This window comes from Lathamus discolor, chromosome 6 (genome assembly GCF_037157495.1).
Source record: "Lathamus discolor isolate bLatDis1 chromosome 6, bLatDis1.hap1, whole genome shotgun sequence".
NCBI classification, from domain to species: Eukaryota; Metazoa; Chordata; class Aves; order Psittaciformes; family Psittacidae; genus Lathamus; species Lathamus discolor.
Window position 1 is genome coordinate 61,913,166 of NC_088889.1, and position 135,594 is coordinate 62,048,759.

The 135,594-nt window shown below is 42.8% G+C and overlaps 2 protein-coding genes across 5 annotated transcripts; one reads left to right on the forward strand and one right to left on the reverse strand.

The window, feature by feature from the left end:
* Positions 1 to 5,395: 5,395 nt before the first annotated feature.
* Positions 5,396 to 94,036, forward strand: LDLRAD3 (low density lipoprotein receptor class A domain containing 3). 3 transcript variants are annotated; one of them, XM_065683182.1, is made up of 6 exons: positions 5,396 to 5,495; positions 33,969 to 34,115; positions 41,603 to 41,728; positions 44,412 to 44,546; positions 86,244 to 86,589; positions 88,849 to 94,036. In XM_065683182.1, exons 1-6 carry the CDS (start codon positions 5,462 to 5,464, stop codon positions 89,120 to 89,122), a joined length of 1,062 nt encoding a protein of 353 aa, XP_065539254.1. In that variant the 5' UTR covers positions 5,396 to 5,461; the 3' UTR covers positions 89,123 to 94,036. The 3 variants fall into 3 exon arrangements, with proteins under 3 accessions (XP_065539254.1, XP_065539255.1, XP_065539256.1); XM_065683183.1 differs by having other exon boundaries at positions 44,415 to 44,546; XM_065683184.1 differs by lacking the exon at positions 5,396 to 5,495 and adding an exon at positions 6,125 to 6,203.
* Positions 94,037 to 107,266: 13,230 nt separating this feature from the next.
* Positions 107,267 to 114,265, reverse strand: COMMD9 (COMM domain containing 9). 2 transcript variants are annotated; one of them, XM_065683185.1, is made up of 6 exons: positions 114,132 to 114,263; positions 113,905 to 114,030; positions 113,294 to 113,433; positions 112,362 to 112,396; positions 110,839 to 110,942; positions 107,267 to 109,996 (listed from the first exon to the last, which is right to left on the reverse strand). In XM_065683185.1, the coding sequence occupies exons 1-6, from the start codon at positions 114,180 to 114,182 to the stop codon at positions 109,856 to 109,858; spliced, it is 597 nt and encodes a 198-aa protein (XP_065539257.1). In that variant the 5' UTR covers positions 114,183 to 114,263; the 3' UTR covers positions 107,267 to 109,855. The 2 variants fall into 2 exon arrangements, with proteins under 2 accessions (XP_065539257.1, XP_065539258.1); XM_065683186.1 differs by lacking the exon at positions 113,905 to 114,030 and having other exon boundaries at positions 114,132 to 114,265.
* Positions 114,266 to 135,594: the final 21,329 nt, after the last annotated feature.

The following is a 135,594-nucleotide window of genomic DNA, read 5'->3' on the forward strand; positions in this document are numbered from 1 at the left end:
GGCCATACATCTCTGGTACAGATGTATTTAAAACTAGCTTTATACAAAGGCACCAGTTTGAGACAGCAGCCTCTAAGCATTGATTTAATTCCTTATCTTTTATTTGGGACAGATTGATGCAAGGTAACAGTCTGTAATAACATACCGGACACAAGCTGTCTTGACCTGGTGATTTTAGATTGCCTGATGCTAATAGCTGTCTCTTAGCTTTCCTGTTGCCTGGCTTCCTGTTTACTTACCATTTGTATCTTAACAGCCCTGATGTGGTATCAATTCATTAACTCCTTCTTCCCCTGTATGGAACAGATAAAAATTGTGTCCTCCTGCCTTAGTGATGAAGACAGGAAATTTGTTGTGATGGACTAATGCCACTGCTAAGATCCCTCTGGTTCCTGAAAAAAATACTTCTACAACTTGTTTTGTTCTCAGAATCTCCAACTCTGCTTGCCATAGGATCTTCCCCATTTTATTGTTCTTTACTCATCCATTTTCTATGCTTTAGTCTTTACTGACTGTATAGGACAGAAACTTAGATTTAAATGTGGTCCTAAGATGGAGCTTTTGTTTCATGAATAAATTAGAGTATTGGCAGATGTCTTTTAATTGACACCTCTCAGCTGGATACAGGCTAGCTTAATCTGACTTGCTACATCTCAGTGCTAGTCACAATTTAGTTATTAATAAGGTCAAACTTGGAAAGAATTGCCTGACTAAAAACAAAGCTTTGAAAAGAGGATTAATACGGATAAATCTCATTTTCATGCCCTCCCAGGAAGTTCAGCCACCAGCATTTCAAACAGCTTTGCTAGGGCCTGACTTCTAATATCTGCAAGATCAGGGGAGTGCTCGCTATTTATATCACTAAATTTGTACAAGCTAACCTAAAGGAATGCTTATACAGTGCTCTAGTCAAACTCAAGAGGCTTCTAACAACACACCGAATAAATAAACACTCAGCTGTTATCAAATAACCCAAATCAATCAAGCCAGTGGCCATGTAAGTGCAGAACAAGACCATGCTGTGCATTTGTGCAACATGTGGAGGGACCTGCAGCCTGCGCAACATGTTGGGGTCCCTGCAGTCCTGCATCCAGCTCTGGGAACAACAGCAGAAGAGGGACATGGAGCTGTTGGAGCAAGTCCAGAGGAGGCCACGAAGATGCCCTGAGGGCTGGAGCAGCTCTGCTCTGGAGACAGGTTGAGAGAGCTGGGCTTGTTCAGCCTGGAGAAGAGAAGGCTCTGGGAAGACCTTAGAGCATCTTCCAGTGCCTAAAGGGGCTGACAGGGTACTTGGAGAGGGGCTTTTACCAATGGCAGGTAGGGATAAGGACAAAGGGAAATTTAGATAGATTAGACATTAGGAGGAAGTTCTTCCCTGTGAGTGTGGTGAGGCACTGGCACAGGTTGCACCCAGAAGCTGTGGCTGACCCATCCCTGGCAGTGCTCAAAGCTAGGTTGGCCAGGGCTTGGAGCAACCTGGTCTAGTGGAAGCTGTCCCTGCCTGTGGCAGGGGTTGAAACTGGATGAGCTTTAAGGTCACTTCCAACAGATACCAGTCTGGGAAGGCGGCTGATAGAACACTGTTACGGAGCTTGTAATGGCTTATATAGCTTTCTAACCTACCTGTATTAAGAAAACTGTGATAGAAGAGATGCAAGATTCTGGCTACAATCTGGAGTGTGGTAGGGAAGGGCAGGCATGCATGCAGAGGTGGAGAAGGGCTCTCTGACATCGCATGTGTAATCTAATCCAGGCCATAATAATTTCCTACTGGCTCAGCATCAGTCACATCATTAGCCAAACACTGAAATTAGATCTTGCCTGTCAGTGACATTTGCCTTCCTATCTGGACCATCTCTGTACTGCAGTACTTCCTGGCTCAATTCCCGAGGGACTAACAATCCCAGTTATGTCGACCCAGACATAGCAGAAAACTTTTACTGAGCACTCCCAACAGACCAGGAAGGCCATCAAAGTGAGTATTTCAATATGACATTGCTCTCTTGTGTAAAATAATAATATCTGTGTGTTACTGTCTGGGGTCTTATTCCCTTCCAACTCCCTGCACTGATCAGAAACAAACAAAACACCAAATACTAAAGAGACATGTGAAGTATATCCCTTATTGTGCTGCTGACGGCTCAGAGTCAATTTTCTCCATAGTAGTTGGTATGGGGCTGTGTTTTGGATTTGTGCTGGAAACAGTATTGATCACACAGGGATATTTTTGTTACTGCTGAGCAGTGCTTACACAGAGCCAAGGCCTTTTCTGTGCCTTTACCCCACCTCACCGGTGAGCAGGATGGGGGCCCACAAGGAGCTGGGAGAGGGCACAGCCAGGACAACTGACCCCAACTGACCTAAGGGATGCTCCGTAGCACAGGACATCACACAGAGCATGTAAAGCTGGAGAAAGAAGAGAGAAGGGGAGGACATTCAGAGTGATGGCATTTTGTCTTCCCAAGTCACAATTACATGTAATGGGGCCCTGCTGTCCTGGAGGTGACTGAACAAGCACTTGCCTGTCCATGAGAAGTGGTGAATTAATTCCTTGTTTTGCTTTGCTTCAGTGCACGTGGCTTTTGCTTTACCTGTTAAACTGTCTTTATCTCAAGTCACAAGTGTTCTCACTTTTACTCTTTCCATTCTCTCCCACATCCCAGTGGAGGGTAGTGAGCAATAATAATGAACTCTGTGGGGCCCAGTTGCCAGCTGGACTTAAATCGTGACAATACATCAGGGTGTTCTGGCTATCAGAGACACCAGTGCAAAGTGCCTCCCAAACCCATTCATTCTAGGCAGGTCTTCATTTGCCAGTAGGTAAGAGGTTGCTCATCATTCATTGTAACATGAATTTCTGGGGATTTGGCTCATCCTGAAGCAGACATTTAAATATCAGATCAACCCTAGAAGTACTTTTTAGAAGGACTTTATCCTGGAACATCTTGAAGGATATTAAGTCATTGGAAGGACTGAATCTTGGACAATATCCACATTCCAGATTGCCATGTAAAAATATAACATTTTAAACAAACATTTTAATGTAAGCAAACATTCAATTCACCCTTGTTAGCAAGCACAAAATGACTTAATTTCTATTTTTTTTTTTTCAGCTACCAGCCGAGTTCTAAGTTAGGATCAGCAAACATGATACAGATTATCTTCTCCTGACATCTTGTTGCTTTGCATTTCAGGAGGACTTAGAAGAGATAATTCACCTCTTACCTAATCACAAAGTCATTCTGTGGGCAAGATAATTTTTAAAGGTGTCTGATTAGGGACCTTAGGGTTCAATCACAAGAACTAATTTAAGATCTGTCACTCAGAAAAATCAGTTTTAGCTTAGGTCTTATTTTCCTATCAAGGTTTTAGTATCCAGGCTACTCCTTTCCCTTCCACCTTGTATTTTTAATGACTTGTCTGCTTCTTGTTACATTTCCTTTACTGTGTATACAAGACATCAGGGTGAGACAACACCAAAAGTTTTGTGAAAAGATATTAAATTCCCACATATTCCCATAAAAGAGGGCTTTCATGATGTGTTTTTGTCATGACCTGGAGCAAAAGAGGGGCACCCTACTTTTAAAATAGGTGTTAAACCAGAGACATGAGTTAAACTCAGACCTTCAGGTGACATGGACACCATGTCCACTACAGAGGTAGTGTAACATTTTACTTTAGCTGGAGATTTACATGCATAATGTAGTTTTATGGCATTTTCTTGAATTACAGCAGATTGTCATCATCAAGACATATAATTTTCACTTTTGTTATTTATTTTTTGATCGTCTCCAAGGGATGTCTTTTAGCAGGTTCTAAACTGCTGTGGTCCTGCTTGGGGATATGTATTGATCTGGGGATTCATTTATTGACTATCTACTGCCAAATAATCTGTTTGCTTGTCCTCATCTACTTTAGATTCTGGAAGCAGTATGGAAATTTCACACACTGCCCATTACACTGCTGGAAAATATCGATATGCTAATTGTCCAGGAGATGATCAGAAGACCAAGGAACAGCATAACCATCTTGCTGCTCTACATGCTGCCTAGGATTACTTATTTTGAAATCTTTGGCTGAAAATGTTGACATGTTAGGTAATGAATAAAAGTCACATCATAGAATCATAGAATGGTTTGGGTTAGAAGGGACCTTAAAGATCATCATCAAAGACACAAATCTTTTTAAAAACCTTTATGAATTATAAAAAACCCCCCACAAAACCACCTGCAAATGCAGTGGATTTCCATTAAGTCCCTCCAGAAAACAAAAGTATTCAGAAGCTTAAGAATAATAAAGCTGTGACCTGAATGGTGAGAGGTGCGGGGTGAGGGAGCTTGCAAACAAGAATGCTATTTGGCTTTGTAGCTAGAGAACTGTTAACTACAGAACTCCCTAATTTATAGGTATATTTATGAACATGTACAATGGAAAGGATGCTTTTTTTTTTTTTGCAGGTTCTCCTACTTTGCAGCTGAATGCGCTTGTGTATGTCCCTGCTGCCCCACAGAACAGGATGAAAAGGTAAAACAGGAGTGGGAACTTTCTACCAGCAGTTCTGATTTTTGAACTTTGTCCTTTGTAACAGAGCAGGTGAATTAGAAATTTGCTCGGCTTGGGCAAGGAATCTGGGGATCCCATCCCTAAGAGGGGCTGACAAGAAACCGGGAGAGGAGCTTTTACCAGGGGCAGGTAGGCATAGGACAAGGGGAAATTTAGATGAGATCCTAGGCAGAAGTTCTTCATCCCCTGTGAGGGTGGTGAGGCCCTGGCACAGGTTGCCCAGAGAAGCTGTGGTTGCCCCATCCCTGGCAGTGTTCAAGGCCAGGTTGGATGGGGCTTGGAGCAACCTGGCCTAGTGGAAGGTGCCCTGTCCATGGCAGGGGGTTGGAACTGGATGAGCTTTAAGGTGCCTTCCAACTCCAGCTGTTCTGTGATTCTGTGATTCCTGAAGCTACAGCCTGTCTGCAGGGGTGCAGCCCTGACCCTAACTCTTCCGGGGCCCACTCAAGGCCTCCTGCGTGCTACTACACATCAAGCCCGCTGTGTGACATGCTGATGCCACCACAACCCGCCACCACCCTCAAAGCTGGCTGTCGGTGCCCGATGGGCAAAACATGCGACAAAGAGGAGGCCGCTCTCCGTGGCTTTCCGCGGCGCGTGTGCGGCCAGCGAGGCCTGCAGCCCCCGCAGGATCTCCGGGCAGGACACCGAGGCCTATCCCCCCGCCGACTACGCAGCGGGGTCCAGGCGCAGTCCCGAGCAGAGCCGACCCGGCGCCGGGCCGGGGCGGTGGCAGCAGGCGTCCACGGCCGTGCCGCGGGGCGGGGCGGGGCGGCGGCGGGCACCACCCTCGGTCCCTCCCCCGGCCTCCCACCGCCCACCGGCCGCCAGCTCCGTCGGGGACGAAGTGGCGGAACGGAGGAGTTCCGAAGTTTGCGGAGCAGCCGGCGCGGGGGCCATGTGGCTGCTGTGGTTGCTGCTGGGCTCGGCGGGTGAGTGCGAGCGGGGACGGCAGCCCGGGAGCCGCGGCGGGGGCGTGCTCCGCTCGGCGGAGGAGGGCTCCGGGCCTCCCGCCCTCCTTTCTCCCGCCTCCCCTCGGCGGCTCCCTGCGAGCAGGGCCGGGGGCGCCGCCGACCTCTCCTCCCCTTCCCATGGCTGCTCTCCCCTCCCATGGCGGGCCGGACGCGGGGCTCGCTGTGTGGGCCGGGCTGGGCCTGGCCGCGGCGGGCGGAGACCCTCCCCTCCCTCCCCTCAGGGCGGTCTCGGGGCCCCCGCTGTGGGGTGTGTGGGGTAAGCGTGAGGCGGGGCACCCGGCGGGAGGGTTCCGATGCGTCGGGGCCAGGCTTGGGCATCAAAGCGGCCGAGGGGCCGCGGCCCCGCTGGTACGGCCCGGGCCGGCCGATGCGAGCCCCCTTCTCTTTGCCGAGGCCTTCCCGGGGTGGAGGAGGCCGGGGCGGGCTCGGGCAGACGCACCGCCGGGCTCTGTGCACCGAAGGAAGCTCTCGGGTCCTGCTTGGCTTTACTTGGCGTCTTCATGGGGCATTTCCTACTTTTTATTAATACTCAGCATGGAGAAACTGTTCCCCCCCCCCGGCCGGCATGTCTGTCAAAGCCAGCGAGTTGATGATGTTTTGTGCAGCTCTGCTGCAGGTGTGAATTATTCCTGCAACATGATCTTAGCGGGCGCCTTTCCAGGCAGTGTAAGTAGCCTTGCTGCATGCTGCTGGGGCTGCTTCCGAATCGCGCCGTGGCGATGGAGTGATGACATGCAGTGGGTACAACTGATTATCAAGTTCCATTTCTTTCTTCTTTTTCGAAGAGTGTTTGTTGTCATGAGGAGCTGACAAGTATCGTAGTTGCAGTGGTAAAAGTTTGTAGAAGTGTGTAGAAGGATAGGAAGGAAGAGAAGCACAATAGGGCTTGTGATGTTTTGAAATTAACTAAGTACAAACGAAAGCAGCAACGTTCATAAGTCTTGTGTAGGTTTGTCTCTTTGCAACACTACTTCAGCAGTTCCTTCTTCTGGAAAGCTTCAGGCCCAGCTCAGGTTTGTTTATCTGGATTGTGTTGCCTTCTTCCTCATTAATTTGCATTTACTGCTGCCAAAACTTTACCTAATTATTCATAACAAGGTGTAGTTTCCATGTGTTGCATATATTTGCTTGTAATATCACCCTTAGATTCACATGGAGGGTTCCATGCTGCAAGATACTGATCTTCACATGGGAAGATTTCCCAGCCACCCACACTGGTGTTCCTGGTCCACCTTGGCCTGGGGGCAGTGACCAAGAAGACCTGCTTCTCATCTGGAAGTTAGTACTTCAGCTTTTTGACTACAAGCTGCCCTTCTTGCATAAGAGTTACCCTGCAGTTATTTAACGAGAGGCTCTAGCTTATTTTGGGGCAGATTCAAAGAGCTTTTCAAGCCCGTTAGTTTTTTTGTTTGTTTTTGTTGTTGTTGTTGTTTGGTTTTGGGTTTTGTTTTTGGTTTTTTTTTTTTTTTTTAATTCTGTTTTTCTTGTGAAGAATAAAGTATGGGATCTTCGGGGATTTCTTTTTTAAATGTTGCTTCCTTTGTAGATTTTGGCAGCCCTGCAAGCTTCCCATAGGGCAAATTAGCTTGTCTCTGCCTGGCCTTCACTCTGTTTTGAATTTTAATTCTGATAACTCCTGAAAATATTTCTTTTCCTGTTGAATCTTTTCTTGGGTACAGATGGGAAACCTTGAAACCCTGGTGATTGATTTCAGCTAATAGAAAATAACCACTGTGTAGTGTCTCTGTGTCTAAACAGTTCTGCTAGGTGCAGTAGTCTTGTGTTGGTGAAGATTTGGAAGGCAAAGTATTGATCATTGATCTTTTGTTTCCATCTTTACTCCTAATATTATTACTGGATCAATTAGTGCTTTTGATTCTGAAAGACTTTATCTGCATGGGAAAGTTTTTATAGTGTGAAATTATGGTTCAAGGCCAGGTTGGCTGGGAGATGAGCCATAACGGGGGTAAATTTTAATGGATACTGGGAATGGCTTTAAACTGACAGAGGAGAGATTTAGATTAGATACACAGAAGAAGCTCTTCCCTGTGAAGGTGGTGAGGCCCTGGCACAGGTTGCCCAGAGAAGCTGTGGCTGCCCCATCCCTGGCAGTGTTCAAGGCCAGGCTGGACCAGGCTTGGAGCAACCTGGTCTAGTGGGTGGTGTCCCTGCCTCTGGCAGGGTTGGAACAGGATGAGCTTTAAGGTCCTTTCCAACCCAGAACAGTCTTTGATTCTATAATTCTGGTTTGATTTCGGTTTGTAATTGCAACTGATAATCAATCAGAAAGAGACTATTGATCTGAAGCTTTATCTTGAGCTCCCTGATACACTGGCTTTCCTTTTCCAGTTCCTGCCTCATTTCAGGTCTCCTCGAGGGTATGTGCACACCCAGTCTCTTTCACCAGCAAGTGCCCAGGCAGATGAAAGCAGGTTGTGCCCAGTGCTGATCCACTCCTGCTGCCCTGCCTGTGCCATCCTCTGACCCAGCTCCCAGTGGTTCCCAGTTCATTTGGCTCAGTGTCAGCCCAGGAGTTCCTGAACGTAGGTTAGGTCCTGCGAGGATTCCAGTTACCAGCTTAGGCTGTAACAATGTTATTGAGTAAGTTAATGTGGAAGAGGGTTTGTAAGTTAGAAAACAGGCATCTATGTTTATCATCTTCCACAGTTTGTATTACTTCAATAATAAAAGCTGATCTACACACAGTTATAGTGGGTCTAGGGAAGGATTGCTTCAGAGAACTTCCAGTACGTTATAGCTGAATAAACCAATGAAATGTAAACAGTCCCTAAAAGAAAAATGGACTCTCTGTAATTCTGATTATCACTGTGCTTTATCTTCTATTCAAGGAAACCTGAATCTACTGAATATATTTGAATACAGTTTTATGTATTTTTTTTCTTCAACCTGTATAACCTGCATTCAGGAGTGAAATGATGGCAGGAGTCACAAATATTTAGCTAAATGAACTGCTTTTTAAAAGTATGATTGCAAAGTGAGCGCAAAAGGAAGACTACTTTCTTATGAGAAATACAAAACTTCCTGTTTGAATTGTGAAATAGGTCTTAAAAATGGCAGCTTTCAACTGGCTGAAGAGTCAAAGTGTGCTCAGTGCAGCACTGGAATTCCTGAATGTGGTCCCCAAGATGTCACAGCTCAGTGGAAGGACCTTTCTGAGCCAAATGTGCAGTGTATATATTATACCTTTTAACTTGCTCTGTGTTCAGGGAAGACTTTTGCGTCTTGTTCTTTAGCCTTTTGGTCTAATAATGTTGGACTCAGGACCCTCTTCCACAGGCAGCATAAACATGCAGGGTCACACATGCAATTTTGTCACAATTTGTCAGTCCATCTCAAATACTGTCAAAAAAAAAAAAACCAACAAAACAAAAAGAAGCATCCCCAAAATCAAGCTGGGGTAGGAACTGCTTGAAGAGTAACATTGCCATGTTCATCTGCATTGTGTAATGTCTGCTAGCTGTAAACTTCCACATGCTACCAGTGAAGTAGTATTTCCTTGCATGGGACTTCATTTGTACTAACATTCAGAGATACTACTTTTCATGGAGGTTTTCAAGCAAAGACATTCTACATACTGCATGGAAGAGCACTGCTGAGCATTGCCCTGATCTACTGTGCAAGCAGAGAACAAGAAATCCACTCACTACTTGGAGAACTGCATCTGTCCTGTTTATACTCTAGGTCTATTTTGTATTTTTGATGCAATTTTCTGAAAAACTTTTAAACTGGGTCTAGTGCTCTATAACCAGTGTTTATCTCTCTCGGCACACAAGCCAGCAGTGGGCTTGTGTAGCACGTCAGTGTGTTGGCAACAGACAAGGATTCTTGTAGCGCCTTTGGCAAGTCAAGAAACTTCCGGTGTGGCAAAGTAGTGGGAGAAACAGGTGATACACAGCCAGCCAACTCCGACCTGGGCTGCATCACCAGCAGGTCGAGGGAGAAGATTCTCCCCCTCTGCTCTGGTGAGAACCCCCTTCAGTCCTATTCCAGCTCTGGGGCCCCCAACAGAAGAGGGATGTGGAGCTGTTGGGGCGAGTCCAGAGGAGGCCACAAAGATACTTTAAGGGCTGGAGCACCTCTGCTATGGGGACAGGCTGAGAGAGCTGGGCTTGTTCAGCCTGAAGAAGAGAAGGCTCTGGGGAGATCCTAGAGCAGCTTCCAGTGCCTAAAGGGGCTCACAAGAAATCTGGAGAGGAGCTTTTGACAAGGGCCTGTAGTGACAGGAAAAAGAGCGAATTACTTTAAACTGACTTAAAACTGATTAGATCTTGGGCAGAAGTTTTTCCCTGTGAGGGTGGTAAGGCCCTGGCACAGGTTGCCCAGAGAAGCTGTGGCTGCCCCATCCCTGGCAGTGTTCAAGGCCAGGTTGGACGGGGCTTGGAGCAACCTGGTCTAGTAGAAGGTGTCCCTGCCCATGGTGGGGGGTTGAAGCTGGATGAGCTTTAAGGTCCCTTCCACCCTAAACCAGTCTTTGATTCTGTGGTTTGCTGAAGATGTAGGTCTGTCAGCAGTCATAATGAGAACAACTGGGAAGTACTAACCTTAGTGCAAAGCTCCACATCCATGCTGGAGAGAATGTTTGGGATTTCTCACGGGAGCCAGCACCTGCAGACAGGTTCTTTCAGGATGAATTTCTAGTTATCTGGTTTGATGTTTGATGCTGTTGTCAGATTTTACTCTTGCAGCGTCCTTTTTGATGCAGGGACTGAAATAAGCATATGGTGATTTTGTGGGTATCATGTAAACTTCAGGGATTTTGAGTAGTGTCAGGGAAAGAGATGTCTCCTTGGCTAGGCTTCCATAGGTTTCTGTTGCTCCTTGGGTGTTTGAAGTTTCAGGGATTAGGAGCTTCCAGTTGCCCATCCCACTTGGGATAATTCTGCCACAACAATAACCTGCAGTTGTTGAGGGGTGGGAGGGTGAAAGAGTGATTGCAGTGTTGCAGTCACATGATGTGATAGGAGGTGGAGATGGCTAGCTCTAAAACAGGTTGTAAAAATGCACCTTTTGTTCAAATGTGAAATGAAGCGTTACAAACTTACAGTCAGCATTGGCTGATGCAGTGGGAGACTAGCAAGCTCCATACTTCTTTGGATGCAAAAATGTCCTTGTGATAATGTTTATCCTACTTCCATTTGTGTGCCGACTATCTCCCAGGTGAGGAACAAAATGGCTCTCTTTGCTGTAAAGCTGGTGGACTGTAGTGTGAAATGTGCTGTGATGATTTTAGTGCTATTTTGCTATCTTGTCCATTGGGGCAGCTAATGATGAGTTTTCGGATGCCCTGTATACTGTTACTGTTCAGTTGTCCCACCTGCTGCAACCTGGAGCTGTGTATGCCCTACCTTTGGTAGAAGGCACACTGCGGTAATTATTTAAACTGGCATTTTCAGGGCTTGAACTTGAAAGCAGTTGTGAGCAGGTGGGTTTTGGAGGTGAGGTGGGAGAAAGATCTTGTGTTTCAATAGTTGGTTTTGGGTTTGGGCATTTTTATCTTTTCAAGTATTAAAGCAGAAGAGATCTTGCAATCTTCTGCTCTGCAAGATCTTGTAACAGGATATGCCAAGACGCAGAATGGAATATTTCAAGTAAAACCAGTTTTAATGATATATTTTAAGCTATCTCTAAAGTGAAACATTTAATGACAGGCTGCCTTTTGCCTGAAATGTAAGTAGATCATGGCTGAAGGTAATTGTAGAGTCAGCCATTAGTATAATGAGTTTATCATTAATTTACTGACTGCTGGAGAATTTTTGAGGGGGAGCTCATATGTGTTAAAAAAACCCGCAACAGTCCAAAACACAAGCCAACAACAAAGATAAAAATTTAAACGAATAGCTTAAGAAAAACAAAGTCAACAAACTTTGCTGACACCCCTGCAGAAAGCATTTAATTAACTAAATTAGTCTGTCTCATAATGAAACTGTTATTTTATATGATTGGTGGAAATTTACATTTGCTGTGGACTGAGTGTGTATCTAGATACTTGTTTCTCTGACACGTACAGACTTGTTAAGCTGCAGGAACTTGATTGTGTGCTTGAGTGTCTTTTTTTTTATGCAGCCTCTTGTACTAGTAAAACTGCCAGGGCATAAGGCAGTTTAAGTCAACTTTACGTTGCATGCAGGGTTGTCTAGTGGGACAGAAAAGCCTTACTAAGGGAGGAGATGGTGTAATGCTAATTGGTTTTCATGTGAGTTTTAATTTGCATGTGGGAAATGTGGAGGCAGTGAGGAGGTTTCTAAATGTCACTCTGCTCGTTCTTGTCCTCAGCTGCTTGTGCAGGTATCCCCATTTGATTGCAAAGGAGCTTGTGGAATTGGATAACTAATTTAGTTGCACTTCATAGAAATAAGTCCTCTTAGAAAAGTTGAGAGAAAAAGTAGGTAGTTTCTGTTAGTGTTGAAGGGCTGGAGAATCTTGTGGCTGGGTAATCAAAGGGGCCCAGATGAACAAAATCAAAGTGGAAGCAGTTTGTGGGAGGGTGGCTGATGAGAACTTTCTCCTCCGATCCTCAGGCCTTCTTTCTGCCATGGCCTGGGCAGCTGTGAACTTGGGCACAATTAAAACATATCAAGCAAAGCTGTTTTTTGGATATGAGCAAATGGTTGTGAAAGTTGCTGTGCCACAGAGTGTGACATGTCACAGTGAACAGGGAGCTGAGGCAATGAGGGGAAGGTGATGTTGCCATGAAACTTGTCTAAAATGATCTCTGTACCATGAGTCTTTATCATGCTGTGTGATCCTTTATTTGGGGGTTACAGTCATCATTTTGGGGGCTGGAACCAGCTGATCTTTAAGGTCTTGTCCAACCCAAGCATTCTGTGATTTAGGATTAGGGGCTAATGAACTTGTACCAAATCTGGGGAGGTTCTGATATTGTGTCCTTTTAGCCAGGAGGTTTCAGTTATTTTAAAACAGATATAGTATCTCTCAGACAGCCTGTAAGCCTTAATTTATTAAAGGTCAGGAAGTGTGTAAGTGGAATATGGCTGAAGTGTGCTATGCTGTTATGAAATAGTTTTTTTTAGTAGGACCAACAATATATTTTTTCAGTTTTCAGTGCTGTATTTTGTGGACTTGTCTCTTAGCACTGATCTATCACTTCACTTGTGAAGGAGCCAAATGACACAGCTCCAGACAGAACACATCTGCCGGCCACATCTGTGTCAGCTCAGTGCTTGTACTCTGATGGGCAAAGCTGGTCAGGGTCTTTGTGTGCTGCAGGATGTACTCCAGGTTGTGTTACTGATCAGCAGCATGACTTCAGGCAAGATCTCTTTCTTTCCTCGCTCTAGTCATTTCCCTTTTACCTGTTTAATCAGGGGGTTTTGGACATCAACTTTCTTCCCATCTTTCTTTCACACTATTAGCACTACCCTAATTTTAGTCAAGAGCTGTATGTTACAAATGACGGGCATATCTTTCTACAATTCAAAATAGTTCTTTACTTTGAAGAAATGTTTTTGATATGATTTTTTTTTTTCTTCTCAAGCATTCCTGTTTTTTCTTGGTTTTGTCGGTGTTGCAGTAAAGTCATGAAGATTCTTCAAACAGAGGAGTTTCAGGTTTAGAAAAATGTGAAATGTGATATAGACACACCAATGGATGTAATTCTGACAATCTATGTGAATGTTACTCCCTCCTCCCCACCTTTCGTAAGGCAGGGCAAGATTTGGCACCTTGTAGTTGTGTTGCTTGTGCAGGGTGCTCTTCACAGGTAACACATGCTGTATTGAGCCTGCGACCTAGTGGCTGCTTCACAGGTGATGTGGCTGTTGCCCACACATGGCCTTAGAAGGTGATACTTCAGCTGGTGTTTTTGAGTTTGGAGGCTGCAAAGACAGTCTTGGGCTTTGTGTTCTGCTACTGTTTTCCTGATGCAAGAGTAAGTTATGTCAAGGGCTATTAAATGTTTCTGCTGGACTATTAGTTTAGCTAAAATTCTGCAGCTAAAAATAGCACTATTTCTCAGATTGTGGATCCCTTTCTTGTCAAATTCAGACTTCTTTCCCTTCCTTTCTTTCCCTGTATCCTTGTTCTTTTGTTCAGAAGCTGAATGCTAATGACTTAGTCTTCAATAAATTGGTCAGTGTGAAGAAGAGGAGGCTCTGGGGAGCCCTTACAGAAGCTTCCGGAGCCTAAAGGGGTTGACAAGAAAGCTTGAGAGGGGCTTTTGGCAAGGGCATGTAGTGACAGGACAAGGGAGAATGGTTTTAAACTCTCAGAGGGGAGATTTAGATATTAGGAAGAAGTGGAATTTGTGCTGTAGCTGGTTTTGGAAGGTGGTGTTCGGGTACAGCAGACTACTAGGGACTTGGTATCCCTAGGTTCTTGGTAGAGTTTCACAAGTGAATTGTGCATCGTGAGCAAGTTACTCAGTTTCTAGGGGATCAGTTATGATGTACAGTCAATATTTTTGCTTGACACACAATTGAAGGTGTGCATGTATGTCTAAATAATTTGTGAATATGGGCATTGTTAGGGAATGCTATAAAATATGCTAGAGCAGTTCCTTGTGTTGTTTAACATGCAGACTAGCCCTGCTTTGCTTCACCTGCCAAAACACATCAGCTCTTCATGAACAGATAAATTGGTGGAGTCAGCACTTAAGACCTCCAAAGGAAGCACATTTCAGTTAGTGAACTCCAAAGGCAAAATAACTCTTCTAAGTTGCTAACTGGTGTCCTGTCAACAGCGTAAGGTATTCCTGTGGCTGGGGCCAAAACTGTAGTCATAAGAGCTGGGTAGAACTGCACACTACTAAAACACTGGGCTGCATCACGAGAAGTGTGACCAGCAGGTTGAGCGAGGTGATCCTGCCCTTCTACACTGCCCTGGTGAGAGCCCCCCTGCACTGCTGCGTCCAGCTCTGGGAACAACAGCAGAAGAGGGATGTGGAGCTGTTGGAGTGAGTCTATAGGGGGCCATAAAGATGCTCCAAGGGGTAGAGCACCTCTGCTCTGGAGACAGGCTTAGAGAGTTGGGCATGTTCAGCCTGGAGAAGAGAAGTCTCTGAGGAGAACTTAGAGCAGATCTAAGGGAAGGTGTTTGGAGCTAGATGAGCCTTAAGGTCCCTTCCAACCCAAACCATTCTAGACATACAGTCTAACTGGAACCCGAAGCACATGTATTTTGTGTTGAGAACTGTGGTTCTCCAGAAGAGTTAGGGGCTCTAATGCTGATTTTGGGGATGGGAGGACTAAATCTTCCATGATCCGAACCACAATAAGAAACATGTCTTATCAAGGACTTGGCACATGTAGAACAGTCTTCTGCTTTGCTTGTTAGAGTCAGTGGAAAGGCAATACAGATGCTGAGATAAAGACCTGCTCTGGCTGGCAACAATACCAACTGCCATGGTGAAATCCTGGAGTCTGGAAGAACTGTACTTGCTGCCCAGTCAGTTTTTAAAAGACTTAAGTTGTTAAACTAATTATACATAATTGAGAATTGGCTAGGGAGCAGTAGCAGTGTGTTTGTGGGGACTGTTGTCTATTCCAACTCAAAATAGACTTTTTTCTTTTTTTTTTTTTTTCTTTAACCAAGCTTTTGAAAGGTGGAAAGAATGAAGCTGGAGGGGGAAAAAATGATCCTTGTGGCTGATGTTAGTCCCATCTCTTAATAAAATGCTGGATGAGTTTCACATACCTGATTGTGAGTGAAATAAAAGCCTATATTGAGTTAATATTTTTTTTTTTAAATTGCAACAAACCAAACAACGTAAAACAGCAAGAAAAACACCCAAATCCCCAAGCAAACAATAAACCACCAACCCATTGTGAACTTTTAAATTAACAGAACATTCACTTTGCCATGTAATCAAGGTTCTGCATGTTAAACTTGCCCTTCATTAGATGAAGTACTGTTGAATTCTGATTTACAGTTTCAGACATTTCTGTTTGCTAGCCCTTTCTTAAAAGGTGAGGCATTTTTGATCTTGTGAATGTGTTGGCTTTGAGTATCAGCAAACGTGAAGGTAAGAAAAAAGTGAAGCCATGTAATACTTCAGCCTATGAGCGCTCAATCGACAAGCATTTGTTCTTCTACAGTTGGTGGAGGGCTTCCCCCTAGATCTGCACCCAGTATGAGTTTCAGGAACCAGGGGTTTTTTTTCTCTCCTCCAAAAAAGGAACCACCATGTGCAGTGAACAAATCAGGAGTGTACTTCTGACCAGGGATCAAAGTGATTGGACTAGAACTCTAACAGAGTAGCTGAATGATAAAAAGGGTGTTGATAGAGTTCCTAAGCATACTATGTCCAGTTCTGGGCCCCTCATTACAAGAAAGACATTGAGGTGCTGGGGCGAGTATAGAGAAGGGCATTGGAGCTAGTGAAGGGTCTGGAGCAGAAGTCTAATGAGGAATGGCTGAGGGAACTGGGGATGTGTAGTCTGGGGAAGATAAGGCTCAGGGGGGACCTTGTCACTCTGCAACTCCCTGAAAGGAGGATGTGGTGAGGTGGGGGTTGGTCTCTTCTCCCAGGTAACAAGTAATAGGACAAGAGTAAATGGCCTCAAGCTATGCCAGGGAAGGCTTAGACTGGATATTAGGAAAGATTTCTTCCCCGAAAGGGTGGTCAGGCATTGGAACAGGCTGCCCAAGGAATATGGTAGAATCACTGTCCCTGGAAGCATTCAAAACCTGTGTAGACAAGGCCCTTAGTGACATGGCTTAGTGGTGGACTGAAGCATTCAAAACCTGTGTAGACAAGGCCCTTAGTGACATGGCTTAGTGGTGGACTGAGTAGTCGTGGCATATTGGTAGGACTTGATGATCTTGAAGGTCTTTTTCAACGTAGTTGATTCTGTGATTCTACATTAGTTACAGCAGAAATGCCCAGTGTCTTTTCCTGCAGCATCTTTAGTAACTCTCAGGTTCTCAAAGTTAAAGGCTCTCTACTTATTACTGACTTTTATGTGAGTTAGACTTTGGTGTGTAATCAGATTAGGTATCCTTAAAATTTCTAATGGGATCCTTGAAAATCTGCCAATGGACTATTTAGGTTTTCTGATGAATTGTTTTAATGGAGCTCTGCCTTGCTATTTGTTTAAGTCTTCAGGGTAGCCTCAGGCTGCTTACTTTCCAATTTCCTTGTATTATCTATAGATAAATGTCTGCCTTGTTGGAGCTTAATGGCCAGTCAGCTGGGTCAAATGAAATCTGAAAATACAGAAAACCAGTTCTTGTTGCTGGCAAGATCTTGTCCTAACTGAGGCTGACTTCAGAGCTGCTGGTCTGCTGACTGCCTTGTATGTAGCCTCATGGGGACACTGTGTTCGGCTTGTAAAGCCTAGTTTAGCCTATTTTCACCGCAGTGTTGGTGCTTCATTTGTTTGCTCATCAGTAGCTGCAAAATTAGGCAGCCCACTCTTGTGAACAGACTTTCCTATTTAAGAAGTGATAAATGTAACTTCCTTTGGGCCTGTATGAGAGAGACCTTTATAAGGCCTGTCGGAGCCTGTTAAAATTAAAGCAACACAACTTAGACTTCGAAAATACCTGGTGGTTATCTCTCTTGAACAGGAAACGTCTGATATGGGGTATCTCAAAGAGGCAGTTGCTTTTGGGAAATGAGGCACTCTTTCCAGCTTCACTAGTCTGGCCCTTGAAGGTGGCATGAGTTGAGTATTTGCATACATAAGCCTTCCAAGCTGCTCCGCAGATCTCTGTAAGAAAACACACTTGGCAAAGACTTAGTAAATATTCCAGTGTTTACTTCAGTTTGGAAGTTGTTGGCCTATTGAATAGTGTTGGCCTATTGTTTTGGAAAAAAATGTGTTATTGAAATGCTGTAGTAAATGTTTTGGTTAGAGAACAGTTTGAGTGAGCTCAACTGTCAAAACTAAACCCTGAGAATAAGCAGCTGTCATTGCATGTCACTGCATGATTCCAGGGCACAATTGTTTTGGATACCTTGGATTCTAGAGATTCATAATTGTTTCTTAAACAAGCTTCCCAAGTTGTTTCCTGGTCCTCCCGCAATGCTGCTCCTCCAGCATTAAACAGAGTAAGGGATAGGTATGTATGCATACAGGAGGAGAAGAAAAGTTGACACCATAACAGGGGTTCATATTGAGACTGTGTTAGTGTAAAGAAGAGGGCAGTTAATCACTGTGTCTAAAATAACTTTAATTTTTTAGTTCCAGGGGATCACTTACCTCTATAAAGTCGCTGTGTGGTAGCTGAGCAGGCAAGAGTTTGGGAAGGTGGAGTTTCATCAGCTAGAGGGAGGGCCTAGCTGTATTTTAATCCGAATCTCTGGACTGGGTATTAGCTGCAATATATATATGGGTATTAGATGCCCCATTAGATGCCCCATTCCTGGCAGTGTTCAAGACCAGGTTGGACAGGGCTTGGAGCAACCTGGTCTAGTGGAAGATGTCCATGCCTGTGGCAGGGGGTTGGAACTGGAGGTCCCTTCCAATCCAAACCATTATGTGATTCTACGATACCTGCTCAAAAACTTTTTGTTATGGCTCTTCATGTTTACTACTGAGGAATAAATTATTCAAGATACACCTGTGGGCTTTAATACTTTGCATTTTTTTATTAGGCTTCTTAAAAAGCAGTTTATATATTTGGAAAATTACTGATTGGTATGTATCTTCAGGTACCCGTTTTTTTGGCATCCAGGAAGCAAGGAAATATAAATTATGCATGCTTGCAGCATTCCCATGGGATAGGAGAGCATTAGTAATCATTAACAGATTAGGAAGACTGAAGTCAAGGAAAGCAGAGTAATATAATCATATAAGACATCTGTGGCAGGGCTGAACCCTTCTCTCTGCTCTTCTCAAATTCCACCCAGGAAGCTGCCCTTTCCTGACAGAGATACTGTCTGCAAGGCTGGACTGTGTCGCAAGTACTGACATTAATCTTCCTTGTCCTGAAGCTTGTATTGCCAGCATTCCTGTTGGGAGCAGACTAGGAGTCGGCACACTGGCATTGAACCATTATGGTGTTTAACATGTCATTATGGTGTTTCAACAGCAGCTGGGTGATGTGCTGCTGCCAGTTGGTAAAGCCTCAACTCTGGCAACTGCTGTTGATGGTAGAAGGTCCGAGAGTGTGAGACTTTATTTTATGTGCATATAGACAGCACAAAAAGGGCTGTCCTTTTGGTAAGTCTGATGAAGAACTGGGAAGGGGCAGGATAGGTAACACAAAGTCCAATGAACAGTCATGTTCTCCTATGTCTGTTTGGTTTTTAGTAGTACAAATGGGTAGTGGCATCAGTGGAAAGCTCAGGTGGGAAGTACAGTAGGAGTAGACTGTGTTCTTTTCCCTAAATTACTTGTATGTGTTGGTGGTAGGAAATGTGCCTCTGTGGTACTACTGACAGTCTTCAGTGGCTGGCGGGAGGGTTTTAAATCCAAGACTGAGTTCTGTGTCTTTCTGCTGAGCTTCTAGTTGAATTTATTTGTCTTGGCAAAAAAGTTGTCTGACTTGAAGACACACTATGCACAGGCTTAAAATATCTTGAAATAGTAGGCTTTCAATACCACCTTTGCTTTCTCAGGAGCAAATACTGCCCCTGAACATGCAGATCACATTTGAAAGTGTTTTTTCCCTAGCTGTCCTTTACTTTGGACACAGCCTTTTATTAATTTATTCCACCGTCCCATCCCCCTCCCCCCCCGACAAGGTAGTAAGATGTAGTTACTGAAATTATTTGATTTTGTGCATGGGAGCACTCACTGTGACTCTCTGAAGTGGGAATATTTCACACATTGGTAGAGTAGGACACAAATCAAGCTGATGTGTGATGATGTACACGTAGAATAAAGATAACAACCTAGAGATAACAGTGCTCCTTGGCACTACGTAACACCAGGCCTATTTGCTGTCTACCTTGCTTTGTGCCTTACTTGAAATGGAGATACCACTTACCCACCTCAGGTTCTTGAGTTTCATAAAGGCTGGTAAGTGCTCGGTATCTCAGAGTGAGTCTCATCAATAATTCATTATCACTTAATTTCTGGAGCTGACTTCTGATTGATTTGGTAAGTAGGACACTAGGAAATGGCACATTTCCCCAGTCAGTTCTGTTTTGCTGCTTTTGCCAGCCTCTCATGGGGGAGTTGTCCACATGCCTTCTCACTCTGCCATGGATGCTTTGCTCTAGGGTCAAAATAAAACTAGAGAAGCCTGCAAAAAGAAGGGGGTAGTCACCATCAGGTGGGGTTTTGGATTTCTTTTTGCATCAGTAGCATGTCCAAGAAAGGGTGGACCACAAGGACTGGAGTTGGAGGGTTTTGCTCTGCATGTGTGACACACCATCACTGTGTCGGTGCATCTTTTGCTTGCTCAGAGAGGTTTCTCCTGGATGGCTGTCATTCCTGCTGCTTCTCAAAGTGCTTAAGGTTCTGCTTGTTCTGTCTGTGGCTGTTGCCTGTAAGCTAGTCTTCTCAGACTGTTTCACTTGCCCCTTTTAGCTCAAACGTAAAACACATGAACACCATGTAGGATACTTGTAGCCTGTGTTGTTTACCAAGAACAAATTATTTGGTGCTAGAGTCCTGGGCAAGCTTTAGCATTGCATTTTATTCTTTGTATCTTAGTTTTCCCTTGATACTTTCAGCTAGTTCACAACTGTGGGTCAGTGTGCGTGGTCAAATGTAATTATTATGTTTGTGTTAACTTCCTGAATCAGAAATACCCACCTACATAACCTGCAGCAAACAATGAGTGTGTAAATCTTTCTTTTGCAGCAAAACAATGAGTGTGTAAATCTTTTTTCTGTGTTGTATATTGTGTTTAATTAAAAAATTAATTGCATAGGAGATTAGGAAAATGGGAAATCCATTACATTCAGCCTTTGAGTGATTGAAAAATTGAAGTTAAATGAATTGTATTTATTAATTGAGCTTCACACTGTTTTCTTTTTAAAAGGGACTGACTGTTGAATAAGAGAAACCCTGTTGCTTAAGTAGAAGGCCAAGACAATCAAAGTGCTTTAAGTATAACAGGCAACTATATAGTTAATTTCTCCTGCAACCGCTCCAGTTACATGGCCATTAACAGTTAAATTATTAATAAAGTACTGCTGAAGGAAGCTGATGTCGGTTATCCTCTTTCCTCTGTGCTAGTCACCAGGGGCACAGGGGTTTCATTCCTCAAGCAATGTGAGGTGCAGACAGGCTTTCTTCCAGACTTGAACGTGGCCAAGTTGTCAGTGTCTTTCACAAGGAATTTATGTTACAACGAACAATGAGCAACCTCTTACCTACTGACAAATGAAGACCTGCCTAGAATGAATGGGTTTGGGAGGCACTTTGCACTGGTGTCTCTGATAGCCAGAACACCCTGATGTGTTGTCATGGTTTAACTCCAGCTGGTAACTGGGCCCCACAGAGTTCATTATTATTGCTCACTACCCTCCATTGGGATGTGGGAGAGAATGGGAAGAGTAGAAGTGAGAACACTTGTGACTTGAGATAAAGACAGTTTAACAGGTAAAGCAAAAGCCACGTGCACTGAAGCAAAGCAAAACAAGGAATTCATTCACAGTCCTGGCTGTGCCGCCTCCCAGCTCTTTGTGGGCCCCCATCCTGCTCACTGGTAGGGTGGAGTACAGAGCAGAAAAGGCCTTGGCTCTGTGTAAGCACTGCTCAGCTGTAACAAAAACACCCCTGTGTGATCAACACTGTTTCCAGCACAAATCCAAAACACAGCCCCATACCAACTACTATGAAGAAAATTAACTCTGCCTCAGCCAAAGCCAGGCCAGTTGTGTAATGTGACTGACGTGTTATCCAGTGACTTTCACCTGTGTCTCATGATGGTGCTTGTCCTGTGTCCCAAGCAACATGGCTTTGTTGTGTTCTGCTGATGTGGCATGTCTCCTGCTAACAGGAGGGTAGAGCTGTCCTGTGAAATTGCTGTGACAGATTGTCACTAAGCATTAAAGTACCTGTTTTTGGAAGCATCTTGAAGGACAGTGGCTTTTTTTGTTTGTAATAAAAACAGGATTTTAAAAGATCATGATTTCGTGGTCTCTGATCTAAGTGCAGGATTCATTGTCTTTGCCAAGTATATTTGTCTTTGTAACAGTGGTGGGTTTTTTTTGTTTTTTGTTTTTTTTCTTTTTTGGTGCTAATGTGCTGATCTCTGTATTCTGCAGTAATTTGCCACTATTTGGTAATATAAGTGCAGGAAAAATTTAGGTAAGATAATTGTGTTAAATTAAAACCTACATCTGCTTTTGTAGGAGGAAAGTCCTGGTCTTTTTCATTATTTTTTTTCCATTTGCCTTGCATCTTCTGAAGTATATGATCTCATTCTGAACTATTTAACTAATTTTTTAAGGCTATAGCAGGGTCCATTACCTCAAGGAGCTTTGTACCTTACCTGTGAAGGCCTGTTCCTCTGATCCCAATGAAGTAGATTCAGAGAAGAGAGAAAACCTCAGTGTACGGGTGACTGCAGTTAACTGGGCTTTCTGACTGGGAAGCTGAGAGCTGTGACTCTGCAAGTCTTTGAGAGGAAATCTGAACAGAATGTGTCAGCTTGTCTTTTAAGAAAAGTAGAAATTATTTTAGTGGCTTGGAATCAAACTTTAAGAAATTAGTCTAAGAAGAACCTTAGGTGCCTTTTTAAGGAAATAATTGCTTCCAAGTGTTTTCAGTTCAGGTTTCCCCAGGAGAAAAATGATTTTTGGATGTTCAGCACCTCTCCTATGAAGATGGGCTGAGAGAGCTGGCTTGTTCAGCCTGGAGAAGAGAAGGCTCCAGGGAGCTATTAGAGCAGCTCCCAGTGCCTAAAGGGACTGACAAGAAATGTGGAGAGGGGCTTTTGACCAGGGCCTGTAGTGACAGGACAAGGGGGAATGGCTTTAACCTGACAGAGGGGAGATTCAGATGAGCTCTTAGGCAGAAGTTCTTCCCTGTGAGGGTGGTGAGGCCCTGGCAGAGGTTGCCCAGAGAAGATGTGGCTGCCCCATCCTTGGCAGTGTTTAAGGCCAGGTTGGACGGGGCTTGGAGCAACCTGGTCTAGTGGAAGGTGTCCCTGCCTGTGGCAGAGGGTTGGAACTGGATGATTTTTTAGGTGCCTTCAAACCCAGTCCATTCTATGATTTTGTGGTTCCCATTCTATTAAATATGGGCCAGCATGTTCAAGGGGAGATTGCATATTGCAGCACTTCTGGTCCGGTGTAAGTGTACTTAGGTACTTCATTAGAAAATGCAAATACAAATAAGCAGCAGCCAGTAAGGTCTACAAGTGGGTTCAGGTATTGTTCTGTCCAGTAAGAACTGTCACAGAGTAAGATGTATCGAAGAGTTATTTTAACAGCAGTGATGCACAGATACAACAGCTTATGGAAATGCAAAGGCTGGAGACTGCTTTGCTTGGTTGCTGCTTGTGTTAAGTGGAATAGGAGAAACCTTGGTTCATGTTCAACTAGTGGTCTGTTTTGATAGCACTAGCTGTTAGTTTAGTACTGTGTATTACCTACCAGAACATCCTTTAAAATACCTATTATGTTCATTCTCTTCTGAACTTCGTGTGGTGTGTGGGAGGGACAGAAAGGAAGGTGCAAATGTGTATGTGAGTGGTAATGGAGGGCCACAGTTAGAACCAGCCAGTTGCTTATTTTTTGGGGCTATGAAAGAAATGTGAACGTAGTTGTTACAGAGAAAATATGTTCTGGTTTTCCTTGTATTCCAAAGACATCTCTTGCTGCTTGCCTTAGCTTACCCAGATGTGATAGCTGCTTGGCAGAAGTCTTGGCATTGAGTGGTGTTAGCAATTCTCTGCTCGTTGACGTGAAAGAAATAACTCTTGAAACTCAGAAATGCAGGGGTTTGAGCTGTGCTGCCTTATTCGGTCAGTTGTATTTTTCTTCTTTATTTCTTTCCAGAGATTATGGGAAAAATTAGACAAACTACCATGAAGTGTGATATTTTTCTTTTAATTGGGATTAATCAAATGCAGTCTCAACCAGTAAAAAAACCACAGTGTGTGAGACCCACTACTCTAAATTTACACCCTGCAATTTTCAGACATTAGCTGCTGCTAAACTGGCAGAGAGGCTAGAGTCAAATATACCTGCTTTGCAATTATATCTGCTGCTTCAGTAATTATGGGAATGGACAACTAGGCCAATGAGACTGAAAGTTAAAATTAGCCCTTAACGGCAGCATGCTGAAACTGCTGTTTCATTTGTGTATTTATTCATATGGCCAGTCTCAGGCGCTGCTGCAAATGATAGTGCTTGCTTCCCTAGATCCTTGCAAAAAAGATTGTCAAATCTATGAACATAGTCCATCCTAAGGTTGGGGTTTGTGTGGAAACAAATATATCCTGCCTTGGAACCAAGTAGATACAAGAATGATAAATGTATCCTGTAGAAGCTGTGTCTTTTGTCTGAGCATCTTGAGTTCTCTGGGTTACTGAGATGTTATGGACTTCTGTTTCTGCTGAAAATTTCACATGGTTCCTGAGAATCTCGTCTGTTCCTCCTGGTCTTCATCTGTGTAACTCTGTGGGTGATTCCCCAGCTCTGCAGTTTGGCACCGTGCTCTGTCTGGGCGTGTCTGGAGAGGAAGCCCCCTCGGCTTCTTCAGAAAGTTCACTTTGTAGCATATATAAATGTGATGGATGCCAGGAGGAATGTGGAGATTTTAGAATTTGCTTAATTAGCTAAATAATGCATTGGGCTATAGCAAGGTTTTGGAGATCTCCTAAGTTTTGAGGGCCACAAAGGTGCTCTGTGAGCTGGAGCACCCCTCTTGTGGAGACAGGGTGAGAGCTGGGCTTGTTCAGCCTGGGGAAGAGAAGGCTTCAGGGAGACCTTAGATCAGCTTCCAGTGCCTAAAGGGGCTGACAAGAAATGTGGAGAGCGGCTTTTGACAAGGGCCTGTAGTGACAGGACAAGGGGGAATGGCTTTAACCTGACAGAGGGGAGATCGAGATGGGATATTAGGAAGAAGCTCTTCATCCCCTGTGAGGGTGGTGAGGCCCTGGCACAGGTTGCCCAGAGAAGCTGTGGCTGCCCCATCCTTGGCAGTGTTCAAGGCCAGGCTGGACGGGGCATGGAGCAGCCTCATCTAGTGGAAGGTGTCCCTGCCTGTGATAAGGGGGTTGGAAGTGGATGAGCTTTAAGGTCCCTTCCAACCCAAACCATTCTGACATTCTAGGGTTATTCTCATGCATGCATCCAAAGTTTTCTGCTTTTTGCTAAGTCTTCCTCTATCTTCATTCCTTTGTTCTTCACCCTTCCCTGTACTCTTAAATGCAGCAACTGTTGAAAGAGCCAAAGACCAAGATTGCCTATATCACAAGCAGCCTCCTGATTTTACTGCTAGTTTGAAAGCAGTTTATAATACATGGTTTGCATGGATGGGGTCTGGCTATGTAGCATTTACTGGAAAGAGCTCATCACCAGTGTCTTGTGAAGGTTGCAGAGCCACAGCACACACTGCACATTAATTTCCTGCCTGTGTTGGGGGGCACTGCATGTGTTCCTTTACAATGCAGAAAAGTTGTTGCTCTCAGCTCAGGCTTCTCTGAGTAAGTGAAATAGATAAGGTGAAACTAAACTCCTGTGGAAAGAATGAGCCTCTCCAATATAATCCCTGCCACGTATCTTCCTAATAGTGTATTTCCTATTGACAAAATGCAAATGCCATTTATTTTTCTATTGTTGATTTGCTTACAGAAAGCAGCAGAAATCTAATCCATGCAGCAAATACCGAGTCACTTTATCTTCTGTATAGTTTTTTATTATTACTGTATAAAGCACTTCAAAGAGCTCATTTTAAATGGGAGAAAAGCACGCTTTAGGTAGGTGGCTATAAAAGCTGTTATTTTTCACTTGAAGCGATTATTTTCTAGGTCTCTGGTAGCGATTAGGAGAAATCTCCAACTTCAAGTAAATCACTAGTTGTTGTATACATCTGTCCTTCCTGAACCCCATCTTCTGCCCCCAGTTAACCCTCTTTTGAGGCCTACCTAGTGCATGACATGTCACCAGAGCTACAAGGAAAAGGCAAACGCCATGGTCTTTTATGAAAGAAACCTCTTGATTCTGAAGTAATGGGAAAATCTCTTCAAATAGACCTAGGGGATAACATCTGAAGAGGCTCATGTCCTGTGAAGTCTCACTGTTGAGTTAGACCAGTATATTAGCAGTGATATCCAAAGCATTGCAAGTGGGGTGTGAGGTCCTGGGTAGTCTGAAGGATGTTCCTGAGGCTGCACCAAGGCTTGTTTTGTTTTCAGTACAGAGTGGAAGAAAACTGTCTTATTCTAACCCAGCCTAGTGGTTCTCTGAAATCAAAGCTCTAGTATGGCTTATGATCTTAAATTCATGTTTTTCTAAAATGGCTTTTTTCTGGTATTTTTTTTTTTTTATATATTTTTATTTTTATCATCTATTTCCAGGCAGTTCTCCTGTTTAGGAGCACTGGCTGTGTGCCATCACTGGCACCTGGCACACCCCCTCTCCTCTTAAACTGTTGTTTTTCCTCATTGTCTTCTGCTAATTCTTCTGCTAATTTTAATGGTTGCTTCAGTGTATTGTTTGGAAAAACTTTGTTGTTCCTCTTCCCGATATTTTTAGGAAGCCTCAGGAGAGAGGTTTCTGGTCTCCTTGTTTTCACTTCTTAGGGCAAGACTTCAAAGCAGGAGCCGAGTTGCTTTCCCAGGGGAGGGAAGTCTGCAGATCTCTCTGTGTCTAGATTGAAATAATGGTTATCTGTCATCAGTCTCCTCACACTTGGAAATTAGCTCAGTGTTGTTGAGTGAGAGCTTATGAGGATTTTTTCCTTATTGTTAAGGACACTGATGTTTTGTTTGTTACTCTGGCACGCATCCTGGCCTGTCTTGGCTTTGCCGCCTCTGCAGAGCCTCATGTCCCAGCTGTGTCTAGCTGGCTTTTTCCAAGGTGTGGCCTTTTCATATAGTCACACAGCCCCAGTTCTCTCCTACTTACCAATATCACAGCTTGCTTTCTTTTCCTGATGTGGAGTACTGATCCTAAATGCATAAGTTACTCTTGCTAGCATCAGGAGTCTAATATATAACATGTAATGTTTAAAATAGTAGTCCTGCATGTGTGTTGAGGCAGTCCCAAGCACAACTGCTGCTTAGGTAAGACTGGATTGAGAGCAACCATGTGGAGAGGCTTTTGGGTGTGCTGGGTGATGAGGAGCTCCACATGACCCAGCAGTGTGTGTTTGCAGCCCAGAAACCACCCGTGTCCTGGATTGCGTCACCAGCAGCGTGACCAGCAGGTCAAGGGAGGGCATTCCCGCCTTCTGCTCTGCTCTGGTGAGACCCCACCAGCAGTGCTGCATCCAGCTCTGGGGCTGTCAACACAAGAGGGATGAGGAGCTGCTGGAGCGAGTCCAGAGGAGGCCATGAAGATGCTCCAAGGGCTGGAGCAGCTCTGCCCTGGAGGCAGGCTGAGAGAGCTGGGCTTGTTCAGCCTGGAGAAGAGAAGGCTCTGGGGAGACCTTAGGGCAGCTCTAGTGGAAGTTGTCCCTGCCCATGGCAGGGGGCTGGAACTAGATGAGCTTTAAGGTCCCTTCCAACACAAACCATTTCATGTTTCTATGATTATCATAACTTATTCTTGCTTTGCTTATTCCAAAATGTTTACCCAGTGAGTTAGCTTTTAGAGCCTGACTCTGTCTCTGGCACACCTGTCATCAAATGCTTATTCACCAGTAAGGTCTCAGCATCTGATACCAGCCTTTACCACCTACATGCTTGCTGGGACACAGCATGGCATGTCTGGTTCAGATATGCAGCTTTCCTTACTGGGGAAGACTTTGAGATGCAGCTGCCAAGACAATTACTGCTTTTGAAAATTTCTTTCACTGCTTAAAGAAGGAATTGTGGCATAGTTGTTAAGGACAAGCAACTTTATCAGCCTGTTATCTGTTGGAGTTGGAAATGGAAGGAGTGTTTTTGTTTTAGAATATCTGGTTTAGATAGAATCTATCTGAGAAAAGATTACCGTCCTTGTCTTCCTCTAAACCTCTTAAAACGCATGCCACAGCATCAAGAAGGTGTTTGGGCTGTGCCTCCTTCTAGGGCATGTGTCTTCCTCTCCGATGAACATTCTGGGATGGCAGATGCCCTTGAAACTGGCTGGTGGGTTGATGCACAGAGTGCTGAGAGTAAATGGCTTTAAGGTTAACTTTTTTTAAAGCTTGCTGCCCACTTGTTTTTAGTTTATGCAACTGGATAGTAAGAGGGAAGAGAGGAATTTACAGCCAGGGTTGAAGAAAGATGTGGCAGCTAATGCTGATTTGTATCATTTAGCCTTTGAGGAGATAACACCTTTAGCTAATCACAGCTGTGTACAAAAAGCAGATGTGGTTAGTTTGATGTAGTGCTTCTGAAGCTGACCAATAATCATAGAATCTCAGAACAATTTGGGCTGGGAGGGACCTTAAAGCTCATCCAGTTCCAACCCCACCTTGCACCAGACCAGGTTGCTCCCAGCCCCGTCCAACCTGGCCTTGAACACTGCCAGGGATGGGGCAGCCACAGCTTCCCTGGGCAACCTGTGCCAGGGCCTCACCAGCCTCACGGGGAAGAACTTCCTCATATCTCATCTCAATCTCCCCTCTTGGTTTAAAGCCATTCCCCTTTATCCTGTCCCTACCTGTCCTTGTCAAAAGCCCCTCTTCAAAATTAGTAAATTAGTCCTTGCAGAAACAAGTCTCAAAGAGCACTTAAAAACTTTGAAGGTAAGTGTTCAGATTCTGTGTTGGGGAAATTGAAAGTTAACTGTGCTAAGGAGGTTTTTATTGACATGGGGTATTGTGTGAGGAGATTTAAACCTAGCGTCTTCCAGTTAGCAGAACAGACCAATGGCTCTCCAAGATGCTTACTGTTAAGTGGAGTTTCTGTTCATCACTTTTGTTCTTGGTTATTCCTTTAAATATGATTAAGTTTTGGACATTGGACTTTTGTTTTGGACCTGCTAGGTATTGATTAGGCAAATATTTTTTTTACCAGCTCAGCTCAAATCCGTGTACCTGAACAGTTATGCTGCAAAATCCCAAATATAACTTCATTTCAGACATCATTGTTCTTTATTCATTTCTTGCCCTTCCTGTCGTTGTTGAATGATACATTCTTCTTTCAGCATGGTACTGACTTTGTGCAAGAATTACTGTCCAGTTCCACCATTTGTCTTCACTGGTTTACACAAGCTTATGATTTATGCTGGGCAATGATGTCAGGAGTATCCTGTTGCCAAAGATGTTAGACAAACAGGGCTGTATTTGATAGAATAAGTAGCTAAAACCTTGGTATAACAGGAGAAAGTAACTATAACTAAAGGCGGCTGACAAGAAAACTGGAGGGAGGCATTTGACAAGGGCCTGTTGTGACAGGACAAGGAGGAGTGGCTTTGAACTGACAGAGGGGAGATTGAGCTCTTAGGCAGAAGCTCTTCCCTGTGAGGGTGGTGAGGCCCTGGCAGAGGTTGCCCAGAGAAGCTGTGGCTGCCCCATCCCTGGCAGTGTTCAAGGCCAGGTTGGACGGGGCTTGGAGCAGCCTGGTCTAGTGGAAGGTGCCCCTGCCTGTGACAGGGTGGTAGGAACTGGATGAGCTTTAAGGTCCTTTCCAATCCAAACCATTCTGTGATACACAGATCTGTATATAGTTTGGTTTCATCTCACATGAATGTTTAAACGCTAGATTCATGGGTGAGTAATTAGGCCCTGCATTGAGGGAGCACTTTAAATTTTCATGTTCCGTTGTGTTTTGCAGACAGAATGTAATTGTCTCAACAGTTTGTGAACTAAAGACAATTTTGTATTGAATACCTAGGAAAGATCCTTGAATAAAGCACAGACTGGTTTGGTTGGATGGGACCTGTCCAACATTAAGTATAACCTTCAAATCATTCCCTAATAAACAACCATTTGATTTTACCTTGCAACACCATGCGCAGGAGGTGAGTCATTGGGGTTTCTGCTCTTTTGGCTATGCTAGATATTGAATATATTGCGTCTTGTGGGTCACAGTTAGAAAACTGAAAGATTGGAAATTGAACCTGAACAATGAGCAGTTCCTTGAATAATCACTAATTTACCTGCTGCTTCTGTGAAGAAACATTTTTGAGTACTCCTATTGCAATGGGACTGTCAATCTGCCTTTACAAATAACCCTCATGACTTCCAGTGTTGCATATGCAATGTAATCATCAGGCAGTTTAAATGAGGATAGGGGAGGATGAGGATTAAAACTGTTCAAGAGGGTTTAAGTTGTTGATAATCACTGGCAGGTGTCCTTTACTTGTGACAGATGGCTTAGGTGTTGTCAGAGGCTTTGCGGCAGAGCAGGAGAGAGCTTGTCTTATTCTTTGCTTCCCAAAGCCAGCCTGAATGTGCGCTGGGGTGCTTTTCTGCTGTTCTGGCAAGGCGCCTTTGCAGTAGTGCGTAGCAAAGCAAATAAAGACGAAGACTAGCATTTATGGGACTTTGAGATTAATGAACATGCAGCTGCAAACAACTTTTTTTATTATATCAAAGGTATTCATTGAAGAGATGGAAAGTAAACTTCATACTCATTAGTGTGCTTTCCTACCTGTTTGGTGCTGTTAATGGGTAATCTTTTATGCACTACATGCTTGAATTCAATATAGGACCTTCCTCTTCAGAACTAGTGCCTTCATTTCATTTTAACGTAGGTAAAGTGTAGTAAAGAGGTTAAGTTATTGCTACAGATTTTTTGTGTGGATTCAGGAGTCCTGACTTTGCTGTTCCCTCATAAGCACGCATTGGCTCTGCCTTCTGTTTCAGTCCAGTGACCATTAAGCCAAGTCTGCCTTAATTCCACTGGTGTTACCTTGCTGACAACACACTCTCATAGCCAGTGAAATTCATGCATACACATGTTAAATGCAAGTTTATAGGCCAAGCATAATGTTTGGAGTTGCTTCACACTCAGCTTTTGAATTACCCTTCTGGGTGCATCATCTGCATTAGTAGGTTACAAAGTAGATGCAGAGCGAGTCATATATTTCATGTCAACACAAAAAAGTATTATAAGATACATCAGTTCTTAGTGGCTAAGTTTACAGGAACAGATGGACCTGAATGTAAGCATTTGTAAGTAGTTTTGCAGTCTCTGAGGAATCAAGTCTCATAATATCTTACCAGTCACTTAGCACCACTTGTTTGCCTTAAGATGATGCAGGAAGATCAAAAAGTGTTTGTTAAAGTCTGCCGTTACAGCTCACCTTCCTCTAGTTGTGATGTGTTTTGCTGGTGTACAAATACTGGCAGATATTGAAGATCGTGTCTTTTTGATGCCATTTTGCTTCAAAATCCAGCTACTGACATGTTCTGGTTCGTCTCCTTTTGTTTTCACCACACGTTGCAGATTTCAGTAGAGAGCAGATTTTGGATGTGCTGAAAACAAACCTGGTGTGGAGTTACATCCAGCAAAGGGATAAGCAGGAAGAAAGAATGAATTCATTAAAGTATAGAACATACTGTGTGTATCCTGTGATAGAAAAGTATCCTGAGTACCTCATCAGCCTCACAGCTCCATACCAGCCAGGATCAAAATAGTTCTCCTCACATTTGATAAGCTTTAAACAGTAATCCATTGAAACTATCCAGTGCAGATCACAGGATTCCCACAGATGTACCAAAAGATTGGCAATGAAGAGTTCATGTGTCATCATTGACAACAGATCCCTTTTGCAAAGAGGCTGAAGTTACTGTCATTGTTCACGAGGGTGTTGAGCATATTCTTCTTCCAAACCTCCTTGCCCAGGGTAATTACCTACTCTTACTAAAGATAGTTTCTGATACAGAGGCAGCAGTGTTACCATTAGTGATCTGTTCAGTAAAGGGGGACAGTTCTCTGGAGTGCCTCCAGGTAAAAGGTGGTTTTTTGGGGGAAAGATATCCTTGACTTGCTTTCTTCACACAGTGTGAAGTGCTCAGCATGACTTACCCTTTTATTTATTTTTCCCCAATTCTTTTTTCAGTGAGTATTAAATATTTAGATGTGAACATTTTAGAAGTGACTGCTAAAACAGATTGACTTTCCTTACTCAGACCCTTCAAAGTGAAATACTAGTCCTTTTTTTTACTCAGCCCAGATGGTATGCTTCCTAAAGTGAGCAATGTGTTGCAGTGAAAATGGACCACTTCTATCCCCTTCTTCCCTTCCTCCTTTACTTAACTGCAAGCGTCCATGTAGCTCACATTTGGGCTGAATTCAAAATTAGTCAGAGGCTTCAGGGTAAATATGTCAACTATTGGAAAGCCAGCTCTGCCAGATTGAAGGAATTTCTGCCTATGCCTAAAGGCAGCATAGCAAGTTGACTGCACAAAACCTGACATTGGTATGGACCTTATTAGAAAAATGGAAAAAATCATAGAATCCCAGGGCCACCTTCCACTAGACCAGGTTGTTTCACGCCCTGTCCAACCTGGCTTTCAACACTGCCAGGGATGGGTCAGCCACAGCTTCTCTGGGCAACCTGTGCCAGAGCCTCACCACCCTCACAGGGAAGAACTTCTTCCTGATACCTCATTTAAATCTCCTGTCAGCTTAAAGCCATTCCCCCTTGTTTTGCCACTACAGGCCTTTGTTAAAAAGCCCTTCTCCAGATTTGTTGTTGGCGCCTTTAGGCGCTGGAATCTGCTCTAAGGTCTCCCCAGCTAAACAATCCCAGCTCTCTCAGCCTGCCTCCATAGGAGACAGATCTGGTACCCATTATTAGCTAGAAAACTGCCCAAGTCTAGATGCGAGTTTCACATTGGTGTTGGCAGCAGGATTTTTTTTATTTTGAATATGCACAGGTTCCCTGTGGGAGTGGAGTGGGTTGGATGAGAGATGTAGGTATGAGATGAGACAAGAAGGCAGCAAAGAGCAGCAGGGAGAGATCATAGAGTCATAGAATAGTTTGGGTTGGAAGTGACTGTCAAAGGTATAGTCCAACCCCGCTGCAATAAGCAGCAACATCTTCAACTAGATCAGGTTGCTCAAGGCCACATCCAACCTGGCCTTGATATCCTAGAACTTATAAATTCTATCTAATGAAAGTTATTACAACTTACAGGAAAGTCTTACTCATCTGAATGCTATTTTTTAGGGGGAGTGTGGAGAAAGGGTTTGGGTTCTGCTGTTGAAGCTCTTGGATGCTTTATGACCAATCCATATTTGGCTAATTCAGGAGTTTCTGGAAAGCCTCATGCTTACAGGCTCATTGTTTTGGCAGCTGAATTTTCAAAAATGCCTGTACAGAGTGAGTTCCTCCCCGGGCCTGCAGGAACAAGCTAGGAAAGGGTCTTCCCCGAAAGTGCTGATCCTGGCAGCTGTGATCTGCTCCATGCCCCATGCAGCCCTAAAGTGTGGGGCACTTGGCCTGAACCTGGTGTTAACCATAAAGATTTGCAGGCAGGTGGCGGGAGGAGGGATGTTTTTGTGACGCCTCCACCCTTATGTGTGAAGGTTTGTGCTTCAGTTTTTTGTAATACGGTCAAGTGCATGTTGCGTAGTACTAGTCTGGAACATGACAGAGGAAGACAGAGGGAAGGATATTCTTTCTTCATCTGCTGCCTTGGCTTGCAGCTTCCCTCCAGCTTGACAACAGGACATGCCATTTTGGTACCTATTAAAACCCTTGAGTATCGTTGTCTTCTTTCGCTGGACTCTTGTGTTCTTGTGATATCGGCATTCCAAAAGCAATGCACAAAGTGGGAAACATGGTGGATTAAAATGGCTGACTAGAGCTGTGTTTTATCTTGAATCTTGAAGGCAAATCTTTAGTTTCCCCCTTGTGCAGTTTTCTTGATGTATAGCATCCTACTGCTAAACTCCCTCCACCTGGCAGACTCTTAGAGTGCCAACTGCCTTACCAGCCTGGGGACAGATGTCCAGGGGACTAGATTAATACCAAGAACCTCAATTCTAAGTTAACTGAAAACTTAGTATAAGTTAGTCAGTATGTTATGTAGATCCTCCCCCTTGAGTAACAGCAGAAAAATATTCTGCAAAGTTAAGTACTGATGTTACAAAAGCTTGAGAGTATGAAGGTGAATTCCTACAGCCTCATCCATTTGACTTGTGTTTTAGACTGACCTTGTGAAGGAGAGATCTTTCATTGTATTTTTTAACACTTGGCTTTGACCTGAGGATACACAGAAGGCTGCATGTGTGTTCCTGGAAAGAAAATAGCAAGAAATAAATCTGTGAAGTGGGGAGTGTGGGTGGAGAGCAGCTAAAACGATAATTTAGGGAAAAGGAAGTACTACTGAGTACCATGCTCAGGAGACTGATAGGGTAATGAGAAAACTACCAGGGTCAGGATCCATTTGTCTTGTCTTTGTTCAATCACCGATAAACACCTTGCTTAGTGGCTGCTTTTGCTGCCTCTTTTAAAATCCCCTGTAAACTTTTCTGTTTTTTTCTTTGTCTCAGAGAGCCAGCTGTTGCCTGGGAATAACTTCACAAATGAATGCAACATTCCTGGAAACTTCATGTGCAGTAACGGGCGCTGTATCCCTGGGGCCTGGCAGTGTGATGGGCTGCCAGACTGCTTTGATGACAGTGATGAGCGAGAATGCCGTAAGTGACATTGCTATACCTTTAACATGCTTAATATTACAAGGCTTGGCTGCGTAGTGTTACCAGTGTGCTCTGTAGTGTGTATTAGGGAAGTAATAAAACTACTACCAGTTTTTTAATTTAGCTGCTGTTAGAAGATTTACAGCCTTCCTTATTATTTCAGGTCTTTAACATTCTTCGAAGTGTCCAGTTTTAATACAGCACTTGGTAGCTAGTATCTGAACCCCTATTCACAGATGGATATATTGAGACAGACTTGATTTACTTTCTTTCAATGGAAGACTGTGGTTTTTAGGGATCATGTGTATACTGTTCCAGCACACTGGCCTAGTGCTTTAAGTTGACCTCCACTGTCATCAAGACTAGTTCCTTTCATTTCAAAATCATTGACTGTATCTTATTATTTTTGATCTCTCCTCTCAAAATGTAATTTTGAACCCTTTGAAACTTAACACTAACTTTCTGTAAAATAGACCAAATGCATCAGTTAATAATATTTACATGTTTTAATCCTTTCTACAGTACTCCTAGTTCTAGGGAGCTAAAAAAGTCTGATCTGATTCTCCTCTGTGATTTCATCTTTTTCTTAGCATTAATTAAGGTTCAGTTAATGTTATTCAGCCATTATTTAGCATAAAACTTTCCAGCCTGTATGTTTAACCCAGACAGCAAGATGATGCTGCAGCATAACACTAAGATTTAAAATCCAGCTGGCAGTTAAAAAACCCTTAAATTTCATGGGATTCTAGAGTGACTGAGAAATTCTGAGAAGTTACTGCTTTTCATCTGACCAGTGTTGCTCCTTCACATATATACTTTATGGAGATTTTCATTAAACTGGAGCTGAATTGTAAGAAGCTTACCTTTCCAAGGACACTTCCAAGACATCATTAGCTTTGCTTATGGAGCAGAAGGAGGAAAGAATAGCTTCTGCCAAACTACCTGGCTAGAAATACCATGTTTTGTTAAAACTTCTTGTTTCTTTAAAACTTGATACCTTCTCTTTACCACCAGTTATCCATCCATTTTAAAACAAGGGGGCTTTAATAACTGTGCTGTGGAAATCTCCATACATAGTTCTCCTTTAAGCCAGTGAGCTTTTCTTGCTTTCTAAGGCATTAAAAGTATCTGTATAAAATATCTGAAGCTTTGCAGTCTCTATAAAGCATCAGGCTTGTATTGCAACAGCAAGAAAAAAAAGGTGAAAAAGTTAACCTGTCTCGCTCGGATTTTACCATAGACTCACAGACTGGTTTGGTTTGGAAGGGACCTCAAAGCTTAGCCAGTTCCAGCCCTCTGCCACAGGCAGGGACACCTTCCACTAGACCAGGTTGCTCCAAGCCCCATCCAACGTGGCCTTGAACACTGCCAGGGATGGGGCAGCCACAGAGTCTCTGCACAAGGACCCTATGTCAAACAAGTGAAAAACGGGTCAAAAGGTCAGCTTACCGTTTTGAGGTAAATGGGTTATCTTTAGTGCTGACCTTTATATATACCTGCTGACATATTCCTTGGGGCCACAGCATCCCACTGTTGGAAGGATTCTCTTCCTGAAATTTAAGAATATGCTAATATTCTTAGTTAAGCTCATAATTTACTCTTGTCATCTTTGTTTCCTATTTCCTTTGCTCTTTGTACATCTTCATATTAGGTTATTACAGAAAGAACAAGGCAGACACTGCGAACAGCTTTTGTCAGCTAATGAGCAGCAGCTAGTGAGTGGTGGCATGTTGCTGCTTTCGTCAGCTAACGAGCAGCAGATGGTGCAGATTCAGAACATGGCACGTCAGCCCTGCTAAGTGCCTGCCATGACAGCATCCAGAATTAGAGACGCACCAAATACCCAGAAGTCTAGATTTTCCTTCGTTACTCGGAGCCATTTCTTACATGCCAACTTTGCATGTTCAGCTATGAGCAAATAGCATCACACTGTGACTACAGTGACTAGCCCTGTTAAACTAGGGGTTAAAGAGCGTAGGCTGTGGGCTGAAAAAACCTCCAGTGCAGGGATAGCCTGGGGCCATGTGTTAGGAACCTCTGCCTATCATGTGTTTCAGTTCCCACTTGTCGCTGTGGATCACTCAACACAAAGATAAAGGAAAAGCAGGTTTTTGAGTCAATTGCTAAAAGGCTGTGTGATTTGAGTGTTTAGATGTCTGTACAACAGGGCGTTACCCATGCTTCTAGGAATGTACTGCCAACACACTTCTGCACTGGCTAGCCAGAGCTGGCCTCCGTAGGATGAGGGGTGATGGTTTTGAACTGAAAGAGAGGAGAGACAGAGTAGATGTGAGGAAAAAAAAATTATAATGAGGGTGGTAAAATACTGGAACAGGTTACCCAGAGAGGTGGTAGATGCACCATCCCTGAAGACCAGTGTAATTACAGCAACTTGAATACTTTCAAATTCTGCCTTCCTGCTAAAATGTGTGACATGTTGGAAGTGTGATGCTTGTGGGGGGGGGGTTTAAGAGTATGATCTGGGATTTAACTCTCCCTCTAAAAAGGGCTAAGTCTACCTTTGTGGTACCCTCCCTTACACTATATCTCCATCTAGTGCTTTTTACGTGCCTGTGGTGAAAGCGCAAGTCTGTCAGGAAACCTGTATGTAGGTAATAGTTTTATACTGAGTGCTTATGGTGGGGGTGGTAGTTTTAATATATGGAAGGACAAAATCTAACAGCAGGGCCAGAACTAAAGAAGAGAGAAGAATTCTACCAGAGCTTTCACCCTGGAAAGTTGATGGCAATGAAAATGTACAGTCATAGTAGGTTTTGTGTATTTATGTTAATGGAGGAAGCATTATCATGTGCTAGCATTCCAGGCTTTGAGATGTTGTGCAAACAACCACCTTACAAAACTGTACAAAACCAGTCTTGAGTGGTCCCATTTGTATTTATAATCCAGTAAATATTTGTGTAAAAGGCTGATGACTTCAAGACTTCTTTTCTTTTTCTAAGTAACTTAAATATGTAGTAGAACGCTACAAATTCCTTTATAAAAGTAGTTGTATGTGTTGCAGTAATTGTATGTATACACATAGAAAACCTCTGGACTTCTGTTCACAATTTATGATCACTGGGTGCTTCTAAGCCTCCTGTTTTTCTTGCTGCTTACTGTCATCTCCTGGTTGACCTGGAATATTTGTTGCAGGTATATTCTGACAGACATCAGAATTCTTGAGCAAAGCTGAATATTAAACAAAGCATGAAATGAGCATCTGCATTACTTTGGAAGATGCTGTAAGCCAACTGCTGATCTTTTTATCACTCACATGGCTCTCAAACTTGGAATATGAAACTGGAATGAACTCTTGTTTTCACTCATGATTAAGCAGCCAAGTGCTTAGTAGTTAAAATAAGATTTGTAATGATATGACCATGGTGAATGTTTCATTTCAAGCTCAATTACAGAAATTTACACATGAGTAAGGGCAAGTGCAGTAACTACTTACATTTGGTAGCTTTTTATGCAAGGGTTTGTGATGCTAATTATTTAATCCTTTTGATAGTCTGCTCTAGATGGGGGGGGTCAGTAAAGAGCCCGATTGGAGAGCTTAGAATGAGGTAGGTTTAGCAGTTAGTTATGCCACTGATTTCACCTGAAATAAAAAAGTCAGGTAGGTAGTAGCCCAGGGTGGAGTGAGGGATCATAGCCCATCAGGTATGCAGAGGTCCTCTGAGGAAGGTTGCCCCTGATACTGAAGTCCCTTAAGGGCAGCATCCTGTCCTGACTGAGCTCATCCTGAATAACTTGACAACTTTAAAGTAGTACTTAATTTTTTGGGTATAACAACTGACTTAGAATTTGTCCTTTTGTGTGATGATAACTTCTAGAATACTTCTTCTAGTGAGAAATCACTTTATTGAATGTCTGCAAAACAAGCTTTTTGTCTGTGCTCTCTTACGACATCTTGTGTGCTTTGTGATCACTTTAAAGGACTGAAACATAGACTTCTAGATTGTGAAAGAGTACTTTAAGGCCTTACTGTCTGGCAACAAGTAAAAGCCACTGACCCAGAGTGGTCTGAAATGCTTTCTTTTTTCCCCTTTTCAAAGGAAGTAGTTTACTCTTCATGGCTTCAGACTCCATTGGCTTTTTTAATTCAGCATTGTCCTTTCTCTCAATGTAAACTATAGTGCAAATATTGCCCATGTAAGTGAGTGATAGTTTACTATGTTGGAGGCAACTTCTCATGTTTCCTATGGGGCTAATTTTGCTACATAAAACCCAAACAAAACAAAACAAAAAAAAACCCCAAAAAATTCTGCCTTTGAAATTAAGTACTTTTTAGGTGCACTTTCTTTGAGTTTACATTAGTAATTTATGACTAGCAACTCTTTCATCTGTGTGGCTAACCAGGGATCAAAGGCAAGAGTAACCCAAAGGCTTTAGCAGGTTCAATGAATGTTCTACAGTTCACTGTTTTTTGGATCAAAACTCATTAAATTGTGGACCTGTTGGAGCAAGTCCAGAGAAGGCCACAAAGATGCTCCGAGGGCTGGAGAACCTCTGCTTATAGAGGCAGGCTAAGAGAGCTGGGCTGGTCCAGCCTGGAGAAGAGACGGCTCCTTAAGGGGAGACCTTAGAGCAGCTTCCAGTGCCTAAAGGGGCTGACAAGAAATCTGGAGAGGGACTTTTCACAAGGGCCTGTAGTGACAGGACAAGGGGGAATGGCTTTAACCCGACAGAGAGGAGATTGAGAGGAGACATTAGGAAGAAGTTCTTCCCTTGTGAGGATGGTGAGGTGCTGGCAGAGGTTGCCCAGAGAAGCTGTGGCTGCCCCATCCCTGGCAATGTTCAAGATCAGGCTGGATGGGATTTGGAGAAACCTGGTCTAATGGAAGGTGTCCCTGCCTGTGGCAAGGCTTTGGAACTGGACGAGGTTTCAGGTCCCTTCTAACACAAGCCATTCTGTGATTTTATTGACTTCTGCAATAATTGAATATTGGGAGGATTTTATACTGGGAATAATACTCAAGTGTTAGCTTTTTCTAGGTGGAAAAAGCTAGCTGAGAAGTGAAACTTCTCCATGTCTGCAAGACAGCCCTGTTGAAAGCCCCTGTGATGTATTTCCCTTCTGTGCTGAGGCAGCTGAATGACTGCAGGTAGTGGTGGCTTTCCCACTGGGAACTGAACTGAAAATACTGTAGGGTCCAAACAGCAATTAACTAGCCCAAAATAATGTTAATATTAACTGTGTTATGGTTTATATCAGGTTTTGGGGTGAAAGAGATTGTATCCCAGTGTGATTCTGCTGTGTTCAGTGTTGCAGAATCAATCCTCTGCTCTGTAAATTCAAGTGAAAACGTGTTTTTCAGAGTTGAAAGATTAAGATCCAGCTCCTTTGTGTAGAAGGAGTTGTTAAAGATATCTCAACTTTACCAAGTTGAAAATAATATTTTTAATTCCATCATGTGGAGTCTTTACTGAAACGCTGTGCCTTGCCACATTTGCATCAAGAGAGACCAGATTTACAGCACTGCCTGATGTGGCTGTGACATTTCTCGACATCAGTTAATGACAGCAGAGAAGTTTAAAGCAGTTCATTGTCAAAGTCAGGAAAATACCTGTGGCTCTGCAGTAATGCAGCATCTGCACACAATGGTTTCTGTCCGGGGAGCTGCTCTTCTTGCATGCAAATAATCAAGTTTTGATTAGCTGAATAAATCATCATCTATTGTTGAACTGAGACATGTGGGTGTGAAGCGGTATGAAGTTATTTTTGTGTGATTGCTACCTGAGAGTGTTCTAAGGCAACAATTTGACTTCAGAGGTACTGGTGCTGAAATGCTGTGCAGTTTACTTCTAGCTGCGGGTTGTCACAAATGTCTGCTGCTGTGTATCTGCTACAACCCCTTTCCTTCACTCCAGATTGCAAAATAACTGATTAAAAAAAATCAAAATCGAAACTTTTGTAGAGTTAAAGAAAGGAAATGTGTTTGTCCGGGTGGCCACATCATGTTGGGTGCCTATAGGTGTGACAGGTTGGAGATGCAGATGCAGGCTATCTGTCAGAACAGTGATGATTCAGTCGGTAAGTTTCTTCCCTAATGTTTCTATAGCAAGACTTATGGAAGAGAAACTCAACCTGTTACATATGTGTAACATCTTTAAGCGTTGTATCACTATAGTGAAGTATAGCTCTCACATTTTACTCTGAATGCCTAAACAGTAGGTTAGTATTTAGATATGACAAGAAGTCGGGCTATGCCATCTTGTCCTGGCTATATTCCCTAATTCTGTAGTCCACAATTGCACTTTACTTGCTGATAATCATAGAAGACATTTGATGCATGTGCTCTATCTATGGAAAGAAAAATCACTTGCCCATCATAGACCTGCTGTAACCTTCTAGTTGGGTTGTAACTACTTGTAGCCCATCAAGAATGTCAGAATTGCTTTTGTGCAATGGGGTGTATATGTACGTATATAAATATATATACACATAAAGTTTTACATAGTATATGTGAAATCTGTTTTTTTTCCCCCTGTTGCTGTTCATCTCTGCTAAGAAATTATAAAATAGATTACAGTTTTCTTAAAAAATAGAGCCTTTTCACACTTTGTACCCTAAAGATAGCTAAATGGTTTTCTGTTCATGCTGTAGAGCTCTGCCTGCAAACTCTCACATCTTCAGTAGAAGGTACAGCTGGTCCTGATGGGAAGTTACTATTTTTTTAGAGCCTTAAACGAAGGGGGTGGTAAGACTGGTTTCTGCATAGCATAAGGAGTGACTTCACACATTCACACGTACAACTTCCAAAATAGTTTTCTTCAAAGATGGGAGATTTAGATCAGTTATCAGGAAGAAGTTCTTCATCCCTGTTAGGGTGGTGAGGCACTGGCACAGGTTGCCCAGAGAAGCTGTGGCTGCCCTATCCCTGGCAGTGTTCAAGGCCAGGTTGGACAGGGCTTGGAGCAACCTGGTCTAGTGGAAGGTGTCCCTGCCTGTGGCAGAGGGTTGGAAATGAATGAGCTTTAAGGTCCCTTCCAACCCAAACTGTTCTGTGATTGTATGACTTATGCCTGGGGCAGTGGTGCTTACAACAGGCTTCCATAAACAAAGGAGATATTTGCTCTTGTTTTCTGTGAAGTATGACCCTCTTGGTACTGTTCTCCAGTGCTCCCAGGCTAGTCAATTCATGAGGGTCTTTAGTTAGGAATATCTTGCTTGCTAAATTTACACGCTTGTACTCCAGAATGTTGAGCAATTTAAGTTTGCTTTGAGAGGTTATTTTAGTCAAATTTAAATTTGAATGTTTGAGTCATTCTGTAAATCATATAAACTAGAAAAAAAAAATCAACCCAAGCAAGTAACGTCTCACAAAGAAACCTTAAAGCATTTGAAAGCATGCCATAGGAAGGCACCAAACATTGGTGCCACCATTGCTGCCTAGAGTATCCTGTATTGCAACAAAAGTATCTCTAACCTTTGTAAATGCTTTCTTTCATTCTTACCCGCTTATGTCTGTTTCTTCTGCCAGCAAAAGCCAAATCCAAGTGCGGCGCTACATTCTTCCCCTGCGCCAGTGGGATCCACTGCATCATCGGCCGTTTCCGGTGCAATGGCTTTGAGGACTGTCCTGATGGCAGCGATGAAGAAAACTGCAGTAAGTGCAAGCCTGCCTGCAAGCGAGGGTGCTTCTTTTTCTGTCAGCTAATTAATAGGACTTAGAAGGGAAGCATTTGTTAACCTTTAGTTTCTGAGTCAAAATCATTCATGATCCCAGTGATCCTTGTGGTTTTCACCTGTTTTTTGTTTTGGTTTTTTTTTTTAAAGGTACAGTTCAGTCTTGGTGTGTATGTAATGCCTATATGATACTTAAGGCCCCTTTAGCTTTGAAATGAGATTTAAGCTGACTGTTTGACTTTGAACAGGTTCTCTGCACTTAAATGTACCTCAAGTTGGCCAAATATTTAATGCAAAATTTTAATTTTTATTTTCTGTTTTTGGTCACTGAAGAATGTGACTTACTTGTTCAGCATGATTTAGATTTCTCTGTTTGTTTGTTCTCAAACAACAAAAACCCAAAGGGTTATTTAGTGAATCTCTTGGAAGGAAGAGGTTTTCAAATTCAGATGTGCCTGCCAGTGCACTAGTTTGAGGTGGTCAGCATCTTGCAGGGAAGCTCACAGCAGAGAGATCATCTGAAATACCACTTGACTTGGGCTAAACCCTGGTGAGTGCATATGTAGATCATTTTTATCTGTAACTCTAGCAGGGATATATCGTAGCAGGGAGGAAAGGTTCTGTTCAAACCAGCAGCTCTGTTACAGTTGTCAGGAGCTGGTAAAAGCATGGGTCTGTAGGCAGAAACTTGCAGCAGATACTTAATGACATTTAAAGGTCAGGAGGACGGCAACGCACATCAGCTTTCAAAGATAACAAAAGGGACAATCTTTATAGTAATATGTCACTGTCTGCTTCTTGGAGTTCTTGCTTTTCTTGTTTGTGTGCTTTCCCTGATGTCATGAACATCTCAAGGTGCCATCTGTTGTTGGCCTGGTTTGGGCCCTGCCAGGACTTTGGCAGTGAGATAGCACCTCTGCAGAGCAAGTGAAGCTAGAGAAATAAGATTGAAGGCTAAAGAAATGACTTTGGGTTATACTTTAAAAAGCAGACTAGAAAGAAGTTTCAACAAAAGTGCTTTGAGTATCCTTGAGGTGGTGGACTGACAAGTGGCAGATCTCAATTGAAAATGCACCAGAGTTGGTTATGAATTACATAAATTCCCATGAGCTTGTAGTGTGTACCTCCAGTGGGACCTTGCAGCTGATAATAACATGCTGCTGATTTCCCTGCTTCCCTGTGCTATTTAAGGATGCACTTGGCATTTTCTGGTTTATCCAAGTGTCTGCTCTCTGTTTTGCTTACTTAGAGGAACAACACTGTAGGTCCTAAAGTGACCTGGAAAATTAATATGCTGTGCAAGCGCATGGTGGTTTCAGACCGAAGGAGACTTGGCATGTTCATGATAAATGTGCTTTGGGGGAGCTGGAGAATTGGGAGTGTTTGTTATATATGTTGCAGGTTGTATGCAAGGCAGACTTTAAGGTTTGTTTTATAAAAAACTCTTTAAAGGCAGATCTTACTTCAAAGAATAAAATATATGCAGTAAGTATTTGGGAATTGTAGCCCCCTGTGTTATTGTGGCAGAAAAGCACTTTGAAGCAGATAAGGCATCTAAACAGCTTTAAGATTTTCAATTGGAAAGTTGAATTCTGTTTCAGTTGTCTTATTACCAAAAACTGGCAGGAGTTCAGATAAGAGTGCCAAAAACAATTAAGGGACAGAGAGATTGATTTATGAGGATATAATAAAAACTGCTAAGTTATGCGTATCTCTGCGAAGTGATGACTGTGTTGGAAGTTGAGGCTATATATGTGCTGTATATGAAGGATGCAAATGCTGTTCAAGAAGGGATTATGTAGTTACGTATGCTGGGCTATAGCTAAGAGTAGAGGGATGAAATTAGAAAAGAGAAAATGCAGATGAATAGCAAGGAGACCTTGACAGTGAGATGCATTGATGCTGTGGTGTAATCTGCTAGAAGTGTTGAAAACTGCACTGCTTGAAGCTTTGAATGGAGCTAGACATAGCATCTTAAAGCATGTTTACTACTGGGTTTGGAATGGGTGAGAAGACTGCTCTACCTAAACAAGTCTGCTTGAATACTGTTCTGGTTTTGCTCTGTATGCAGCACTGAGCCTTATGTGAAAGGATTTTCTGGGTGCTACTGTAATGTGCATTTGTGTTACCCTTAAGAGGGGTTGAAACTCAAACACTGAAAAATATCTACGTTGCCATTCTATCAATTCAAAATAGTGAGGAGAATGGGGAAGGTGGAAAGAGACAGAAGCAGAGGTAAATAAAGCACAACTTAGCAGTTCTCAGCCAGGGCTGTTGGCTTGTAGTCTGAAACTTGAGCTAGACAGAGTTTGTTGCAATGGGAAGCAACAGGCAGTGTTTATGGTAGGCAGTGCTGCCCTCCATATGTCTTCAGTGTGAGCAAATGCTGAGCAGTGATTGTGACAGGGGCTCTCATGAGAGTGAACAGAAGGCTTATCACAACTGTGGGTGGACTGAATCCCTGCTAATGGAAATGAATCCTGCACGATTAGGAATTTCATCTCTCTTTAGAGAGACAAGGTTGCTTTGATTGCCAAGCTACTCCCACATATTCAGCGAATTGACCAACTGTTGAGTTGTGACCTTTTGTCTTTGATTGCTGAACGGCTGTTTCACTGCCTGGGTAAGAAAATCTCTAATGGAAGATTTCACTCTTTTTGCAGCAGCAAATCCCTTGCTTTGCTCTACTGCCCGATTCCACTGTAAAAACGGTCTTTGCATTGATAAGAGCTTTGTGTGCGACAGTCAAAATAATTGTCAAGACAACAGTGATGAAGAAAGCTGCGAAAGCCCCCAAGGTAGGCACTGGGGTTTGATTCTATTCTGCATTATTATCCCAACTCCAGTTAATGTGGAATACGGGCTCAGTAGAAAATATGATTCTGTTGGCATTCTCTGTGGGCTAGAGCTGTGGTTTCTGAGTTCTGCAGCTAATGAGTGAGATGTGGAGTGTGTGTTTGCACACGTTTCATACTTAGTGCTCAGAAGACTGGAATCTTTTTCAGATGAGTATAAATGCACTTTTGCAGAAAGTATTTATAATCTATGATCCAGTGCTCACTGAAGTTGCTGGGAATCCATTTAGTGGCTTTGAGGAGATGTATTGGACCCAGTGGGATGAGTAGTAAAACTTTGGTTTGAAGTAGTTCAGCAGTCTGTCTGTTTACTAGATGAGTAAATCTGTGTAGGCTTAAAGCTTTATATTGTCACTGCTCATTTACTTCCTGAAAGGCATGTTTGCTGCAGGACAAGTATGCAGTGAAAAAGTTTATTCCTGCCTTGCCTTGGGTTTGTATTTAGAGAAAAGGATGAGGATGGCAAAGAAAACTTGTTTGAAAATAGTTGCGTATTGATTCTTGTGAGAGTTGCGGAATACTAGAATGCTTTCTTTAGATTGGAAGTAGCCTTAAAGACCATCTGGTTCCAACTCGCTGCCATGGGCAGAGACATCTTCCATTAGACCAGTTCCAAGCTCCATCCAACCTGGCCTTGAGCACTGCCAAGGATGAGGCAAGAGCTAGGGAAATAAGAAACATCAGGCTAAAGGGGTAAAAGTTGAAAGATTCTAAATCTACCCCCTTTTTAATCAATAAAGGTTTGATATATCCAAATAATTGGAGACTGATTATTTCATAGGTCAGAAATCATCATATTTTATTTGCAGAGTTCTTTCTGTGGTTTAAAGCCAGTTTTATGCATATGTTTGTATCTGCTCTTAAGCATCTCCATTTTAAGAATCTCAAAATGCAATGTCTTTTCTTTTTCTTTTTAACTTATAGTAAAAATCTGCATGTGATGCTCCTCCATTTGTTTTCTGTAACTTAATACTACAGTATGTTATAAAACATGAAGCATATAGGAATGATTTGAGGTTAGCAAATGATTAGGCAGCCTCAGAAGATTAATGTGGGTGCGAAGGTTTCTTGTTGGGGTTTTGGTTGGTTTTTTTTTTTTTGCTCCTTTGGCGTCTGAAGCTTAGAGCAGCAGTGTTCTTTTCCAAGGTTGGGATGAGTGCTTCCTCTGCAGATTAATTGCCTGGCTTGCCTCCAGTTTGTCATGACAGTCTGCTTTTGGAAGTGACTGTCAAGCTCATGAGAAGAAAAGAGCTGGATTTCATGGTGTCATTACTTCTGTCTTTATCTTTGGTCCTTCTGGAAAGTCAGATTTATGAGTGTTAAGCAAAGTAATTCTGTCTGATTCTAAACCCAGGAAAGAAAGAGCCCCCAACAAGAAAGAAGGAACTCTCTCATCAGGACTAGAGCAGTGATGCTTTTTGGGTTGGTTTATTTTGGGGGTTGTTTGTTTGTTTGTTTGTTTGTTTGGTGTTTATTTGGGTTTTGGGGGTTTTGGGTGTTTTTTTGGTGTTTTGTGGTTTGTTTTGATTTGGTTTTGGTTTTGTGTTTTGTTTTGGTTTTTTTTTTATTATTATTATTATTATTTGAAGAGTCCAAGTACAGAGTTGGGAGTAAGGAGCTCTCAAAAGGAATTGCTGGTTATAAGGAGTGTGTGTGATTATGTTTGGCAGCTTTAGAGCCTCCCTGAACTGCCATTTTCACCATCTGTAAGTGGACGAGTCTTATGTACCTGTCTTTCACAGCAAGGATTAAACAGTATAACATGCTCTGCTTCCCATCAGAATGTAAATGACAATTCCCTCTGGAGTTTGCAACTATGGGTATGTCTGTCCTGGCTTCCAAACACAACAACTGCTTTGTGTTAATTGGGATTTAGAGACTGCTGTGGACAGTCTTTCATTTCTTATGTTTCTTTATACAGCAGATCTAATTACTGTAATTACAATGTGTTTTGTGTTAGCACAGTACCCAAGGTCATTAGCTAGAGCTCAAGTGTTCTGGGTACTTAGGGACAGAGCAAAGCAAATCTGTAGGGTAATATGAAGGCAAGATAGAGGGTTTTCTTCCCACTAGATGTGTTGCCATGTTCAGTGTAATAGAATGTAGTCTGACATACGAGAGAGAAAAATAGCACAAGGGTAATCTAGAAATGTGTTGATTTAGACATCACTGAGCTTCTGAACCACTGTATGATAGTGTCATGATCACTATTTAACAGATGGAGAAGAGGGGGCATAGATCAACTAAACAAAATGCTCCCAGAGAATGACATCCTGGCTGGTAGGAGCAGAGCTTCATCTGTGCCTGTCTGCTTCAGGGGGATGTTGTGAGAGTTAATCAATGTTTGCAAACTGTTTTGAGATACTATGATAACATGTGGAATAGAAGTGTGAATTATTAATTGGTGCTTTGCTCTCCTGCTCTTGGGTATACTGACAAGCTGTTTAAATTAACACCATTTCCTACTCCTCCATGATCTTCAAAGGCCTCCTTTATCCTACTGTCATATGCTCCAGTAGTATATCTGTTTGGGTTGTGTCAGATACTCCCCCACGCGTAAAGATCCTTTCAGTCAAGAAGGGTCACTCTGCAGGCTAGAAAAACAGGAATGTGACCTTCGGGGAAAACGTATTGACCTGGCTTTGACGTGGAACTGCTTAAAATGTGCCATCCTTGCTGAATAACAGTTCTGCAAACAAACTGCAATTTGAGATGAGCCTGAAGTTATGGGTTATAAAGATTAACTTTAGTTGTACTTAGGGGTGGAATCACTGGGGAGGTGGGGGGGATGGAACGGGGGGAGGGGAAAATTGTGGCCCCAGGATTTAGTTGTGAAAATGGGAGGAAGGTCAAGTTTTTGAGAACATGTTCCCACCCTGCTTTCTCCTTACCACTTATAACTGAGTGTTGCACATCTTACAGAAGCTTTGTATGTTGTGAGAAAAGCATCATTTTAAAAACTAGAACCATGGAAATTTAGCAGCAACTCAAATAATTCTGCGCTAATTCCCAACAGTAATTACTCGTAGCTCTTGCCTCTGCCATGGTAAACTCCAGCATTGTAGTAGTATAGTCTTAGTCTGGAATATGATGTATTCATCTAAGTATGCACCTGAGTTTTGGGATTGGATAGAGGATATAACTGCTTGGATTATCCACATGAGTTGCATATATGAATTGCACTTCCGAGGGGGTTATTCCAATTTTAACAACACTTGATTGGAAATTTCTGCTCCGGTTCTATACTTCATGTATTTTAATCCAGGGAAATTCCTTTCTCCCACATATTGGATATTTTATTTCAAACTCCTTTTCATGGCCCTTTCGTTGTAAGTCTGCTAAATACCTTTATTAGCTTAAACCGCAGTGCCTAGGAAAGGGGGCTTACTGCTGGCAGGGACTTGGGACCAGATGATCTTTAAGGTCCCTTCCGCCCCCAAACATTTTATGATTCTATGAAAAACTTTAAAGGGTGTTTGTAGATCTCAGAGATGTCCAGCCTCTTCACCTGATCTGCCTGAAGCTCAAAGCAGTTATCAGCAGGTGATGACTTGGGTAGCGTAAAAATCAGTTTTATGACCTGGGTCAGATCTTAGACAAGGTGTATCACTAGGGGCTCACCATGTTTGTTAACACCTTTAACAGTGGGGAAAAAGGGAAAAAAAACGGTCTGGCAGCAATCGCCTTGCCCTGAAAGCAGTTCATTGAAGGCAATAATAACAACATGGAAGTTTCTTTGTGTCTTCAGCTTGTATTATGTCTGTTCTGTAGATAGGTGTACTTATGGATGTTGATGGTAGGCTTCCTGCAAGGTGCAGCTTACTCCCGTGATGGAGGTGCTGTTCTTAATGGGAGTGACTTACTGGACTCTTGCTGTAATCCTTTTTTTTAATACATATTTTAGCTAATTCCAAACTCAGTATGTGCACGCAGTGACAGCTACTTTCAGTCAGTGGCTGATAAGGGAAGCTGGAAATTGAGGCTGTAAATGGGATGGGGATTTTTTCTCACCTGTGCAGAAACGAAATATGAGCTCTTAACAGTTGTGTCCAGATATTTTTATCTTCACTTCATGACATTTATGTCAAATTAACAGTTCTAGAGAAGGGTGATGACATGAGTGCGCAGTTTCTTTGCCTGTGCTTCAGAACTTCGAAACTAGGTGATAAAATGTCACGCTAGAGGAACACAAGTGTAAAATAAAGGACATTCTTTCTCCCCCTTGTTCTTGAGGCTAATTAAATTCTCTCAGGCTGTCATTAGTAAAAGAATTCCTTTCAAATACATTTTCCAAAAGTTTTTAACAGCATGTAGGTGTTCGAAATACACTATATACGTTGGCATGTCATGCTGTGTCCAGGCTACTGAATTGCATTAACTTTTCTTAGACATCAGTTTCATTTAATTAATTGTTCAGAAGCTTTCTCCTGCTGGACTGTAGCTGCCAGCCCCCAGTCTTTTTGCTGCCAGTGGAGGGAATTCAAATAAAAGGCACAAATAATCATAGAATCGTAGAATGGTTTAGTTTGGAAGGGACCTTAAAGCTCATCCAGTTCCAACCCTCTGCCGTGGGCAAGGAAACCTTCCACTAGACCAAGTTACTGAAAGCTCCGTTCATTAAATCTCCCCTCTGATAGTCCACAGCCATCCCCCCTTGTCCTGTCACTGCCTGCCCTAGTCAGAAGTCCCTCTCCAGATTTCCTGTACCCCCTTTAGGTATTAGATCCAAGCACTTTGTATAAAAGTGTCTCTATCCAGATGTTGTAGCAGCTTAATACACAATCAATGCTGTAATTCACCTAAAGCAGCACATTTCCAGTGGAGGCAATTCCCTAGAGCAGGGTCACCAAAGGTCTGTTGAAAAGTTTTACTGACATCTGCTCAAGAAGAATAAATGCAGTGACTCCAGGTCAGCCGGATGTCTCTGTAGCTAGTAACGGTGATGATGAAATGCACTTGACTCATGTCAATGAACTGAGATATAGGCAACCCCATGTGTGTGGGACCTCAATAGGTCTGGGCAATTGCGTCTGTTAGTTTGAGAAATCCTTGCTTGGAGTAATTCTGTTTTTTCTCAGTCGTTCCACTGTGCTGGCATTGCTACAGTTTTACTCAGCCTTACAGAAAATATGATCCTGTATCATTTTACAGGAGAAATAGCGGTGTGGAAAACTAAATTTTGGAGGATGGGGGGATGTGTCATAACTGAGGTGGTATTAACATTAAAGTGAGGATACCAGACCTCCCTAGGTCTTCATGCTCGCTCCTGCCAAATGCTAGTCCCAGCCAGGTCAGCGAGAGCATTAGCTTTCTGCAGCTGAAGCAAGTGGCAGTTGTTTCGTTACTGCAGGTCATACTTCAGTGGCTGTGCCAATGTGCTGTATTCACAGCAGAGAGTGAATTGCTTTAGGGTGATTTTTAATACCTGAACAAGACACCAGCTGGGGTTCCTGAGAGAACCCTGACAAGAAACCTGGAGAGGGGCTTTTGACAAGGGCATGTAGTGACAGGACAAGGGGGAATGAATGGCTTTGAGTTGACAGAGGAGAGAATTACATGAGATACTAAGAAGAAGTTCTTCCCTGTGAGGGTGTTGAGGCCCTGGCAGAGGTTGCCAGGAGAAAGTCTCCTTGCAGACTTTGGATTAAGCTGAGATTCATCTTCAGCCAAGCGTTTCTGTACCTGTAAATCTGTGAAGGATGAGACTGTTGAATTCTAGCTTTCACTTCTTTGCTGCCCTTGCATTAAAACTTGTGTCCCAGAGTCTGATCAAGCTTCCTTGGAAGGCTGGCTGGGCACCGCAGCGGATTTTCTTCCACCTGCAGAAAATAGTGGTGAGACACATCGTGCCAGTCTGTGGTGTGTGCTGTTCCCTGAGCTTGCCAAGCTAACTCATCCTCCTATCTGACATTACCAGATATTCTCTGCTAATTTTCTATAAAAGATCATGCTAAAAATCCATATTTATGAGGGGTGCTAAAAATGTAAAGCAATTATATGGTTTTCAATTACATAAACATCAACATGCAATGGAAATTATATGCTGAAAATAATTAATTTTCTGTTTATTTTTATTATAGAGTCTATGCAAACAGTAAAACCTGGAGAACAAGCAGGGGGAGGAGTGCAGAGGGTACAGTGAAATAAAGTGCTTTCAGAATCTCTATTCAAATTCGGTTGTCAAAGTAGATATTGGCTGTTAAAGGAGGTAGCAGCCTGGTTGAGTGGGAAGCATTGTGTGCGGATGTCCTGTTCCTATCTATGTCTTGTTAAGTAGTGTTTTCACTAACACGTCCAAAGGTTGGGACAATGAGGGTGACTTCATGAGTCCTGAATACAGAGGCGGCAGCAGCAGCCAGAGTCTCCTGTTTATTACCTGCTATTGGCATGGTAAATGAACTTTGGCATTTTGGGTTAACATCGGTTGTATACCTGATCTTTATTTTAGAGGTGACGAATACAAAACTTGTAACTTCTGAGAGCTTTGTGAAAGTTGTTACCCAGCGTTGCCCAGAGAAGCTGTGGCTGCCCCATTCCTGGCAGTGTTCAAGGCCGGGTCGGATGGGGCTTGGAGCAACCTGGTCTAGTGGAAGGTGTCCCTGCCCATGGCAGGGAGTTGGAACTGGATGAGCTTTAAGATCCCTTCTAACCCAAACCAGTCTGTGATTCTAAGTTTATAAACTCATCTGAAGAAAATAGATATCATTAATCACTTCTGAAAGTTATCTGTCACCTGAAGTGCACCAGCAAGTCACTGTGGGTTCTGGGCGCTGGTACTGAATTACATCCTTCAAGGCTTCAAAGCAGAAGCTTTCAAGTCTTTATTTATTCTAATAGCATTATTGTATCACCGTAAATAAAGTGTCTACCAATTAGTTGTTAAGTGGAAGCAATTTTGAGGATCTGGTGTTTTTGCCAAGAGGTTAGGAAACTTGTTAACTGCACAAAAGCCTGTGGGAATTAAAAACTAGCTTGTTTCATTTGTTCAACTGTTTGTTCTTAAATCATCATTTCCCTTTGACTCCAATATGCTGAACAGCTGGCAAACACCAACTGTGTTTTAGTGATTAGTGTTCAGAAAAATACTTTTACCATTTCTTTAGGCAGGTTTTTCCATGGTAAATGATGCTTGTGATTTACAGAAGACTCAGGGCTATCCTTCTACAGAACACGTTCTAGAGCTGAGAGTTTTCTTCGAGAAGGGTTTTCTGAACCAACGCTTGAACTGTTTTGTCAGTTGACTTGGAGTCCATGGTGGTTGGAGCCTTGCTGGCTGGTTTGCATGGAGGTGATTTGGATTTGGGTTGAGGGAAAGGGATCATTCTATGCAAGTAAATGGAAACTCTGCAAGCTATTTGGCACTGATGCATGTAAGAACCCATAGCTGCAGGAATATTGTATGAGAAAGAGAGTATCCTTATGGGAAGTGACTGACTTGCTGTCAAATTTATTTTCCTTTTTTCACACTCTAGAAGCAGAAAGCAATAAGCACATGATTTCACAAATGCAGTGCTGGGTGGGAATTTTATTTTTGCTTAATAACTGTGTGGCTGTGATCAACCAGGAAAAGGCAGATGAGAGGACCTCATATTCTGCTCAAAAGCTAACAAATTCCAGGCTGATTTTTTTTTTTTCCCCTGTTGTTTTTGCTTGCTTTTAAAGCCAAATTTGCCTGACCAGATTGGAACAGGTGTGTTGGTGTTTGGTTTGATAGAGATATTCTTGAGAGATGTCTGAGACAGCAAGGTGGCTCCAGCAGGTATGATGCCAGGTTGGACGGGGCTTTGAGCAACCTGGTGTAGTGGAAGGTGTCCCTGTCCATGGCAGGGGGTTGGAACTGGATGAATTTTAGGGTCCCTTCCAAACTAAACCGTTCTGTGATTCTTTGAAAGGACATAAGCAGTTGTGATAAAAATAAGACATGATGGCAGTGAGTAGAGCCCAGCTTTCTAATACTTGGAGATCATCATAGGCAGGGGCTTAAGCCATGCTCCTACTTTTTTTTTTTGTATGTTTTGTTTGGGGTTTTGTTTTGTTTTGTGAAAGGATCACTTGGCTGTAATCTTGTCATTATCTACTGTGAGCCTGCTTATAGAATTAGGCTGAAATGGTGGAAGCCTGCTCACGCGCGATCAGTTTTGTGGTAAGTCAGCTGCCAAGGTTTACATTCCTGAGCCTAAATCCTTGCTCTTTCCATTCAGTTCGTATCACAAGTATGATCAAATCAGTGAGTGGTTGCAGAAACCACTTCCGGTCCCTTTTTTGCTTTCCAGACTGCCTTTTTCCACCACCTCGTGATAGATAAATCCCAGAGAGCTGATGATTACTTGGCAGCCATATGAGATCAGACTCTAGTCATGACTGATAATTGCAAGGAAATATTCAGAGAGTACCTTCTTGGCCAAGCTGGATGTAATTCAAGACTCTGTGTGAAGGACTGCTGGCTGGAGGTGCTTAAGGACATGTGTAGAAGTGGTATCATGAGCTTGTATATGGGAGAGGGATCATAGCACGGTGCCTTTGCAAGCTCAGGTCTGAGGTGGAAACCAAGCAAAATGGAAAAACACTGTGAAATGAGTTAGCCCTTGACTAATGAATTTTCCAGGAAGGTATAGGGCTGCTCTTGGTCTGTGCCTTTCTTGTCTGCACATCAATTATGTGGTGAGTCTTTCCAGAAATCCTAGTGCAGGTACGGAGTAGAGAAAACATACTGAACGTGTTCCTGTGCTCCTTCATTTATTGTTTCACTCTCACCGTGTTTTCTACTATCTCTTGTTAGAAAAACTTTTCAAGCAGTTTATTGATGTTTTGTTTGTTAATTTCATTTGGTTAGGTATTTTGTTTTTAGTTTGTTTATTTTTTTAATTGCCTTCTTTCTTTGTAGGGCATCAGGGGCTTTTCTTCACTTGTTTGTGTTGTTTGTTTGCTTTCTGGTTTCTTTCTCTTTTCAGTTTTTGTGTTACACTGGTCATGTGTTCTGTCTCATCCCTGGCAGTGTTCAAGGCCAGGTTGGACAGGGCTTTGAGCAACCTGGTCTAGTGGAAGGTGTCCCTGCCTGTGGCAGGGAGGTGGGAACTGGATGAGCTTTAAGGTCACTTCCAACCCAGATAATTCTGTGGTTCTGTGTGTGATTCTGTGTTTGGTTTTGGCTTTTCTGGAGATAGCAAACAAAAGGAACTATACATTAAGCCACGTACAGATGTTAATCCACAACCTACAGTTAAAATACTACAAAGTTTTGTTCTCTCTTCAGGTAAATCTTTCCTACTCAATCATTGTTTCATATTTTATTGTCACCCTGGAAGGGCATGAGGTGATTTACACTTAAAACACAAACCTCAAAGTCCCCTATGTGGGAGAAATTGTACATCTCCCTGACTGGATATACATTCCTTTTTGTTCTACCCAGCTCCCTGAGGTACCACATCTCTGTCCTCTGCAATACAAGTGCCAGACAGTGGGCTTCTGTGGGAGCATTGCTAGTTGGCAATACAGTATACATAGCAAATGTGTGTTTTACAGAATCACAGACTGGTTTGGTTTGGAAGGTACCTTAAAGCTCATCTAATTCCAAGCCCCCTGCCATGAGCATGGATACCTTCCACTAGATAGGTTGCTCCAAGCTCCATCCAACCTGGTCTTGAACACTGCCAGGGATGGGGCAGCCACAAAATCCACAAAGCTGTTAGTGTTGATGAAAATACTTCTTGATTATAATTTCATCAGAGTTTTAATATTAAAAGTTTAATGGTGTCCACAAGTCACAATAAGGTGTGAAAAGGAGTCAACTTCTGCTCCAGTTGTGCTGAAGCTGTTAGAGCAGGGATTTTCTTTCTGCCTATTTTACCACATGATCTATACTGCTTATATTTTATGGCCTTGATTTATAATGTATATTAGGAGTTTCTCGGACATGGCAGCAAATGTGGCGTTGTGGCAGTGGGTGTGCAGAGCAGGAGCTGCACTAGTAAACCAGCCCATCATGTATATTAAAGGAGAGGAGGGAGAGGAAGCCCTTTGCAACTGGTTTGAGTGCAGGCTGCTGCCAGCAGTTGTTGAGAAGTATTTCTCAGTGACACCTGGGAATAGTGCTTTGGAGTAAAATCTGCCTGGGTTTTTGATGCTTTTCAACCACAAGTCTTTGTCGTTTGCAAAGGGTGGAGCTGTTCTCACAGTGCTTTTCCCCAGGCTTTTGTGCTATGGGAGCTGACTAGGGAGAAAGGGGAGGGAGAACAAAAAAATAATTGGGCTTTTTCACCCCCTTCCTTTCCCAGGGCTACAGTACCGCCTCTCCAAAACTGTTACATTAACGCCCGATGGCAGTTACCTCTGGCATTGCAATTGCAGCATACTCTGTCTCCTCCTGATAGTCAGAATTTTAGAATCACAGACTGGTCTGTGTCAGAAGGGACCTTAAAGCTCATCTAGTTCCAACCCCTGCCATGGGCAGGGGCACCTTCCACTAGACCAGGATGCTCCAAGCCCTGTCCAACCTGGCCTGAATCAAACCTTTAACTTTCTTTTCTCTTTTGCATACAGAACAAACTCTGTTTCTTTAATTTCCTAAATAGAGGAGTGGACTTTTCTCAGCTGTTGAGGGTGATGACTGATGTTGAGATTAGAGAGCTCTGCCCTGCACTGGGCTGCTTCTGCTCCTTCTGTGAACTGTAGTGAATGTGCCCCCTGCCTTTAATGAATGCCATCCTACCTGCTTTTTTTTTTTTTTTTTTTAATGAAGATCTCATGGACCAGTTGCTGAGTCTTTTGAAATAATTCTCTTGCAAGAAGGTTCTGCTTTTCCTGAGGTGGGATTTGCTGAGCTTGTCTTCTGGCTTGTTACTTTTTCAGTGGTTAGATCAAGCTGAATTCAGGCCATTCTGTCATGAGGAACTTCTTAAACTACGGCTCTATGGCTTCACCTTTAAATGGCAGCCTTTCTGTTGACATTTTGTGTGTGGTTCAACTGTCCTGATCTTCTGTCCTCTGTGTTTTATCTGTTGTGGGTTTTTATTCCCCCCAGGTCTTGTATGTTTGCATAGGTGCTTCATTGCAGAGGAATACAGGAGGGATGCAGATGTTATGACTTCATTTTGTATATTTATTTTACTGTTTGGGCTTTTTTGATCTATGGAATTCAAAACAATCAGATAAGAATTCTCTTTCATTTTTCTTGGCACTAGTTTCTCTCTCCATGGATGGAAGTGGCTGAGGTTGGTTCTCACAGTCAGTGACTGGTAAATCACATGAATCCATCCTCAGTCCAGCTGCATTTATTACCTGTTTCTGATTTTGCTGGATCTCAATTTTTAAACCTTTCTTCCACTCTGCATAGTTCACATTTAGCTGTTGCGGGTGAAAGGCAGCTGTGCCACAGCCTCAGCAAGTATTTGATAGCATCTTACGCACTTTCAAGCAGCCTGAAAATTATTTCAGGAAGCAGAAACATGGTTTTACTTGCCAGGTATTGTGTGAAATGTCCAGAAAAATGATCTGGTTAGGAGGACACCTTCCTTGGGAGGGGAGGAGGAGAAGAGAAAGATAAAAGCTGTGTAGTTTTTACTGCTTTGAAACAGCACCTCTTGCAGCTTACAGTGTACTTAAACTTGTCTGCTTACTGACTTGTTTGTTCCATTTCAAATGTGGATATAATTAACATAACTTTATAAACATGAGTGTTTAGAAAAAGGGTAAGACAGCTTGAGGGACCTTGTTCTCTTCAGGGTGTTATATATATGGCTTTTTCTGGAAGTTCCTTTTGCAGAGGAGTTTATGTGCAGCTTCAAAGTATTTCTCCTGCTTAAGAACAATGTTAAATATCTTAATTAGATAGTTCTGGGCTTCTTTTTTTTTTTTTTCGTATATTTTAAAGACATTTTCCATGGTGAGATTTAAAAGTGATGTTTCTACAGTTCTTTTGACTATGTCATCAGGCTGTCATACTCTCCTGAACTGTGTAAGTTACCTGCTGACATTATTTGCTTTCAGGACATCTGATCAGGTGAGATGAGGATTATACAAGTAGATCCACAAGCCAGGTTTGAAATTGTTGAGAAGTGTTGGTGCCACACTGCCATGTCTTTTATAGGAAGAGGAAGGGAGAAGGCTCGAGGGACGGTGTTTATCATAGAATCATAGAATGGTTTGGATTGGAAGGGATCTTAAAGCTCATCCAGTTCCAAACCACTGCCACAGGCAGGGGACACCTTCTATTAGACCAGGTTAATCCAAGCCCCATCCAACCTGGCCTTGAACATTGCCAGGGATGGGGCAGCCACAGCTTCTCTGCGCAACCTGTGCCAGTGCCTCAACACCCTCACAGGGAAGTACTTCCTAATATCTAAATCTTCCCTCTGTTACTTTAAAGCCATCCCCCCTTGAAACTCCTATCTGTTGTCATCTGAAAGTATTTACTATTACAGATTCTGATGCCACTTCTGCTCTGCCTAAGTGTGCTTTACACGAAGTATGTTTGGTTCCCTGAGGTAGACCTGTTGCCATAGCAGGAGTCTTTAGTGCTAAAGTAGCACTTGTTCCTCCAGGTCAGAGTGAAGTTTCCACTCTACAGACCATATAGCCAATCACTGCATCTTTTGCCATGTTGCATATAAATACACATTTTAAACATGCTTTATATAGGTTTCCAGAGCTCAGGTCATTCACTCCGTGTTCTGTTAAGTGCATCCTACCTCCAGTTTTTCTTTGCAAAATGGCAAAAGCCAAATTAATGACAACAGCTTCCTCAGAAGAGGCATGTTCAGTAAGTTCAGAAGGCAATGTGGGAGTCTTAAGAGCTTGCACAGAGAAACTGCTTTGTTCTCCATGAATGCTTAGTTCTTCTCATTTGAGTACCTTCCCAGAGAAATCTCACTGATGGCAGTGGGGTGCATACTAAAGTAAATTGTAATTTGAGTCCTGTGAAAAGTGCCAAGTAAACTGCAACTCAAGTATTGAAACTTGAAATAAAGGGCTGTATTTCAGTCAGTACCATGTGTTTTAATCTGAGATGAAGCCTTGAATATTGCAGAATCTACTAGCATGCTGGTGCAGCAGTGTTATCAATAAAAGCAGGCACTTAACTTGCTGAATTCATATTTCTGCTCTTTGCAATAGCATTTTTCTTCCCTGTCTTCCTCTCTTCACACTGTCACAGGCATCTCTGGAAACTCATTTACCCTAATCCTGTGTTTGACTCATGAGACCCAATGAGCTAATAGCTTGAGAATAAATTGCTGAAGCAATTGCATTCATAAATATCATGAACAGCTTCCTGAAAATGGTGTTTAATTACTTGAGACAAAGCTTTCAAAACATTAAAACAGCTTAAAAATAATTACTTGGCGAAAGCAATGAAGTTCTGTGAATACATTTCATTTTTCATAACCCTCTGTTTTTTTCCCTTTTCAGAAAATGGTCAAAGAGCCTGTATTAAAAACTAATTAAATCTGCAGCCCAAGACACAGAAAATTCAGAATTTAATGCTAATGGATTTTTTTTCATTTTGCAGATGATTGCTGCCCACTCACATGCACATGAGTACGCACATCACTGGCATTTACAGAGCTGACTGTAAACTTTGGTATTCTTGGTTTCCAGGAGTTTATCTCACAATCACATTATGTAAATGTTTTGTAGTGGTTTGCTGTTTTGTTGGGTTTTTTTTAAACCTGAGCAGTTTAGAGTGTCTGTTTGGAGCACTGCATGGAATGCATCCTGCAAAAGCATGGTGGAACTGTTTGTTCTGTTGAAAGAGAGTCATGTTGCTTGAATTTAATTTTAAAGGCTCTAAAGCATCTTGACAGTAAGACAAATGCATCTGACTGTCTGGCAGTAGTGTTTGCGAGGTGAGGCAGTGTCCCACATGGCATTGTATGCATTGAGCTGTGGTGTGGAGGATTACTGCTGGGTAATTGCTGCCTTTCCTAAAGAAAGGCTGGCAGAGAATGGGTGAAGAGCAGCCCTGAGGAGAAGGACTTGGGGTGTTGGGTGAGGAGAAGCTCACCATGACCTGCAAATCATACTCTGATTCTCAGTGATAAAATATGTGTTTGGTGAGGCTGTGCTCCTGTTGAAAAGGCGTAGAAAGGAGTATGCTTGAAGAATAAGCACTTCTAGCTATCTGTTTAAAAAAAAACCAACAAACAAACAAAAAACCCAAACAACCAACCAAAAAATCTAACCAAAAACCAACAGTGTTGGATCCCAAATTTTGGCTATCACATCACAGGATATGTCTGTTGAGGGGGTGACATTTGACAAAACCTTATTACCATTGCTTCTGGAGGCCTGATGCATTTGTTGTTGGTTGCATGTCTGATTCAGTATGAGGAGAAGATCCCATGAAGCACCCCAGAGCTACCCTCGTAGCTCTGCTGGCTGGAAAGCAGCTCTGGGGAGTTCCCATGCCGAGTAGTTCGCCTACCAAAGAAGTAGAAGAGAAGCCTCATTAAAGCCTAGTTTGCGGGTGGTAGTCATGTATAGGCAGGAGCTGGTTGGGACAGGTGGTGGGTGTGGGAGGAATTTAGTTTTACTGGGAGAACAGTGTACTTCTGTGAATCTTCAGTGTACAGTACGTGGTGCCAAAATGACTTTTGTGAATGTTGTCAAATGCTTTTGGAAATGGCATACACAGACTTGTCCTGTCCTTCCCTGAACACAAATTCCTTCTAGCTTTTCATGGGGGGAAAAGGGGATTGAATAGCCAGAGATGGTTCAAGATCATTCTTCAAGGCACATTCCTGTGTCTTTAACATTTAAAGGTCATTAGTCCATGAATACTGACTTCAAAGCTTGCAGTGGGGGCTATTTACCAATCTTGTCCTTTTTAAAACAAAGCAACACACCCTTAGGTGGGATTGATGCTCAGGTGGGAGGGGAAGTTCACCTGTCAAATAGACAATTCTGTTTGGCAAAGAACTTTCCTTTGCAGCTCTGTGTTATGCCAAGACCATGGCAAATGGGGCTTCTTAGCACTACTAGACTCATAGTTTGATTGTCACAGAATATTTAATGAGTGACACGTGTAGCTAGAGTTGAGTGTCATGTTTTTTAGGTTTGGAAGTCTGTTCACTTTCATGTAGCTTTAAGCTTAGAGTGAAATGCAGTAACTTCATAGAAATCATAGAATCATAGAATCGTTAGGGTTGGAAAGGACCTCAAGATCATGGCAGCCCCCAGTCTTTTTGCTGTCAATTGAGAGAATTCAAATAAAACTCACCACTGTGCATTTTAACATCCAAGATGGGTTTTTTTTCCCTCCTGGTCTGCTACAGAAGTTGTTTTGAAAGGTGAACTAATTTTGGAATACTTCCCATATTTTGCCCTAGAGCTGCAGATTTGTCTGTTTTGTTGTATTTTTATGGCTTGAAAATGGGCCACTTCAGTCATTTCCCTGTGTAAAAACTGAGGTAGATTTTTCTCCAAATTACCCTGTAAAATTAGAAACTTCACACTTTGCGTGTCAGAGTTGTGTATAATTTGCTATGATGATAACCACCTGCCCTCTGTAATGGAGAAGTGAAATGTCTTGAGTTGTTATTGGGTAAGTCTGTGCCTGTTTCAACAGCTTCTGTGTTCCCTTAGAACAGATAAAGAAAGCTCTGGGCTGTGTTGCTGCTGAGCTTTTCTGTTGTGTTACAGCCACTCTGTGGGGAATTAATCGGCCTTTCATATATTTATGCCGTGCCAGGGTTATGTTAGTTATAGTTTCTGTTTTGCAGTTAATACTGTGTCTGGTTTGTGTTCAGAATTGTTAGAGCAAAGGGAGGATACTCTTCTCTGGGCTACATATAGAAAGCTCTGGAAATAACATGTTTGATTTTCAATCACAAGAACTTGCCATTGCCTGTGTCACTCCAGAGGATAATGTTTTCCCTTCTGGTTCCTATTATTATAATAGATGCATTCAGAGCATTCTGTTTCTGTCCATTAACATGTAATCATGTGATTGATTCTTGCATGTGAATTAGATACTCTTTCCAAAGGAAATACTTATTTTACATGAGTTTTCAGTTCAAAGCACTGGCTATTTGACTTGCCAAGAGGAGATGTTTCTTTATCACATAGATATTTTTATTGATCAGGATTTAGTGGGAGGCTGACTTGCCTTTCTGAATGGATCTCTTGTGTCAAGAAAGCTGCTGACCAAGGGTATTTTTAGACATTGTTAATGATTCAGAGAATGTCCTGTCAAATAGTTTCTTTTCAGTTTTTTCTCTTTTCAGCATCACATCAGGTTCACGTTCAGCTTGTTGTGTTTGCATCCTTTGGCACTATGAATTCTTTGCATACTTAGGGATAAGCATCCATGCAAACCCTGTGGCTCTTGCTATTTCTGTACCTCTGTTTCTTTTGTTCCCTGATGGAAGGGGATAATAGTGCCTCTGAACTACAGTAGGATTTTTAGAAGTGTAGCCAGCAGCTGTGAAAGTAAAGAAACCTAAAGCAACCTAAATACGAGCAACACCCTTTTTCAGCCCTGAAGAATTGTGGTATGCCCATGGATGATCAATACTGTATTTCTTCAGACTGCCTCATGCAAGGGTATAGGACTGATTTGAGACCATGATTCCAGAATCATTAATTCTGGGGCTGTGTGCTGTTTTACCAGCCGGTACAGATTTGACCAGTATTTTTTGTTTTAGCTGCAACACTGGGTGTAGGTCAGTTGGAGGAGGACAGATGATACCTATCAAGCTCAGTCTTCATAGTCACTTGCTTTTAATACATTTCTTATCCTAAACTAGCACTTTGAATCATGTGAAACTGAGACTGAGAATACCTGGGACACATTACAGTCTGTGGCCTCAGGACTTGTGCTGGGGAGGCAGTAGTCCAGCAGAAGGCATCCAGTATAGGAAGGGTATTGAAGCCCCATGGGTAAGTAGATACTCATTGCATGCTTTGTTTGCTGCTATCCTAAGCTGAAGTAGGCCTCTGCTTAAGAGAGCTGCTGCTTTTTTCTTCAGAAATGCAGAGAAGGATGTTTAAACGTAATTTCTTTATCCTGAATACTCCAGTCCATTACAGTCTCAGAATTTATTGTGGTTTGTGGTATAGGCCAATTGCTAAGTAAATGAGAACATCCCAGCTGTTTCTGCCAATCGTTGCATTGAGCAACTCGGGAGCAGGATGTCAGTGATAAGGTCTTGTGATCTTAATCTGCTCTTGTACTGATTGTAATGTTTCCTCTGTAATAGAGCCTCTTCCTAGAGCTAGGAGTATACATGGAGCCTTAGCTTCATGAATACATCCTCCAAAGAAGGGAGAGAGCCTTCTGGAGGGAGTTTGACATTTAGTCACACATTTGACAGTGCGACTCTTGCTCAATATGTGGAGGTATTCCTTGCTGTTGAACTCCTTGATGTTAATGAGATGATCTGCACTGTTGGCAACTGATTTGACAAGTCAAAGATGTTGTTTTTATGTTTAAAAATACTTCTCTGCTATTGTAGCTAGAGTATAAATATAGGGACAGTCTGTAGGCTTCCTGACATACTTTAATTGTCACCAGAGATCATAAAGGTACAGATCAAAGAAAGCATCTTTGCCACTTGAGCCATCCTAATCAGAGAACTGAGAGATTGAATTTCCTTGAACATCCGTGATTCTACTCCATAAATTGCAGCAAGATTCTGTCTCTACTTCCTCTCCCCCAGCTTTTAAAATAGTCATGCTTCCTCATCTCCCAAGGATGTAGTTGAAGATTGTATCAATCATTTGTTGATTGATTGCTTAATCATAGAATCACAGAAAGTTTAGTTTGGTTTGGAAGAGACCTTAAAGCCTTAGTTATTTTTTACAGCATACATCTAAAAGTTCATTCTTCTCTCTTAGAAGACAGGAATCATTTCTGCCATTTTAGGCTTGACAGAGTAGCTGTAATTTCAGGTGATTAAAAAAGAAAAAAAAAACCCAAAACCAAACAAACAGAACACAGTGCCACATCAGCAAAGCAACGCTCTGTTGCAAGTAGTCAGTTTTATGGTGACAGAGGCCAAATCTCCGTGTCAGGGTGTTTGGGTAAGGTTGTTTGCATCTTAATGGGATACCTGGAACTTGCAGTAGGTTACCTTCTTGCTGAAAGATTGTTTCCCTGTCTGCTTTTAGCAGGGTGTTTTGTATGATCTACACGAGCTGCAAATCACCAAATTGCTATCTAAACAGAGCAAGGCTTCTGGGAAATGAAAAATATATATATATTTTTTTTTTTCCCAAGTGAGTGGGGTAAAAGCTTGTATTGAGATATGAATGGGTTTGTGCAGTTTGATTCAAATTTGGCTTCTCCTAATAGGTCACTTCCCTGGGAAAGGGGTGCTTGTGTATGTGGGATTTCCCTGAAGAAATCAAAACTTCATTACGTAAAATGCCACCAAAACTGCTGTTTGACCTCTGCACTGGTGAAATGGGCATCTGTCTCTCTGTGTGTGGGAAATGCTTGTACCACTCGGCAATTTGAAGCACAGCAAAAAACCTTAATTGCGCTTCTGATCAATACAATCCAATTCTATCCTTTTTATGTTTATCTCTTGTTAATCCTGTTAAGAGTGAGAAGACAGTTAAATACAGAAGGCCCATTTAACCTCTGAATTTCTGGAAGTGAATAGTTTAGAGTTGTATGGAAAAAAAAAGAAAAACAGGTCAAAAGGATATTTCCAAAATAAGCATTTTCATTCTGATCTCAAAATACTCACTTTCACTTTGAAATCTCTGTATCAAATGTTGTTATATTTCATATTTATACATTTTCATTTGAAATCAGTCCAGCAGTTCATAAATATAAATACCAGAATATCAGAGTGTAATTAAGTCACTTGCTATGCAAGTAAATAATGATGAAGGGAATCACAGAAACACAGACTGGTTTGGGTTGGTAGGGAGCTTAAAGCTCATCCAGTTCCAACTCCCTGCCATAGGCAGGGACACCTTCTACCAGACCAGGCTGCTCCAAGCCCCATCCAACCTGGCCTTGAAAATTTTATCAGTTGTCTCTTATTCACTGTATTTGGGAGGTTTGGTTTTTTTTGCTTACACAGGTAAGAAATTTATCAATTTGTCTCTTGTGAGGATAAAGGGCTTAGGTGGCTTTTTCCTAGTCTTGGAATGACTTCTCATTACTTCTAGCATGTCTAGGTACTCTGCTTCCAATGAAGCCTTTCTGATTTATAAATTTATTTTTTTTTTTTTTAAATTAAGCCTGGTGTGCATTAGGCAGATTTTAGTTCTTTGAAAGATTGTCTTTATTAATCAAATCCAGTACCCATCAAGAAGAGAAAAATGCCTTTTTGCTAAAACAATGCAATTAAGGAGTGTTTCCATAGTGTTATTCTTTAAGACCTAAATTTACACACATTCAGAGCAGCTTTTCTGGGAAGTCAGTGATACAGAGAGGGTTTTTTAGCTGTAAATCACTGATGAAGTTCAAAACATGAAGTAAATGTAGCAGAGAGAAGACATTACTTTTTTACATTTGCTAAAGAAGCTTTTGTTTTCCTACAGGGGCAGGGGAAATTTTCACTGTTGTTAATTAACAGCAGGGGAAGCATCTGGTTCTCTACAGATGGTTTTTACTTGGACAGTAATTTCTTTGTTAGCATATTCATAATGATTGTGTTCGCACAGTTTGTGTGAATGCAAACCAGCCCTTACTTCCCTAAAGTTGCAACATACAAGCCCTTGAAGTTTGAGGGGACGATGTAAATGCCGTGGAGGTACTAGGAGTAAGAGACTCATTGCTCCTTGATTTTGTGATGATCCAAAGGTTGCATGTATATAAAGATGCTCCTGTGCCCCCTCAACTCAAAGAAGAACAGTTCTTGCTTGGTTTTTTTTTTTCTGTGCCCCATCCCTGGAAGTGTTCAAGGCCAGGTTGGACAGGGCTTTGAGCAAGCTGGTCTGGTATAAGGTCCCTGCCCATGGCAGGGGGTTGGAACTGGATGAACTTTGAGGTCCCTTCTAAACCAAACCATTCTAGAATTCATTCTATGATTCTATGACGTTATGTGAGGTGAAAACACCGTTACCTTACAAGCATGATTTTCTAAATAGAAAAGACCAAGTGAAAGGAGTAGAGGCTGAACCAATCACTAAAATTTATAGTAGCTAATGAACAGTAAAGCGGCTGTTTATTACTGTGTTTCTTAATGGTGGACACACTTCCAAATGAACATGCTTTGCCAAAATGTATAGCTCTGTAATACCAACTGATGTGTAATTGCTCCAATTACTCTGTGGAGTAATCGACTCTGAATAGAAAAACTAGTGCTGATGGTGACAGCGGGTTTGACCTTCCCTGGTTTGGTGCCGGTGGATGCTCTCCTGAACTCCTCTAGGTAGTGGGGTCTTAGAATTACCATTTGCTTAAAAAAAAGGTATATTATTTTTTACCAAGAGTAGTCTTTGACCTGCGTAAACTAGATTTGCTTCATGTCTGTAGTGGTGTTGGGGGACAGAAGGAGGAACACTGCAAGAAAAAAAATTATTTAAAATTTCATGATTGTCAGACCTTGAGTCATTTTCTCTCTAAGCGGATCTGCAGTACATGTCATTACCCACTGATTTTCATTTTCTTTTAACCTGATTAGAAGAAACACAGATTCTAGCAGTCCTTGTGATGGAGGGGAAATGTACTAAGGGAAAGGATATTGATGTTACCCCTCATGCAATCACTTCTCTCAGGCCAGGCAAATTTTATATATAGTGTAGAAAAGAACTGGTTGAATCTCTTTCTTATTTCCAAGTATCGGGCATTGCAAAATGGAGCCCAGAGGCAAAGAAAATTGGAGTTTTGTAGGCTTTCATGTGAAGACATGGCCAGTAATGGATTGCTGCTGGCATGGTAAGTTAAATTCAGCTATACTTATATATACTTCATCTTAAATATTCAGTTGACAGCTCTTGGATCACATCATCTCAGCTGCAGGGGAAGAGACTGTTTCCCTTCCATCATTTAGATTAATTTCTGTCAAAGGATATCTGTTCTCATCCCATTGTCCTAACCAGAAGCTATTAGCTAACCTATAGTTTACAAGATACACATTAAGATGGAGGCTGTCTTACTTCAACGGCACTGCATGTTAATAAGCTTAGATTTGCATCAGTCTGAAAAATTAAATATCTCTGTCATTTCAAGCTTCAGCAAGTGCTTGAAGTTCAGTGCTAATATTGGAGGATGGAACCGTTACCAAGTACTGATCAGGGTGACAGTATTTGTTGTGAGAACTTGTCAACCAGTCTTGAGATTTCTTTTGTTGTTGTTTTTTTAAAAATAAAAAAGAAAAAGGAATGCCTAAGTAGTTTAAATTGCTTTGTATGTGTTACTGAGATGAACTCTCAAAGACTGGTTGCCCTAGGGGAATCGATATTAGGATCATCAAAATGTTAAGGACCTGATGTCAATATAGCATGCTCCATTTGAAATCGGTAGTAAGTTATCTGATATTGGAGTAATTACTCTGGTGTAAATGAGATTGAAATCAATATCAGATTAGTGGCTAATTGGAGGCTTCTTACTGATGTGGGTATGTCTTCAGGGGCTGGAGAGAAATTCCCATCGCCAGTTCTGCTCGGCAAATTCTTTCTTTGTTCTTTCCCACAGTTGCTGCCGTGCTTTTCCTCCATGCCTGAATTTGCAAGCTTTCGTTAATCTATAGCTTTGTATAGCACAATTGAGGAGCTGTCCTTGGAGGACAGTATTTCAGAATTGTCTGCCAGGAAAGATAAACCTGTGAAACCAAAGCAGATGGAGAACATTTATATTTATTAAGAAGTAGATGTTACAAACCTCAAATCCTCCTGCCTAATGTTGGTGCAATTGGCTTATAGTCTTCCTGCTCTTTGTCAAGTCCCAATTCTGTCTGATTTTCTCACAGGCTTGCTGTATTGTTCTGTGTTCTTGTATTCAGGTTGCAGTACAGCTGGCTGACAGATGAGGGGGAATTGCATTTGTTTTGCTTTGAGCAAACTGTATTAATTAAAATACCTCCCACCGGGCTTGCAGTTCGCTCTAAGTAGCACATATCATTAGCTTCTAAAAACCAACAGCGTCATAAACTTAATATTATTTTAGCTTAAATGCACTATAATTTAAGATGCACAGTATAACCCTGAGGCAGAACAGCAAAGCTGGATACATAACCCTGGATGTCCCACAGAGTAATGTGGGTTTTTTGTAGATTGAAAAAAGCCTGTATTAATTAGAAGGGGGAGAAATTTATTTATTTTTTCTTAATCAGCAAAGCAGGTTAATTGTTTGACCAGAGCGATCAAACATGGAAATTAACACTGTCTTGACAGGTATGTTCTTATTTTATATACATGTGCATCTGTTACTGGAGAATAGGGTGCTTGGCATGTTTTCATCTTGCCAAAATGCTTTTGGTAATGAATAGCAGGCTATGGACAAGTTGTGGCTTGGAAAGTGTAGTTCTGTATCTTCGGTTTCCTGCTTTTCAGTCAGGGTCAGAATTGATTGGGATCTCTTCAGAGTTAAACTTGGAGCATGAGAAACTTTGGATCCAATAGGAAGAAACAAATTGATTACTCTGTGAAGCAGGAAGGGGTGAAAGGAGAGTTCCAAGGCACCTGGTTTACTGTAAGATACAAGAACAAACATATAGTGTGTGTTTTAGTAGGAAGTGTCATTAGTTACAGGAGAAAAGTCAGAGCCTTGGACTATTCCTGTGCAATTCAGTCTGGGTTAGGGTTTATTGAAGTGACCCCTTGAACTGTTAAAAATGCACAGTAAACAATGGATGAATGAAAGGGAGCTTTCCTCTGCTGGAAAAGACGAATTTGCACATAGTGTTTAAAATGTTTATCACACACCAGAAGCCTCAGTGCAGAGTGTATTGCCATGGTAAATGCTTGTGCATTGTGGCATGCATTCCCTGAGTATAAGTAAATAGAACAGATGAAATTGGTCTGTTGGGCTTTAGATTAAAGGAAATTTCTCTTATTTAAGACAGTATTGGCCTTGGGTCATGCACTGTAACATATTTTTTTTAATCCAGCACATTATTAAAAATGCAGTGCAGTATAAAGAATCATTAAGGATGTGCATTTCATTAAATGAATGCTTTATATCCAGTTAGCAGTGAAAGTAGTAAGCGAATGAATAATTAGAGTTTCAGCAAAGAAACCATGCCAAAGACCAAGTCAGAAAGAAAGCTTGTTGCTCATCTGTTACCTGTCATTTAGAGCTACACTGATGATAATGGTGAAGACAACAGAATGAGAAGGATGCATGTTTAGAAGATCTGCACCGTTGAGGCATGGCAAAAGTAGTTGGTCAAAAAGATAGACCTAGATCTAGGTCTAGACATAGATGTATCTAGATATGCAGCTGAAATGTTCTGTCGCTGCTTCCATTTGGGCAGGGCAAAGTAGTTTGGCTTTAGTTTCACACTTGTATCTGATTGGGATGGTCTCAGCAGAAGGTCATTACCAAAGGCTGCCAAGGTGGAGAACTTGAATGCACAACCAGGATTAAGACCCAGCAGAAATCCCATTTGCATGCACTTAGCTTAGAAGGACCCAGGATAAGCTGTTTTTCCTTTTCATCCACTAAAATAGGTAAACTTTGTCCAAGGGTATGGAACACTTTCCTGCCCTCATCCTAAGAGAGCCTTTAACTGCCCAGCTTCAGGCTGTTTGGGTGAGAGCGCTCTTTTCCTTCTGGTTTTTGTTGTTTGTTTCGTGCTTTGTGGGGTTATTTTTTTGTGTGTGTGGTGGTTTGTTTTGGTTTTTTGTTTGTATGTTTGTTTGGTTTTTGTTTTGGTTTGGGTTGGCTGTTTTTCAGGAGAGGATTTGAGAGCCCTTGGGTTAGCAAGAGGGTGAAAGAGGAAGGATATTGCAAAAATTGCATGGCAGGAGGCAGCTCTGTATTCTGTTCTCCTTCTTAAGTATGGCTTACATATTTATATGTTGCACCAAGTAAAAAAGCATGAGCAGTCCTTGGATAAGAGTCTGTAATTGCTGGGCCATGACCTGCAGCCTAGGGAGGTTCAGTAACTTTGGAGAGGTAAAAGAACATGGATTTGAACTCCTTTGACTAGGTAAGATCATACAACCTGTATTTCCTGTGCTGTCAGATGCTAGAGAAGGAGAAGAGAATAATACTGGGTTTGTGTTAAATATCACAAAATGTCTGTTACGGAATTAGCATGCAATGAAAAACATGCATCATATTTGTTTTGTACAATGAGTGTCAAGTTTGGTGTCTTTGTGTAAGATATAGCACTGAAAACAGGGTTTGGAGCACAGAAATGGTCGTTGCTTTCTCCTTCATCTCTACAGGTCCTATTACTTCAATACTGGTTTAATTATTTTCTTGGGTATGGTTTCTTGCTACTCATCCTTAAAGCAGCATGGTTTCATTCCAAGGGCAGAAAACCTTTCCTTTACTGAATTTTGGCAAGTCACTTTCAAAAGGATGCAGGTTTTCTGAGTCTGCAAACCTGATTTATTGGTTAATCCCCACAGAGGATATAGAAAGTGTCATATGTTATATGTTCTATGAGTTTTTTTTGTCTAGACAGAGTATTAGAGTAAGGTTAGAAAGATACTCAGGAACATCTGCAAATTTTAAATGTAATAGGACCTACTACTAAGTAACTTCTCAGCTGTCAGTTGCTTTATGCTGAGTACTTATGGTTTTTGAATAAATGCACATGCCTGCACTTGCTTTCTGCTAAACAGCTTTTGTCTGTGCTTGGATCCAGTCTTATTCAGCTTGTTTATCAATGACCTGGATGAAGGGATGAAGTGTACCCTCAGCCAGTTTGCTGATGATACGGATCTGGGGAGTGCGGCTGATGACACCTGAAGGCTGTACTGCCATTCAGCAGGACCTTGACAGGCTGGAGAATTGGGTGGAGAGAAACCTTATGAGGTTCAGCAAGGGCAAGTGTAGGCTGCTGCACCTGGTAAAGAAGAACCCCAAGTACCAGCACAGGGTAGGGGCTGACCTACTGCAGAGCAGTTCAGCTGAGAAGGACCTGGGAGTACTGGTAGAGAAGGCTCTGGGGACACCTTAGAGCAGCTTCCAGTGACTAAAGAGGCCAACAAGAAATCAGGAGAGGGGCTTTTGACAAGGGCCTGTAGTGACAGGACAAGGGGGAATGGCTTTGAACTGGCAGACAGGAGATTTAGAATAGACCTTAGGCAGAAGTGATGAGGCCCTGGCACAGGTTGCCCAGAGAAGCTGTGGCTGCCCCATCCCTGGCAATGTTCAAGGCCAGGTTGGACAGGGGTTGGAGCAACCTGGTCTAGTGAAGCAAGCAGATGAGCTTTAAAGTCCCTTCCAACCTGTATCATTATGATTCCTTGATAAAAGACTCTTCTCTCTTCCAGTCATTTTCACTTGCACTTTTAGCTCAAACTTGTTTCCTAGATTTCCTCTTTTTTTTCCCTTTATCTGTGCTGCCTATCATCCCCTGTGAGAGCTCGGTTTTGCTTGAAGTCTCCTGACCACTGCCTTCTGTACCAAGGTGACCAAGCGAAATGGTAAGAATAGTGAATTAGAAGATTAAAAATGTCACTCAAACCTTAAGATGTTTAGGGACTTCTGCCATGAGGTTCACTGTCACTGAGCTAACAAAGTTAAGGCTGAACAGGCCATTTCTGTAGAATCATAGGTTAGGGTTTGAAAGGACCTGAAAGGTCATCTGGTTCCATCAAATGAGCTGCTGTCATAGACCACGGGTACATTTGGATCAAACTTGTTAAAACAGTACTTTTTTGTGAGCATTATATTACTGAGAATTGTATTTAAAACGTGCCATAATGGACAAATTCCTGTGTCCATTGTCTTGCCAGACTAAGTATTTTCCATCAAACTGAGGTCATCCTGCTAACCTTCACTGATTTTAAGGGGAAATCAGCTCATTACCGCAGCAGTAATTTAATCTGCATGCCTATTTAATTAAAGTAGAAGCATTATGGTGGGGTAGTTGAGATAAATGACAGTTCAACCTTTGCAAGACAGACATAATCAGATTTTGTTGTTGTTGTTGTTTCTTTCATTCCTTAAAAATGTGTCTTAGTGTATAGGTATGCATGGAGGAAACCTCAGGAAATATGCACTAGCCTGGAATGTTTCTAGCACATATTTTCCAAGTTTTGAACAGGAGCACAGAAGAGTTCCATCAGATGAAAGATGCAGAATACATAAAAAAAACCAAACTTGAAGAATTTCACTTGAAATCATTAGCTGCATTTTTGTGTATATGTCTGTGTAACACTGTTGTTGCTGGCTGCTAGCAGAGTGAAGAAAAACAGAATGCCTTTGGTTAAGAAAATTTTAGACTTATTTGCAAAGGGCTTTGCAATTTTATGTGATTAGAAGTATTTAACAGTAGTCTGTTAGAGTATGTCACTGAATGTTTTGCTTCACTTTTTAAAGTGGATGTGATAAGTCGGGATTCTTCCCCACTGAATTGCAAATTGTCTGTAAAAAAGAAATCTTTGCTTTCTGACAGTGTGCTGGTCTAGTTTGTTCAGAACCTCCTAGTTAATACAACACATGTGGCTCACAGGTTCAACAGCCCTTAGACTACTGAGACAGAACAAATACTGTAGTCATTTGCTTTACTGGTAAGGGACCACAAATCATAGGTCTTCATGACACTTACTGAAAGTGCTTTTTTGGCATCCTTGGGCTCTTGACTTTCAATGCTTTTTCTTTTTAATTACCTTTTTAATTACTCACTATCCACCCAGGGAACTCAATTGGCTCTTCACTGAGGACTTTCAAAATGAGGAATTCCTCTTGGCTATTAAGCTTCCTCCTTCTTTATAATAGCGCCTCTGCTGATTATGATGGTCTGATTATGATGATTTTCTTTCCTCCTGACTTCAAGTCCCCTTCTGTCTCTTACTTTAGATGTGGTCCAGCACAGCTTTAACCCTGTGTCCTGTCGTACAGCTTTATAATGCTCAAGCCTTTAGCACTCTTGTCATGGGCTCTGAAAAGCAGCTTCCAACACAGGTGATGGGATTAAGTGTCTGGGATTTGACTTCTGATGCAACAATATTTTGAAATGTTTTGGACATATTTGTAATGTAGTTGCTCCTACCGGTCTTTTTGAAGCTCTTGTTTATTGTCACTGTACCATATCTGCTGACAGAGGGGAGATTTAGATCAGTTATCAGGAAGAAGTTCTTCCCTGTGAGGGTGGTGAGGCTCTGGCACAGGTTGCCCAGAGAAGCTGTGGCTGCCCCATCCCTGACAGTGTTCAAGGCCAGGGTGGATGTGGCTTGGAGCAACCTGGTCGAGAGGAAGGTGTCCTTGCCTGTGGCAGGGGTTTGGAACTGGGTGAGCTTTAAGGTCCCTTCCAGCCGAAACCATTCTGTGATTGAATGATTTGAGGTGTTCCTCTTAAGCCAAATGATACCAGTCTTGGCTCCAGATAACTAGAAGAAAAGTTAGTGGTAATGCTTCCCTTCCTGCTTTCGTTTCTGAAAATCTGCCAGCTGATTAAACATAGGCAAGGTTTCTTGACAGGTGAAAAAACTTAAATTTGATTAAACCCAGAAAGATAGAGGCTGTGGAGTTAAGCTGGAAAAGGTGTTTGAAATACAGATTAAATAAAATCTGTTGTTTTGATTTAAACAGTAATAGGTTGGTTTAATGGGCTAAAAAGATAGTGTTGCTATTATTGCAATATACTAAGGACATGGGGTTAACTTGGTTAATTTACATGGGCTGTGCAATGTATGCCTCTGAATTATCCTCTGGTTTGCCAAGAAATGTTACTGGTCATGTTTGAGTACCAGTTTCATCCTGAAAATCGCTGGGGCTCCCATGCAGTGCTTCTGCTGCCACAGCATGGAATTTAGATGCTTTTTACTAAAAGGCAAGATTTTACATTGTATGGTGTCCTTTGCAAAAGGCATATCCCAAATCAATAAAACACCATGTGTACAATCGAAGTAGACTACCCTAGAAAATAAGAAGACTGTTAAATGCTTGCTTACAGTTTTGAAAGACTTTGACCTGTTGATTTAAACATTTGCCATGCACAGCGTGTGCTCCTGTGTAATTATTTTTCTAGGCCAATTAAAAATCTGCCTTTCCTACTTGATTATTCCCGCACACACACCTTGGAAGGGACCTTAAAGCTGATCCAGTTCTAACCCCCTGCCACAGGTATGGACTTCCACTAGACCAGATTGCTCCAAGTCACATCCAACCTAGCCTTGAACACTGTCAGGGATGGGGTAGCCACAGCTTCTCTGGGCAACCTCTGCCAGAGCCTCACCACCCTCACAGGGAAGAACTTCTTCCTTAAGATCTCCTCTCAATCTCCCCTCTGTCAGGTTAAAGCCATTCCCCCTTGTCCTGTCACTACAGGCCCTTGTCAAAAGCCCTTCCCCACATTTCTTGTCAGCCCCTGTAGGCACTGGAAGCTGCTGTGAGGTCTCCCTGGAGTCTTTTGTTCTCCAGGCTGAACAAGCCCAGCTCTCTCAGCCTGTTTGTTACTTTAGAAAAGAAGTCCATTGCAGAACTGGACATCCAAAATCATTAGTTGCCCTCGAAATATTCGGCACTATGTTTGACTGACAATGAAAGAAAATTCCAGGTTTGAGTTTGTTCTAAGCTAATGGACAGAAATGGAGTAACCCATGTCTTGGGGGATGACGTGCTTATGTACTGCATGAGAAGCCAGTTGGCAGCAGGCAGCTTTAATATTTTTTGAAGAATGCACAACTGACAAGCATATAGCAGATATGTATTAGGGCAACACTCATGTTAAATAGTAAAATTTGCAGTATTCCTCTTATGCTATATTACTAGTACTCTCTGCCTTGTTACTAAAAGCAATTAATATTTTGGTGTGTGGCACCAATGGAGGTAAAAGCACCGTGCTTTCAAGAATGACTTGGTTAGAAAAATTTTTATTTTCAATTATGCTTGAAAGGACAAAGTGCAAAATTAACAAACTTGCAATTAATTTCAGTAGTAATTACGTAAGAATTCCAGGCATATAGAGGATGAGAAGTGTGGAATAATTAGTTGTGGATTTTTTTACTGCTGTAATTACAGTGATGAATATGCATGAGGATGTTTGGGGAAGGGAAGCACAGCAAGCAATTGTATTTAATTAAACTTTTAGCTGGCTTAGTTATGGAGGCTGCTCTTTTTTCTTTAATCCTTTCAAAAATGCTGTGAAACTCCTGAGGCAGGGTAGTTCCACTTGAGTGTGAAAATTACTCTTTAGGATCTGTTTTTCCTATGTAGAGGTCTCCCAGGTCCTCTTCTTGGAAAGCTGCTCAGCAGGAAAGGACCTGGGGGTGCTGATGGATGGCTGCTGAACATGAGCCAGCTTGTGCCCAGGCAGCCAAGAAGGCCAACAGCATCTTGGCCTGTATCAGAAATAGCATGGCCAGCAGGGCCAGGGCAGTGATCCTCCCCCTGTACTGGGTAATGGTGAGGCTGCACCTCGAGTCCTGTGTTCAGTTCTGGGCCCCTCACTACAAGACTGACATTGAGGTGCTGGAGTGGGTTCAAAAAAGGGCAATGGAGCTGGTGAAGGGTCTGGAGCACAGGTCTGATGAGGAACGGCTGAGGGAACTGGGGTGTTTAGTCTGGAGAAGAAAAGGCTCAGGGGGGACCTTATCACTCTGCAACTACCTGAAAGGAGGATGGAGCCAGGAGGTGGCTGGTCGCTTCTCCCAAGTAACAGGTGATAGGACAAGAGGAAATGACCTCAAGCTGTTCCAGGGAAGGCTTAGGTTGGATATTAGGAAGTCTTTTTTCCCCAAAAAGGTGGTCAGGCATTGGAACAGGCTGCCCAGGGAAGTGGTGGAATCACTGTCCCTGGAAGTGTTTAAAAACACTTAGTGGACTTGGCAGTCATGGTGTAACAACTGGTCTTGATGGTCTTGAAGGTCTTTACCAACTTGGTTGCTTTATTATTCTGTAAATCATAGCTAAGCATTATGTTCTGATTTTCTGACTCTTGAAACTTCTGTGGAAAGCCCGATGAAAGTGAATTGCAGCTTTTATTGTTTGTGTATTTAAAAGGTTCAAAGAGATAGATGTAGAGTGATACACAGGTGAGCTTGAGGTGGAGAAACCATCCTGATCTTCAGTAGCATGATGCAAAAGTGATGGCTGTAGGCAGCCATGTTGAGGTTGGCCTTTAGCTTCCAAAGGTCTATATTTTGAGTTCCTTACCTATAGAAACAGAAGGTAGCTGAAAAATTGAAGAATAATTGTTTGCAAAGGAAGCAAGGAGCCATGAGGGGAGAGAGTATGGGATTTTTTTTTTTTTTTGTGGTTTTACTCAATGTTTTCTAGATATTTGGCATGTTCAACTTAGCCTAGAATTCAGTGTGGGTTTTGTTTGTTTGGTTTCTTTGGTTTTTGTTTGGTTTGGTTGGGTTTTTTTTGGTTTGTTGGTTGGTTTGGTTTTGTGGGGTTATTATTGTTCTTTTTTTTTTTTTTTTTAATCTGTGCTTACTCAGGCTTTTTAGCTGTTACGTAGGCATGTTAAATCCATGTCCGTCTTGAATGCATGGACACTGTGGATGGCTCGTTAAAATATCACACTGTACTAGGGAGGACAGAACAGAGTTTCTCCAGCGTAATTAAATGCACCTTAACAGTAAAGTAATAAAGCTTCCTCCTTTACAATAGTAAAGAAAAAGTAAATAATCCATTCAGCTGTGTGTGTGGAGAGAAGGGTATGGTGATGGATGCTGAGAACTCCTGCCCAATCCTGGCTGACAATTTTTAGCTCTACAGCTTTAGGTAGATCATTGTATTAATTTAAGCTTTGGCCTTTAGGAAAGGAAGATGTTCACCTGTCTTTTTGGATTGCTGTGACGTTTCTGTGATTTGTCTATATATGCTTGAGGGAAACGTACTATAGAAGTAATAGTAGAGTTAGTGATTTGCACCTGTACTAAAAAGGAGCAGTAGTAAATGTGTTTGTTTCTTCCTGTTTGAAATGAGGTATACTCTGAAACTTTAAGAATGATTTTTAAAATTGCTGCAGATGCTCTTGTACAGGTGTGTATATGGGAACGTGTTTCAGCTATTACAAAAGAAGCTCCCTAGAACCTTTGCCCACATGATGTGCTTATTCCCCAGTACATATTCTATACTGTCACACAGCTTTTGTTTAAATATATTCCGAAACATCATTTCGCTTCCTCTTCTTTCTCTGAAGTGTATCATTAGATTTGCCCTGCATCTATTCCCTTTTACCTTTGTCATCTTTAGTTCTAATCTGCATGACAATCTAACAAAATGAGTCACTGAGCTTAATTTTTATAACCCGTGGCTATTATAAATACTTCTATCATGTCCCCTCTTAATCTTCTCTCAAGACTAAATAAATTGTACTGTTTTCTCTGTTGATATTTAAGCCCTGTTTCCCCATTCATCATCGTTGTGTCTCATGCTGTACTCTCACCAACCTAATTCTGTCTGTCTTCAAATAAGCTGGCCAAAATAGGATGCTGTCGTTCAACTGCGGTTTCATTAGTGTTTTGTAGAATCACACAACAATATGTTTAATATCCTTTCCTTGTGATAAGCCAGTTTTCTATTAACCTTCTTTACCACTGCAATGCATTAGACCAAGATTCTGTCACTAAAGGTTCATTTTCATGTGACACATTAGCTAATTCCATGCCTTTTAAACTATGCTTAGCTGTGCTAATCTTTATTATTTGCCTCCAGTCTTTTCATGCAAAATGTGAACTATAAGTATACTACCAAAAATCTCTTCATTTGTCCTTGCGTACAGTAATTATCTTGACATAGTGATTAATAATTATGATTCTTGCCTCTTCATGCAAATCTGAAAACGCATTTTGCTTTCTTGCATTGAACACACATTTTTCATATCAGGAATTGCACAATTCAGCATGATTAGCGCAGTCAGCCAGGGTCAAAGGGAAAATAAATGTTTCCACAATCTCTGTGGAAACAAAAAGCAAGACTGCATCTTCAGCGAGAATAAAACCTGGCACTCTCACATTCATTAGGCTGCATTTGTCAGTGCTGAATAAACAACCTTTCATCAAGTGCAGCAGTTTAATTTGTTCTGTAATTAAAGATTTTTTTGCTTAATTTATTTATTTGAAAACTTGCTGAAGTGAGACCAAAATTCTTATCATTCATATCTCAAAAAGAGGAATGAGGCATCTGGATAAAGTCCCAGGTACTATAATACCTTGATTTACTGTCTGAGATGTTAACACTGAGTCCATCCACAGAGGAAAGCTATCCAAGTTTCCTCTACACATGAAATGGAGAGATGAGTTCCTTCTTCCTTGCCCCTGGGATAGGGCAATCCCAAGCACAACTGCAGAATGGGGGAGGCTGTATGGAGAGCAGCCCTGAGAAGAAGGACTTGGGGGTGTTGGGTGACAAGAAGCTCCCCATGACCCAGCAGCATGTGCTTGCAGCCCAGAAACCACCTGTGTGCAGGGCTGCATCACCAGCAGCGTGACCAGCAGGTCAAGGGAGGGGATTCTCCCCCTCTGCTCTGGTGAGACCCCTAAGTCTTGTAGAATATATGGAACTGTCAATGAAGTATGAACTTGTATTGAACTCAGCAGTAGGATAGGATCATGCAATAAGTGAGAGAAAATTCTTCAAAATAGAAGATCCATCCTCATTGCAATGAGGATGTTTTCAGTCTTTTTTTCTGTGTATCTGAAGACAGGTTTGGTGAAACTAATGCAGGTTTGTCAGCTCACTCAGAGAAATAACCCAAGTATGGGTTTTATGTGGTGCCTTGGGTTATTTGATTGTAAGGGGTGAAGGTATTAGTGGGGTTTTTTGGATTTACAGGCCAGTGTATAAATTCAGAGGTCTCTGGTTGCTTCTCATTTTCTTTCCCATCTGTTTCTCTGGTATTACACAGTCTGTGTTTTGTGATCAGGAAGGCCAAATAGGGCTGTGCAATAGCTACTTTCATAACCAACTGTTATCATCTTTGCTGTGGTGTTTTATGGTTTGATTTGCAACCAAGTATGATGCTTGTTAACACCTTCCTGAAGATACAACCTGAGCATGGCAAAGCTGCTGAGGCCATAATTTGGCAAAACTTTGTTGCTGTTTACAAGGAGTTAACAAGAGTTTGTAGCTGGAAGCAAACATTAGTTTGTATGTCAAATGATTGTTGTGTAAAGTCAGAATGACTTTAAGAAGCAAAGTATCTCTTGATGTACCTTCACGCAGGTGCTTTCTCTGGTGGAACCAAGCACCGATCACCGCCTTGGTTTGAACTGTGTGTCTACCCAAATCCACTTGGTCATCATGGGCTCGCTTTCCTCTCCTTTTGCTTTCTGGAGGTAGCTTGTGGGGCTCTTGCTGGAATGGATTTGCTGCCCATTCCTCTGCTGCATCCTAGGAGCAGCCACTGAAGGGGCATTGGGTGGGTATGAATGGATGATGTGAAATGGGACTGTAGAAGGGGTTTTAGGTGACCTAGCAGGTCTTGTCAGCCTCTGCTGTCTGGTTTGGTCTTTTTTTTTTTTTTTTTTTTTTTTTTCCCTCAAGATCACAACCTGCCAATGGTTTCTGAATAGTTAGGACACTGTCTTGAAGGAGTCCACACCTGTGTGCACCTTGTGTCTGACAACATCTAGTCACAATTCTGTTAAAAATAGGATTGATTGTAGTCCATGCCCTGTCTTATATATTACTTTTACTGACACCTTTTCAAAAAACAGAGCCATTAAAATACAGTCCTTGAGTGATGAGACTACATTTAAAAGCTGATTGCTTTACAGTATATCTAAATCACACTTAAGCAGTATTTCTTGCTGCGTACAGCTGACTCTGCAGGGTCTGTAAACCGTGCACTGCATCTCTTCAAACCTTATTATCGTTCTTTTGCACCCTACCATTAATGCAGCACCTTGGAAAAAGTTAATGTCCCCATTCTAGTTGAACAGGATGTCTCTTCTTACCAACCTCCAGAATAAACACTATAAAAGTGCAATTCATCTGTCTGTCCTGTACAGCATCCCACATTGAGCTTTTTCCAGACATCCTATTGAAATAACATGCATTTTCGCAGGCATGTAAATCACCCAAGATAAATAGGTAACAGTTTTGTACCATGGTATAATTTAGTTTCAGGGTTGATAGATGATAAAAACACAAGCATTACATCCACTGATATTTCATTTTAATTAGTTTACTTTTTGATTTCAGTTGTATGGGGTTTTGCTTGGTTGGGGTTTTTTTTTCCTCATAGGTATTCAAGTGATTCCAAAGAATGTTAGCAGAGCATATCATGGAAACTTGGATTCTAAACTCTCAGGGCCAGACAGGAATAGGAAAGGTAAAGCCACCCATGGCTTTTGACAAATTTATTTTCCTTCATACTTTCAACTTGAAACTGCTTAAGACCTTTCAAAATTAATCAACATAGAGCGTGCTTCTGCAGGGAGCAGGGACCTGATACAACATCCAGGCTCTTACCTACCTCAGAGCTCTGCAATTCCAATTAACCTTTCCAGAAGACAAGATGGTGCACATGCACATAAATTTGCCAGTGTTGCCAAGGGTATTTGGTAGGAAATATACTTGTTATGCTATTAGTTCAAGAAGTGAAGATGAAGCCAATGTTGGAGACTAACTGTGAGTCTGCTTGGGTCTTCCTGGTCAATTACACAGTTCTGTTAACTTTTGCATTGAAACTTTCCTTTAACTTTCAAGACTATACAGTACTACTCATTAAGTGTACACAATGGATTACACAGCAACCAGAGACCCAAAATCTGGATTTTTCCTGCAGTTGGGAAATGCTGTCTGTGACTTGAACACCTCTTGGGACATGAGGGGGAAGGAGCAGACTATAGTACAAAATCAGTGGCTGTTATCTTCAGCTTGGTACGCTGCTAGTTGTTGTAGGTCTTGGCAAGAGCACCAAAAGCATGTTTGTGCTATGAAGGCAGTACAGTTTTTCAGCCTTTTAGTACTGCTGCTATTTGAGATTTTCCATTTTAATTTCGTGCCTAGGGGGAGGTGATAATAGTGGAAGCCCCTAGAACTGTCAGTGCACCAGGCTCTTGCAGGGTGTCATAAAATATTACAAGAAGTGTACGGTAGCAGACTTCTTGGCAACCTCCTTGATAGTGACCCTCCATTTTCAAAGTAGGAAGAGCAGACAATTAACTGAACCCCTCTACTTAGAGAAGAGGACTTTATTAGAAGAAAGTTCATCCTTTTTATGGTCTGTCCCTCCTTTCTGGCATAGTTTCTATACTGGTAGTGAATTAATCAAATTACACCACTAACTTTTGGGCTATCACATGTTCAGGAAGTGCTGCTTGGATCAGCGTCAGGCTGATCCTGAATTGCATTTGAGTAACACTTTAATTTCCTCCTTGGCCTCCATCCAGCTGCCAAGCCTGGACCTTTTGTTTTCTGTGCTTGATGGCAGATTTTGGCTTTACAGGTTTTTTTACATTGCTGCCAAGTTAATTTTAGAACTTCAGTTGCCATGGTTACTGCTAAGTATTTCTTAGTTCTCTACTTATTTGCTCAGTTTGCTGCTTTCCTCTTTATTTTTTTTTTCCTTTTCTTTTTGTTTGTGTGAAGTCCATGGAGTAATTATCCTACCCTGCAGAAGACAAAAAGGAGGGCATGCGAGAGGTGAGGCTCTTGCTCTCCAGTCTGACTTAGCTGTTCTTTCAGTAGCAGCAAAGACTTGAAAGCACTGCTCTTGGAATGTGTGGTCAGGATGAGGGGTTTAAGTCCGGGAAGGAAGGCATGAGTAATGCACTCACCTGGATGTACTGAATGAGATGTGCTGAGACCACTGTTACTTCTGCTGACTGTCTTGAGGTTTATCTGCATCTTGCAGGCTAATTGTATAGGCTTATACAACTAAGTGTAGTTCCAAGTCATAGACTCCTAGAATGGTTTGGGTTGGAAGGGACCTTAAGGCTCACATAGTTCCAGCTACAGGTTTCATCCTGCTGCTTTCACAGAAATTTTACCTCTTTACTGAGTACCTGTTAAGAAAAGATGTAAACATGTTGTATTACTTTTGGCAGTTCCCATCTATAAGCTCTGTTTTGTATGTGAAACACCTCTATTAACAAATCTCTATTCTGTGACTGAAACAGAGAAAGCCAATGCAGGGCAGAAACACGCTTTGAATGCAGTTGAAAACAAGTCCTTGTCTTAGGTGTCCAAGGGAAACATGAGGCTGCTTGGGGAGGGGAGCAAATGGTAACTAAGCATGAAACTTCATGAAGTCTGGATGAGAAATTTAAGAGCTTTTGGGAACTTGGCTGGATGCACTGGGAACTCCTTACACAAAAAGTAAATAACGGCAGAGGCTCTGCCTGTCTGTATTTGATTTTTGCCATCTTTAACCTTCCAAGCTGCAGCTCTGCTCTTTAGCCAGTCGGAATTTAAATGCGTTGCTACAGTAGCATCTTTGTTGGAGATGGACCGTGACTCGTGCTCATTAAGGCTACAGATGTCTGCTCAGATTATGCCTTTCAGAAGCTTTTTCTGTGATGAACTGTGAAATGCCAGGCTTGAGCAGAAGATTGAGAAAGATAAAATAATAGCCCCTCATCCCTGTGTCTGGCAAACTTAATGCAGCTGCTCTCAGCTCTCTTTAAAAACTTTGAGGCAGCAAATTTGTTCTCAGTCAATAAGATAGCCCTCTGAGCACAACCCGTTGTGTTTCCTTTATCAGTATTTTCCTAAATTGTTCCCAAAGCTTTTTACACTGCAGAAATCTCTAATCTGCAGATTCAGCATTTCCCAGATAACTAGGGTTTAATAGGCATAAGTGGCAGTGCTAAACTGTTTATATATGACGCGATTAAGAAATGTGTATCTTCATAAGGGGGGTGGGGGGGAAGCACAAAGAATAAATACTCCATGAATTTAAACCTGAAATTGGTGAATTTACATTTAATAGCAGAACAGGCAGAACTATTTAAACCTGACTGGATAATACCTGCTGCTTCTGGAGAAGATGACTGAATTATCTAGAAATTCAGTTCAGTGACTTCTGTGATGTGTAAGCATTTGCTGAAAGTTACTAGAGCAGAGATGATGAGTTTGTGGCTCGCTCTTCCTAAAATAGTGATGCATGTCCAGCTAAGATTTTTCAGGTGTTCTCATATCTCCCCCTGTTGCAGTGTGCTCAAAATGTGTAGAGATTCATCAGGCAGTCTTACCTAGTGTTGTGGTTTAACCCCAGCTGGCAACTGCGCCCCACACAGTCCCCCTGGTGGGATAGGGTGAGAATTGAAAGTGTACAAGTAAGAAAGCTCATGGGTTGAGATGAAGACAGTTTAATGGGTAAAGCAAAGGCTGTGCATGCAAGCAAAGCAAGGCAAGGAATTCATTAGCTATTTCCCAACACAGGCAGGTGTTCAGCCATTTCCAGGATAGCAAGGCTCCAATGCATGATGGTGACTTGGGAAGACAAATGCCATCACTCCGAATGTCTGTCTCACTGCCTCCCTCCCTGCTTCCCTTCCTTCCTTCCTTTTTGCCTCCCTCCCTCTACATGCTGAGCATGACATAGTGTGGAACATCCCTTGGGTCAGTTTGGCCCAGCTGTCTCCTCCCAACTCTTTGTGTGCTCCCAAGCCTACTCACTGGTGGTGTGAGGACAGGAAAGGGCTTTGGCTCCTTGTAAGTGCTGCTGAGCAGTAACAGAGACATCCCTGAGTTATCAACACTGTTCCCAGCACAAATCCAAAACACAGCCCCATACCAGCTACTATGAAGAAAATTAACTCTGTCCTAGCCAAAACGAGCATAGCTAGGTATCCATCGTTCCCTTCCGCGTATCTGTAAACTCACCTTGGCTTTGTTACCAAGGAATTACCAAGAAGTTGCTCATTTCAACATGATCAGATATATAGTAAGGCAAAGAAAAAACTTGATGTAAAAGTCTCCTGTATGAAAAATTGTCTCATAGTTCTGCTACTTTTGTTTTAGTTATGCTATGGAGCAGTTTTTTTGCCGGGAACATTTTAGAAGACTGTTAAGAGCAGTTAATTTCTTCTCCTTGAATGGGAAGTGCCCTCTCTAGGGCTACAAGCCAAGGTAATGTTACTTTCATCTGTTGCAGGTTTAGATTTAAAGCCTTTGCTAGAAAAGGTAGGTTAGACACAGGTGTGTCTTTTCTTGGTTTAAACACCACCACAGCAGAAGCAAAATGTCACTGGACTTCACTTGTAAGCATGTTTTGTTAAGGGACCTTAAGATTGTATCGTCTTGGCCCAGAAGGCAAGAATAAGGTTGTTATGGTGGTGGAAGAAGACTTTGTTTCAATGAAAGCTAAGTCTTCCTAGGCAGAACTCCATCTCGGAGATATGGTGCACTCTATGTTTCTGTAAAGGTATAAAGACGTGTTTAGGGAGCTGGGGCTTTTGCATGGGAAGGGAGAGTGTTTCCATGCAAAGTATTCAGCACTGCCCAGGCCACAAGAAAGAGCACTTGATGGGTAAAATAGATTTTTTTTTTTTTTTTCCATCTTCACAGGATCATAGAGTCACAGCATAGTTTGGGTTGGAAGGGATGTTAAAGCTCACCCAGTTCCAGCCCCCTGTCATGGACAGGCCACCTTCCACTAGACCAGGTTGCTCCAAGCCCCATGCAACCTGGTCTTGAACACTGCCAGGGACAGGGCAGCCACAGCTTCTCTGGGCAACCTCTGCCAGTGCCTCACCACCCTCACAGGGAAGAATTATATATATATATGTATGTACAGATATATCCTATATACCCCTCAGTGCAGCTCCATGTTAAACACACAGAGGCGAGAACTAGCTGAATGGATGGAGATGCTTATTCTAGATCCCCAAAGCAATATTACTGTGTTGGCAGGTTCAAAGGCTGCACAAGATTGCATTATTCAAAACAGCACCTTCATGGGGCTCTACTGGTCTGGAGATCTCTACACAGACCTGTGGTCCCTAGTGTAGGCATGCCTTTTAGATTGCTCTTGTTCTCAGAGATACGTTAAGCTATGTGGGAATGCAAGCAGCAGATCTAAAAACCTGAGAAGGGATAGAGTTATATTGGCAAAGAAATGATGTTTCATTGGTTGCAGTAATCCCAAAGCTCCAAATCAGGATGTTAGTTTCAAATTTACCCAAAATCTTTGCAAGATATGTGGGTTGTTGCATGAAAAGAACCAGATAAAATAGATGTTTTGTTTCAGACTGTCCTAAAGCTGGTCATCAGAACCCATCTGACTTTTATCAGGTATTTTCTTCTTCAGCAGTCTGGTTAATCTGTTTGGATTTATGTAATTTTTTTGTGCAGGACCTCAAAGATGCTTTCCTAAACAGATGGATAACCTTAAAAATTTTGGAAGTATGTTGTTGACATATAATTCACTCTTCTTATTTTTCTTCCCTTTTAATAAAAAGGAGTTTATAAAGAGGAGAGATGGTGCTGCTGTGGAATGATCCCATGGTAACTAACTAAGTCTCATCAGGTGTGCAAAGGCATCCTGTTCTCAGTCTTATGCCAATGCGCTGTAACCAGTGAGCTAAGATGAACGAAAGTCCTGGGGTATTTTATTGGCATGTCATAATGTATTTACCTTCCTTGCAATGAAGAATTGCAGGTATTGCATGGATCAGTTCTTGCAAATAAACTTGTTGATATTCACATAAAAGTGATCTGCTTGTCACTATATTCCCTAGGCTAGCCCTTGTCCATGATATTAATTCATTTCTCAGGTGGTAAATTTAGGTAAATTTAGTGTATTAGAAGCCACTGCAATATGTGATGTCTGTAATTAAAATTACTAATGCATATAAATTCCTTTTCTCCTTTCTGCTTTGATTTACATTCTTCATGCAGACTTTGCTCACTTTGAGTGAGCCAGAGACCTCCGGTTGACTGGTAAACAATGATTTTTGCCATCTCTCCAGCACAGTTGCACAGGGAAATAAATTTAGTAAGGATCCTTGCTGAGATGTGTGACCCTAGGTATCAAGAAATCTGCATGTCTTGCTGACCTGCACAGCTCTGGTCTGTGGTTGTAATGGCATCATCAGTAAAACAGAACTATTCAAGAGTGGTGGATTTCGTAGTTTGTGCCAGGAACAATAACCATAGAATCAAAGACTGGTTTGGGTTAGAAGGGACCTTAAAGCTCACCCAGTTCCAACCCCTCTGCCATGGGCAGTGCCACCTTCCACTAGATCAGGTTGCTCCAAGCCCTGTTCAGCCTGGCCTTGAACACTGCCAGGGATGGGGCAGCCACAGCTTCTCTGGGCAACCTGTGCTAGGGCCTCACCACCCTCACAGGGAAGAAATCATGTTCCTTTAGTTCCTTTCCTTACAAAGAAAGGACAGTCTTTCTTTCCCGTCTCATTCCTTCTTACCAAAGTAACTATGACTTAAATAGAGGTGTTTAAAGGATTAGCTATTTTATTTTGTGTTACCTTACCTGACTAATCCATAAATTATTTTTAGGGATGCTGGAAAATATGGTTTGGTGTTTAACCATGCAAGTGAACTGCCAAAATAAAATACTGAGAAAAATACCCAAAGCATCTCTTCATGCAGTACAATGGGTGCTTGAGGAAAGCTCTTCTATTATGCTGGATACAATCAGTATATATTTCATTATTTTGTTGCTAGAGGAATTCATAAGTGGCTCAGTGGCAATTCTGAGTGATCAAAAAGTGGGTTTAGTTGATAGGTGAAAGAAAGGAAAATAACATGTTAAGATTTACTGTGCCAGCCTTCTGCAGTAGGAAATGAAGAATTTGGATGGATAGTCCTCTTATAATTGTATTGATGTTGGAGGTGTAGGAATGGGGTTTGTTTGGTTGGTTTTTGACTCCGCTTCTCCTTTTTTCTAGGGATAGCTGAATGTCTTGTCAGAAACGTACTTTTCTTTTTGAGTCTATAAGGAGTTACAGCCTGCACAGAAAAAAGAAAATGGTACTCAAAGGCTGTATGATCCTGTGAACGTTGGGCTGGAATGGAGCCGGGAGAACATGGTTCTGTAGTGCTGGCTCTGACCTTAAATGCAGCAGAGTCACATCAGTGTGTTTATGCTATTTTGCTTCTCTGGGCCTCTTTCCTCCTTTGCGTTTGTTGCCTTTTACTGTGTTTTCTTATAAGATTTGCATGTAATTCAAGATCCATTCAGATGTTTTCCAGTCATTATTCCATTACCTTTTGCTTCTCTGGGCCCAAAGCCCAGGCAGGAATTCCTTCTCCTGTATGATGACTGAAAAAATCCAGCTTTTCCACCTTGGGTTCTAGGGTGCTGTGCCAGGTACAGCTAGCTTATGTGCTTATGCCTCAGACCTGGGTGTCTTACCTCTGGAAACAAGAAGGTTATGACTGATAGGTAAGGATGGGGGAGATATTCCCATGATATAGTGCACACGCTTCCTACTACAGCATGTTATTTTTCTCTTTCTCATATGGTCTCGCACTAGTAGCTTGTATACTGGCATTAACTGCAAATGAGGATGGACTGAGTGATAGCCAATCGCTGATTTGCATGTGTATGCTTTTTATAAGATAATTTTCCACAGTACAAATTAAAACTGCAAACTTGTTTTTTCTCACAGCACAGTAGCAGAAAACACAGCGTAGGTTAAAAGGAGTTTCATACTAAAACACATCTCAGACTTCTTTTTCCTTTCGTCTTGCAGAGGCAGGCAGTGGCCAAGATTATGTGACCTCAGAAAACCAGCTGCTCTACTACCCTAGCATTACCTACGCTATCATCGGCAGCTCTGTCATTTTCGTCCTTGTGGTGGCCTTTCTTGCCTTGGTCCTGCATCACCAACGGAAACGCAACAATCTTATGACCTTGCCAGTGCATCGACTGCAGCACCCTGTCCTGCTGTCCCGGCTGGTGGTCCTTGATCACCCGCACCACTGCAGTGTCACCTACAACGTTAACAATGGGATCCAGTACATGTCTAACCAGGCCTACCACAGGCCAGTGGACCTGGACTCTCCACCGTCCTATTCGGAGGCTGTGCTTGACCAAAGGTATGTGCAGGAGCTAATTCTGTGCTCACCAAAGTTTCACACTACTGGATGTAGCGCTGTTAATCTGTGCTTTTGCTCCCCATTTATTGAGAGCAGCCCTGAGGAGAAGGACTTGAGGGCTTTTCTTGATGAGAAGCTCACTATGACCAAGCAGTGTGCACTTGCAGCCAAGAAAGCAACCGTGTCCTGGGCTGCATCACCAGGAGCATGACCAACAGGTTGGGTTGAGGGAGGGGATTCTCCCCCTCTACCGCACTCTGGTGAGAACCACTCTGTAGTCCTGTGTCCAGCCCTGGGGCAACAACACAAGAAGGATGTGGAGTTGTTTGGGCGAGTCCAGAAGAGTCCAAGGGCTGGAGCACTTTTGCTATGGAGACAGGTGAAAGGTGGCTTGTTCTGCCTTGACAAGAGAAAGTCTGTAAGTAAACCTTACAGCAGCTTTCAGTGCCTAAAGGGGTTACAAGAAATCTGGAGAAGGGCTTTTAACAAGGGCACGTAGTGATAGGAAAAGATGGAATGGCTTTGAGCTGACAGAGGGGAGATTGTGAGGGTGGTGAGGCCCTGGCACAGGTTGTTCAGAGAAGCTCTGGCTACCCCATCCCTGGCAGTGTTCAAGGCCAGGCTGGATGGGGCTTGGATCAGCCTGGTCTAGTGGAAGGTGTCCCTGCCCATGGCAGGGTGTTGAAACTTCCGAGTCAAACTATTCTGTGATTCAATGATTTATTCTTATTACTGCTTTTGACAGAATTTCAGCATTGCATTTCTGTCACATGACTAGGGCCAGATCTGGGTGAATTTGAGCTGCTCCTGAATATGAAAAATCGCTGGTCGTCAGGTCCCCTTACTCTTATGGGTATCAGAGGAGTTTGAGGCAAACTTCAGTTTGCCTCTAAAGAGATCTTGAGGAATGCACATGGAATGCATCACTTGTCCGGTAGTGTCTTGTGCTAGTCTGGAACCAAAACATGAAAATTAACTTTGGAGTTTTGCCAAAAAAACCCACCCCAAACAGTTAGGTTGTAAGTCACAGTATCTTTAAAAAAGTTACTCTGATCATATGTGATAAGTATATGAAGGTGAGAGGTCTTCAGTTTTTTCCATAAAGAAATTGTGGAGTCCACCTGCCCTTCACTGCTTTACCAATAGAAGAAGAGGACAGGACTCTGAACTGAAAAAAACTGTTCTCATTTTAAATAGCTGAAAGTGCTTTGAGCTTTTGTGAGTGAATGCAGTTCGGGTTATGATATTTTTGCAGTTTGACACTGGTTTTATTGTACAATTAACCTTCATTTTAACCTCTGTCTGTAGAGTCGTTCCAAACAAAACTCCTAGGCTGACATCCTCTGTACATAAAAAGGGCATGGTATGAACTTTAATGATCCGGATTGTTCACTGTCACCGTGTTGGTATTTTTTTAGTATGAACTCTGGGATCTGAAAATGGTAGTACGGTCCTATTCTCTGCATTTGGCAGCAGCTTCAATGTCTTAATGTTGATATTCATAATAATGCTATCCTTTTATAAGTAAGGATAACTAAATGACCAACTGTCCAGATTGTAGTCACTTCTCACATGGGCTGATATAAGTCAGCAATTTAATAGCTAATTGCTCCCAGTTTAGTTTTCAATCTGCTAAGCCCTTTAGACCCTTCACTTGTTTCCTATCAGAACCAAAAAGAACCAGTTTTCATTAATCCAGTACTCGTCTATGCCTACTTAGCAGTTGCTCTGCATGTGATATCATGACAGCAAAAGTGATCTGTCATGTGGAGAATTCAGCTCATTATTTATTTGTAGGCCATAAGCCATTAATCTTTGTCACTCAATGGAGGTTTCCTCAGGGCTTTCTTGTGTTCACATCATTACAGGTGTGAATGCACTACTTGCCTTATTTCTTTTGAAGCACTTTCTCTGGTTGTGTAAATGTTTTTATAGGGAAAATTCTTGCTTCGTGCAGCAGTCTTTGAGGGCAAGATGAGATTTGTTGGAAGTGCACAGCCATGAAACTTGGAGCGTAGAGTGTTGGGCAGAATGTAATTAGCTGTGTTGCATCTTGGCCAGAAACCTTGGTGCCCAGTGGTGGTGTGAATGTTTCGGAATGACATGTATGAATTAGGCGGGTCTGTCTGAGGTTTCCTGATGAGAGTCACCATGGAAAAGCTAAGAAATACTGTTTGTTTTTTTCATAGTTGAAAAACTACATACCACCATCCATTCCACTGTTTTCAGTAACCTCTTACTGTGTTGTGTGTCTTACAGCAGACCACCTTGGTTTGACCTTCCTCCACCGCCTTATTGTTCTGAATCTGAATCTGAATCTGAATCCCCTAATCAGCCAGATCTTCCTCCTTACCGATCTCGGGCAGGAAGCTTGGCGAGCACAGACACCCCCCTGGCAGGAAGCCCTCTGGGAACAGCTGGCAGTTGGACAAGAGACATCCATGACAGTATGGATGGCCACAGAACTCTTCTTGAGAGGACAGCAGATCAAAATGATTCTCTGATCAACCACACTGCTGAAAGAGAAGTGTAAATGCTCCAGTATTTGTGATGGGCAGGAAGGCATTTACTTTTTCAAGTCTATATGGGTTAATCTGCTGTGGATAATAGGTTTCAGGGGGACATCTGCCTGAATGATGACTTGATTTGAATCCACACTAAGTTAATTTTTGAATTGAGCATTTCGGGCTCATCAGAGGACAGGGCTGCAAGAGCTAAACGTCACGTCAACTCTCCACGATATTCCAGCAAGCAAGTTTTGGTTCCGACTAGTAAGAGAAACTTCAATTCTGTGTCAAAGAACTGATGTGATGTCTGTCTTGGACTATTAACTGTGTATGAATGTATATATGTGCTTGTATAATATATAGAGATGTCGTACACACAGACTTTGCCAGAAAGACTCTTGTTTTCAGACTGCCTCCCATTGTATCGACATGTGAACTGTTTCTTCTTACTGCCTGGTGCCAACTGGTGGTCCTTGAAGCATATGAGATGCAGTCTGGAGGTCTGGTGCCCAATGCTAGCCCACTAGCAGTGTGCAAATTGCAGAAAATGTGCTACTTGACCCTTCTCTTCATGACCTGGAACATTCTTACTGTGAATGTAATATCCAGAGTTTAAGCTCATGAGGATACAACAAATCTCTAACTGAGCAGGTTGGGGTTTTTCCCAGATGCTAATACCTAGGCTGAATTTGCATAGGTTTTCTTAGGAACACCACAAAGGTTGGCTTATCTGTCAAACTTCAAGGTTTAGTACAGTGGCACTGAAGTTTCTCAACAAAGCAGCACAAGACTTCATTTCAAGAGTGAAAAAAGCAACTTACTTCCTGTGTTCTGTCTTAAAAAAAGAAACAAACCCAACAAACAACCCAAACAAAACCAACCAAAAAAATCCCCCCCCCAAACAAAACCCCCTAAGAAGCTAACCAACCCCGCGCCCCTCAAAGCTCTTGCAGTTAAATCTCGAACACCAAAACCAGCCTGAGGCAAAAACTCATTATGGAAAGCTTTAATGTGAATGACTAGTGTGTTGTATTTGTAAAATAACTGAAAGCAGGTCATGCGGTATTGGGCTTGTCAGCCCTGTCTGCAGCATGCATACACGTTTCATACTATATGTATGTAAGTAGTGTATTACACAGATTTAGTTCTACTGTAGCACTAGAACTTTAAAATATCAACATTTCACCATTATTCATGTTCATTTGGTTGAAAACCAGAATTATTTGTGCCTGTTTTCTCCTAACTCTTGGAATGGTCTCCTGTGAAGTGTGTTTCAGTGCACAGTGTTGAATTACTTGGATGAAAATATCTAAGAGGTGAAGGTGGCAAGAGGGTAGGTAAGCTGTGCATTTAAATGCCACTGCAGTGCTGTGGACAGAAAACTATGCTTAATTTACAGAAAACAATGCAGTGTCTTCCTCTTGTCCAGAGGGAAATTGGCCTTGAAAAATAATTTATATTTACATATCAGACACATTTCCCACTTCTGCAATGTCATGAACAGTGCCATTAAACAGACTTTGCTGTCTATTGGAAATGAAGGAAGCTGACTGCCCACACCTCCTGCTTTCTTCCTCACCATCTTTCTAAGGTAACTTCTTTTGCCCAAAGGTTATATGCTCAGAACACAAGAATTTTTGAGCTTGAGTGTAAGTAGGGGAATGACTCGAGTCTCAGTTCCCACACATGGACCTGAATTTATTTTCTGTGGAGTGTTTTGGGTTTGGTTTTTTGGTTGGTTTTTTGTTTGTTTGGTTTTTTTTATAACTTCTAGCTCTGGAGTCTACTGCCATGGTATGGAAGAGGCAGGGGCCAGGCATGTCTGCGAGCAGCAGGTCATGCACGGCTGAGATGACATGGTGAGGAGTGCTGGAGAATTCTAATGCTGACGGGCTTCACTGCCTTTGGAAGCAGTTTAATGGCAGCCTTTCATTACAGGCTTGCTGGGAACTCAAGCAATATAATTACACTGCCCTTCACAAACCAGGACTTGGCTAATTAATGACTCCGACTTAATAGGCTGACTGTTGTCATTGTCACATAGCAGTTATTCTTTATCACACAGGTATGTTAAACTTGAGTACATAACTGAGCTAATAGTAAAGGTGGGTAGAGGAGTGTCTCCTGTGAGCACTGGGCCCTGCTGTCCCCTCTTGCCTTTTGTTAAAGTTCTGCTCAAGCCTCTGTAAGAGAGCTCTGTAATGCTGTATCAGAATTAGCCTTCACATTTTTCTGTTGCAGTTTTAAAAACATTATATTGGGCTGTAAAACATACTGCTGAAGAGCTTGGAGTAGCTGCACTGGAATTAACCACCTTTTTAATTTTAAAGTTACCTCAGGCTGTATTAGTGAAACTAAATCATTGTGTCCTGTGTAACTTACGTGGCATGTATCCCTCGTGCAGGCCTTCCATGGGGGACTGCATTTCACTGAGTGCATCTAAGACACCAGGGTGTGTGAAAACCAAATATTGTTTGCCTATGGGATCTGAAAAACATTGCCTTGCTTTACTAAGAAGTAGGAAAAGAGTGGACTTAGCCTGCTTCTTCTGCCTTCTGTGTCAGGCACTGTTATATATGTACATATATATATATATATATATATATATATATATATATAAAAATAATGCTCTTTCAGGTTGTATATATTCACATAATTTTGCATTAAGATAATCCATTTGGACCTTACAAAAAAAGAAAAAGAAGGAAAAAGCATTCTAAATGATGTTATGTTTTCCCTTCCAGTTAAGGGTGTATTTATCTTTGTATAGGAATCGTGTAGTTTTTGAGAACACGAGTTACAAAAGGAGATTGTGCCTTTCTGAGTGAATGTTGATATAGGAGGCTGTTAACCACATTTCTGGCTGTTGTTACATACCATTGTCTAGAGACCCAAAAAGAGAAATAAGTTGTGTGTCTTCCTCTGTTACTACTTATGAGGACCACTGACCTTTGAGGAGCAGAGAGCTTCAGTATCTTGTTCCTAAAAGGTATGCTAAAACTTTTAAGGAGGATTTTCATCTTTCTCCCGTTTGCTGGTTTGTAGAACAGATTTGCTAGCTGGTTTCTTCAGAAATTGCTGTAATACCACACAGAAATGGTTTATAACATGTCACTTCTAGTAGTGTTAATACAGCGCTATACTGCATTATTCAGTGGCATCTTTGGGAAGGCGTGATAGCAACAACCATGCTGGTGAAGTGAAATATTTCATTGAAAATCCACAGCTTGTAAAGCTGAAGTTAAATGTTCATGAAATACCATGTGGTAGAATTTCATTTCCGTAGCTGGTAAAATCGGAATTGATCATTCTATTGTTTGCAGTTCCTCTTAGCCATTTAATTTGAGGTCAGTCCTCCAGGAGCCTTCCTTTATACATAATATTTAAACAAATGGATGCTATTTCAAAGACCTGTTCTCACAAAAGTAAAGCTGATTAAAGTTTTCTTCCAGATCCAAATTCTCTTTCCACATGTGTGTTGAACGGTGACCACTGCAATGAGTAACTCTCTTCAGCACAGGTATTAATATAATTGATTCCAAAAAACCACATTGAATCCCAGACTGGTTTGGGTTGGAAGGGACCATAAAGCTCATCCAGTTCCAACCCCCTGCCATGGGCAGGGACACCTTCCACTAGACGAGGTTGCTCCAAGCCCCATCCAGCCTGGCCTTGAACACCACCAAGGATGTGTAATAAGCCAGTAAGATTTGGGTTATATAAAAACAAATAAATTTCAAGAGTTTTGAGTGTCTGTAACCTCTGGTGAAGTCAGTGCTGTGCATTTAAAATTAGGCCATTACTGAATCTGCTTGATAGCAGTCTAAAGTTCCTTGTAAGGCAAATTACAGTTTACCTTTCTGGTATTGTGCTAATGGAAAACTGGCAGTAATGCTTTTTAAAGAGACCCTGTGAATAATTTTCTTGACTCCTGTCTACAGCGACATACCTGACAACACTGACTGCATGGTAATTGTTAAGTAACTCTGCATTTATTCTTCCTGTCCTTTAAAGTCAAATCAGTTTTATTTACACCACTTCACTTTGATACAGCTAATATGGCCCTTGTGATAGACTTAGAAGCTAGGAGGAAAGAGATGATGACTCTTATTTTAATTAATGCTGCAGCTTGTTAATCTTGTGTGCTTTACTTTTTAGACATCTTAGGAAAGACAAATGTTTTTAGTAGATAAGAAAAACTATTAACGATGAAAAGGATAGTGGGACACTGAGTCTTAATTTCATTTTTAATGAATATTTAAAATCGTATAAATGAAGAATTTAATGCTGTATTTGCGATGTGGTGACCGGATGACAAATGATGTTTTTAACTGTGGCTCATTGGAAGCTTATTTGCATATAATGCCTGGAACTAAAATAGTAAGACAAGTGCTCTTCTTGCAGTTCATACTAGGTGTGAAATATTTTTCATTAACACAAGGCTATTTTGCACTTGTGGACTAAAATATGGAGTGCAGAAAGAATGTCAGAGCTGTGCCGGATTCTGCCTGAATGTATCCCAGAACAGGGCTGTGGCCTTCATTGTCTTTCCTTTTTTTCTCCCTGATTTTGGAGGGGTTTTGTCAACTTGAAATGGACACATTGGAACCCAACACCAACCTTTTCTTAAACTTTTGTAAACTTGAAATCTTCAAAAATGTATTGTATTCCTGAATAAAGTTGGTGTTTTAATACTATTCACAAGTCAGGATGTCCCCTGTCTCATGAAGTCTTGGTTGTTGAGTTTTATAGCCTCCTATATGAAGCTTCTTCCAACTTCTTTTTCCATTCAGTGTTAAGTTTTGTTAAATCTTGTGTATGTTTTTCAAAGTATTTTTAAAAGGAAGTGACTTTGGAAACCCACATTTACCTGTGTGTATAAAAATATCCTGATATATGTCTCTGTATTTATACCAATGAAATTGCATAATTTCATACTATCTCGTTCTCATTTTGCCATTCTGTTTGTCCTATCAAAGACAAGGCATCTGAAAGGAGTCGTGTTTTGTTGTTGTCAGCTTTGTTACAAAGCTCTATAGGCTTCAGCAGAGATTCATAGAATCACAGACTGATTTGGGTTAGAAGGGCCCTTTGAGATCACGCAGTTCAAACTCCCTGCCATGGGCAGGGACACCTTCCACTAGACCAGGTTGCTCCACGCCCCATCCAACCCAGCGTTTGAATACTGCCTTAATTTTTGCTTCTTAAAAATCGAATAAGTTTATTTCAGCAGTGATTTCTGACGGTAGCAACTTTCCTTGCTGGTTTGCAAGCAATCTCCTAATCGTTCAGCCTCAGTTAGCTATCGGTGAGATAAATAAGGAGCTTTTCACTTTTGGGGGAGCTCTAGTCCAAACTGATGTGCCGCTACTAATTGAAGTAAAGGCATCTCCATGTGGAAATTCACACCTCTCTGCTTTTCAAAGCAACACTGAGGGTAAGCATGTTGCATAAAGCTGGGTTGATTTCTCTAGGGAATTAACTTCTGTTTATCTGCTGAACACACTGTGAATAGACAAACCAGAACGTGATCCTCTGCTTCCCAAAATCCCAACAGCATTCCCAATAGCTTTTACTGAGAGGACCACTGCAGATGAAAAGGTTGAGCAGTCTTGTTGGCTGATGCAGCCCTTGGTATTTCTTTGGGGATGGGCGCAATGTAGTTCCATGGTGCTGCTGCTTTGGTGGTGGATACCACGCAGAAGGCTCCTTTTCACTGGAACTGATTTGAGACCATCACTTCCTATCTGCTGCCCAACAGCCACTAAATCAGTAAGTACTCTTTTATTACTTTTTTTTTTTTTCTGTGCTCTCACCTAAGCTTAATCCCTACCAGTTACCCTGAGGTAGAAATTTTATGTCTCATTACTTGATACCACAGCCTAAAACTCCTTCATATTTAAACTATGGTCATTTGTCAGCAGAAAAAATATTGCATAAGCACAATAGGAGCAATAACTCTGCTGGACCCAGACCAGCTCAGTTCTAGAGGAGCATCCTTGTAGCTTCAATTTGATTGAATGAATCAATCACAGAATTGTAGTAGAATGGTTTGGGTTGGAAGGGACCTCAAAGATCATCTAGTTCCAACCCCCTGGCATGGGCAGGGACAGTGGTCTATTGCATTTTTTTAGACTGCTATTTCCTTGGCAAATGCAAGTTATGTTGCAGCACAGTGATGAAGTAGTATGATTTTCCAAGATCCAGCCTCCTGACCACTGGGTAGTGCTGTCTTTTCCATCTATTTGTAATCTTTCAAATCTATTCAATTTAACAGAAGATTTTTTTGCACATTTAAGAAGAAAAAATGAAGAGGTAAGGCTGGACCTGCAGGGAACTGTTTCAAGTTCTTTTTCTGTTTGCAAAAATTCAAGCAGTGATTGAAACACGGAAACAATTCTTCTAACCTCTAGGTACTTGATTGCCTTATTTGTATTTGCAGACTTACTGAAACAGTTATTCCATGTAGCTTTTTGTGTGGAGGAGGACCCTGTCTAGAACAAGTTTCCAGGCTGGGTCTTCACCTAAGAGTAAATATTTCAGTAGGTTTCTACAGGTTAACAAATAGGTGGAGTCTGAATGTCTCCCAGAAGAGAGCGAGGGTGTATTGGAAGTGGCTTGCTGTAAATAATGCTGGTTTAAAGATGCAACCCGCAGTTGCAGTGGTTGGAGGGTAGGGGCACAGGTTCCTGTAGGAACACCCTGTCAGATGGCCAGCTCCGGTATTTTTTGCTTTGTGCAATTGGGAAAGAAGTGGGAGGGAGAAAAGTAATTTTGACCTGAGTGTGTAGGTAGCGCAAAGTAATACAGGGAACTACAGAGAGGAGAGAGAGACCTGGGTGTCTTTTACGCTGGCGTTTGAAAAATGAGCTCAAGATAGTGCTTTGAAGGGTGGTTTGGTACTATTATTTGTAAAAAAACAGTCCCCACTTTCCTCTCTCGGTGTCGGTATCATGGGCGAGATGGGGAACGTGTGGGGGAGAGCGTGGCTTGATGTTATTTTTGGACTTATTTTCCTTTGAAAATCTAGGTGAAGTTAATTATGGAATGACAGCGGTGTCTGATCTGAAGCCGGCACTTTCATCTCACCTCCTGCTTTTAAAATAGCTGTGCTCTTATCTCTGCTCTGAGGAAAGGGGTGCAGGGGGAGGGCACCCTGGTGCTCTCGCAGCCTGCTGTCACCTCATGGATGAAATGCCTTGTGAGATCCGAGGCTGGTACAGAGTGCCAGCAAAGACGTTAAGAGCCTGACACTGTGCTGATTGATAGCGGTTTTATATATTATTATTAATCTGCTAAAGTGAGCAAAGGAGCTCTATTTCCAGCATGGCCTAGGTGCAGCGTAGAGAAGCACCTAGTGTGTGCAGCAAGGTGGGCTTTGGGTGGGTGCTTCAGCTCTGGGGCCCCCAACACAAGAGACACGTGGAGCTGTTTGAGGGTGTCCAGTGGAGGCCACAGAGATGCTCCAAGGGCTGAAGCAGCTCTGCTATGGAGACAGGCTGAGAGAGCTGGTGGTGAGGCCCTGGCAGAGGTTGCCCAGAGAAACAGTGGCTGCCCCATCCCTGGCAGTGCTCAAGGCCAGGTTGGACAGGGCTTGGAGCAACCTGGTCTGGTGGAAGGTGCCCCTGCCCATGGCAGGGGGTTGGAACTGTATGAGCTTTGAGGTCCTATCCCACTCAAGCTGTTCTGTGATTCTTTGAGTTTTATTTTTCAGGTCACTGAGGCTAGATCCATGTGAGGGGATACCTTGGATTGCTAGATATGCTCAAAATGAAGGCTTGGGGCTCTAGCCCTCTTCCAGTGATTGAGGATGGTAGCTGAGCCTGCATGGCATCCCCTGGAGTAAGTCTGTCTGAAAGCCTTTAAGCCACATCATGAGATCCAAGCATCCCCTTAAACAGAGGCAGCATAGTTGTTCTTTACCAAATGTGCCAAGTCCAAAGACAAAGTAGGGGCTAGGGGAAGTGGAATAAGGGAAGGGAGGGTTAAGAAAGTGAAATGCAATGTCATCTGGAAATGAGCTTGTGGTGTACTCTTTCGAGAGTGTCTGACTTCACATCATCAGCCAAGCAGTGGCCTACCAAAGATCCCTGAGGCTATGTGGGGGGCTTTCCCCCGCCACTCTCAGCTGGTAGGAAAATGCCAGCAGGTTGGTCTGCCCTTATCTTTGTTCAGTGTGAGAGTTTATTAAGAGTTTTTTTGTGCCCATGGTTAGATCTCTTCTGTCAGCTTTAGGTTACATGTCCCTTTAGGGCAGGTGCTGGTGTTTCTGTACAAGTTCAGTTTGTGGACTTCCTTCTGCCCTCTCTTTCTCCTCAGCTTATGTGACTGCTTTACCATGCCCTGCTGATGGAAGGTAATTCAAGCAATTAAAGGCCATCTCTGAACTTTTCTGGGGTATTTTGATAGCCCAACTTCTGCCAATGTGTTTTATCACAATGCAGGGTAAGGCTGTCTTGTATGGGCTTTGTACCCCCTATTATGATGGGGTTTAGAATGATAGAATCGTTTCGTTTGGAAAAGACCCTTAAAATCATTAACCAACTGTTAATGCCAACTCCATCACTAAACCATGTCCCTAAGCATCACATTTCCAAGCCCCCAGGGATGGTGATTCCACCACTTCATGGGCAGCCTGTTGCAATGCTTGACAACCCTTTTGGTAAAGAAATTTTTCCTAATATCTAGTCTAAACCTCTCCTGGCACAGCTCGAGATTGTCTCCTCATTTTTCAGTCTTATTTTCAGTCAGCAGCCCATGCTGATACAAGTGGTAGCGTACTTCTCCATAAACAGGACCCCGGACTTGAGCAGATTAGCAGCCCATTAGTTATGATGTGTTTGTGGTTTTGAAGTGTCTTGTTTTGTTTCCAGTCAGGTATTAGAGCCTCAGCTGTAGTCTGGTGAGTCTGGGAGTCACAGCTTCAGGAAGCACCTTTGAAATCCAGGAGCTAAACCAGTAAAACATCTGGGATGGTCACTGCTTGAGTGAACAGCCCAGTGAAGAAACAAATCACTGCATGACCCTTCATGCTCATGGTCTGCCTGATCTCCATTTTCCCACTGCAGCCAAGGTACCCTCATCACCCAAAAATCAAATGCAACGCAGTACAATAATACAGTGCAAAAGCCTCCTTTCTCTTCTCCAGCTGGGCTTATTTTCCATCCTGTGCTACAGGACAATGGGGCAAGCAGACACCAAGCAGAATTCAATGCTCCTTGTTCAGCATGAAATTACTCGGTGAGTTGCCATTGTGTCCCAATAACCTTGCACTCCCTGGTAGATAGGTGAAAAATGTCTTCCGTGTGGCACTGGCACTCTGGGTGGCAAGCACTCCCCTTTTTATGCCTCTTTATTTTAAGGTGTTGTGCATTTTTCTACATAAGCAGTGTGGCAGCCCTTTCGTTACTCAGATGTGATTGGCTAAGCCTAGAACCATTTCTGTTAGATTTAACCCTGCTGAAGAGAGAGTAGAAGGGGCTGGTGGTTCTGGGGGGACTGGGGTTGTGTCTAGTCACATCACATTTATTTGCTGAGGGCCATGCACTCAGATAAATAAGTGAACCCATGGAGCATTAGTTTGATCGTTTAACAGCCTCTCTTTCAAATGCATGAAGCATTTAGTTCTTGTTAGTCTGCAGTTAAACCAGTGATTCACAGTTAAAGGTAAAAGAGAAGAAGGAAGTATCAAGACAGCTTTCAGACAAGCTTCTGAAAATTGCCAAAGAGCAGCACTTTATCATTTTCCAATTGCATAATGTGAGTTCCAAGGCTTTTAATTTTTGAGTGTTGAATGCCCTCTGAAATACACCCTGCCCCCTAAGTGAGACTGCTAATGAAACAAACAGATGGTGATTTGAATAGAGTAAAAGGACATCATAAAGATGTGCTTTGAAATAGCCAGGCAGAGCAAATTAAACAGAAGACTGGGGGAAAGAAAGTGATGGAAAACTGAGAACAAACCACCACAGTATTCACTTCAGTCACCAAATGGCCCAGCATATGAGTGGAAAGCTGTTTAATGATTTCCATAATCTGAGAGTAAAAGAACCCCAAAATTTTCTATGCTGAAAGTGCTGGGGTGATAAATAGAGGACTGTAGCCTTGATGGAGCACCAGGGCCAGTTGCATGGATCTGTCTGTGTATCTATCTGGCTGCTGTCCCTGGGGCTGTGTGTGTCAGCAATTACATTGGTTTGCTTTCTGTTTTAAGCAATGCCTGCAGAAAAAAATGTAACTTTGTTGTAGTTGCTTGCCACTTTCCCAAACTAATACAGTTTCAAATGCTGTGCCAGAGAGTTTGGAAGTCCTGAGGCAAAAGTCAAAACTGACCCTCTCAATACCAGACTATTGTGGTAAGCTTGAGTATCTTCTCCCCGGGTGGGGAAGGGGGCTGGCGAAGGATGGCCCCTGGGTGGCTGCCTCGTCACTCCTTTCTTTTAACTCCTACTGCACTGTCTGGGCTGCCCTGTGCTCTGTGATGCTGGCTGATGCTGCTGGTTGGCCTTTCAGTGGTTCTTTCTCTCTGGGGATCTCAGGCTGATTTACAAACACTGAGTTAAGCTTTATAAGATGCTGTGAGGAGAAAGAATGACAAAACAACAGATGATTTACTTATTTCAAGTCCAAAGTAAAAATAAGTAGTGAAATCTGGCCCAAGACTGCAGCTGAGGAAAAACCTAATCTGATTTAAAAAAACAAACCCAAACAACAACAACAAACTAAACTGATTTATTCTTTTTTTAATACAATTCTTCCCTGTGAGGGTGCTGAGGCGCTGGCACAGGTTGCCCAGAGAAGCTGTGGCTGCCCTATCCCTGGCAGTGTTCAGGGCCAGGTTGGATGGGGCTTGAAGCAACCTGGTCTAGTGGAAGATGTCCCTGCCCGTGGCAGGAGGTTGGAACTACATGAGCTTTAAGGTCTCTTCCAACCCAAACTCATTCTATGATTCTGTACAGGCAGCAGTTTGTGTATGAGAGAAGGAATGCAGACGTGGTAAGGGGGCAGCCATTGACCCCTGCAAAGTGTTGTAACAAACTGGTGATGAGGAAGGATAAGAAAACATCAAAGGATCTTTTCATCGAAAGCAGACAGAGAAGCTGCAATTAACCTGGTCAGATGTGGGAAATTCGGCACGGGAGAGAGCCAGTACCAGAATTTGCACTGATGTCCTCCTGTCCAGACCCTATCAATCTTGCCAGGGAATCTGAGAGGTGAGAAAAGTCAGAGAGCTGCCAAGGGATTTTGAAATCAAAGGGCTTTGAAAGCTGGATCAGAGAATGGAGCTCAGTTTTCCCATCTCCTTTGAATTTATTGTTGCTAATGAGGAAGCAGTCTGTGGTCTGAGTGAACATTCTGGACCAGAGGGGTCACTTCAGATTTCCCTCATATTCAGGTGAGGGTTATCAAGAGGCTTTCTCCAAGTTAACTCACTGTCAAGCATTTACAAATGAGCAATTTGGAGTGAGATGGCACGAGGAGGGAAATGTTGGCTCCTTTCAGGTAGGTGGAAACTTAGAGACCTTAGAGCAGCTTCCAGTGCCTAAAGGGGCTGACAGGAAATCTAGAGAGGGGCTCTTGACAAAGGCCTGTAGGGACAGGACAAGGGGGGATGGCTTTAACCTGACAGAGGGGAGATTTACATGAGATACAGGGAAAAAGCTTTTCCCTGTGAGGGTGGTGAGGCCCTGGCACAGGTTGCCCAGAGAAGCTGTGGCTGCCCCATCCCTGGCAGTGTTCAAGGCCAGGCTGGACGGGGCTTGGAGCAACCTGGTCTAGTGGAAGGTGTCCCTGACTGTGGCAGGGGGTTGGAACTGGGTGAGCTTTAAGGTCCCTTCCAACCCAAACCATTCTGTGATTCTATAATCTTTTTGTGGACCAGCCCTAATAAAGGACTACAACTAAGCATAGCTAGTTTACTGCAGGTATTTCTCTGTCAGGTGTGGGATGTCCAAATGTCACCAAAAAAAAAAAAAACCCAACAAAAATACCCCCAAAACTGTGTTTATATTTCACTCTAGGATGCCTTATTAGGCCCTTTCCCTGTTCTCTGCATCTGTTTCATCTCAGGTTTATTTGAATGATACATCACTCCACCCCTGAGATATCGCTGATACCTGCAGGCTCTGCAGACCTTCCTAAAGACCTGCTGAGGTTATACTGCCCTCCAGGACATGTTTATTCTGTAGCAAATCCTACAGCAAATGCCTGTATACCTGGCAATCCTGACAAAAAAAAAACCAAACAAACCATGGGTAATAGGGAGCTAGCTGTGAAAATGAAATTCATGTCACTGAATCGATCAGAACCATCCGGGCTTGTCTCATTCGAAGTGCCACAATCTCTTCCTCACTCTGCAGGGGCATGTGCATCGCACAAACGGTGGGGAATGTAAATACATGACATTTCTTTCCTGTGCCCAGCAAATTTAACCCACAGCTATATGAAAGGAAGGACAAGGCTGCTGGAGAGGTGGAGAAGGGAAGGGAGCATACCAAGGGTAATCATCTCAGTAAGTTACTGGTTTACATGGAAAGTCTTAAATTGAGACACAGCAAAGGAGGTTCTTCCAAAAGAAAGAGATGAGCTGATTTTTCACTGGAGCTTCCATTCACAATTTCTTTCCAAAGCCTTTCATATGAATGAGGCAGAAGGACACACTTACAAAGTGGGTCAGGGAGAGGTGAAGACTTGCTCTCAGCTATAAACGCCAGCAGGACGTGATTCCTCTGAAGAGCATTGTAATAGTGATTCAGGTTTTAGTTCAGGAGTTTGTTGTATTCTTAAAGCTCTGCAGTACTGTGTTCCTGAGAAATACGAGAGAGTGATAAATTCCACAAAAGACTGTTTTCTTTGTAGAGAGCAGAGAATCATTTCCGCCTGCGCCGTCTTAGGGAACGCAATACTCTAGCATTGACCTCTTTTTCTTGGCAGTATGGTCGTTACATTCGTAAGTTCCTTTGCCTACACACTTCAAGAGGCTTAACACCAAGAGGATCAGGTTAATTATCCTATCTCCCCCCAAATGTAGCTTTCTACCTGCTGGGCAGAAGACAGAGGTAAAGTGAGATGCTCAAGAGTCCTGGCCGTGTCCCCCTTTCTAGAGAATTACCAATGGATTGAATTTCACTACCTGAAAGTTGACTTCATTTTCAGTGACTCACAGACTTCATGGCTCTCTTCACTGCTTCAACAGAAGCATTAAGAAGGTCTGTGTATTTACTTTTTTTTTCTTTATTTTGGTACTTTTCATTTATTATTATCATTGAATTCTTGAAATAGGATGGTGCTGTTTCACTGCCAGAGTGCAGTCTGCTCTGGAGTGGAGGATCATAGAATCATACAATGGTTTGGGTTGGAAGAGACCTTAAAGCTCATGAGTTCCAACCCCCTGCCACAGGCAGGGACACCTTCCTCTAGACCAGGTTGCTCCAAGCCCTGTCCAGCCTGGCCTTGAACACTGCCAGGATGATACAAAATGATTTAAGAAAAGGGAAATGTAGGGGAAGAAGAAATTTCAATCAAAAATGCCACAAAAATGATTTTTCTTGTGGAATGTTGCCCTGGGATCCCTTCTGATACTGCATATTGGATGGACCCAGAGGGACGGTTACCAGAAGTATATCAGAAATATATCAGAAGTATCTGAAGCCTGAAATCTGATCCTGAAATAACTGAATGAAGGAGCAGGATCCTTGTTGGTATGAATGAGAGTAGCAGTGTCAGTGTCAGTCCCCTGTGGTGAAGACAAGGCCTCTGCCTTGGAGAGCAAGCAGTCTAGAGAGGTGATGTGCAGACTAGGGCAGAAGAGGGAATGACAGGTACACCTTGCTTAGATTTCTTGCTTAGCAGTTTTTATTTTGGGGTTTTGTTTTTTTGTGGGTTTTGTCTTTTTGGTGTTTGGTTTTTGTTTGGTGGTTTTTTTTTTTTTTTTGCAAGCATAGGAAAGGTTTTTAATTTGTTTCTTGCCTGAGGACAAGGTCCAGATTTCATTTCAGTTCCAAGGGTCGTTGCTTTATTGAAAACTGTGTTACCACACCCACAAGGAGAGCTTTGATCGTGTCTCTTCTAGTGACTTTAATATTAGTCAGATCTTCTAAGATAGTACCAAAGGGAGAAATGAGGTCACTGGAAAGCAATGGATAGAAATTGTAAATAAGATTTCTCACAGGGTTGATGTGATAGATGAGACTAACAGCGATGTTTGAAGTTTACCATCTGTGCCCAGTAAAAGGAAAATATCCCGAGACACAGATGGCCACATACACTTTCATGCTGCCCTTTTGAGGGAAGTAAAAGAAAAGTTGTCTCTAAATCCACTTCTCAAAGCTTACAGTTATGCAGTGCACTCCAGTCATGCTTTTGTGTTTCTTTGATTTCATTCTTATCTTCTGATTCTTTATTTGTCACCAGACATGTCTTTACAAGAGCATATCAGCTGTGTGTAGACAGCCAGTTCAAACTTTCTAGATTACCCATGATGCTCTGCTGTTCTGGCCTGGTATATCCTGGAATAATACTGACTTTAGTTAGTGGATTAAGAAAAATAATATTCAAAAGTAAGGGTCATGTCTCAATGTGGGCATATAAATGAGATAAATACAGAAACAGGCTTGGGCATGAGGCAGCAATGCTTAAATACCATAAAGCATTAAGGAACCAAATAATCTGCAACAGTGCATAACTTACTGGTTCTGGTCACAGATGTACAGCGAACTTTCTGCAGGCTGAGCCCTGCCATGATGTGGAACAGAGACACAACCCAGGGATCTGTGCCGGCTTGTGTAGCACTTTGTTGGGAAGTGATGATGACATTTGCCTCAAGGCTTACTGATACAGACAGTTAGGACACCCCTGCACCTGCAGTCACTGATACAGCTGTAAAGATGTCAGCATTTCCCATTAGCCCAGTTCCCTGTCAGTGCAAAGGCCAGGCACTGGTATGCTGCAGTCTTCTCATTTAGGTTTCTTACCTCTTCCTTATAGCACGCCACAGTGTCAAAGCAAACTTGGGTTGTGGTGCGGTTTTATTGGGGTTTGGGGTTTTTAAGAAACTAGAAATCCCACTGCAAGGTCCAGATTTTCATTGTAAAGTTCCTCCTCCATCTTATTTGCATGGTTGAGTTATAACTTCTAAATCACAAACAAAAGCCCTGGCTGACTCAAGCTAACAGCTCTAATGGATGCTGTTATATTTCTGCTCCTACTTGGCAGTCAACCTTCACTACCTCCTCAGCATAAAAGGATGCTGTCAACATGAAAAACTGTCTTCTTTGGAGGGGAGGGGGGGAGCCATACCTACTCTTGTTCCAAACCAGCCTTTTACAACAGCAGTAACTCCAAGAGAGTAAGGATGCGAGTGGAATGCTATTTAACGGTCTCTGTTTGGTGTGTTTACTTTGCATGTTTGACAGCACTCTGTGCTGCCTGAGTGTTGTTGGGATGCATTAGCATTTCCTCTCAGACTGGCAAGCGAATGCCTGCTTGGAGGGTGCAGAGGGTCAGTGAGGAGAGGAGATGCTTTCATCCCAGGCCTTGTATTAACAGCAGCAAGAATCCATACATATATATATATGGGTATGTGGAGAATAGAGATCAAATATATAGGATACGTTGTGCTTAGAATCATAGAATCACAGAGTGGTTTGGGTTGGAAGGAACCTTAAAGATTGTTCAGTTCCAACCCCCCTGCCATGGGCAGGGACACCTTCCACTAGACCAGGTTGCTCAAAAAAACTTGTTTGTAACATGCTTGGGAGTGAAGGAGCTCTCCCTCCCCCGTCTTCCTTCCTCCCCCCAAGATGATTCTTACAGTGCCCTCCTCACTGCTATTTGAAGCCAGAACGATGCAAAACTTCAGTTGTCTGCGATGGGCCAGTTTGGAAACTGGTCCAAACATTCCAAGCTGTCAGTATCCTCTATATAGAATTCCATTCTTTCCCTTGCAGGTGCCAAAGCTGTCCCTGGAGGAATTTGCAATGAGCCTGGCAAAAAAAAGAGAAGGCAGGTTGTCTACTTCTTTGTGATTAAAATGACTGGCACACTGCAGAGAACTGACTGCCACTACCTCCTCTGCCAGCTTCCACTAAACTGTGCTCAGCTGCTTCACCCTACAAATGTGTTAGCAGATGACAGACCTTTTGCTAACCAGTGAATAATAACCCCTTTTCTGTTTTGCTGCTAAAGTGAAAGGGTCTGTGCAGGCTATTGCAGGCACTCGGTTGCTCCCAGCTTCTGAGGACAGCCCACGCTACTGCTTCCTGACCAGGAACTGCTGAGGGAACAGAATTGGGAGATCAAGCTCGCCATCTCCTGGGGAAAAGGTATTTACGCTTACAGGAAAGTTTAGTGTATTCCTTTCATTCTCACACTTTCCTTTGTAAAAGACCAGGGTTGTAGGGGAGATCTTAGGAAGCATACCAGGCTTGCAATGCTAGCTCTGACTGTACTGTGGTTCCTCTCTTCCTATGAAACTTGATAAAACAAAGACACTGAGTTTATGTCACAGGCTGTTGGTATTTTTGTTACATACTTCATCCATACTTCAGCAGTAGCAACGTCGGTGGCAAGACGCGTATGCATTAATAACCCCAGAAAAGTGTGTAGAGTGTTGAGCAGACGCAGGAATAGTCAGGTTCTTAATGTACCTTAAATGTTAAGGACTGTTAGCAACCGCCACGTATACCCTGTGAGAACAGGGACATGTTGTAGCTACTGATTAGTCACAGTATAATACCTTAGTTTTCACAGATAGTTGTATGTCACTTCAAAAACTGATGCCTACCATGAGGCCTCTAAGGATACCTATGGATTCAGCAGGGCTGTGCTACTGCAGCGATATTCCCGGCGTCATCATTGTAAAGTGGTAAGCCAACTGGAGGCTAAATTACATTGAATTAATCAAGTTACACATTGGAGGTAGCAGTAATAGGCAAAGCCCAAATGTCCCAAGCATTATTAACTTCTTACATCAACAGTATGAGGGGGAAAAATATTATGAAAACATAATAGGCAGAAGTTCTTCCCTGTGAGGGTGGTGAGGCCCTGGCACAGGTTGCCCAGAGAAGCTGTGGCTGCCCCATCCCTGGCAGTGTTCAAGGCCAGGTTGGGTGGGGCTTGGAGCAACCTGGTCTAGTGGAAGGCGTCCCTGCAGAAACTCCCAGCAGGGGGCTGGAAATGGATGAGCTTCAAGGTCTCTCCCAACCCAAACCAGTCTGTGATTCTGTGAAAAATACAGCAAAAATCAGCAGCTACCTGCACAGTGTCCATGTAGATGGGAGGAAAAATATGTAACAGTTAGTGTAATTACTGTGTTGTGGAATAAAGTTTCTAGGGGGCAAAGTAGTTAGAAAAGGGTCTGGGGAGGTAGGATTCCTCAACCCCCAGTGCTATCACTGGTTAAATTGCAACCTTAGGCACTTACTTTACCTCTCTACATCTCAGTGAGATGATTTTTTTTCAGGGGTATGTGAGAAAGATTGATGAATTCATTAAACTAGTTACTTTTCTAGGGGTTAGTATGATTCAGAGTAACTACAGTTATAAAGCAGCTAAGGAAGTTACATGTTCCTAGCAGCAAAAACTGAGATTAAGCTGGGCTGTTGTGATTTTGGGAGAGCAATATTGTTCGCTTAGGAGATTTGTTACAAAAAACCCCATTTTTTCAGTCCTGATCTGGGCAGGGGGTCCCATGTATACTGTTAAATATAAACTCTATTGGAAAACTGGATACCAAAAAAACGGCAACATTTTTTACTTAAGTCAAAACAATTTTAAACAGGATTTTAAACTAGTCATGATATGTGAAGTGAAATAACAACATCTCCATTATAAACAAAGCAAAAACTTTGTATAGATAATAGTTTTGGTAGAACTTGAATATGTAAATTTCATAAACCCAAAACTTAAACCTAGAGTAACTATCATACTTGTACCAAACCATCATGAGTCTTATAGTCTTCTACTGTTTTAAATATGTTCTGCTGTTTATACTGTTTAAAACTAATGTTTAAAGATTATTAATTGAAGGGGAAGCTTGGAATCCTAAAGGCATTTTCTTCCTAAGTTGTTCTTCCTCCCAATCCCATCTATACAACTTTTAGCCTGAACACCCTGAAGTACACATTTCTTGCAGTAAGAGAAAGCAAAATTTCATTTAGAATAATACAAAGTAGGCTTTAAAGTTTTTAATGCTTTTTCAATGCTTTGACATAGTCAAATCCAACAAAATGTCCAAACTGTGAAATTACAGTTCAAATTTAACTTGCATCTTGTGTTTTACAAACAAACGTATGTATTAACTCAATTACACTGCTCTGCTTAGTGTAACTGAGTTATCACTTGTTTAACAGTGTGATGTAGGAGGTGTTTTTTCTATTCCTCAAATAATGGAATAAAAATGGAGTTTCTGAGCTCCACTTCCCAACCAAGGCTTGGGGTTTCTTGGGAGGAGGAGTTCATTCAGGTGATTCACATACTATACCAGCTCTATTCTTTATTAATGTCCTTGAACTATTCTCCCAAAATGAACAACTGTGGTGACTCCATTCAAGGGAGATGCAAACTAAGAGTGAAGAATGGTCCCTACGATGCTGAAAGGCACAGAATATAGACCTTACTAGGTTCAACTACCAATAGCAGAGGGGGATTTTACTGCTTTGTAAGTAGGAGGGTGTCATGGTTTCATCTCAGCTAGCAAAAATTGAAAGGCAGAAGTAAGATGAAGAGAGTATTGGCTCAAGAACAAGTAATTCTGAATACATATAGGCTAGCCTACCAAACAGCAGCAGTACATGGAAGGAGAAAAAGTAAACTGATTTTGAGAGTAATCTTATGAAAGAGATCACATACGACTGCCTGTGACAGCAGGCGCATTACCCTCTCCCTGCGCAGCTGTCTCTGTAAATAGGACGTTAACGTGACATACTCTTGCTGGTCAGATAATGACAGTCTTACTCAGCCTGTCTTGTTTTATACACCTTTTTTTTATTGAGCAGTCTCAGCTCTTCTGGCAAAGGTGGTAACAGCCAACAAGAAAACACATATCACTTGAGGCAAAGATTTGATGGCAAGCTCTGACAGCCTCCTAAAGCTTGGACTAGAAAATACCAGTATTTTCTTGCAGAATTACTTGAGCTATACCCCTTGAAGTCATCAGATCTTCGTCCTGACTCTGATCCAGTGGACAGCCCCCTCTATTAAGTATTCACAAACAACTTAGAGATGCCTGCAGCTAGCACCACTCTAACACTGGAAAAGCCTTTTCAGTTCTAAGTCTTTTCTTTTAATTCTATAGCTGTATAATGGTTTTGTGAGAGAACTCTGTGCAACTATCAGTTTTCATTTCATTAGGCCCTACAACATTCTGGCTGTAGCTTCAGTGTTTATCTTGAGGATTTCCTCTGTGTATTCACTCCCTCAGCTCCTCTGACACTGACTATTTCATTATGCATCATTTGCCTCCTCAGTGAGTCTTACTTTCTAAAATAAACAGCACAATATAAACTATCTGGGGATTTTTTTTAAGCCTAGGCTGCAAAGGCAGCAAAAGTTCCTCAAACTGAAGAACTGTCTTCTAGTCTGGAGCATTATAGAAGCTTATCAGAAAGAAGCATCTGAATTTTGTTAATTTTTTGCACTTACTCCTCCACACTTTCAATGAAGATGTTTTTAGGTCAGGGTCACCACCTGTGATATCGCACAGAGCTGGTACCCATGTTAAAAAAGGTGTCCCGAAACTGTATTATAATGAAGAGAAGACAATTTAAAAGATGAATTCATTTCAACAGGAAACAAAAGATCTCTCTCCAGCAACAAAAGTAAAGATCCATTAAACAGCCTACAAACTAGCACCATCACAAAGAGGCTGAGGTAACCCAGGACAGCATCTCTTAGCCTCAAAATGATTCACAAAATCAATTATCAGTTCATTTTTTAATTAAAAGAAGAATTATATAAACAAACAGCAGAACACTTTGGGGAAGTATAGGCACATATTGCCACAGAAGGGTTTCCTCCAGTGTACAGACAATGGCCATCAGTTCTTTACTGTCCTAGTCTGTCTTTTGTGCAGTGAAGGCAAAGCCCAGAGCATAATAAACCCAAACATGAATTATCTGAACTCCCTTTTTTTCTTTTCAAACAGGAGGAGGAAATTACTTGCTGCTAAAGATGTTCAGGCTAGTCATTTTGCAAATGGTGCTATGAAGCTGTTCAGGAGGGAGTGTGTTGTAACGTAATTGCCCTCTTTCAAAGCATTAGCATGTAGTAACAACCTGCAGCACAGCTGTGCTTCATTGAGAGGGAGAAACTGCTATATCCAGCATGCACCTCAGTACATGCACATTCCACACAGAAGCACCCTTCTTTTCTGCTAGTGCTGGAAGGCAGCACATCAAACAGCTTAAGCCTTTTAGATCCTAATTTAAGGGCAGAGAGATAGCACTTGCTTTACTGGCTGCAGCTATTTGCTGTTTCCAGTTATGACCCTTGTGATTAAGCCAAGCTCTGAGACCTCAAATCCTAGTCTCTAAAACAGAGACCAACCAGCTTTTGTTCAACAACATCTTAGGAAAACACTTTCTGGCATCAGACCAAAGGAATGTTTAAGTGTTAGCTTTTCAACAGCTATCTTAATCAAGAAATCTCTTTGATTTTGCTTTGTTACAACAGGAAACATGTTATGCTAGGCTGCCACTTGTGAGAGCTATAGGTGGAGAATACTTCCCTTTCTCACTGCTGGAATCCATGTCCTTGAGTATTCATTTGTTTGCAACAGCAGAAAGTTGGTCCCGGATCCTTCCCAGACCTTCTAACATAGTGTCCAGGGTTTCTTTGCTCAGTTCCACAGTCAGTGCAGAAACAACAGGACTACTTCCACATAAGGCAACATCTTCCTGCACCTGAAAATGGGAATGCAGGCATTAGCTGATGAAAAATTTATTCATGTGTTTTTTTGGCACCATTATGAAAATCGGTGTTTATTAGCTAGATTAAGAAAAATGGCTTAAATTTGGCATCCAGCTCCATTCTGAAGGACCACAGCACATTTTCTAAGCTGTGTGCCTTACTAATGAAGCATACTCCCACTGACTGTGTTTAAGTAAGCACAGACTGCCATGGGTACAGGGAAATCTTTAAGAAACTCGTAGCAGGAAGTCACATCCATATCGAAAACATCTTAGCAGATACTGCATAGGATACTTCACCCATCCCACACACAGAAACTAGGGATTTTTTCCCCCTCCTCTTTTGAAACCCACTCATCCCACTTTTTACTGGCTGGGGAGATCCAGAACTCTGTAGAATATAATAAGCAGCAAGTTCAGCTATAATCCCTAAATGATAGATATGGCCAGTGAAGGCAGTTATTAGTAATCAAAAGTAATTTCCCAACTAATGCAGTCAGCTAAACATGGCGATGAGTGGCTTAGAATTAAAGGGAAGTGACTTTATAATTTATCTTCATTTTTTCTGTAGAGAGCAACGGTGAGCAGGAACAAATACACTGCCTTCTCACATCCTCCTGCGAAGAAAAACTCTCCCTTGCAAGAAGAGGAAGGCTTTCACCAGAGACATCATTCCCAGGGTCTGTGGTATTTTAAAGATCATGTCTGGTTAACTGCCCACTAGGCAATAGGCAAACACCAGATGCCTGTCTGCACTGCTTTGCACTATCACTGGGTAAGTCGGGTGTTGGACTTGGCTGTTTTGATCCTGTATCCTTTACAACCACTGACATTACCTTTAACTGAAGCAGGCAAGTAGGAACTGCCATTCTGCTGATGCTGTCTGAAGATGTCTTGATGTCCACCCTCCAGTCCATGTCAACCAGCCGAGGCAGGGAGACTGAGGGATTAAAAAATGGGTCTGTTAGGCCCGGCAACACAAGATGACACCAGACCCTGGAACCCCTGACTACCAGGATGTACATGCTTCTCCACTTCTGGCTGTGGGAAGTGTACAACTTTAGTGCTCCTACCTGGTTTCATATCACTTTTACTCTGCAATAAGTGAGTCTCTGAAAGCCTCCTCATGATACTGGCAGGACAAACAGAGTTCTCCAACCACCACATGCAAAGATGGTACAGTGCAAGACAAGTGTAGCTGGGAGGAGAGCAGTAGCCATTCATGTATCTGTTCTTTAAATCTCTGCCTTGGTCCCAATGTAATATATGTCAGATATTTCATCAATATAATACTAAAATAATCCATTTCCTAGAAAACAATCTCACTGCAACAAGGTTAAATATTCTTCTAACGAATACAAAGACATGAGTGTCTGAGCAAAGCTCCTGAGTGGTGCTCCAAGAGCCTTCCTCTGGGTTGTGAAGAGCTAGCTTGTGCGTTACACTGGTGTGTTACACTTGCTCTCATTTCCTCTAATGCATGATAGTGTCAAGGATACAAGAAAAAGCATTACATGTCTTGGTAACACTAGAAGAACATTGTTTAATGTAAGCAACTGCTTTATTTACTGTATTAGCATTACATAAGTTTATTCCCTCTACCTATTTGCAGGCCATGAAAACTTAAGAGGTACAGTGTACTTCCAGGTCTTGCCAAACTGTTTAGCTGTTGGGCATTATCTCCTCTCGAGGAAAAGAAAAGGGTAAGGAAGATCCATGCAGACCTCAGAGTAGTCTGTTATGTACCAGTTCTCACTTGTAAGCCTCTCAGTGCTACAGTTGTAAAGAATACCTCTTGGAGAGAAAAAGTGTTGTAGCTGCATGAAACACCTAACTGGGATGTAACTCACTGCCTGTGATACTATTGTTAAGAGTTTACATTCCTTAATTACATCGCAGTTTAGAAAGGTGAGAAAAAGCAGTTATGAATATATGCAGTGTACTTCCTGATGCATGAAAGAATGCACAGAGTTGTCTAGAAGTGCAAAGATAAGGTATTCCCCAATATATACATCTCCTTATTACTGAATATGGACATCACTTTATGACTTGAGTGGGGAGGTCAGAGTGCTTCACTTTCAAACTCTTGCAAATAATTACTTGCTATACATTGCACTCTGCAAAGCAGACACAGACTGAGCATTAAATGGAATTGCATGAAGACTGGTAACAACTTTGCACAGATCTAAATACAAGCTTTTTGGCCTCTGCTAAGTTCTGTTATGCTTCAGTCATACAGCTTGATCTAAGGCAAATGGGTGTATCACTGTGCTACATTAAGAAAACACACTGCAGTGCACTATTCTGAACAATGACCTCAGGAAACATCAATTGTATCGAGGTATGAATTACTACTTACTCTGACTCGCTTGTGCTTCATTCCTCCAAGCAGAGCTGTGAAAAAGTGAAGAAAAAACAGCATCAGCAATGCTTGAGGGGGCAGGAGGGAGGAGATGAAAAGAAAAAAGGTAGGGAAAGCATTCAGAGTGGCTTATCCCTGACAGAAAGGTCACCAGGGCTGCAGCAGTAAGCAGGGGAGAGAAACTGCTTATGCCAGAATGCCAAGGAAAGGCTGTCACTGGTGATGGTAGGCAAACCGGTGACAAGCTATTAGTTCTTTATAGCTCACTTACACCATGTGCCTTTCTCCCACATTTTATCAAAGTGATGAGCTACCAGGCAGTGAGATGTACAAACATGCAGAATTGCTATCCTCTGCACCACCTCACTTATGCTCTATCACATACAGTGCCTCTACACATAAGCCAAGGTGGTAAGTGGACGGGCATCTAGATACTACCCAAGCAGATTCTGTAGTGCTGAAATCTAGCCCTCAAAGTTTTATCATTTTTCCACCACACAGGTGAGTTGTTAGGATAAAAGGAGGGCTGCCTTCTGTGAATGAGTCCCATACCCATTCCAAAAGTCTTGGAAAACCCCTCTGTGCCCACCACAGCTGTGGTTTGTTTGTCGTTCTACTCGGATGTATTTCATTCCACTCTGCTCATTCCAGCCTGTGTGACTATGCCCAAGGCACACACAGAATTAATTAATCACACAAGAAATTAACAGGGGCATGAGGCTTTGAGCAACTTGGTCTAATGGAAGGTGTCCCTGCCCATGGCAGGGGTTTGGAACGAGATGATCTATAAGGTTCCTTCAGACCCAAACCATTCTGTGATTCTGTGAACAGAAACAAGACTTTGCATGCTGCCAGCTATCTACATATCAAAAGAGATACTATGGCTTTGACTTTCCAGCCAAGAGCAAATGGCAGTGGGTAGCACTCACATGTTCTCCAAGATTATCTTAGTCAGAAGGTTTTTCAGATTTTGGTGGAAGTTCTCAGGAAAGAGCGCGAGGATGTCTTCTGCCTTTGTCAAGCCACGGTACACGACATGTCGGGTGAGATTGTGCAAAGCCGATACCAGCTGTAGGAAAGAAAGAGGAGGAAGGGCTCTGCTGAGTTTAAAAGCATTACATGCAGCACAGGACGAGCCTTAAGTAGCCAAGAAAGACACAGCTTCTGCAGCAAGAGTGACACCTCAGCCCCCCAGGGTCTTGGACATTCAAGCGGTGCCTGACAGCCTTAACAGGTACGGAGCTGAGATTCAAGCCGTCCTCCAGCGTGCATGCCTCTTCCCCTTTGCCACGCCGTAAGGCCCCTCCAGGCAGTGCCGCCGAGAGAGGAGAGCTTTTACCGAGCACATGTCGTTCCCGCAGCGGCCGCGGTCCCTGCGAGTCCCATGGGGCCGCGCATCGTCCAGAGGGCCTGTGCCGCCCCTGTGCTGCGCTGCTGCGGGCCGCTCCTCCCCTCCCTCCTGCGCAGTGTGGCCCAGGCGGGGAGCTCCCGTCCTCCTGCTCCTTCGCACGGGGCCTGGCGCTGTCCCGCCCGGTCCTACCTGCTCCGCTTCCTCGAGGTCGGCGGTGAGGCCGGGGCAGGCGCGCCGCGCCAGCGGGCCGAGGCCGGCGGGCGGGCTGGAGAAACACTCCTGGCACAGCTGCCGCACGGCGTCCTTCGACGGTGCCTGGTGGGGAGCAAAGCAGGGGATGCTCGGCCACGGCCCGGGAGAGGCGGCAGCCGCCGGGCCGGGCGCCCCGTCCCCCAGCAGCTCGGCGGACCGCTCACCTTCAGCAGGCTCTGCAGGGCGGCGAACTCCCCGTCCCGCAACGCCGCCATCTTGGCGCTGTCAGCTGAGACGAGCGCCCACCTCCCCGTGACGCGCCGCCGCCATCTTGGCGCTGTCAGCTGAGGCGCGGGGGGCCGAAGCCGAGGGCGGTCCCGGCGGTGCGCTGTGGCCCTGCCCGCGGAGGGGGCTCTGGTTCTTGCCGGCGCAAAGCGGCGCTCGCCGTCAAATCCGGGGAAAGCCTCTGACCTCCTGGCAGGGCCGTTGGCGGCCGGCTGAACGTGAGCCAGCCTGTGCGCAGGCACCCAGGGAGGCCAGCAGCATCTTGGCCTCTATCAGCTGTAGTGTGGCCAGCAGGGCCAGGGCAGTGATCATCCCCCTGTACTGGGCACTGGTGAAGCAGCACCTCGATTCCTGTGTTCAGTTTGGGCCTGCTTAGTACAGGACATTGAGATGCTGGAGCGGGTTTAGAGAAGGGCACCAAAGCTGGTGAAGGGTCTGGAGCACGGGTCTGATGAGGAACGGCTGAGGGAACTGGGGTGTTTAGCTTGGAGGGAAGAGAAGGCCTAGGGGGACCTTATCGCTCTCTACAGCTACCTGAAGGGAGGATGGAGATAGGTGGGGGTTGGTCTCTTCTCCCATGTAACAGGTGATAGGACAAGAGGAAATGGCCTCAAGCTGCACCAGGGGAGGTTTAGACTGAATGTTAGGAACAATTTCTTCCCCAAAAGGGTGGTCAGGCATTGGAAGAGGCTGCCCAGGGAAGTGGTGGAATCACCATCCCTGGAAGTGTTCAGAAACCTTGTAGATGAGGCCCTTAGTGACATGGCTTAATGGTGGTCTTGGCAGTCCTAGGGTATTGGCTGGACTTGATGCTCTTAAAGGTCTTTCCAACCTAGCTGATTCTGTGACTTGAACAGGAGATGTAGAATTGTAAGGACTTACTAGTCTTAAAAATACTGATGAACTTACAGAAACCATAATAGCCTCCTCAACCAGGAAGACTCAGCTGGCTTGAGATGTGCAAACACTTGAAGTAGAGCCAGCTGCATCAAAAAGAAAAGTATTTTGCTGGTTCCAAAGCACGGGAACCTGAGTGATTGATGGAGAAACTTACTAGTGCCTTTGTGCTAATGTAGCTGCTCTTAACAGAATCTCAAAAGTACAGAGACACCTCACAAAGACGCAAAGGTCTGTTTCTAAATGGTAGCTGTTTCAGCTGCTTCTGGTCTCTAAATAGAAACAAGGGTCTCACCCCTGCTGACAGCACTGCAAGCCAGGAGGCATGTGGGCCTGTAACTCAAAACATCCCATGTCCTGAAGAGCTTGTGGGAAGCACATCTCGTCTGTATTTTCCAGCTGTAACAGCTGGACTGAAGGAAAAAAGCACGACGTTGCTGAGGTTTATTTCCAGATAGTAGTGATTATTTTTAAGGTAGCTGGTGAAGGCAATACCAGCAAAATACCCCGAGTATAAAGTTATACATTAGTTCTCATTATTTGTGTTACAGGTACAGACAGGGTTTTCATAGTTCATATACAGAATGGAAAATAAATGAATATAATAGTAATAATAATAATAGTAAATAGCCCATAGCACCTAAACTTTTTGTCTACTTTGAGACTTGCTTATAAAAGATTACCAGTTAGAAGTCAGAAATTTTGTTTTCTCTTTTTCTTTCTTACTAGGCAAGGTAAGGAAAATGCACATGAACTTGGAAGATGGTGTTGCAGGTCTGGTACCAGAAATCCCTATGGCAGGTGGTCTCCTGCAGTATCCCAGAAGAGCTCATCTGTGATGATGTTTGCTGTGAAAACACTGGGGGGAAATGGCTGGTAATTGTGAAAACAAACAAAATAAAAAACAAACAAACAAGGAAGCTTCTCTCTTATATTTTTGAAAATTATGGCAAAAAATAAAGTAGCTGTTTTAAATATAGACATACAAGGAAAAACTTTTATTTACTTTAGAAATGAGATCTGCATTGTTACCAACAGAGCAGAGATATCTGCTAAGAATACTTATGGTATAACATAGTCCCAATTCTTCTCTTAATAGTGGTGGAATCCTATTACCATGGCATATTTCTGCAGTCTTTTTTCCCGTCGATAGGTGTCAAATGGAGGGATATCTTTCACAATGGAAAGCATTAATTTTGTGGAATTATAAAAAGAATGGAAAGTCATAGCCATAGGGCCAAGAAACAATATCTAAATTAAAACTGATGTTATAATGCTGATAAAGAAGGAACTTGTTTTTAGAGAGCTTGAAAAATAACCATGGCATTCATGTGTATTTCCATTGCACTGTGATTAAATACACCACAGCATGAAAGACTGGAAATAAATCTGGCCTCCACTATGTGAGAACTGTAATTGCTCAGTACAAGGAATTTTATAGTATGTTGTCTTTATTTAAAATAGCTACTAGGAAGAATTCTAAAAGCATGCAGGGCAACAAGAATAATTTTAAATTTGGTCTGCACTGTGAGGGAAAATATTTAATCTCAAAGCAGGGTTTTTTTTTCTATTTTCAAAAAAAAAAAAGAAATAATGATTTGACCTAGTCTTGCTTATGGATCAGAATTAGAGGGAGGGTAGAGAGAGGGGACATTACAGTGGGGTTCCCTACCATGGCAGGGAATTTAGAACTGAATGATCTTAAGGGTCCCTTCCAATACAAACTTTCTATTATTCTATGATTTAAAACAAAACAAAACAAACAAACACCACCAGCCCTTCCCCTCAGAAAAAACCCACAAAACAACAGGGATCTTTTCTTGTACATTTTTCCTTTATTTCATACATTCATGTCACAAGGTGAAAAGCTGATACAATGTCAGAAGCATCCTAACGCTCATAAGGAAAATTGGATTACTAGTAGTAAAGTTTCTTATCCATTTTCAAATTAGAAGACACAGGACTTAGCTCCTGAATTAATGCAGTTGAGATGTGACATCATGTATATGGTGGTCGAATTGGATGTAGACTATGTAGTGACCAAGAGGAGAACTCTATACCCCAAGCCAGCCTGCAGGTAAGCCCTGCAGAGTTTCAGGGCACAGCACATGGTCACCTATCTGCCTGTCAGCACTTAGCGACTCCACAGGAGAGTCAGCAAGAGGAAAGCCTGCTTATGCAGCACCCACTGCAGTGCAGACTGATGCGTTAGCTTCAGAACATAGAATCATAGAATCGCAGAATGGTTTGGGTTGGAAGGGACCTTAAAGCTCATCCAGTTCCAACCTCCTGCCACAGGCAAGGACACCTTCCACCACACCAGGTTGCTCCAAGCCCCATCCAACCTGGCCTTGAACACTGAGAAGGTTGGGGCAGCCACAGCTTCTCTGGGAAACCTCTGCCAGTGTCTCACCACCCTCACAGGAAAGAATTTTGTATACGGATAGGTGAAAGATCAGTCGCCATTAGTTTAAATTACAGCTCAGTAAGCAAAAGAATTCTTATGCCATTATCAGTGAAGTGCTGGTGTCATTCAGGTCCCATTTGTTGCAGTTGCTGCCTTTTATTGGTTTGAAATGATAAGTATTAAAGGCTTATTTCTGCTCTACTAGCTTTTAACTAGTCTTTTCAGTCTGTGTTAATATCGGACAACATTATCATAGAATGGTTTAGGTTGAAAGAAGCCTTAAAGATTATGTAGTTCCAACTGGCTAGTTCAAAGAAGTCCAGGTTTAAGTGCTAAGAAATAGTAATGAAATCATAAAGCTTTGATTTATTTGGAGAATGCCTTGGCCACACATGTAATGGCAACAAAAAGCAATCAAAAATCAGTTTATTCCTCTGATTGTTTTGGGTGGCTTAAAACTCAGAAAAGATGAAGTATATCACAGACACTCAGAGAAGCCTCTAGTAGTGCTTCAAAACAGAAGACCAGGATAGTAAAACCTAAGAAACTTGAATATAAATTATATCCCTCTTTCTTCCACTAAAGCTCTACCTCATCACAATTTAAATTACCGTGCTTAACTTACCAGGGCACCAAAAGGGTAAATGTCAAGATAAATGTTTTTCAATTTTCTTCCCTGTATTATTAACACCACCATGGACTGTTAAAATTATAGGGGTCTTTAAAACATAATTGGTTTTTCATTATTTATCTGCTGCTACCACTGTTCACTTCCTTGAGTGCAAGTAGTAAATCCACAGAGGGGTGTTTCATATCTGTGTAAAGGTATCTTAGAAGCTTTGCCTCTGGCCTTTTAGAAATCGTACCAATGCAGCTGTGTTTGTTTGTGCATCTCTAATTTCAGGACTTGAGCCAGCCTCTCAAAGAAGCTTCCTGTTGTCAGCCTGTATTTTACTGTCATCTGCAGAGTTTTGTGGAATATCTGATATTAGTGACTGGGCTGTGTGAGGCAACAAAGGCTGTGGACTATTCATCTGCTCTGTCATGGCAATTTCTATCTCAAATTATTCAGAGGCAAGAGGTGTCATTCAGTGTCTTGAACATGTCGTGACCGCCCAGTTGTGTTTACAGCCTCTGTGCCCACGTGTGTGTTTGCACACAGAGGGAATAGGGCTCTGATGAGGACTCCTATGACTGTGTCAGTACTAACCAAGTGGGCCTGAGGTGGCCATCACCCTCACAGACATATAGTCGTTTTCTAAAGGGAGAATAACACAGTTTCTTTACTTGATATCTATCACAAACTAAGAGAACATAGTTTGCTGTAAGAGCTGCTTAATTTTATGCTTCAATTTCTATTCATAGAATTACAGAATTGCAGAATAGTTTGGGTTGGACCCCAAAGTTGTTCTCCTCAGGACTGTTTTCAATCCATTCTCCACCCAGCCTGTAGTTGTGCTTGAGATTGCTCTGACCCAGGTGCAGGACCTTGCACTTGGCCTTGTTGAACTCCATGAGGTTTGCACAGTCCCATGTCTCCAGCCTGTCCAGGTCCCTCTGGATTGCATCCCATCCCTCCAGCATGTTGACTGTATCACACAACTTAGTGCTGTTGGCAAACTTGCTGAGGGTGTGCTCAATCCCAGTGTTAGATGTTAAATAGTACTGGTCCCAATACCAACCCGTGAGTAATACCACTCATCACTGGTCTCCACCCAGACATCAAGCTGTTGACCAGAACTCTCTGAGTACAACCATCCAGCCAACTCCTTATCCACCAAGTGGTCCATCCATCAAATCCATGCCTCTCCAATTTAGAGAGAAGTGACAGTGTCAAATGCTTTGCATAAGTCCAGATATATGATGCCAGGCACTCTTCCCTTATCCACCAATGCTGTGGCCCCATCATAAAAGCCCACCAAATTTGTCAGGCATGATTTGCTGTTAATAAAACCATGTTGGCTGTCACCAGTCACCTTTCTGTTTTCTATGTGCCTTAGCATAGATTCCAGGAGGACCTGCTCCATGATCTTGCCAGGCAAGTGTCTTAGAAACTTCATCTGACATTTCCCTCAGGACCCACAGATGCATCTCGTCAGGTCCTATGGACTTGTGCACCTTCAGGTTCCTTGGCTGATCTCTAACCTGATCTTGTACAGTGGATGGTTCTTCATTCTCCCAGTCCCTGCCTTTGCCTTCTGTGTCTTGGGTGGTGTGGCTGGAGCACTTGCCATTGAAGACTGGGGAAAAAAAGTCATTGAGTACCTCAGCCTTCTCTATGTCCTGGGTGACCAGGTCTCCAGTTTTGCTCACTGGGGAGGTACAGTTTCTCTCATCTTACTTTGCTGTCATATGTCTCTGAAGAAACCCTTCTTGTTACTTTCTATGTCACTAGCCAAGGCCCTGCACTCCTAGGCCATATCCCTATAACCTCCGCAGGATGTGTATCCCTCCCTCCACTGCCTATGCTTTTCAGTTTTGTGTTTGATATGATAGCCACAGTTTCTTCTTCCTGAACCCATGAGGCTCAGGAGAACCATACTTTCACAAAGAAAGCCCAAAGCCAGATTTGGCCAAAACTTAAATATTTAATTTCACTTTAGCCTCTGACAGCCTTTGATGTCATGTTTCTGTCCTACTTGAGTCAACATAAGTTTCCTCCTGGTGAAGAAATGGAACAGACTGGGAGCAACTAGCTACACCAAGGTGAAAGCAAAGGTTTATTTTCAGAGCTGTGAGAACCCTGAGTCTGTAATGGCAAGGAGTATGGAGTAATAAGCATGGGAGAGGTGCTGTTTGGAGCTGAAAACAAAACAAAAACATTTTCCATGTGTCCTTTCACATTTTATGGCTATGTTGATTTATGGTCTTTTTCTCTCAGTAAACTGCAGAACAGATCTTGCAAAAACCCCACTCTCTTAGGACATGCTGTATTTAATCCTGCACCCTAGACGCATAGTTTGATGTTTTCTCTGAATCTTTTGCCATGCTGAGAAGAGCACCTAAGCATTGGTAGGCTTGTTGTTTTGTTTCCTACTGACCGGTACTTCCGGCAAACAATCTGATTTCATTCTATGTAGCCACAATGATACCATTGTACAATGTCACAGATTCAGTGTCATCTGATGCATGGTTCCTCGCAGTACCAGAGGCTGAATTGAAGGGCTACTGAGGAGTGTCATAGCCTTAAAAAAATTATGTGTCTGAATCTAGAATTTGTTTCATTTTGCCTTGGTTTTTTGATAGCTGTTGTTTAAACTTTGCTCCCCAGTATTTTTTGATTAAAAATATCTTCTTCTGACATGGTTAAAAAATTACCTTAGTTGAAGGGTAAAGCCAGTGACCACAGGTCTGTCATCAGCCTTAGGAAGTCACTCATTGTCTTAACAGCTCCTGATGTTGCCCTGTCAGTGGAGTACTTGGTTGCTTTTCCACAGGCTGTGTATCCTCACTGCAACAGATTATATTGTCAGAAGAGTCACTACCTGGGGCTTGTCAATCTACAGTGATGTAACATGCAGCTTCATTATGCAGTGACACAAATACCATTCAGCCAAAGCGCTACTTCCAAGGAAAATTGCTTCCACCAGTAAAAATAGTGTTTAAATCAACACAAACACTGATTTTGGTAGTAAGGCAGCTTCATGTCAGTAACAAATCTGAATCAGCATGTCTTGAAATGAAATGATGAATTCTCATCTCACCCCCACTATGGAGACAGGCTGAGAGAGCTGGGCTTGTTCAGCCTGGAGAAAAGAAGGCTCCAAGGAGAACTTAGAGCAGCTTCCAGTGCCTAAAGGGGATGATGAGAAAGCTGGAGAGGGGCTTTTGACAAGGGCCTGTATTGACAGGACAAGGGGGAATGGCTTTAAATTGACAGAGGGGAGATTTAGATGAGATCTTAGATGAAGTTTTTCCCCCCTGTGAGGATGGTGAGGTCCTGGCACAGACTGCTCAGAGAAGCTGTGGTTGCCCCATCCCTGGCAGTGTTCAAGGCCAGGTTGGATGGGACTTTGAGCAACCTGGTCTAGTGGAAGGTGGCAGGGGGTTGAAACTGGTCCCTTCCAACCCAAACCCTTCTGTGATTCTCTGATAAGTAAATGTTAAACAGTGTTTGGAGAAAGTTTCAGTGTTTCAACTCAGTACTGAAAAATATGCTGCACTTTAAACAGATGACACTAGATTTTTTTTTTTTTCCTTAAGCAGAAGCAAACAGGAAGCATAACTCTTCCAGTATCACCACTGAGTCAGATTTGGTTCAACTAGGAAAGAAAATCTGTAGTAAAAAACCCATTAAAATCCCCTTTCCTTCCTGGAACAGGAAATGTAAAAATAGGAATAGGCTACTTCCAAATCCTGCTAAAAGAGGTAGAAATGTCTCATTTCTTTGGGAAAAAAAAAAAAAAAAAAAAAGAAAAAGAAAAAGGCTGTACCTTGGTTTTGAAAAGGCGAGTGTAATGACCTAACCAATTTCAGATATGAATATGCAGCATCTTAAAAAGGCACTTTCTGAAGTGACATTGAAAACACTAAAGCACACAGAGATTCTAGCTACCTTGGTTTTCAAGACTGCTATCAGAACCTCCAAACCAGTGTCAATCAATTCAATCTGTGAACTCTGTAAGAGTACAGGCACTGCAATACTTGCTGACTTCTGACTGTTGGAAGCCAGTGAGCAGTATCAGTACTCCAGTTAGCATTTCCAGTTACAATGGCTGTGATTATAAATGTAATTTAATTTTTCTAAAATCACAGCAATTTATTAACTAAATGTCAGGTGCTTTATCCTCTGGATGTCCACTCCTCGCTGCAGGGGTCCAGGATGGCACAGATTTACCTTCTCTGTGTTGCCCTGGCAGTGAAGCAGCAGGATGTGTTGCAGCTAACCCTGTGCATGTCTTATGCTTGGCTTCTGGATTTAAGGTCCCACCACTTCAAGGTTTCCGCTTTTTTTTGGTTTTATTTTTTCTTCCACCACCTTTTAAAATCAACAGAATCAAAGTAGTGACATTTTTGCCCATTAACCTGCTTGCGTGTTTGGTGTGGCCATTATCCTGAACAGCCGTGGTCACCTCTGGGTACTCGGTGACCTAAGGCCAGTATGTCCTACAGCCACAACACTACCTAGCAAACTCTGAAACTCCGAAAGACTTTAAATAAGTTTGCAGCAGAAGGTGCTGGCACACTGGAGATGAAGGCTGTGTGATGCCATCTCCATGTGAACCCAGTGTGCCAGCAGCCCTTCACCATGTATCTCACATGGTAGCATGGGAACCCCTCTGAGCAGATGTATCAGCCTAAAGCAGACTGTCTCATAGCAAAGTGGTCTAGCTGGGACTTCCAGCAAGTGCTGGGGAAGTCCAAAGCTGGTGGTGATGATGCTACTCTGCTGCTGACCTGTGTCTTGCAGCCATCTGTGGTCCATAACTGGGTGTCAAAGGAGGTGATCCTGCCCCTCGCCAAAGGAGGTGATCCCTGCTCTCATGAGACTTCACCTGAAGTATTGTGTACAGTTCTGGTGTCCTCAACATAAAAAGGACATGGAACTGTTGGGGCAAGTCCAGAGGAGGGCCACGAGGATGATCAGGGAGCTGGAGCACCTCCCGTATGAAGACAGGCTGAGAAAGTTGCAGTTGTTCAGCCTGGAGAGAAGGCTGTGTAGAGACCTCCTGGCAGCTTCTAGTATCTGAAGGGGCCTATAAGGATGCTGGGGAGGGACTCTCTATTACGGACTGTAGTGGTAGGACAAGGGGTAATGCGTCCAAACTTAAACAGGGGAAGTTTAGGTTAGATATAAGGAAGTTCTTTACTGTGAAGCTGGTGTGAGGCAATGGAACAGGTTGCCCAAAGAAGCTGGGAATGCTCCATCCCTGGATGTGTTCAAGGCCAGGTTGGACGGAGCCTTGGGTGACATGGTTTAGTGTGAGATGTCCCTGCCCATGGCAGGAGGGTTGGAACTGAATGATCTTAAGGTCCTTTCCAACCCTGACTATTCTATGATTCTATGATTTATTGAGCTCCTAATTCACAAACACTAGTATTACATAAAATGGTCTGGAGAGTCACTTACAAAAGGTTGAGAATTTATTTTGTTTTGGCTCAGGTTTAGGCTCGGATGTTGATCCTTAGTTAGAAACTTTCCATTACAACTCTCTTTTGGTCAACTTGAAGCCACAGATTGAAAAACGGATGCTTTAATTTTCCACATGTTAAAGAGAACTTTCATGTTCAGAAGACTTGGTAATCCAAATGATTTGAGGTAAGCCTCAAAGACTGTTCAGTTCAAACTCCAGGTGTCTTGAAGTGGAAACCTCAGAGTTGAAATCTCCTTCTGATGGAGGCATAATAATCACTGTGTTTGGACAACCATTCACATTTCTCAACATAAGGAGGCAGGAGAGGAGTTCTGAATTTTTCAAGTCTGATGCATGACCAGCAACTTGACTAAAGAAGCAGTCGTACTGAGGGGGACTCGAACAGGTGTACCTGTATCAAAATGCTGAGGCCAGCTCTCCTCCCATCTAGAGCAGGAACATTTCTTGCAGAATACTTTCTTGGTTGCATCCAGCAATCTCCACTCACCTTCTTCTGCAGATACAATGTACATGATTAAATGGAACTGAATCATCACCCACAGATTAGGGCACAGGATACAGAAGGATTTTATTACAATTTGGGTTTCCTGGAGGGAAGTCCAGCTAAAGAGGAGGCTTGCATTCTCCCCAGTCTATTGTTCAGTCAGACTTGGACTGTGGCCTTTTCTGTTTGTTTATTCAGACAGCCCATCTCCTTGCATACCAATATGTGTACAGTAAACACTGGAAGCTCATTCTAGTGATAATAATGCATTGCAGCAAAAAGAATCCACATCTTGCCAAGTCAGCTGCTCATCTTGGTTCTTTCTGCCCTCTTCTCTGCTTCCAGGCCTGTGCAAAAAAGGTAGGTGCAGGCAGTCTGCATCCTGTGTATACAGACTGTCATTCCTCTGAGCACTGCTGCATCCTGCAACTTCCATCAGGTGAAAAAAATACCTTTATGTCAGCAAAATGCCTTTTTCAAAGGTAATGGAGGTGACAGAAGATTTCATGGCTTAAACTTACATTTTTGTAACAGAGGAAGTTGGTTGGTTGTTGGTTTGGTTTGATTGGGGGTTTTTTGTTGTTTAATTTTATGACTATTGTGTGTAGAGAAGGGGGCAATATGGAATCAGATAATGGCTAATTAGAATTGACTTCACAGTTTAGTCTCTGGCTATGTATTTGGCATCAACATAGTTTAACTTGTTTTTTCCCAGATATTCCTCTGCCTTCTCCCAGGAATATGTGACATTCTTGTGCTATGGAGTTTTCCCCATCAAGACATCTGCCCTTCACAGACTTTGGAAAACACAGATGTGAAAATAAATTCCTCCACATCTGTAATTGTAGAGAAGTAGTGATTGAAGTGCAGGGAGCACCTCTTGCCAACTTTAACTTAGCTAATACAGGTAAAAATAGTGGTGGTGGTGTCTGAGGAAGTCACCTTTCCATATGCTTTTCTTGTTCCTGTGGTCCATACAAGGCATCTACTGTTGGAGGCAGAAAAAGGGCTCAAGCTGTCCATATGTTACATTGACTGGTAACCGAGTGCAAGCTGGCTGGAGTCACTGCTAGCCTGCCTGAGCTGAGACTTATGCAATCGGATAGGTTCCCTATTTCCAGCTGGCTGTAACAATTGTACAATTAGACTAAGCAAGCAACTCACAGTGGTAGAACTACTAATTTGCAAAGGGGTTGATCATTTATGGTGAAAATGATCATTATGAAGATGCTCTGAGGGCTGGAGCCCCTCTCCTATAGAGAAAGGCTGAAAGATAGGGGCTTGTTCAGCATGAAGAAGAAAAGGTTCCAAGGAGAACTTGGAGCAGCTTCCAGTGCATAAAGGGAAAGACAAGAAATTTGGAGAGGGGCTTTTGACAAGGGCCTGTAGTGATAGGACAAGGTGGAATGGCTTTAAGATGACAAAGAGCATTTAGATTAGATATTAGGAAGAAGTTCTTCCTCATCTACCACTCCATCTCTACTCTCACCCTGTGAAGGTGGTGAGGCCCTGGCACAGGTTGCCCAGAGAAGCTGTGGCTGCCCCATCCCTGGCAGTGTTCAAGGCCAGGTTGGATGGGGCTTGGAGCAACCCAGTCTAGTGGAAGGTGTCCCTGCCCATGGCAGGGGGTTGGAACTGGATGAGCTTTAAAGTCCCTTCCAATCCAAACTAGTCTGTGATTCTGTGATTCTATAAAAACGTATCCGCCAGACAACATGTAGCTGCACTTGCTTTTGCCTCTCACTTCCAGAATCCTCTGTCTATGCCTGAAAATCACTTCTCCCTCGCTGAGCAACCCTATGCACTAGGTGCAGCCTGATACAGTCTCTTCATAAGGCACGTTTCCCAGCTGCAGGTGAACACAGTTTGCATACATGTGCCTCATTTGGTAGACTTCCTGGCCCACGATGCAATATAGTGCTAGCCCATGCATTGTTTTACTGAGGTCTCATTAAAGCATTTTTTTTCCACAGTTCAGGACTATGCCTTTTCTTAGCCATGACCCAGCAGATGAACTTCTTGTTGCAGAGAGAGGATGTGAAAGAGGATGCCTGCCCAGGGAAGGACATGGTATGCCTGGATCTGGTGAGTAATAATCCAGGGTAAATTACAGTTTACTTGGAATGTTTTTGCCATTATGATTTCAAATGTTTGATCAAGGTGTGAAAATGGTGGGGAAAGGGAGGAGGGAAACAGGGAAGGAAGGAAAAGAGGAAGGCTGGGCCTTCAAGAAATCTGCGGGAGGGCTTTTGACAGGGGATGTAGTGACAGGGCAAGGGAAAATGGCTTTAACCTGTCAGAGGGGAGATTGAGATGAGATCTTAGGCAGACGTTCTTCCCTGTGAGGGTGGTGAGGCGCTGGCACAGGTTGCCCAGAGAAGCTGTGGCTGCCCTGTCCCTGGCAGTGTTCAAGCCTGGGTTGGACAGGAGTTTGAGCAGCCTGATCTAGTGGAAGGTGTTCCTGCCTGTGGCAGGGGCTTGGAACTGGATGAGCTTTCAGGTCCCTTCCAACCCAAGCTATTCAGTGATTCTATGATGTGTTGAATTTTTTTGGTTGCAAAGCCTGTGTTGGCCCTGTGTCTGTTCTAGTGAGCTGGCACTACACACACAGTCTCAGGTCTCCTTTATGAATGGCTGAAATTCCAGTCTTGTTTGGCAGAAGGGTAAGTTCCACATGAACAGTCTCTATGGAGAGGTTTTGAAAATAAATCAAAAACCTGAGAGACTGAGAAAAAATGTGAGAACTGGAGATGCATGAGCCCAATTTGCCCAGCACAGTCAGGATATGACTCTCTTCCACACAAATGCAGAGCCCTAGACACAGATTCCACAGCTAGTGTTCAAACACCACATTAGCTATCTGGAGGAGAGCATGTCTGTATGCACAGCCACTTGACCACCGTACAGTATTGCTCATAAGCAAAATGAACACATTTTTATGGGATTCTTCAGTTAACATACATTTATACTGGCAATCACAAGCTGAATTCCACTAATGCATAAACCCTACTGACTTGCTGTGACTCCTCCTATGCAGAAGGTTGATACAGTTTTCACTATCATTTAAGCAGCACTTTTAGCATCTTATATCCTTCCTCATGCATTATGGTGCCTTTGTGGTACAAAGGCTGTATCTGATAACAATAGATAATTTGGGATTAGAGGCATCTGATAACATGGAGGAATATTCTGTGAAGCTGTCTCACTTTATGATCCACATAACTACCACAAGCTGTGCTTATTCCACGTATTTGCATCTTGCTCTTTATATTCAAATGCAGTCCACCTTTCAAATGCCCACATTTGTCCACCAAGCCTTCTCAGCCTCTCTAGTTTATTCCAACAGTATGACATCACTGTATACATCACTTCTATGCCAGAAATCACTGACATTCCTATGCCAGATAAGAGCATCTATTCAAGATGTTTAACTGGTCAAGAAAGAGGGGTATAGTTACAGAGTTATAACTCACTAATTCTGCCTGTCCCTTTCTCTGTGTAGGTAAAGTCTGAATGGATGAAGTTTTTCTTCTTTCCCCTATTATCCCCCAGCCTTCTTCTCCACAGCACAACCTCATTCTTGGACAGACAAAATAAGATTTCTTAGCCACTAAAGGCATCTTCCAGTTTGGCTCAACCTCAGGAGTGATGCATCTGGAAGAAATGACCTGTCGTTTACAGTAGAAGTCAAGAACAGATGACTAAAGGAAGCACCGAGCTCTAAACCCATAAGTGCAGACTATGACACCCAGCTGCCTTCTGTTGTTCCTCCCCTCCCCAAGGAAGGCAGGGTCACCTCTGGGAGGTGAGGCCAAGTTGGCAGCAACTGCGTCAAATAGTTTCGTACAGCATGTGCCACTTGACAACAAATGAGAAGCCTGCTCTGAAGGGAAAAAGCATGTTTGCTCATCATCCCACCAACTGTGGGATGGCTGGGAGGGTTCGGGTCTTTCCCACTTTCTTTCTGCATGTAAGCATAGACAGAGCCACTGTGATTGCTTCTGTGGTGACACATGATTTCTTCTTGGCCCCTGACTAAACTGCTTTTTGTGTCAGTCTGCTCAGGAGGTGAACATGTCCTTCTGCTGCACCCACACAGATTCATTGCCTTCATCTTGCTTGGAGAGCTACAACAAAGTGAGGATACTGATTGCACTTAGGTGTTTTAAGGAGAAAAGCCTATTTTTTCTCACTGAGGAAGCTGTACCTCCAGGTAGATCTTTCATCATGTAGGAATGCTTTCCCCGTGTAGGAATGCTTCTATCCCACAAAGCAAGTGAGGTGTAAGAAGTGAATATCAAAACAGGGCCTACAAGAAATCTGGAGAGGGACTTTTCACAGGGGCATGCGGGGACAGGACAAGGGGGAATGGCTTTAACCTGACAGAGGGGAGACTAAGATGAGATCTTAGGCAGCAGTTCTTCCCTGTGAGGGTGGTGAGGCCCTGGCACAGGTTGCCCAGAGAAGCTGTGGCTGCCCCATCCCTGGCAGTGTTCAAGACCAGGTTGGATGGGTCTTGGAGCAACCTGGTCTAATGAAAAGAGTCTCTGCCTGTGGCAGGAGGGGTTGGAACTAGATGGGCTTTAAGGTCACTTCCAAACCAAACCAGTCTGTGATTGTATGAAATAAACGACATACTAAAAATCAGTAGACGAATCACAGAAAGTTGGGGATGAATAAAGGAAGGCACCTTAGAAATCTGTGATTAGAACAGTGTGATTTGTCATCCATTCACCAATAAGAGTCATCTAGTATCGTGTGATTCACTTGTTTTGCGGTAAGAAAGAGGTCTTGTACCATGTGCATACTCTCTTGGGTTTGCAACTTTGCAAGACAGCTTAACCCAAAGCTGTTGCCAGTAAATAGCTAATACATGAAATACCAGACCTCTGCAGCTGGTAACTGAGCGATTTTTCACCTTGCCAAAATTACTTGCTACAGTGACGTCTTTACTGGCACAGCATACAGATCCTAAATGACCTGAAAGTGAACACCAACAGTGCTGCTTTGGTGGCTTTCCTCACACTAAGGGCACACACAGGGATTTTCTCGGGCTCTTCAGCTGGTATGACTGTGTAACTCACACAAAAATTGGTCCAAGTACTTTTTTCTGATGCCATCCACAGGACAGTCAGGTCAAGCTCCCTTGAGGAGCAAGAGAGGTGTCATTTTTGTAACATAGTTCATTTTCCATCACAGAATGATAATTAGACCAGGTTGCTCAAAGCCCCATCTGCACTTCCTGGCCTTCAACACTTCCAGAGATGGGGCAGCCACAGCTTCTCTGAGCAACTGGTGCCAGTGTCTCACCACCCTCACAGGGAAGATTTCTTCCTGATATCCGGTTGATATGCTGGAGGGAAGGGATGCCATCCAGAGGGACCTGGACACGCTTGTAAGGTGGGCTGATGCCAACCTTATGAAGTTCAACCACGACAAGTGCAAGGTCCCACACCTGGGTCAGAGCAATCCCAGGCATGGCTATTGGGCAAAGAAGAGATTCAGAGCGGCCCTGCAGAGAAGGACTTTGGGGTGCTGGTCGATGAGAAAATGAACATGAGCTGGCAGTGTGCGCTCGCAGCCCAGAAAGCCAACCATATCCTGGGCTGACCAGCAGGTTGAAAGAGGTGATCCTGCCCCTCTACTCTGCTCTTGTGAGACCTCACCTGGAGTATTGTGTGCAGTTCTGGTGTCCTCAACATAAAAAGGACATGGAACTGCTGGAACAAGTCCAGAGGAGGGCCATGAGGATGATCAAGGAGCTGGAGCACCTCCCGTATGAAGACAGGCTGAGAAAGTTGGGGCTGTTCAGCCTGGAGAAGAGAAGGCTGCATGGAGACTTCATAGCAGCCTTCCAGTACCTGAAGGGGGCCTATAGGGATGCTGGGGAGGGACTCTTCATCAGGGACTGTAGTGACAGGACAAGGGGTAACGGGTTAAAACTTAAACAGGGGAAGTTTAGATTGGATATAAGGAGAAAATTCTTTCCTGTTAGGGTGGTGGGGCACTGGAATCGGTTGCCCAGGGAGGTTGTGAGTGCTCCATCCCTGGCAGTGTTCAAGGCCAGGTTGGATGAAGCTTTGTGTGGGATGGTTTAGTGTGAGGTGTCCCTGCCTGTGGCAGGGGTGTTGGAACTAGATGATCTTGAGGTCCTTTCCAACCCTAACTATTCTATCTCATCTTTGACCTCCCGTCAGGTCAAAGCCATTCCCCCTTGTTCTGTCCCTAGCTGCCCTTGTCAGAAACCCCTCTCCTTCTTTCTTGTTGGTCCTTTTAGGCACTGGAAGCTGCCCTAAGGTCTCCCTGGAGCCTTCTCTTCTTCAGGCTGAGCAAGCCTGAAGAAGAAAAATAACCAAAGAAGAAAGAGAAGTAACAAAGAAGAGAAATAACCCAAAGAAAAAACCCTCCGTTACCAAGCTGAATGAGGATACAGTGATGAAGCAATTAAGGAGGTAGAAGAAACCATGAAAGGACCATCAGGGAAAACAAAAAGTACAAAACACAGCCATGTGTTTCGAAAATGACTGTGTCAGAGAAGATGGGAACTGCTCTGAGGGTTGACTGAACTGTGATATTTGGAAAATGTGACATACCAATCTGATGCTTAAGGATGAAAACTAGATTGGAGAAGGTTTAGGTCAGATGAACAGAATTCCAAGTAATTAATTTAAATGTTCAGTTTGCTGACCTTGAGGGTGAAAGGCAAGATGGAGTGGACAGAGATGCTGGAGAGTCAAAGTGAGGAGTGTGAAGGAAAGAACAGTCTGTTTTTCTTTCCAGTGTGCTTTTGACATTTATGTTACTGTTTCTAGCAGAGGTCAACAGAAGGAAGACTGGTTGCCACTGCCTTTGCCTAGCTGTGGTTTGTCGTGTGACTATGAAGTATCACACACAAGCATGCTTTAGTTCTTTTCTTCATTTAGATCTTGTCCCCCCATGGGCTAAAGTTTGTCTCCTCCTCAGAGTTTGCCACTGACATGACAAACAGTGGTCTACAGAGGAGGAAGCTTTAGAAACACGGAAATTAGAGACAGAAAATTTCTCTGGAAAAGATCAACTGTGCTTGGTAGGCCAAGGGATAAACGCTGGCGTTGGGCTTATTTGAAGTACGACAAGAAGAAGTCTCCTGGAGCAACTGCTCCACCAGGCAGTGCATTTTACAGCAAAGCCATTTTAACATTCAGCTTTTTGCCTTCTTTCAGCCTAGTTTATCCTTCCTCATAATAATAATGCACTCAGCTCTGCAAACCTAAAGTTTTTCTCCCACAATGCCTACTTTTTGTAGCTGTGTCCTACATGTCATATGTAGCCGTATTTAGCTCTTCCAACTCATATGACAGCATCTCTAAATCACTCCTCATCAATTCTACTTAAAAAACCAAACAACCTTTATGTTTGCTGATGTATTTTTGATGCAAAGATATTCAGGACTGAATGCAGTGTTCCAGCGGGTTTACACTACAATAGCACTAAGAGGCCTTTGTTACAGTTTCTGTTCCTGAACTCTACTATCCCATTGTTTTCTTGTTTCTGTTTTCCCCCCAGTTCTGTCATCTCAAATTACAGGCATGTCTAATATTCTCTCTCCTGCTATTGTAGGTCTCTTTCAGCATTAAGCTTCTGAAAATTCTTCTTTCTGAAAAATAGCTGGGATTTGAGTTATTTTTCAGCAGATGTAGTATAGCTGCATATTTCCCTGTGGAATTACATTTGGTTTCCTGAATATAATTTGTGTCAGTGCTTTGACTTGTAAAATTAATAGAATAATGTACTTTCAATCCCGCTGCTCGGAGGTGCTTCCCTCCCTGCCCTTCTCCTCCAAAAGCCTGAAATCATAACAATGAATATTAAAATATGAGTAAAGTAATGTTTTTAAATTCTCTTCACAGGACTTTTTTAAGCTTCATAGCATCACTGATAATGGAATTTTCTCACTACAGCCACAAGAGAAAGATGAACCGTATTGTTAAATAGTTTGAACAATACCAATGAGGACTGCCACACTTGTCCTTGCTGTCTTAGCTGGGAGCTGAGGTTGCTGCTCCCAACTTGTCCCCAGCCGTCTTCCCCACGCTCTTTGTCGGAATCTGCAAGGTTAACTTCAAATGTAGCTACTAGCTAATCTTTTGCTGTCCAAATCATCCGCATTAGCTGAAGTAAATTGTTTCTTGCTTGGTTGTGTGCCCTGTCTCACATTGGTCAGCTGGAGCAAATAAATGTTTTCCCAGGAGATGGAAAGGGAAAGAGAACTTTGGTGGAGAGGATAAGAATAAACTGAAGGATCTTGACCTCAACATGGTTCAGCTGCAGGCCTCAGCAATTTGGAAATTAGTGCCAGAATGAGGAATGCTCTTCAGAAATTATCGTAGAATCACAGGTTGGTTTGAGTTGGAAGTGACTTTAAAGCTCATCTAGTTCTGACCCCCCCACCCCACCACTCCAGGCAGGGATGCCTTCCACTAGACCAGGTTGCTCCAAGCCCCATCCAACCTGGCCTTGAACACTGCCAGGGATGGGGCAGCCACAGCTTCTCTGGGCAACCTGTGCCAGTGCCTCACCACACTCACAGGGAAGAATTTCTTCCTAAGGTCTAATCTAAATCTTCCCTCTGTCAGGTTAAAGCCATTCCCCTTGTCCTGTCACTACAGGCCCTTGTCAAAAGCTCCTCTCCAGATTTCTTGTCAGCCCCTTTAGGCACTGGAAGCTGCTCTAAGGTCTCCCTCGAGCCTTCTCTTCTCCAGGCTGAATAAGCCCAGCTCTCTCAGCCCGTCTCCATTCAGAGGTGCTCCAGTCCTCAGAACGTGTCCATGGATTCCCCTGGACTCGCTCCAACAGCTCCACATCCCTCTTGTGTTGGGGGCTCCAGACTCCCGCATTGCCCTTCTTATAGATCACACTGTGGGTCTTTTCCCAGAACTCATTTCTGGGAAACACATGATGCTGAAGACCTGACGGATCACACAGCTAAAGCAAAGGCAATATGTTGTGGATGCATCCCATTGAGTGCATCATAAAGCAAACTAATAAAAGGTCACATCTGTTAGTCACAACTCTTGTGGTTTGGCTTCTGTTGAAGCCCAGGCTGTGTGAGAACAGGACATGTGTATGTTCAGGGCTGTCTTGCCGTAGAGCACGCTGCTGAGAGGATGTGTGGTGTTGAGGCAGACTGTCAAAAACAAAATTAAGCCTGTAGCTACTTTTCACATATCCGTTCATTATATAAATGTAGCAACATTGTTGATGTTGTCAACTTGCCTGTTTTTCAGTTCTCTGAGATGATGCTCCAGACTTGAACAAGGCCACAGAAGAGTCCTCTTAAAAGTGCACGGCAGTCCGTGTGCACCATGTATTGGCTTCAGAGCTGACAGCAGATGTCTGTCAGTTATCACTTGTCCGTAAGGCAAGTAGCTTCCTTTGGAAACAATATTCTTCTCTTTTTGCTCTAACAAAAGCTAAATGGGAAAGGGGTGCTATTAAAGGGTATTTTTCAATCTAAACGTAACTCTTTTCAGATCTCTTTCATTGCAACCTTATTCCACTCAGGTAAGTTTTAGGGGCAGGATTTGCCTAACTTTGAAAGCTAGGTGTGTTTTCATAATCTCAGATAGCTAAAGTTAGGTAAAACTAATCCCACCTCAGTATTTTTATCTCTGTCCTTGCTAATATTTCTATTTGTCTTTCTTGTCTGCTCTTGTATAATGTCTCCTCAGTACCTATGCTCCTGCATAAGGTAACTGGGAGCCCTCACTCCCAGTGACAAGGACTCTCCACAGAACCCTCACTTCTTCCTCTTGTGAAAATCAAAGGGAACTTCCCCCTTTCTCCCAGTGCAGTGGCAGGGGTCTGTTCAGCTCTTTCCTCCCTGTTATTCCACAAGTGGGAGTGCAGCCAATCATCAGGATAGTCACATTAAGTCTGTGTTGTAGCAGTGAGGTCCCTAGGTGGTAGTCCTGAAGCTGAAACCACATGGCTATGATGGCTTTCGGCTCTTAGACGCAGAGCTCCACAAGTCTGCATGTGCAAGTGTGTCCCCCACGCCTGAAACGTGTTGTCAAGTTTTAATTCATAACCGTGCGAGTTAAAATTTGGGGAAAGATGCCAACTCGTGTGCTGGTTTGTTGTTGTTGTTTTTATTCTGAGAATTTCTCAGATGGAGGGTGCCATCTGAGCAGGTATGTCAGGTCACCATTCTCATCACCTGCACATTCCATTGCTTGCCCACGGAGAGCAGTTCAACTATGATCAATCACATCCTTGCTTCTGCAGTCAATCTACCCATAGCGGGGGAACCTTCCCAGTTATATCATGAGCCACAAGTTGAGACCACCACTGAAACTACACTTCAGCAACGCTGCCCCTGAAACATTAATAAGTGTTAGCTTGAAAAGTGTGTGCAGAAGGAATGAAAATATTCACTTTCAGTTTTTAGTAGATTAACTGATGAATTAATATTATATGGCTGGATAGGTATCAACTCTCATCATACGCCACATCAGTCTGGGGCTGGAAATGTGCTTTTGTACGTGTTCAGATAGAATCGTAGAATCACAGAATAGTTTGGCTTGGAAGGTATCTTCAAGACCATAGAGTTCCAGTCCCTTCATCATCTTGTCCCCCCGGAGCAGCATCAGCTTTTCTCATTTTAAGATGCAAATTTGTTGTAAAGTTATGACTTTAGTGGGTTGCCAAGCAGCAGCACTACCATTCATCAACTAATTCACAAAAGCCTCTTAAGCAGCTAGAGAAAATGATACTATTTTACACATTTGGTCTGTCTCCTTTAAAGACTTAAGAATCTCAGAGCATTAACTTAATGAGTAGCTCTCCAAAAGCTGGCATTACACTTTGAGGTACACATTCCAGGCAACTGCTCACTGATTGCAACTAATTGCAGCTTTTTCATTTCCTTGTGGACCCCAATTACACGTGTTGGTTTTTTTTTCTTTCAGCAGTTTCCTGCCTGATACTGCTGTAAACTCTGACGGCCCAACAGAGCAAATTGCAGGGGGCTGTGGCTGCCAGAGGAACCTTGAACTGTGAGATCAAAATAAAAGAAGCCCTGTCTTTCCAACGGCACATCCACTTCCCCATGCTGCACATTTTATTGGCCATAACAACACGTTTCTTTATCTGTGACTCAGTCAGAAGGCAAATTTCGTGCCCCAAGACAGGCCTGTGAGGAGCTGTTGGCAGGTGCAGCATTTCAGAGCAGCTTCCAGTGCCTTTAGGCTGACAAGAAATTTGGAGAGGGGCTTTTGACCAGGGCCTGTAGTGACAGGGCAAGGGGGAATGGCTTTAACCTGACAGAGGGGAGACTGAGATGAGATCTTAGGCAGAAGTTCTTCCCTGTGAGGGTGGTGAGGCGCTGGCAGAGGTTGCCCAGAGAAGCTGTGGCTGCCCCATCCCTGGCAGTGTTCAAGGCCAGGCTGGATGGGGCTTGGAGCAAACTGGTCTAGTGGAAGGTGCCCTGTCCATGACAGGAGGTTGGAACTGTATGAGCTTTAGGGTCTCTTCCAACC

Excerpts from the sequence above, each read along its gene's own strand:
- LDLRAD3 (XM_065683182.1), top strand. The coding sequence starts at position 5,462 with ATGTGGCTGCTGTGGTTGCTGCTGGGCTCGGCGG. Across the intron at positions 5,496-33,968 it reads GTTGCTGCTGGGCTCGGCGG|AGAGCCAGCTGTTGCCTGGG; the intron begins GTGAGTGCGAGC and ends TCTTTGTCTCAG. Across the intron at positions 44,547-86,243 it reads AAGCTGCGAAAGCCCCCAAG|AGGCAGGCAGTGGCCAAGAT; the intron begins GTAGGCACTGGG and ends TTCGTCTTGCAG.
- COMMD9 (XM_065683185.1), bottom strand. The coding sequence starts at position 114,182 with ATGGCGGCGTTGCGGGACGGGGAGTTCGCCGCCCTGCAGAGCCTGCTG. Across the intron at positions 113,434-113,904 it reads ACCTCGAGGAAGCGGAGCAG|CTGGTATCGGCTTTGCACAA; the intron begins GTAGGACCGGGC and ends TCTTTCCTACAG. Across the intron at positions 112,397-113,293 it reads AAGATAATCTTGGAGAACAT|CTCTGCTTGGAGGAATGAAG; the intron begins GTGAGTGCTACC and ends ACTTTTTCACAG.